At 41.2% G+C, this 119,356-nt stretch overlaps 4 protein-coding genes across 5 annotated transcripts; 2 read left to right on the top strand and 2 right to left on the bottom strand.

Moving 5' to 3' along the window:
- The first annotated feature begins 47,038 nt into the window (after positions 1 to 47,038).
- On the top strand, positions 47,039 to 59,271 carry rgma (repulsive guidance molecule BMP co-receptor a). Its single transcript, XM_034588290.1, has 4 exons — positions 47,039 to 47,679; positions 51,771 to 51,886; positions 53,921 to 54,438; positions 56,697 to 59,271. The coding sequence occupies exons 1-4, from the start codon at positions 47,666 to 47,668 to the stop codon at positions 57,393 to 57,395; spliced, it is 1,347 nt and encodes a 448-aa protein (XP_034444181.1). The 5' UTR covers positions 47,039 to 47,665; the 3' UTR covers positions 57,396 to 59,271.
- A 1,366-nt stretch (positions 59,272 to 60,637) lies between these two features.
- chd2 (chromodomain helicase DNA binding protein 2) lies at positions 60,638 to 87,178 on the bottom strand. 2 transcript variants are annotated; one of them, XM_034587314.1, is made up of 42 exons: positions 86,975 to 87,178; positions 85,521 to 85,587; positions 85,312 to 85,381; positions 83,539 to 83,597; positions 80,168 to 82,122; positions 76,255 to 76,489; positions 75,481 to 75,567; positions 75,241 to 75,302; positions 74,626 to 74,754; positions 74,105 to 74,287; positions 73,436 to 73,575; positions 73,112 to 73,337; positions 72,921 to 73,021; positions 72,784 to 72,825; positions 72,502 to 72,683; positions 72,263 to 72,387; positions 71,963 to 72,179; positions 71,785 to 71,874; positions 71,505 to 71,695; positions 71,221 to 71,409; positions 70,970 to 71,132; positions 70,661 to 70,813; positions 69,257 to 69,328; positions 68,805 to 68,954; positions 68,564 to 68,712; positions 68,382 to 68,478; positions 68,199 to 68,291; positions 67,923 to 68,096; positions 67,596 to 67,765; positions 67,446 to 67,487; positions 67,194 to 67,333; positions 66,970 to 67,108; positions 66,713 to 66,863; positions 65,985 to 66,107; positions 65,737 to 65,859; positions 65,212 to 65,352; positions 64,460 to 64,576; positions 64,152 to 64,330; positions 63,959 to 64,058; positions 63,695 to 63,866; positions 63,261 to 63,513; positions 60,638 to 62,582 (listed from the first exon to the last, which is right to left on the bottom strand). In XM_034587314.1, exons 5-42 carry the CDS (start codon positions 80,227 to 80,229, stop codon positions 62,294 to 62,296), a joined length of 5,451 nt encoding a protein of 1,816 aa, XP_034443205.1. In that variant the 5' UTR covers positions 80,230 to 82,122; positions 83,539 to 83,597; positions 85,312 to 85,381; positions 85,521 to 85,587; positions 86,975 to 87,178; the 3' UTR covers positions 60,638 to 62,293. The 2 variants fall into 2 exon arrangements, with proteins under 2 accessions (XP_034443205.1, XP_034443206.1); XM_034587315.1 differs by lacking the exon at positions 74,626 to 74,754.
- A 4,843-nt stretch (positions 87,179 to 92,021) lies between these two features.
- On the top strand, positions 92,022 to 97,679 carry fam174b (family with sequence similarity 174 member B). The gene is made up of 3 exons (XM_034588292.1): positions 92,022 to 92,734; positions 93,635 to 93,766; positions 94,499 to 97,679. Exons 1-3 carry the CDS (start codon positions 92,448 to 92,450, stop codon positions 94,500 to 94,502), a joined length of 423 nt encoding a protein of 140 aa, XP_034444183.1. The 5' UTR covers positions 92,022 to 92,447; the 3' UTR covers positions 94,503 to 97,679.
- On the bottom strand, positions 94,579 to 111,750 carry st8sia2 (ST8 alpha-N-acetyl-neuraminide alpha-2,8-sialyltransferase 2). The gene is made up of 7 exons (XM_034588291.1): positions 111,469 to 111,750; positions 111,281 to 111,380; positions 109,812 to 109,871; positions 108,073 to 108,216; positions 107,720 to 107,977; positions 104,581 to 104,874; positions 94,579 to 100,143 (listed from the first exon to the last, which is right to left on the bottom strand). Exons 1-7 carry the CDS (start codon positions 111,482 to 111,484, stop codon positions 99,831 to 99,833), a joined length of 1,185 nt encoding a protein of 394 aa, XP_034444182.1. The 5' UTR covers positions 111,485 to 111,750; the 3' UTR covers positions 94,579 to 99,830.
- Positions 111,751 to 119,356: the final 7,606 nt, after the last annotated feature.

The raw sequence follows: 119,356 nt of genomic DNA on the forward strand, positions 1-119,356 counted from the left end.
AAAATAGGACTCAATGGTGAATATCCTTTGTTCATGTGTGTGTGCATCTGGTAGCTTTGGAGCTAAATAGTATAAACACAGTATTTGTATACATGTAGAGATGTAGTGGGTGTTGAAGACTTCACAGAGTTCTGTTCAGTACCCTCAGAAACATGACAGTGACAAAACCCGCAGGATTAATTTCTCCTCACGACAAAGCTTTGTTATTTAAGGAAATGCCTTTGTACAATAACTCAGGGAATTCAGCTTTTGTTCTGCACCATGTCACAACAAACACTTTGTCAAGCTGTCTCATCAACCCCCGAACTGACTCAAGGGCATAATGACTATGAATGAATAAGTTAACTCCATTAAAAAGCACTTTGTAACGGCTTTAAACATCATGTTCTCAGGCAAAACAAATGTTAATTCTGCTGTTTTGCTTCATGGTGTACAACACACAGCAGAATAACATGATACCAACTGATATTCTGTCTTTCTTACGCAGTCCGACGACGTCAGCTCTGTCCAGATTTGTATTTTGCACGTTGTCGTGACTCAGGTCTGCATAAAGAGGTGGAAAGCAATTTCCAGACATCAGTCAGCGTGGTAATGTGTTCCGCTGCTGTATGGAAATAAGGCAGTTTTGTTTCACGCCATTAAACTCCCCCAGTGGGTCGAAGTGTGTTAAAGAGTCATTTACATTTAAAAAAGCCTTATAAGGAGTAAAGCGAGAATTGCCCGTCAGGAGGAGTGTCAGCAGAATAACAAATCTTCTGTTTCATTAAGGGTTCCTGGGAAAAGTCACAAGCCGAGAGGAAGGCTCTGAAAATGTAAGCTACGTACAGTATAACTCATAAGTTATATTTTTCTTTTATCCATTATCGTAACTGGTTTTTGGGGTTTAGTCCAGGCAATCTTTTTTTTCCATGGTATAATAAGTGCAATTTAAATTTTTTGTTATTTTTTCTCTCTATATGAGATGAAAACAAATGCTCTTTCTCTGCAAGTCTGGGTTTTGTGAATCTGAACACAACACAAAAAAGTTACAGAGAAGAAAGCAATTACCTGAGCAATTTTGTACAACTGATCACAACTGCCCGTGTCAGAAGCCACGGAACAATTGTGACCCTATCTGCTATTATTCCTAATTGCCGGCAATGATGGAGATGACGAGACGGTTTTAAATTATAGTTAATTTGAGATAAGTGCCGTTAATATTTTGAATGAGCAGATAAATTATTTTGCCCCACACAAACGACTTACAGTACATGCATACTAGCTGTTGGAAGTGATATTATGAGTCACTTGTGAGAACAATTCAGGAGACTCTCCCTCACATGGTTGAAACACACTTTAAAGAATCTCTCTCCGTCCTCCAGCGCGACTCATTCATTATATAATGTCTCTGTGATTCGTCTGTCATTGGAAAGGCTCCAACAATCACCAGTAAACACTTTGGATCGCTTAATCTATTTCTGTCACCGATGTTAGCAGCTTGTCCTCCCACTTTTCCCTGCCTGCCTGTCACAGCGCAAAATAAAACTGCAGCGCTGTAGGGTGGATTAAAAATTATTTAACAAAAGCATACGCCCCGCCGGCAGATGAAAGCTGGAGCCTGTCCGTCCTCTTCCTCTGCTTCAAAGTGGCAGGGAAACAAGTCATTTTCTGTCATTTTGTATTGCACTGGGTCTCCTATGTGCTTCAAATTTCAAACAGCAGCAGCCAGATATATATTCAGACATACATCCGATTGTTTTTCTCCCTGTGAGTGGCTGCATCTCTCTGCCTGCTGGAGCGGAGCGGCACATAATAGTTGGGCCCTGTGATTCCTGACTGCTGAACGGGGCTCTTAAAAGTCAAGCGCAGTTTGGAGGGCACTTCAGATAGATTAAAAGAGCTGCGGTGTTGTTTGTGCCTCCGCAGAAAATCACGCTGATGAAAAACACGGCTGATTTGTTGAAGCTAATCTACATCCACACCCACCGAGGGATCATTTCGTCGCACATCGCATTGGATCCATTTGATGCTTCTCTGGGTGTAATGGGAGAGAAAGGTCTTCCAGGGCAGATGCAACATGCTGCTCATCTACACATCATCACGCTGTTCATGTTTCCCGAGAAACGATAACTGAGGCTATTTTCAAATTTTCATTATCCCCAATGACAATTATTTTCAGTTCACTTCAGTTTTGTTGGTAGCAAATGGAATCATGCAGTCTACCATCCTGTGGTCACTGACTCGCCTTTTTATAGAGCTTTCAACTGTTTTATAGATCTTTGTATGGTAGTCATTATATTTGTAATGCTTTTACTGCATCCTCACTCAGCTCAGCACCATGTCCAACAGCCACCTCACATTTCACATCACTCGGAAAAGAACATTTTATTTCCTCTGCCGAAGACGACGTTTCTCCTCTGTCTGTTTTTTCGTTTGTTTGTTGATTTATTTGTCAGAAGATTACGCAAAAATCTACACAACTGGTTTCCAACAAACCTGGTGGAGGCGTCTGGATCAGGGCTGGATCTGGGAATTTTTCTTCACTTCTTTGACATTAAGAGATAAAAATGTTTTCACAACATTTTGCTTGATTTCTCAGAGAATAATTTATGGATCTTGATGAAAAAAACATGTTGAGTGGACTGATATCAATGAGTGTGTGCAATTTGGTGCAGATCCAAATATGAATTTAAATGTGGTTTCATAAGGGGTAATCAGCACATTCAGGTTTACTGCAGGATTTACAGTGAGATTCTCCACGCAGTCTATAAACGTGATTCAATCTATTATTGGCCTGTAAAGAGTAAAATCAACTTGTTCCACCTGCCGTCAGCTGCAGCTCGACTTCCTGTCAGGACTCAGACTCACGTCTCAGCGTACGAAACACAGACTGAATTACACGTCATGTGATTATCTACCTTAGACTGCTAGCTTCAGCTTCAGCCGCAGTTTCACATTGTCCTTATCGTCAAATTGTCAGAAGTGATGACTGCTGATGCAGATGTTAACTCTTTAAACCGTAATAATTTCATAACTGAAATCAAAATGTGAAGCTCCAGTCGGTTCAGAGGAAGAGGCGGAACGTGATTACCATGATCATCGGGCGTTTCTCTTCAAGGCGCTGCTCCGTGCTATTAATTAGGTCACAGCTGAACTGACAAGCTCCACTGCAACCGAGTTAGTTTATATTCTCACCGCAATAATATGAGGGCTGATGAGTGACGCTTCAGTCTTTGTGTATAATCCTCTGCTCTGCGACTCGGCTTCCGTTTGAATGTGAGCGTAATGAATTCAAATCCCATCTCCTTGTTTGTTTATTTCCACAATTCACTTATTGATGCTCAGCCAGTCCTCGCCACAACTGTCTGCAACCAGGTCTCCATAGGCAGCCACTGGTTGCCGTGGAGATGGCCGGAGATTCGTCAATGCCGCTGCAGGTGGGAGCAGCATGAGTGTGGGTTCGTCTCAACATGTGACAGGTGAAATTTATTGTTATTTTAACACAATAACACGCTCGAAACAACGTGAGTCAAACTCGTTCCTTTTGAACATTTTCAATATCACCTTTCTTTGTCACTGCTGTGACACAGAACGCACGATTTCCAGCAGGACAAACAGGTTGTGGATGTGTGGTAATATGCACCCAGAGCCCATGAAGTATTCATGTAGCCCGTTTCCCTCTGTCAAATGTCTCACCAGAGACACAGTATCAGCCTCATTGCCTTCTCTGGCCATCAATAGAGTGAAATTAATACCACTTTAAGTATCTTCGGGGCAATCTTTCTTTTTCAGAGCCAATGAGATTACATGTATCTCTATTGACTTGGTGTTGCACAGTATGTAAGCGATCTATTTTAATAGGATTAAGGCACGCTGTATGAGCACCATGACTCTTAATGTGTGAGTAACAGTGTGTCCGCTGAGTGTCTTCGGCTCACACGCTCGTGATGCCCACAACGCGATTACCAGAGTTTGAAAAGTGCACAGCAGCACTGCCAGACAGCAATCAAATCATACGCCGCTAATTAACTTTCAAGACTATGCAGAGTCATTTCATTACAAATGCTGTTTCCTTTCATCATATCTCTCCGGCCGTGTCTCAGCAATCAGTCTCTGCAAGATTGAAAACTAAATCGAGTTTGTGTGTAATGGACCTCAGCCGTCGGCGGATGCAAATTTCCCACAAAAAAAAACAACCTGCACGAGGCTGTGCAGCAGCACTGACACTAATGTCTTAGGGTGTGTGTGTGTGTGTGGTTTCAACCTGTGACATATTCTTTAGGGCAAATAAACCTTCAAAAATGCATTCAGAAATGTATCACGTCACTATTGATGGTATTCATTTCAGTATCTCAGACTCACATCTGCATTGAGCAAACCCACACCTCAAGATTTATGTTCATGAACGCCAACATTCAGTGTGAATGGGAAGGTTTGGTGTTTGGGTGAGTACATGGACGTGTAGTAAGGTCAGATTTTTACTCTTTAAAAAACCTGGACGTGACATTTACCTTTTCATTTACAATAACCATGATCTACTCTTAACCATGACACGTGTAAGAATGGCTATAATAAACATTTGCCTCATGCCAACATAATGGCTTCAAATCGTTTTATTGATAAACCAACAACGACAACAACACAAGCTGTGAGCACAATATTGACATTTCATCACCTTTTAAGTTGATAAAATTGCTTATTTACACATCCACACAGGTAGGAACATTCACATTTACTTGACGTTCACCGGATAAATGCAAGTAAATGTGAATGCTATATCCACTCTCCTTTTAGCTCTGTGTTGCTCTCCACCAGCTCATGAGAGGAATATCGGTGCAAACACCAAACAATGAGCTGGGAGACAATAGAGCCGTGTGGAGCAGAGGGTGGTTTATCACTAGGATCCACTTTCAGCCACTTTCACCACTTTGACACACAATTGGTTATATGTCATATATAAATCAAAGCTACTTTACTGTGCTAATGAGTGAATATTGTCAAAAGCTAGAATCTTAAAAACATTGTCATTGGACATAAAAAAAAATGTAGGTGAACACATATGCAAAATCAGTCAGGTTCTGATGTTCTTGTCTAACAATGGGGTTAATAGTAATCTCATGCTTTCATTCAATTGTTAAGTGTAAATTAACAGCAATTTTCACATCTTATACTGTGAATTGACAGAGCCCTGTGATCGTCTCCAGTAAAAGCTGTTTTTCGTGTCCTGTCGGAGCTGCAGGTCTGTGTGACTGAGCGTCCTGACCGCCGGTCAAGTAGCTCTGTGTGATGACTTAATTAAGGTCACCGGCTGGGAGCACAGTTTGCCCATCCTCTGCCTCATTAACATATCTCTTTGTTCAATATGTTGATTTGGAGCGAAGGTTTACAGTTAATCAGCCTCGCACGTTACACCTCCGAGTCGAGTATCGAGAAAAAGGCTCTCGTGAGATTTGATTTAACTGAATCTGTTTGTGTTTCGATGCCAAACATGTTCCCAACGTGACTCGTTTCCCCCAAAACACCATCAATAACATTTTAGCCAGACACTCCCAAACACCTCGTGCTCTCCATCACTGTGCCGAGCTCATTTACACAGCACTGAGAGAAAGGTGATAGCTGACAGTGTGAAGTAATCGGCTCTATTGATCATGCTGTCAGAGAGTGACTTCAGCAACTGCAAAAGCAAACACGGCGAACGTTAACCCTTCGCTGGGAGGGACAAAGAGAACCGAGGATGAGAGCGGAACATGAAAAGGAGGAACATTTTGAACGTATTTAACTGTTTGCTTTCATATAGCATCGCACCCCCCCCCCCCTCTCTCCTGTGAACCCGGGCTGGTCCTGCAGCGTGCTTTTACCTGTAAGAGGAGAGGAGTGTGCTGCGGGGATCATTTGCTGACACTGGCGTCTACGGTTTTGGAGATCAGAGGGTGAATCCCGGGGGGGTGTTGATGCAGACTTGCGCTTTGGTTTTGAGGATCTGTATTACGTTGCTCCGTCAAGCCGCCTCCCCCCCCCCCTCCTTTCCATCAAGTTCAGGGAAACAGAGCCCGTTGTTACCCACAAGCCCATGTGTCATTGAATATTTATCATGTATCTGATTTGAGCGGCAGAGATTCCTGAGATGAGGCAGCCTCCCATCCCCCCCGAGGCCTGAAACTCAACACCCTGTAATAGAAGCCCTAAAATGTGGCTGTCATTTTCTGCCCTTGGGACATGGTTAATTAATTACACGTTGGCCTCTACACTTTAACTACGCGAGCAAGCCTCGTGTTATTCCACGAGTTTATCCTGACTCTGCACTGGCACTCGGCTGCGATATAGTACTGTACGTATTCATCTGAGAGAATGTGAAATGCAGCCTGAATCCGGAGCAGCCGGAACATTTCCACTGACAAGCACAGTAGCTGTCTCTGCAGCATTATTAATGTAAATAAACCAGTCAAACGGAGGAGAATTCACAGTGCAAACACTGGGATTTGGAGTGAAGTGAGTCTTGTGATTGTGGCAAGTCAATAACAGCAGATTGCACTAATCAACTGCAGTTTCCTCATTTAATGCAATCCTAATCTTATAGAACAGATGAGACAGCAACGCATGTAATGTATTTTGTCCTTAATTAGGCTTTAAAATTCAGGATAAAACAACAAAACAAACGTGGGTAAATCAGATCTGGCATAAGAGAACAGAGGTGGCTACAGCCAAGCTAGCAGTCAGAGGATAACCAGAGTGATTACCACTCATCCTGAGGGGCTTGTAAATGTCGACACAAATTTCATTACAACCTACGCAGTAATTGGGATGTTTGGAAATTCAACGTTAAACTAAAATTATCAACACTGCAGCGTCTCGAGAGCTGGGAGAGCATCAAGTTCATTAGGAGACAGGATCTGGGAACCATGATGTCTGTGGATTATTTCACTGGGTCAGTGAAGCCTTTGACCTGCTGATGAAACAAAGTCAGCCTGATCCATCCTCTGGAAACCATGAACGTGTAAATTATTATACTGGTTAATTGAAGCCTTTGCTAATGACACAGATGAAAAGTCAGAGGGTTAAGAAAGTCAGTAGGACCCATCCATGAACCATGAATGTCTGTACAATTGTTCCAGACTTTAGTTGGTTAAAGAATTTTTTTTCAAATGTCTAAGACAAAAAGAAAACCAATCTACTCTTTTCGGTGTAGACGACTATTTACTGTGTGTGTGTGTGTGTGTGTGTGTGTGTGTGTGTGTGTGTGTGTGTGTGTGTGTGTGTGTGTGTGTGTGTGTGTGTGTGTGTGTGTGTGTGTGTGTGTGTGTGTGTGTGTGTGTGTGTGTGTGTGTGTGTGTGTGTGCGCGTGTGCAGCACCCTATGTGTTTGATGTACATCCCTCGTCGCTCTGTGCGTTTCAGTTTGAGCCACTCGGGTGTGGAGCGGATCGATTTTTCCCAACAGGAACATTAGTGATTCTTGAGCCAAGGGTATTAAACTCAAATCATTGTGTTCTATTGTTTGGCATGTCCTATTGATTATCTCCTGGGTTTCACTGCAGCGAGTGAAATATTGTAGCCTCAACGGTCGTGCACACAAAGAACTGGATCCATTTGAAAAGAAATAACTTTGAAAAGTGATACAAAATATCTGTTTATGTTTAATCCATTACTTTGTGCTGTGCTGGTGAATAGACAGCACATGAAAGTGGCAGAACATGAATCAGAGTATAGTACAAGGTTTACAGGTGACTGGCGTTGCAGTGCTCCCATGTGTTGCTGTCCCCGGTGACACAAACTGACTGTAGCATCACTGCAACACGCTAGACGATGACAGCACAGAAGAAAAAAATAGTTCAACTATTGATCCTTATGGCTCAAATCCCTCATTATTTTTATAGTACCTGTTAGAGGGGGAGTCCCAGAGGACGCGGCGGCGGTCTTCACAGTAGACTGGCTTTACATCCTCGAAAACGCGCCGTGCATGATAATGATGATGAAACCCTGTTCGGCTAAAATCAATATTCTGATCCATGAGTCACTTTTGCTGCTGTTCCCTCTCTCTTGAAATAGACACAGCAGGTACGGAGAGAAAATGTCCTTTTCCGAGGTCCAATCAGTTTCACTGAGAACAAAGGTTTTTCCAAATGTCGTGCTATTGCATCATGTCAGAGAATGTGATGAACCTGACCTTTCTCATGAATGCAGATCTGAAGACAAAACACGAGAGCTGGAACTCTATCGATTTTGGGGGCCTTGGAGAATTTGGAGGTATTAGGAAGTGAAAAAGTGGAGGAAAAAAAGTTTAAAAACTTCATTATACTTGTATATTGGCCTATATATACACAAACGTATCAAAAATGTTATTTAGCAATGATTCCTAGGATGTGGTTATCAAACCCTTATATAAAAAATATATAGTTGAGGCTCGATATTTTACAGTTTAATATAAATTTTCCATTAAATAAAAGGAAAACACAAGTACAACCAAATAGGTCGAACTTGAATTTCGAAAATAATCATATTTTTACTGAAAATATAAACATGAATGTGCATATTCTTCTGCAAAGTCTTCATATCGGTGCATATCTGCAACACAAACGATGATATGTCTTTGAAAGGCTCATATCTGTCAATTTTAATAAACGATATTGGTTGGATCGTATAACTCTCACCTCCCATTTAAAAATATGAAAGGCGACAGTAGGGCTGGGCAATAAAACAATATCAATAATTATTGCAATATAGTTTAGATGAATAGCAATATAACAAAGGTTCAACATATATATCAATATAATGGTTATGGATTGTGTAAGCAAAGTGAGGATACTGGGACAAGTATTGTGATAATTAATAGTTAATAATCAGTATAGGCTTATATGAAAATTTTTATCTTGATATCATTTTGGGCCATATGATGCAGTTGCCTCCCAGTCGTCAGGTTGTATTGAGCCATCTAATTGTGCAGCTTTCATTGCTGAAGACAGCAGTTTCGCTCATTGTTGCTACAGTTGATTGTCTTTAATTAATTGTAAACGTGAACCTCTCAATTCTCTGTGACTCCTCTGGGAGGGACTGATAAACACAAAAGCTCCGTCCCCATTGTATCGCAAAGAAAAGGGAAAAAAATCAATCAATTCACACAAAAGTTAGAACTAAAAAACATCACATACAACGTGCAGGAGGCGGCACGGTGGCTTTTTTTCTTCGCTGTATTCATCTGACAGGCTTTTCACCATCAACGTGACATTTACTGTTACGGGTCCATTAATTATGTCACTCAGAATTATATCATTGTTTGCGTGACTGATGAATTTAGAGTCAAAACAAAGAATTAATATATTATCCCGGGTGCATACGTTACAGCACAAACAACATGTATATTTGACAGTGTGCGCTGGGTTCTCTCCGGGAGATCTGTGCCAGGGGAATGCGGCGTGAAAAATATGGTTATTTGCCCTCAATTCAACTGCATCGCTAAGCCTTGTTGTGTTTATGCCTGTTGAATTCTGCATTGAAGTCTAAAAACCTGCCATTATCCTCCGTGCCCCGGCTGGGTTATTCATCTGGGTCTCCTGTCGTGTCTCCTAAATAAGAAGCCTGCAGCGCCTCGCCACCCTCCCACTCTTCAAGCACCGCGGGGTCTCTCACAAAGCTAATGGTCACACCGGGGCCCGTAAGCCTTCTCCAAAGCCCATCCTTTGTACACGATCTGCTGCAGTCTTAACCCTGCTGCCTTGCACCTTACTACAAATGTCAGGGAATATTGATTTGGCTCACAGTGACAAAGTCTTCACTGAGATGGCTGCCTTTGTACTGCTGCAATAAAGAAAAGGACCTGACCTTCATCCGCGCTGTGGCCAGACACCATCAATATTTCATCTCGGAGTGAAAACTTCCTGCTGAATTTCGGTTTCAGGGGGACGATTTCTAGAAGTATATATATCCACTGCCAGCTGAAATGCCCCGGTGATACAGTAATTACAAACACACCGCCAGGTTGTGAACAATAATAAACGCTAAAACCTTCTGATGAGCACGCCGTGCCTTTTAGAAACAAGCTTCTGAAGCAGCACAAACACTGTATGAGCCTTTTAGCTTCTTAGCACGACCGATAGAAACAGCAAGGGAAGCGGAAGACAGCTGCTCCGTTTTCTGACTGATGCCAACTTCAAAAGGAGCAAGAGAGGAACGCCACAGACAAGCAAAGCAGGAGGAGCGACGAAAACAACAGGACAACAAGTGGCATTTTAAGAAACACACGCAGTTCAAGCTCTCTTTGGCGCCAAACTGCTGGATGTAAATTAGCGAGTTCAGAAATGGCGACCTTTGTTTTGAATGACACACTAGAATATGAAGATGGACGACTGCTCCCCAAAAGTGAAGCCAAAATGGGTTGATTGCCTCCTGGTGGCTGCTTGCAGTATAAGTCATAAACCCAGCCACCTCCTTGTTAGTGGATGAGACAGAGACTAAATGTAAAAGTACAAATACACATTAATTCATTTTTTTGCCTCCACTAAGGAGTTGGGGATGGTTTCTTTTTAAGCAAGATTTCCACAAAACCTCTTGGAAAGCTGCAGTTAGGGTCAGGGATAAACCCATTACAGTTTGGTGGAGAATCCGGATCAGTGGGCAGATCAAGAAATTGTTTTATCACTGTTTTTTACATTATGCGAAAAGGATTTTTTTCTTTTTGTTTACATTTTCACTGATTTACAGGACGGGATTCATGGCTTTTAATGTAAAAAATCTGGTATGTTTATGGGACCGATTTCTGTCTGTGTGTGCAATTTGGTGCAGCTTAATTGAATTTAAGGTCACTGTTTGGCCTTGGCGGTGGTCTGCGCTGCCAAATGCCATTCTACTTAGTTATTTGATGATAGAGAAATGGAATAAAACATCATGATTGACAGCTGAGTCTGACGTTTGGACAAGCAAATGCATCAACAGGATCTCGGTGCAGCGGCTACATCCTCAAATCGCTACTCGTCAGAGTCTGGCTCAAAATGATGTAATTGTTGCAAGAAGGCAGCTTTCGTGTGCAGCATATTTTGGCTTCATTTCTGGATAGCGGGAGGAAGTGGAGACGCGTCGTCCATCTTTAAATTCAGTCTAAAGTTTGAACACCTTAACGAGCTTGGTGTCACGGAGACAAAAATTGAATGTGATGTCCGATAAACCGTCCCATTATTTGTCCGACCGACACAACGGAATGAGTCTTATCAGAAATGTAATGACAAATGACGAATTGTTGCACGGACTCATTGTGGCGTGACGCCCGGTTTTCTTCTGTCTTGCTTGGCTGATATCTAATTGTTTCTGCAGAAAAACTCATTAGGAGTCAGTTGAATGGAAACTCTCGCAGGAGAATCGCTGCAGTCATCTGATAACCCCCGCGTTCCCCTTTCAGAGGAGTTTATTTGAAATCCTCTTACAAAGACAACAAGAACAAAAAGCCTCTGATTTCCCTGAGGTGTAATGATATTAGTATAACTGATTATATTGTAAGTCCCACATAAAATACACTTTCTGCTTTATGGCAGTGTTGTGTGTTTTGTGACATTCAGGTGACTTTCCTCAACACACTGAGAAATCTAAAGGGCAAGAGATGACTGATACGTTTTACTTCAGATAAATCACGCAGGTATTTAATTAACTGTAAACAGTGTCAGATAGTTCAGTAGATTTTTGACTCTGATGTCTTTGTAAGTGTCTGATGAATGTGAAGCTGCATCTTGATGCCTCATCAGGTTTTTCCTGTTGTCATCAGTCTGAGTTCAGAGGCAGTTTGCCCTCTGCCTGTACTTGTGCTTCTCCTGGTCCCCCTCCTCTCGCCCTGCTCGCTCATGGGAGCACTTCTCTGTAACACTAGATGCATCCACTGCATCTTCATCCCTCATTATTTTACCCCTCAAAGACCTTTTTGCTGGGAAACAAGAGCTGCTGCAATCTGAAGGAAATGTTTAACTCTTTGTTGTGTCACCCTGTGAGTTGTGGTGTCCGACTATGGGAAGACGCGCTTTGATGAACTCAGCTGACAGAAACTTTTGAAATAGGGCAAATGTTTACTTAATTTAAAATGTTGTATATCAAAGGGGTAATTTTCCTTTATGTGAACATTTAATTTATGATTAGTCGAGCTACAATATAGCTGTTTTCAAACAGGAATTCCAGAGTTTGCCTTTCACATATGAAGAAAGCAGCAGGAGATCATTTTCAGATGCATTTACAAAAATGAAAATATCCAGAGTATTCAAGCGAGGGGTGACACTCGAGTAAAGCAGGAGGCAGGACATGACGTATGAGGTCCGCTGTGAAAATCACACTTTGACACCAGCATCAGCCCTTATCACCTAAAGCTCTCAAATCAGGTCCTATTTCCAAGTTGACATCTTTGATTGGCACCTTCTTCATGTATGGCTCCACTTTATCATCCTGAGATACTTGTAATCTTTCAGTTTCGCATCCATCGCATGTTAGAAACTTCATCAACTCGCCCACTCGCTCGCTGGGAATTTCCTGGACGTTTTACCAGGGGGAAAAGTTCCAGAAAACATCTGAGGGAACTGGCACGGACATTTGTGTTCTCACATAAAGCCCCTCCAGAAAATTACAGGGAAATGTCCAAACTTCAGTACGTGACTGAAAAGAGCTTGTGTGACCACAGTAAACTCTTAAAAGCTTAAAAGAAATCGATAGCAGACGCAGTAGAATTTGCTTTTCTTACATCTGCTGAGATAAATCTGTCTTATTGCTCTGCTAACAGCCCAAACTCAATAGCCCTGCTGATGGTTTCTCCTCTGACTTTACAGCCTGATTTGTTCCTCTATTCAAAGACTCGGCCTGCCTGTCCCCAGAGGCTTCCAACCCTGCTATATAATGATTGATTGCCATTTCTATTTCATTCAGGAGTCAGGTTGAAGAACAGGTAAATGAATTGTGGGTGGGTGCCTCTATTCTTTGCGAGGGGTGTATTAAAATGATCGTTTGACTGACATTTAATACCCTGATATTATTTTAACTGACAGACTAGAATTATCGGGGTGTCACTCCCCGGTAGCTCAGCTCAGTTTGACTCTGCCGAATATGACAACTAAACACGCTTGATAAACAAGAAAATAGAAATTGATGTCTATATTCTTGCAAGATAAATATTACTGTGGCATCTTTTTTCAGTGTTTTTATATTTCAGTTATGTATTTGTATTTGTCTCTTCAGTGTCACAGAAGGAAAATATCCTCTGACAACCTGTAAAAAAAAAGCCTGAGAGTTGTTTTGCATATTATATAAGAATATCCGATGATTTACCACTGTAGGCAGTTCATTTCAGGTTATTCCAGGTGGAATGCTAAAGAAATCCATCAAACGATTATGATGTGAGGTAAAATCAATGATGTGTTAAAATAAATGACGTTGTTAAGCCGAAGGTGCATTAAATAAATGTTGTGAAGTGTGATGTTGAAATTTGTTCTAATCTAATCTGACAAGGTGCCTCTGCGGTTGCTCTAAACTTTTAATTGCACTTGAGAAAAAAAATATAAGACCTATTTTTATCTACAAACCATGACATCAGTCATGAAGGTTCTTTGTGGAATTTAAGACAAGATGAAGTGCTGGAACATGCCGGTGAAACTGATTATCAGCGAACAGAAAAATGTAAACGTAATAAACTTCAGTGTAAAAAATCGGCTGTTTGGTTTCACTCCTGTGTGCGGTTGAAAATGTGGGAGGAAGTTAGTGAGGAAATAAAGACTGCGGCCATTATTTCTTGGCAAAGTTCTCCTTGGTAATCAGTCTGTTGTTGGAGCTGCGCTGGTGGGAGGTGGGTAATGGAGTTGGCCATCTCTCACTGATACTGACTCTAAAGCCTGACACACATATTGATGGGATACTGCTGCACAGTTACCTCACTCTAGCTCTAAGGATCATTATAGTGTTTGAAACCTTTTTTAGCACATTTTTACAATTCCCAGTATATTCTATATGTTAAGATTAGCTTTAGTTGTTTAGCTTGTTATCTTTAGTTGCTGCATTTCAGATTTTGTATCTTGTAGTAATTCTTCCTCCTAATATATAGTGTTAGTTGTGCTAATAGTGTACAAATTATTACAATGTGTACCGATACAAAATGTTCAGTTAGGTAATAAGGAGGAAACACTCCCGAAACTTATGAATGATTTGTACTGTAGGTATGGCTGTTAAGGTATGATAAGGACTAACAGGCTCATATTAACCAACCACAATAGCCCGTCAAGCTAAAGTAATGCTGTACTGTTACAGTAAAGTTGCAGCTGTCAAAGATAAATCTGCAGATGTTTTTGTGACTAACACAGTTACACTTCTGAGTCCCGAGTGCATTTGTTCCTATGATGAAAACCTTTAATGTTTGAGAGCTCTGTTCAACCCTGGCTTTTATGTGGTAGCAGCATGGGAATTGCACAGGTTATGACTCATAATATAGATTTTGTTGGACCAATAAAACATGATTAAATCACTAAACCATATATGTAACTGCTTTGTTCATGTAATGTATTACCATCAACTCCTGTTTTATAACGGACTGCAAATTATGTCTTGTGTTGGGCAGTTTATTCTGCAACATATACTCCGACTCTCTGTTCTCTGAAAGGTCAGCGCTGTCAGGACGCTTTGCAGTCGGTTAACGTCACAGATTCACTCTGCACACAAGAACTAATTCCCCTGTGCCCAAATCCACTGTATTTCATTACAATTTAGTAGTTTTAATCTGAAATATCACCATGTGGTTGTGACCACGTCCTGAGGAGACAATACTGAGGTAGCAGGAAAAAACAATCAATATTCAGTAGAGCGCATACTTCCACCAGGGCCCAACAGTCCCTGTTAAAGTCAATCAAATTACACACACTCATAGACATGAGTATCCTAAATATCCCAGATTTTAGAATTAAGGTCCATGAATTATGGGGAAATTGATGTATATTCCTGGATCTGCCCCTCTGTCCGAATCCCTGACAAAATGCAATGGCTTCTTTCTTGGCCCATGTCTCTACTTCCACCAAGTTATGTGGAAATCCATTCAGCAGTTTTTGTGTAATCCTACTGACAAACAAACAGACAGGGCAGGGGCAAAAACAGAACCTCCTTTACAGCATTTCCTGATCTAGATGTGGATCATCAAAAAGCATCATCAAAAACCCCAGAGTAAATGTCCTCACATTACACATTAACACTGATAGCTTGATGTCAGGGGAAGGAAGATGTGGCTCAAGACGTTTTAAGCTGTAGCTGCAGGAAACAGGTGGTTCTCGCTCTGTTTGTTACCCAATGGGAACATGTTGGTCGTCTGCCCCGGACTGATCTAAAGTTTGGAGCGCTGTGGTTGGTTGGCTTCTGGGCTTAGTTCCGCCAGGCGCAGTGTCAGCATAGCAGAGTGCCATAATTACATTTGGCTTCCATTCCCACAACAGGATTAGATGATTCGTGGCCAAGAGGCCTTTATAATTGCCCCTGATTACAAGTTGCCAGTTCAGAGTAGAGAAAGGTCAGCTGGTCTGCCGTTCAGACACCCTTCTGGCCCGTAAGCCCTCAACACCCCATGTCTGTGTCGCCCCCTCTCCCCCGCTCCTCACCTCAGAGCACACACAGGGATCTGGATTATTACCGGTGTCTCTTATTATCTGTATCTTCATTATTACTTCTTTTCCCTTTCGCTGGTCAGTGGATAGACAACAGCAAACAAAGAAATGCTGCAGTTCGTGTTGAAGCGCTGCCTCCGTGTATGTGGTCCGTGTTTCTCTTTTCACAGAGTAAAGCTGAGGGTCGCTCATTATCTTTGGCTGGAAATACGTGACCTTGTTTGGAACCGCAAGAAAATAGAGGTGGCAGCCGTGCATTGTCTGAAAGCAATTGCTCCTTTCCTCTTTCTCGCTCTCGCCTCTTGTTAAGCTTCGTAAGGGCTTAAAAAAATATTCCCTCAAGCCGGCTCAGTGTTTTTTCCCCTAAGAGAGGGATTCCTCACATTTTTTAATTCCAGCTTTTGTCTGCCTCTGAAAAGGAGCCGCTTGTACAGAAATAATTGGCTGTATTATGTGTAGTGATATAGGCATCTCCCCTCTGAGGTGAAAATCCTCCTATTCAACTTACTCGCTGAAAGTCCAACACATCTTTAGACTTGAGCTTGTCAGCACAGATGGTTTTACTCCCCAGAGGGTAAATCCAGTAAAAAATACGACGAAAACTGAGAGAATTTATATTCATTGGCTTTGCTTGAGATATTTAGAATATGCAGTGTCTGGATCTGTGTTGACATGCAGCGAGTTTACTAAACTTGAAATATAAACATTTCCTGTCTATCTTTCCATCAGTCTGTTTTATATTAGCTTGATACATCTTGTTTATTCACACTCATTAAAAACCTGAACTGTGGCAGAGGATTTCACTCTCAACTCATCTGATGAATCTCAAACCAGGGGCTCTGCTAGACGTGGATGAGCTTAAAAAATACAAATTGTGATTTGAAGAAAGATAAATACACACATTTGATTATACAATGGTGTGATGCTCTTTAGTACATTGTAAATTATTTAGAGCAGGAATTTTTAACATATATATATATATATTTGATTAGCAATCACTAATTTATTTAAGAGAATAACTACCTGATCCGCTTCTCAGTTGTGAGCATTTAAATTGTGAAATTTCTTTCAGATTTCATTTTTCTAGTCATATTGAGTCGTACATGTTTCTCTGTGATGTTACCCTGACTCTCTCTCTATCTTCACAGATCACTAGACAGTAGTATTCCTGAACCTGTTATGGAATACAAGCTTTAAGTACAATTTCTATATAATGTTTCCTGATGTACTTTGTATATATTGCCTAAATTGATTTATGTATTTTTGTCCTGAAAGCTGCGGTCCTTTGGTCTCTTGAAAGGTGATATATAAATTCAAGTTATTATTATTATTATTATTATTATTATTATTATTATTATTATTATTATTATTATTATTTGCTTTCTGTCATTTTTATAAACCAAACAATTACCAATTAATCAAGAAAATAATCAGCCGGTTTAATTTATAATGAAAATGCTGACTGCACAGGAACACACCTCTGTTTTCAATTGCAACATCCTTTTTTTGCATCACAGCTAATTAGTAAAGTGTCCTCTCTTCTCTCAGGGTTGATTTAATATCTGTACTCTCATAACAAATTCTCTTAAGTCATCTTTAATGTTAGTTTCCTTTTTTGAAACCAATGTCGGCTGCCTCGCCTCTGGATGAGAAACTCCAAATAAGGGGAGGGGCTTATAAAAGATTTATGTGAGAAATGCCACTTTAAAAAAATTGTCAGTGAAGAGATTCCAACGTGTGTGTTATCGTTCATTGTTCGGGGTGGCGAGTCCACGTCTTGAGGTCCTCGACCCTTCAGACGATGTGAATGACCCAGTGTGACTGTTTGTTCTCCAATTTGTTCTGCAGTTTCTTTGTATCCTGAAAGGTGCCTTTGGCGTGAAGCAGCTCTGCCTCTGAACGGCTCAACTGGGTGAGAAATGAAGATTTATCTGCACATCTGTGAGGCGGCCCCGGCTCCTCAATCACACAGTCCATCTTGACCTCTAAGTATAAGCGGTGGAGGGCAGGCTACTCCAACACAAGGAAAAATTACATAGCACAATCAACTTGATAAATCCATTAGCTATCAACGGGGCTTCTGCAGGTTTCAACAAGTTAAACCTAAGACTTTATAAGACCACAATGAATGAAATTTAAAACCTATGTCAAGTATGGCAGATGTGAAGAAATGTAAGTCTCAGATTTACTTACACTTTAATAGAGCTCAGCACTGTAGTAAAATCTGTTTCACTTTCTGGATAGAGATTTTGATTATCAGCCATAGAATTGTAACCATCTAAGGTAGATGTATCACAAGCTGTGATATTTTGAAACCATGTTAAATGCTCATGCAGAAGCCACAAGTCCATATGATATCAACTGCGTTTTCAGAAAAACTACAAAAAAATTACTCGCGATGTCAAGAAGAAGAACTACATTAGCCACATTCCTCATGAATAATAGTGACATCTCTGATTGGAGGAGCTCGCTGTTACCATGGAAATGTGAACCACAACTGCAAATATCATGCCGGCTACTATCAGATGCGTTACATTACGTTTACCACAGAGAAACCTTGATTTTTTAACTGGTCAGTCTAGTTCCAGGCTTAAAACTCTTTTTATAAGGAAGTGAACAGTCACTGTGACGCTCTAATGAAGATAAAGTGAAGTAGCCTAGTAGAGAATAACCCTCAAATGCTACATTATCTCGCAAACTACAGGCAGAGACAGCAGGAATCCATAGTCCTTCCCACAGCCAAGGCGAGTGCACTGAGATAAATTCTGACCCTGTGTCTAACGATGCAGTTATCAGTTCCATGTTGGTCTTGTTTGTGGTTTGTATCTATTGCTTCTATTTTCATACACACTTGCACTATAAAAATAGTAACTGAACTTTTTCTGTCCTTATTTGGACTATTTTTATTTATTCAGGCTCGAACTCTCCTCTATCACCCAAAACTGCCGCTCCACCTTCATTTCCTGCCAGGCCCCAGTGCGGGCTCTCTCTCATCTGACCTCTCACACAGTGAACCCCATGAATGGACAATAGTGCCCTTCAGTGGGGCCCCACGACCATAGTGAAGCCTGCAGCTGGAGCACAAAGCAAGGCTGGCCTGGCCCGAGGGCACGCAAACAGCTGAGAAAGATCACTGAACTGCCAAGGGGATTTTTGGAAACCGTTCGGGGGAATCACAGATGTGGGGGATGAAAAGTGGCCTCGACACCACGCGAGAGGATCAAGCGTCGGAGCAGAATATTAGATGACGAGGAGAAGCAGCCTTTAACAGGTGCTCAGGGGCTGGATGGTGGATGCCGAGCCGGACTGCATGAGGATGAACCCCTGGAAAGCCCCGGGCTGTTTTTCATTAAACAAAGGAAGCAGGGGATTAGGATGGTTCCTATAAAAAATCCACTGGATTTCTTCGTGGATGTCAGAAATAATAACAAGTATACTGTTTTTGGATGAAGGAGTGAAAGGCTAATTCTGTTTTTGCCAGTCACATGATAAAACAAAGAGATTGGAAGTAAAGAACATGTTCTATGTACTTAAATTGAGGATTTAGATTTAATGCTGTATTATTTCAATAGTCGCAGTTTCTGCTGCTAGGACAGAAGCGCAACCCTGGAGTTTTCAAACTAATGCGGACAAGGACTGTTTCCAACAGTACTCCTGAGTAGTGGACACCAGGTGTAAATGTAGAAACAGTGATGGAATTTACACTAAAATGTATTAGTGTGGATCTTGGCTGAATGACAGTTACTATGTTTACATGGACACCAATATTCAGACTATTGACCTAATTCTGTATTATTTCATTATGATGTTAACATGAGTTGCTAATAGACAAATCCATTCATATTCTTGTTTACATGTGACATGTGATTATGACTCCTTTCAACAATACGTCCACAATGTTATACGTCCAGCATGACACATGTCGTTTGTCGATGTTGCAAAATGCTGTGAAAATTCCAAAAGGACGTTATATTGGGACTATAGGTGGGAATGCTCCATGTCTTCATTTTATTATTGCTTACTAATTTTTATCAGAAGAGGCTGTTTAAATGGCAGCATCTTGTTCAGACTATTGTCTTTATCAGGTTAATTATTGGTGTCCATGTGAACGTGTCTATTGCTTGCAACGTAAGCAATCAACCTTCAACTAAAGAAAAGACACACAGACAAAAACACAGAAATTTGCCTTGTGAAATAATCAGAACACTGCAACTAGAACCTAATTGAGAGAAACATCACTGAACAATGAGCCATTGTGAATTTTTTTGATCCATTAATTTTGATTATCAGGCTAAAGTAAGTATTTTAGTTGGTTTGACCAAATGTTCTGCTCCGCGTGGCTCCCACAGAGCTGATGGTGGATTTGCTGGTGTTATGGAGCTCACTGATGGAGTATTGACCTTTGCATTGCCTGTGTAATGAACGATCAATGTCTCTAAGCGTGTAACGTGTTGTCGTTGCAGCACGTCCGACGTCTTTCTATCGAAACTTTGGCACCTAAAGTGGTGATTAGCAGCTGGTTGCGGTGCCTTGTTGTTTGCCTTGGGGCGGGGGGGGGGGGGGGGTTCTAATTAGATAACAAAATCAATTATGACGACAACACACCAAACACGTCATATCTCGACTTTACCAGAGAGATATTTGTTAGTTTGTGCCACGGGGCAAGTGCAGGCAAAAAATATATATGTTAATGAGGAGCGAGAGAAAAAAAAAAGGAGCCAGTGTGCGAGTAAATCCATCAGTGAAGACTTTAAACATGATTCAAATTCTGCCATCATCATCATCATCATTATCATCATCATCATCACAGGGCTTCCTTCTCCTCCAGGCCTGTACTGATATGCTGTCCAAGAAGCCATTTACTCCAGCCAGCCCGGCTGCACGCTGAAGTCGGCCAAATACTTTGCCGGCGCCCCGACTCTGCCTCTCCAAATGAGTTTCATTAGCATAATGGTGTGTGCTGCTGCTTGGTGATTTCTTTTAATCAACCCCAGAGTCACTTGTAATTAGTTACGGACGACTAATGGATTCTGATGGACACTCTTGGCATCTTCTGACTTCTCGTCGGCTGATTTTGAACTAGAACGAGTATCGGTGGCAGCTGCGACTGGCAAATGTATTCATACAATGGGATTGTAGCCGCGTTAAAATGGGCTGATATAGATTTGAAAACAGCTGTCTGCTCGTGAATTTAGCAGATTCTCACACTCGCTCCTGCCTCTGCCATTGTCACTCAGCACCGCTTGTCTTCAGCACATTTTTAGCTCAACCTAATCTTCCCCCGCAGGACAAAAAAAAACACATGTCCTCTGAGCTGATTGGAGGAAATTGACATTCCCTCAAGCAGTTTCCATCTTTGACCGTGTCTCGCAGCTTTGTTTCTCCACAGGACATGTGGTGATTGTAGTTCTGAAAGGTAATAGGAAGAATAATATCCAGTCGTGCAGAGACACGGAGAGAAAGACTTGGTGATTCCGCAGAGATGGGGGGAAAAGTTGTTAAAATTCATAGGACTAAAAAAAGGAATCAACTGCAGAATACATTACGCAGCATCGCCTGCTCCAAGGACAGGAAAGGTCAGACGGCTCGTCTGGCGCACTGTGGAGCAGCAGTCAATGGGACGGGGGGGACCACATCGCACAAGAAAAAAATTGGGGATTAACGCTGCAGAATGGAAAACTCCAAATCCATCTGTGGTGGCTTCACTGCCTCACTGTCCACATAGTGTATACACATATATCTGTCCCCTGACAGCCTGTGTGGGCTTTTATATCTGTGGCACAAGCAGCAGCCACTGACCCATTACTCTTTTCAAAATCACCAGCCATTCAACGCCCCGGTGCTCCTCTGCACTCGGCTGCTCTGACAGAGTCTTAGAGAACATATACCCGGCAGACACAGAGCTTGTCTCCGACATAATCTGAGACTGATGCCGTCCGTGCGGGGCTGAGAGGAGTTCAATGCAGACATGTTCCAGGATATGTTACGGCAAGATTGCAAATTACCGAAGTTGTTTAATCACGGATTGATAAGAACAATAGTTTCCCAGGAGACCAGACTACCGAGCATTTGGTTCCCAGACATGCAACGTCACTCTTTGTCATTCTGTTTGCTTATGGCCCTACAGTCTTCTTAAATATACACACATCAATCACACCTACACACACAGAAACACACACACACACACACCCATAAAGTGCCCGAACTTGAGCGAAAAAGTCAAAAACCTTTCAAGTTCACCCTTTTTTAATTCTTTTATAATTTTTGCACTCTGCCGCCCTCCAACCCTCAGCTCTACATGTACACTCCCTTTTCCTCCCCAGCCTTCCGTGTTTCAAAGTTATGGCAAAGCGAGATTAAGTTCACGCTGAAACCCCACCCAGCCCGCCTCTCCCTCCTTTCCAGGGACTCAGTATTTCAACACAGGCCGGGAGGCTGGGTGTATGTGTGTGTGTGTGTGTGAGTGAGAGCCACACCCCGCAGCTGTGCACCTGGAACTGCTCCCATTCCAGCATGGCAGTGAACCCACACACCTGTTCACACCTGAGGCCTCTGCCTCTGGTCCGCCACCTCCTCACCCGCCTTTGTTTCATCCATCAGCTCGTGAAACTGACACAAACCGAGCAAATGGGGGGGGGCTACACAAAAAAAAACACACAGGAAAGGGAAAAGGTGTCATGGCTATCATCAGAAGGATGTCAGGTATGTAGTGTCAGTAGGAGCTGAGCCCAACATCATATGTGGCTGTCAGTGCCTGGTTTGATTAGATATTTGTGCTATTTTTCCATACATCTCTGTGTAATCTCACCCAGCCAGTTCAGCCAACACCTGACACAGTCGGTCGGCAGGAGGGACTCCAGTTGAGTGGTTGACTCGCTCTCCTGCTTGGAGAGGAGTTCAGGACAGAAAACGCCGTATCATTACTGTCAATACGTTTCACGCGGAGAGCAGCAGGTGTTGTGTGACATTGTGCAGCTGTATGTTCTTTATCACACGACTGATCTGAATATATGTGCTGTTGGTTATTTTATTGAGGGCGGTAAAGATATGAGAGCAGGTTCTCTGAGGAGGAAGAGCTGGAGCCGAAGCCCTGGGTTCTGTCGAGTGAGAAAGCTTAAGTTCATTTTTTATTGAATTGTGCCAACTTTCACTGTGGCCACTGGAATAATGTCTCTCTTTCCAATCCCATGTTTTTACTGGCTCCTAATGACACTAAACAGTATTTTAGTGTATATTTGAGCCTACCAACCGGGATTGGACAAAATCTCAATTGTCTTTGACGCCAAGATATTGCTAACACCAAAAATACATGAATTTTTACATAAGCCCTTTAAAAACGAAAGTTTAGTTTCGTCTCAATTTGGGGGAAATATTGTACAGTCAACTTTCATCAACATATCGGTAATAATCTCCAAGTTCGAAACAAACTTACAACATAAACCCGACTTATCAGCTTCATCAAGACTGCGTAAGAGAGGTTTGATTAACTTTGATTGACAGCAGCATCTCCCTGCCAACTTAAACAAATAATATAACTGTCATCAGTCATTGATTTACACTTTTACATTGTTTATGTTAGGTTGCGGAAAACTACCTGGCATCACCGGGGAATTTTCCAACGCAGCCCCACCCTCCTCCAACTAGAGAGAAACAGACGTGCCTCATGATAAACAAGTCAGTGTGTTAATGTGCATCATTGTCTCAGCCTCAGATACAATGTGAGGTCAATGTGCAAAATTGAGGACCTACTTGAAGACTGTGGTATTTTCACTCTGACGTTTGTTCTGTCCCAGGGTCTGTGCTTTCTGCCAACACAATATTTTAATAAGGACGAAATCCCCAAAAAAGCTCTCTCTGTTTTCTGTTGTCAGACAGCAGCTTGGGAGTGGGTTTGATTTTGGCCAAAATAAGATGCACACTTGTAGAAACACTCTATATATCTTTGCTCATTCATTTCATATGCACACGTGTACACACTCATATGCACTCAAAGAACCTGAGAATGTCTACTTGAATTGAATTCTTATTTTCTATAATGCAATAAATCTTTAAATAGACTGCTACATGTTTTTTTTAATCAATAGATATCTTGATGTGATGGATTCAAGACAATGTTGAAAGAAAATTTTTTAAAAATTCTGCAGCTAGTGTGAACCAACTATCTCTGTGCATTCATTCTGTTGAACTGAAGTGACTCAGCTCAATAGCTTCCCACAAACAGGTGACATCAGAGCTCACATGAGAGCAGGAGACACTTCACCTGTTTGTGTGTCTGTGTTGCTCAAGCAGCTTCTCACAGGTTTCTCAGGATAAAACAATGGCTGAAACGAATCAGTAGAACACACTGTGCTTAATTCACTTTACAAATAACAAACAGCACAAAGCCTCTTTCCTGATGATGTGACCACTCGATACAAATCTGGGAGGTCTCAGTTGCTGAGGATCCTTCCCTCTCCCTCGTGCCTGCTGACAGATATGGAGTCGGACCATCTGTTGTGTTCTCCCGCTGCTGATTTACCTCAACAAACTGGATTCAACAGGGGAATTGTCTGCATCTGTAAGGGGATGACCACCAGCATGCACAAACACCACAGAGAAAACAGAGGACAGGCGCAGAACACAACTGTGGACACTCCCGATGGTTTCAACCTGTAATGTTCAACATTTCTTTACATAAAATCTGCCTCATCATGGTGAAATATGACATAGTTTGCCTGAATTTGGATTTTCTATATTTCTTTGAACACTTTCTCAAAGACTCATGCATCTCATGGTTGAAAGTCTTCATTAGTGTGGTTTTACATTTGATCTAAGTTGCTGATGGTGGAAGAATAAATATCACTTTGCTCCATTTTCTAGTTCTGGTTTTTGGCTTTGAACTAAAATGACCGACACGGATGAATTAAGAGTTTCCTAAAGATAGCAGTTTTCTCTCACTTTGCTTTATACAGAATGATGCAAAACACAAGAAGTAATAAATCCCTGCTTTATAAAATGTGCTCATAATGTACTGTACACAAAATGCAGCTAGATTACATGCATTGTTTTATAGTTGTACAAAGAGATGAAATTGTGCACAGATCTGATATCATGTAAAAAATATAAACAATTATCAAATAGTATTGTTTAATCTCAACAATACAGTAACTAAACTATAATGGCACTCAGTAGAGCTTATACCTCTGCTAGGGACAAACAGTCCAGCAATAAATACAATCAAGCTCTTGTACACACTTCGGTATCAGTTCCCTAAATATGTCAGATTTTTTTTCATCAAGATCCATAATTCATCACCTGGAAAATGTATGAAAATGTGAAAATAAATTCTATTTCATAATCTTGATTAGCCCCTATGTCCAGATCAGTGCTACATTTTAATGGGTTCTTTCTTGGCCCACGTCCCTTCCTTCCACCAAGTTCCTTAGAAATCTATTCAGTAGTTTTGGCGTAATCATGCTGGCAAACATATGATCAAACAAATGTAGGAGAGAGTGGAGAAACCACCCCCTTCTTGGTGGAGGATATGAGGATTTCATGGTTTCCCTGCATGAGGAAACTGTTCAGTTGAGGCTGTAAACACATCTCATCTTCTTATCTTGTGATAAATTCAGTTCGTAGATAACGTTTTAAACAATACCTGCACTAAATAATAACGTTTTATGTGTGGAATAGCTTTAAAGTCTCGAACAGGGCATTTTTCATGATGTGAGCAGAGATGAGCAGATGTTTTTGTTTAATATAGGAGCTGGACAACCAATGGTTTATATTTTATGTTTATTTTAGGAAACATTTTTTACATAATTGAAGGGATAATAGCAGCACATAATCATTTTCTGTTTTGTGGATAATTAGTTCACACATTATTCTGGACCTGTAATCTAAAGTGTCTCTAGTTAAATTCTATTAATGCTCCTAAGAAGCATTGACATGATTTAACATCAACTTTGTTTGTTGCTCATCGTGTGAAAAGAAAAGAAAAGCTCTTTAAATAACTAAATGAATCCAAGAGCTGAAGGCACAAGGCCAATATCTGATTTTATTGTTTATTCTTTCATTTTTTTAAGATCAACATATTGGTTCGATCATCATCTGGATCTAAATTTATTAGAGAACAAAGCAGTGAGCCTGAGAAAACAATGGGGCCAATAGCACAGGAATGTCCCAACAATGAGCGCCGTTGTCAGTTTGAGCGTCAGCCGTGCGTCTCAGCTGGGAACGGATGCATCGCTCCAGTTTGGCACGAATCCCACCGAGGTACCTCCCCAGAGGAGGCCGCTGAGAAGAATAAACTTGATTCCCCCTCTTTTTTTCTTTATTTGTATCTGACCAGTGCTCTGTATTAGCCAAGGCCGTCACTGGTGAGAGCCCAATTAGAGGTCTGAGACCACCCGGAGGGCTGGTTTTCTGCCGTGTTTTGGGAAGCCAGTTGCCAAGCACTGCCATGTGCACTGAAATAATTAGCAACGCTCTGGCACGTCACTCGGGCACCCGAAATACTTTAATTCTCTATGGTTGTCGCTGAATTGACGAGTTGGTCGTCACAATTAACAGAGGCTTTTCTGTGTGCATAAACATCCAGAGTGATATCGAGCTCTGTTTTACTGTTTATGTTGCTGCCACATGAAATCTTAACTTTTCCAGGTTTAATTGGCAGAACCATTAAATTTATTCATCTTTTTCATTTTTATTATACCTTTTAAAAAGCTGCCTTGGAAGGACTTGATGTTTAATACCTTCTTTTGTTTGAACTGGGAACAGAAACCGCACTAGATGCGATTACAGCTTGAAATGTTGCCGTGCTATGTGGAAATAAATGTTAAATCAATATCAAATCAATACCAGGTTCTACTCTACTGTAATCATTGTCAAACCTGCTGGTAACTGAAAAGTTACAGAGACGTTTTTCAGAATGTATTTTCATTCATTTGGCACAAACACCAGGACCAAATCTAACTCAGATGGTATAATAAATAACTCAAGCACATACTAAAATAAAGTCATAATAACAGCAATGGAAAGAACCAAAAATAAAAGGCCATTGACTGAAGTGAAGGATTGTTACGTCAGCGATGAGCAGAAGACAGCTGGAGAGTTCAAAACAGTCTCAAAACACTTGTGGTCTCCAGCAACAAGTGCTCATCGTGCAAGACCACCCACATACTCAACTCTGACAAAATCACAAAGTTTTTATTGCTTCAAACTAAAAATACTGAAAACTTCCACCTGTGCAGCTTCAGCTGCTACAAGTTACTGTGCATGAAGCTTTGCAACACACTTTTAACATTTTACCCTTTCAGACCAAAGCTGAGTTGCTTATTGATCTGAAGATTTTGTCTCTTGAGGACAGTTTTTATGGGGCCCAGGCAAAGAAAAACTAAAGGTCTGCGATTGTTTAACTGGAGCAGAAAAATAGCATTTATAGCAATGGTGAAGGAAGTATTCAAACATTTTACTCAAGTAAGAGCAAAAGCAACACATTAACCTTTCTACTTGAGTAAAAGTAAGAAAGTACTAGCTTTAACATATACTCAAAGTATTGAAAGTAAAAGTACTTGCAGATTGTAGCCTTTTCCCTAATGCAACATTTTACTACATCATTAGCTGTGTCTACTTTATATTCTATTTATTATACCAGAATAGTTTAATCATATTAATAAAGAAATGCTGCAAATAATGCTGTTGACAACCCATTGCATTGTCATATTAACTAATGGCTGAGTCTCGGCGATGGCCTCTTCTGAATCCATTTTAGGTGCAACTCAGTGAATTATAGTGAAGTAGAAAGTATAAATATTTTCTGATATATGTAGTGGAGTTAAAGTGAAAAGTACCCAAACTATAAATCAGCTTAAGTAAAGTAAAGACACATGAAAAATGTACTTAAGTCCAATAACTAGGTAAATTTACTTTGTTACATGTCCACCACTGCAAAAAGTACAAGATGTTAACGGAACCAGTGACAATCGTTCCATTATTAAACACAGAATCTGAATGAATCAATATGTGCAGAAGACAGTGTATTTTTGTTATGAACTATTGTTATGTCAGCAACATTTCCCAGCAGCTGCCGAGGGGAATTTCAAACTGAGCATTGAAGCACTCATTCTCAAAGGCTTCTTCTTGATCTATTGTCGCACCATTTGTTGAAGGAGACTCACATCAATTCGATCAATGTGCATAAGGGTCTCCCAAATGAATACATGTAAAATAATTATTCATTAATTAAAGTAAGTTATTAGACGTGTGGTACCGTTGCAGTGAAAATTGTCTTACTCACTCATTGCCCATTTGTTGGATTAATCAGCTCCGAGTCCCAGAAAGATTCAACAGCCACAACCTGAAACATGCAGAGGACATGATGTATTTTGAGAGATTGTGATAAACCAACAACAGTAAAGTAATTATATAGCAAATACTCCACCCAATCACCACATGAATCATGAACTTTCTGACACTCAACTGGAGGAAGATTAATTCCACTTTGGGCTAAAAACCAAAGTCTTTGGTCATTGCTCATAGTTTTGTTACCTCAGCCAAGGACGTTCTGTTTTCATTGTCGTTCGCCTTTTAGCAAAATGCAAAAACTACTGAACTGGTTTGATGAAACTTGGTAGGAGGAGGAATGTGCCAAGAAGAACTCATTCGATTCTGGCGTGGATCTGGACAAAGGGGTGGATCCAGGGACATGTTTCACTTTCTTTAACATTGCGAGGCAATTTTTGACTTTTTCTTTAATTTCTCAGATAATAATTGATGGATCATGAGAGGAATTAAATACAGGCATATTTAAGAGACTGGATATTTATAAGTGATCAGAAAGATCATAAAAAATGCAGTTTCTTGGCAGTTTCTTATTACCTCTGCCAAGGAGGCTATGTTTTCATCTGGCATCTAGCAGAATTAATTGTGCTTTCTTCAGGGGACTGTTGGGCCTTGGCGGAGGTATGCGCTCTATTGGATGTCTTCCTAATTGACTCATGCAACCGGGAAAAAAATTCATGCAGATAGTCACGCATGATGTTGGTGATGAAGACAGTGGTGTTATTATGAAGATCCTGATGATGATGATCTGTATTTGAAATCAAATTTGCTCAGTCTATGCATTAACTGTACAGAGAAACATTGCTTGAAATGTCTGTATTGATTTAACCTCTGTCATATTGATTAAAATATAATGATATGCAAATGAATGTAGAATTACCTCGTAGAAATGCATGTAAGTGTGTATTAATAGCATTTCTCACATTGACACTGCGGAGGTCCTCTAAGTGCAAATGTACCATATGGCCCCAGCAAGAAAACCACACGGTCTGAGGGGAGGGGGGTGGAAGAGAGGCCCTGACCTTTGGCTGTCTACAAAGCATTCCCCAGACTGTGGACCCATTGAACTGAGCATCTTCAGAGGCTTTATATAAAGAGCATCTCTAATGTGACCGCCACACACAACTCACCGCAAATACTAATATCACCCAGGAAACCAATTCTCTGTGCAACTGCCAATGAGATGTCATTACTCTCCAGCGAGGCTGCAGGATGAGTCTGCTGCATTCACGGCCATGTTGTTTAGGTGCTTTGTTCATATGTAAAACATGTACTCTGTGTTTTCTCTCTTTGTGTCACACACACACACACACACAGACACACACACACACATACATACGTACGCACGCAAATCCCAAATGTCACGTGTCCATCAGTGCAGTTTGTAAATCCAGTCGGTATTCTTGGCTCCGCTCCGCTGGGGCTGAGTCTCACATCTCTCAGTTCAACATCTGTTTAACAGTCCCGTCAGCTGGAACAGTGTATAATCTCTCATTCTTCCAAATGTGGCACGAGTTGTGCATAACGCTGGCTTCAAGTCAGCGAATATAAGAAAATAAATGCAGATCCAAGCAGGTCTGTGGGGATACAGATTAACTGCGACTGGTTCTTAGTTATGCATTTCTATCTGGATTTCACAATATCAGCGCGCCTCCAGTCGTCCAAAATATAGTGACGTTCATATTGAATTTATTGGCTGAGAGGTAATTTTTAAGGTTGGACCGTATTTTGTTTTTTTTAAAGCCACAGAGCTGCCAGTTACTTTAGATGTTGTGGAAATGGCTGTTGGAATCGCTCAACACATCTAAAAACTCTTATCTGCTCATTGTGTTTGCTCAGCCTGTATACTCCATCTGACTTCATGGATTTAGTTGGTGTTTCCATGATGCTTATCAGGTGTGACAGCTCTTTGTCGTGATGATCTTCATGCTTCATAATGTCCTCAATATAATCTACCGCAGGCCCCCCCAAAAAACAGATGAAAGGGAAATATCTGCAAAAAATAAGTGGGAACGCAGAATATGTCATCCCTGCCTCTTGTGCAGGGCTTGATTAGGATCTAGCAACAGCGTGTTTCTGCATTTTCAGCCGGGACTTATGTTGTTATTCCTTCGCTCCACTGGAAAGCCAGAGGAGGGCTCGGTGTAAACACCTACCGGGGGCTTTCACTCCTCTCTCTATGCAGGTGAGAGGCAGCTCCAGCTCCACAATGCACCTCCGAGGCAAGAGAGCCCCCTACGCCTCCCTGCACAGCAGCTATCTTTTCACCGGGTTCGGGGGTCACTATTTTCCCACCAGGGGAACTCGTCCCTCAGTTCATATGCGATGGATGCATTATGGCCTCTGAATGAGCATCGTTGATTTCAATGTGCATTCCACTGGGTTTCTGTTCTTACAGCGGACCAGTGAATAAGAAATCAGCATCTCTATAAAATGCTCTTTTTGGCACTCACTCAACCACCACCCCCTCCCATCTATCCCCCGCCTCACCCCGACTTCCCCTCCTCCCACTGCCATTCTGTGAAGTTAGGGAATCCATAGGAGGTTTGTTTGAGATGCAGGCACAAGTGTGAGAACACTGGGCTTGGGAAAAAAAATCCTTTCCCCTGGCCTGAATAGGAGCATTTCAAAAACCGGACGTTTTTTTTTTTTTTCAGGAACTCCTTCAGCAACAGGCCTCGGCCTCTGTCAGCTGAACAAAACCCTGCTGCCACTCAGGGAGGGGAAAAAAGCTTCATTACTGGCTAATTTGACTGAGAGTCATTGTGATAAAAGATTTGCCTCATTTTAAGTCTTTCCTCCCTCTGTTGTTTCTGCTCAGTCATATCAGGATGATAATTGTAGCGGCCATATCTCGCACTGATATGTTAGAGGACTGACAAACGTTTGAGGGCCACAGAACAGGATGCTTTATCCCATCCGGGGCTCTGCTTAGCTACTGGTGCTGAGAAGTGAAAAGAAAAGTCAGTCACACAGTGATGCCCAGCCGCTTTATTCAACTCTGCTCCCATTTACACTTTCCACAAAGCATCAAAGTCGCTGCCTGTCAGAGTCCAATCACAGAAAAAGTCACACAGAGAAGAAATAAATGCTTCTAAACTCAACATAAAATTGGTTTTCATAGGAACCAGCCTCTGTGTCGTGGGCATAAATGATGCATAACATGTGAGGGGTATTGAGTCAATTTGTTATTTTAATTTAAAGACTTAATCATTTATGGGATCTTTTTTGGTCCAGAACACTTTCTGCCATGTAAAAAAATCTACTGATTGCTGGAACTCAGGCTGGCTTTGAATACAAACTTTGTCTTGGCTGTTGCCAGATTCTTTGGCTTTTGTTCAATTTTTCCTCTGCACCCAATTGTCCAGACTTCTAATGGCACCATTCAGCCTTATTCAGTGATTGTAAGGGGGCTTTCCGTAAGCCTGTTGCATAAACACCCACAGACTTTACATATGTGTTGCAGCTAGTTCTGTTCACCGCAAGAAAGTAATTCTCCTTCATTTAAAAACATATTTTGAGAATTTAACTCCATAATCCTTTATTTTGCTGCTTGCCCAGATTTCTTTTTAAGTTGCTTTCAGACATGCACTGAAGTCCAGACATTTTCCAGAAATCTTCCAGAGGGGCTGTATGTGAGAACATAAATGTCCGAGTCAGATTCCCTGTATATTTTCCAAGTGAGCCCCTGTGTGAGAATACAGCAGGAAAATGTCTGGGAAATTTACAGTGAGCGAGTGGGTGTGTTCATGATGCTTCTAACATGTGACAGACGTGAAACTGAAAGATAATAAAAATCTCAAGATGAAAAAGAGATACATGGAGAAGATGCCAAATAATTTTTTACCTTAGAAAGACTTGAAGATTTGAGAGCTTTTGGTAATACCATTTATTTTATAGATTATTCAGATAAATGTTATATTTTATAGATTATAAGAATCTGAGGTGACATATATCTTCACATTTGAGAAAATAATTGATCATTAATTGATCAAAATAGCTGCTGGTTAATTTTCTTGTTGATTGACTAATTACTTAATGGACTAATAATCAAAGTTGTACGGTTACATATGACAAAGAATAGCGTTAAACTTGCACATTTGAGAGGCTAGAATCAGTGAATGTTTAGCTTTTCAGCTCAATAAATGGTTCAGACAATTGATGTACTATCAAAATAGTTGCTCATTCCTTTTCACTGATGCCGTTGTTTCAGCTCGAAACTCGCCAAGTACATGTTATCTTCACAACTTGGTTCATTTCAGTGCACTGCTGTTTAATGGGTGATCTGTAAGAGTCGTTAACTGGAGCACCATCCAGTTCATCTAAACACCAAATATTTGGTTTTCTCCACACTTCACATTCTCGCTGTAGTGTGTGTGGCTAAATAACACCAAGCTGTTGGAATAAAGAGCTTTTTGGGAGGTCTATCCCTTTAATTAACAGTGAGGGTGAGGCTGACAGCTGTGGTGGCAATGGGCGAGCCAATCACAGGTGCTGCGTGGGGCACGGGGAGGAATGTGAGGGAGTGTTTGACAGAAGAGGCCATGTGCAGAAATAAGATGACAGGTGGTTGGACTGATCCAACGCCAGACTGCCAAAATGGGTTTAGCCTCAGGGAGTGTTGGAGAAACATGACAGTGTTAATGAAAATGGCAGCGTTTAAATGTGTCGCCCCCCCCCCCCCCCCCCCAACAGCCGATCCCAAGGTTAGGAAAATGGGATTAAATGAACTGAAATAGAAATCAATGAAAGGAAGGTATTTCTCCAGTTGAACTGTGGTCTCATTTTTAACTTGAGTTTTTCTTAACACACTTTTCAGTCAAGTCAGAATGGTTCCTGCACCAGTGCTCACATTTTCTACAAAAACCTGATTCTCCATGGGCCCCTCGTAGCTTCCAGGAAGTAAGAGCAGACAGCCAAAGGTGCATCAATACAAGACTGACACATGCAAGCACAGAAACACAATAAGAATCTTTGTAAAGGCCTCAGGTGTCTGCAAGCGTAGAACCATTGTCTTGAATGGAACTCTTTCACACATTCAAAGAAGCATCCACCTACAAAAACAAAATCCAAACAATGCTCCCTGGCCCTCAGGTATTTAAATCATTTTGTCCGTAAAACTCTGTGAAAAATACTGCATTAAAAGTAAGTCTTTCATTCGAAACAGAAGAATTTACAGAAAAAACACAAATTGAGAAATTAACTAATTGAGTACTGCTTAAAAAAAGTACTGGCGACATCGTGATATGTTGTTCTGTTTTATTAGATTGTTAATATTGATGCTTCAATGTGTAAGCAGAATGTTTACTATCATAGTTGGTTTTAACTACTTAATATACAATTACTTGATATACAGTTGATATTCCCTGTGATTTTCAACCTGGGGTCTGACTGGATGCAGCATAGTCACAAGATAAATCTGAAACGTCCTGACATGGTTCATGACTGAAAACTATTTTTGTGAAGTAATGCAAAGCTTTGTACTAAAACACAGTTTTATTGAAATAATTTGTTGAAAGAGTGACTAGTCGCTGCTTTTTGTAGAAACACTGTGAGCTTGTGGTTTCATCTTTTATTATTTTACGTTTTTTTATGTAAAATCTTAACTACAGCTGTCCGGTAACGTTTGTTTGACATGAACTCCAGGAAATGTACGGACCCAATTTTTCTGACATTTGCCTTTCATATAATTGTCTGGATCAGGCGCGTTTATAATGAATTATATATGTGGAAAGCAGCAGATGGTGGGAGAAGAAACTATTAACCCAGCCATAATGTTTATTTTTGCGTTCACAACAATATCACAAGCTTTCGATGTATCCGCAAAATCAACAAAATAAAACAGTTTTCCAGTTTTGTGGCTGTTGTGTGTTAGAAATATCATCGACATGCTCACTCACTCGAGAGTTTCTAGAAAATGTCTGGACTTTTATGCATATCTGAAAGCAGCTTGATAGATGTAGTGAAGTAAAAACAACAGTATAACAATTCTATATAAAATTTGGTTGAGCAGACGTAGCACTTGGTAATAGTCATGAACAAGCAACCCCAAAACTGTATTGTATCTGATGACTTTCCACCTCCACCCTCATATATCCCTGTTTCAAACTAAATTCACCCGTGTCTCTGAACTTAATGGAATTTCTGTCACCTTTCAGTCACTATTTAATGCATGAATGAAAAACATTTTTCTTTTTTTCTGTTGTCTTCTCCAAACCCAATCATTCCAAAAGTCGTGTCAGTGCTGATGTCAACGGTCAAATTAAGTCACCAGACATCTATGAGACACTAAGAAACATTCCCTGTTGTAAACAGACAGAACAAAAGTGTCTTGTGGGCATGCCTTTATGTGTACGTATGGATGTGCTCTCCTCCCTGCCCGTGCAATTCCTCCATATCACTGCAGATGTTCTCAGTGTCAGCTAAGTTTCCACAGTGTTGCTGCTGTGCGAGGAGCCGTGCGTGCCGGGGCCTGTTCCTTGAGCCTGCAATTCTGACACACACAAAGGTGCTGCTCATCCAGGCTTTGTGTCGAGGATTAACGGAGCAGATAGGCTCCGCAGCCACAGAGAGACACATTCAAAATTGCTGCTTCCGTTCCCTCACATACCCTCACATTTGACAAAACGTCTGGTAAATTCCTGGGAGGATGACGCAGGATTGTCCCACGTGGAGCAGTGAAAGTATCGGAGGGGAAAGACAATGATGTCAGGGAGACTAAAGAGTGAAATCTAGCAACAGTACGGTAGATGTAATTAGCAAGTCAACATGAGGGCAAACGGTTCGTGTTATATGCAAATAGTAGACTGTTTGAAAATAATTTAAGGGTTTTATCCCTGAGCTCACAGCGCAGCACAAAGGGTGTCCAGTGGTTTCTAACTGGTTCTGCACCAAAGAACAGCATGAGCCATCAGGTCCAATCAGCGGTGCACACTTGTGCAACAACCTAAAAGGTTCAGAGTGTCTGACTGAGAGCAGCAGGAGGTGACTGATGGTTGAAGTAGTCAGGAATATTCAGCAGAAATGAGTTACACTGTTCAACTAAACCCTCTTTGTCCGGGATCCAATCCTCCTTTTGAACCATCTGATATTTGAATCTCTCTTTGCTTTCTCTGAGCTTGTACTTGTTTGCTAAATAAACGGTTTGCAATTGTTCTCACAGTTTTTATGAAACATGCATTATTCTCTGTTTGATCGTATATCAATCTCTGATGTGTGTTCGCAAGAGAAGCTTGACAAAAAAGGACTTTCAAAGAAGAGCCACACCATGGCACCAGTGATTAAGCAAGATTAAAGACCGATGTTGTCACTACATGCACGGCTGTCAGTGTAATGGATGATATTTAATGTCTTGCCCAAATAAACCTTTCTCTCCACAGATTGGCTTTGCTTTCTGTTGCGTTGATAAAAGCAACAATCCAGCTGCATGGATGTCAGCAGCTGTAGATCGCTGGGAGGCCCGTCTGTGCTCATCTATGGACGTTCCAGCTCCCTTTTCATACGTCCTCCATGCTTTCTGTATCTGTCTAAGTCTTCCCTGTCTGGTTTTTATTTAAACCGTTTGCCGGTGTGGTTCCAAATGGATGCCTTAGAAGATTTATTTTTTCTACCCTGCCATTGTGCAAAAACCATATTGGCTGACAGTTGCCTCTGTGAGACCAGGGCTTCAGCTCTTTGTCAGACTGCTGCACTGTGACAGAAGAGTTCGCAGGTGCAAAATGAAGGAAAGAAATTTAAAATGAATCAGACAAATATTGTTGGGAAAAGATATGTGTCTGACTGAACATACAAAAGAAAGAAAGCAGCAGGACCCAAAACCCTGAGACGCTCGTGATGTTTTAAAATAATACAAATGAGCCCAGTGGGTGTTTTATTCGATGTGTGTGGGTCATAGGCGAAGATTTAAAGAATGCATTAGGGTATTTTGCTGAACAGGTTCTCTTTGCTTTGGAAAATTCAATATTGTCAATCAATACTGTTAAAATGCATCAGACGACAAGCAGGGGCAGATTCTCCAGGTTTTGCACAGGTGAGTTCTTGGCTTAGGGATCCACCAGAAATTGAGTTTCTTATCTAAAATGGCAGTGATTTCAGATTTCCTCTCCCTGAGCTGCACTGACTGACTGAGAGTTCACGCTTCAATTCCAGTTACCTACAAATATGGTCGTGCCAGTTTGGCAGAAACACACCGAGTACACGGTTCTCAAAATCTACAATAGGTCAAATCAAAGGAACCCCTCAATCTATCTTTGCATTTTGGGTCATGGTGTTTATTTTTGACACATCCACTTTCTTTGTACTCAGCACTCGGTTTTATTCTCTCGTGTCGGGTGTGGTAGTGTTTTCCAAAAGGGGTAAAGATAGGTCTCAGGCGAGAGACGCTGAGCATTGGACTGCTGATACCCTGGAATTTGCTGCAAAGATACAGCTGGGATCACAAGCGCAGATCACCTTACTGTGAAAAAAGAGACTGATAGCAGCTGGAAAGCAAGTGAACATGTGTCAGCCATCTGGAAAAGTCGGCTAAAACACTATGCATCCTCTGTGCTGAGACAAAGGAGTCATTTTACTTTATGAAAATACTTGTTCCCCCTTCTTTTCCACCGCAGATGCAGCAGAAAACTGTAGTTCCTTTTAGTCAGTTATAAAAAAAACTGTAATCATTGCAACAAATTTGGGCAGAAGTTATTCCTGCAGTCTTCCTCAAATCTCCCATCAAGGCTCCATGTATTGGCTCTTGTGGCTCCAACTTGTCTACACACTCTTCTACACTTTTGATTAGTCCAAACTTTCTCCAAGTGAGCTGCACCTGCTGCTGTCGAAAGCCGTTAGCTAAAAGCAGAATTTGGCAGCTTCATAAGAACTTTATAAGAACAGCTAGGCCGGTTGCTCAGCTCTGAGCAAAACCATGAAAGACAAATCTTCATGGCCAGAGGAGAAAATTTGGGTTGAATACAGATTTCAAGCTTGGATTGAAACAGCCTAGCTCGTAGCCGTACACACAATAATGGGTGGTGTCATGAAGTGCATTTGCATTCACCCATTGTTTGCAGTCTGTGCATTTTTTTAAAAGCTGTGAAGTGAAAAAAATCTGAATATTTTTTTTAATAAGGTGCAAAAAGCATTTATGGTTTGCTTAGATGGAAAAGATGCAGGTGTAAACAAACTGCAAAATAACATTGTGTGTGCCAAAAATGCTCATGTGTGTTTGTCCAAACATAGACTGTATTTAAAGAGATGGATGACAGCAGCTAACAGTCCCCAGTGGGGGAAGGCTTTTCAGGGCTTTAGCCGCTTACGTTTAGTCTTTGAATTTGCCTCGAGCAGGTAAGCTTGGTAAAATTTGTTTTAGGTAACATCTGGGTAGTTTTAGTTTTCTGGTAAGGCTGACCTTTTCTAACTGTTGGTCACTTGGCATCAGTTTCAGTATATTACGCGGCTATTGGGTTAGCCTTGCCTAGTGCCTAGCACCTGGCTAAATTACTTTGTAGTGGGTCTGACTATAGCTTACTTTGAGCAGTGTCGTTAGTGAACCCAATTTGCCATTGCTGAACATTATGACATCTCTGTCTTCTCTTCCCTGGTTAAGAAAGAGCTGAAAGCCGTATTTTTGACTGTCTGGTCAAGGAAGGAGTTGTCAGCCGCTTGTGTCTGAGTGGAGATGTGTCATCCATCTTTATATCGAGTACAGTTTATGGTCCAAGCCATAGTGTGTTAATCCCAGACCTCAGACAGGGTGTGTGGACTGTTGATGTTTCTGTTAGTCAGGAGACAATTGACGTGAAGGTGCTGCACTGGAGTTGATGAGTCGCTGCCTGTTTGTAAGAAGTCACGCACCATTGGGTTTATCGAATGCTGCGACATTGCGCATCAGTTCACACTCTTTTGAGGCCAAATTGTGGAACTCATAAAAGTTAATCAGAGCCGTAATCACTTGCATCACCACCTAAAAGCTACAAGGAACACACTACCAGATTTTCTACCTCGTATTTTATCTTGCAGAGGTTTGATTGCAGTTCCTTGTGTTGCACAGTGACAACACAATGCTCCACAAAATAAACCCAAGAGCCAGAACCACTTTAGCTGTGCCATCTTGTGTTTGTAGCCTGGGGCCTCTTCGACGTGAACCCCAGTTAAGCCAACGCAGTAGTCTCATTAAAACGAATGAGGAAGACGTTTTTTTTAACTGCAGAGTGAAAAGCGCCCTGAGGCTGTGGAAACCAGTTATACTTGGACTGACTGGCCCTTCGGCTCATCCAGGTGTGCTTTGATATTCAAAGGATGGCAGTGAATTTTCCTCCTTCGCAGCATTGTGGCATAATCTGTCTCTAGATAAGAGCCTTTAGGTCTCCTCATCTCTCTGCTGGTATCGATCAGCTATTGCAAATTGGAAACCATGTCGTCTCCCCTGCCCGGCCTTGGTACTGACGAGTGCACAGAAAACAACTTGCTTGAATACATGCTAATGTAATTTTAGAACGAAAACAATCTCCGTCCACACGAGTGTTTTAACTCCATATGTGAGAATTCCCATCCATACTCACACACCTGAAAACACATATTCACGTACACTGGTGGAGACACGTCGCCCATCTTTATATGGCCAGGAACCAATCACTGAGCGTATGCGGGTGACTGTGACATCAATTACAATTGTCTCCACTGTTGCCCACCCATACTACAATGCAGTCCTGGAGTTTTCAAAGGCAAACGGGGACAGTAGCATTTCAAAAGTTCTCGGTTTTATGTGCTCGAAAACTCCATAGTAGTCTGGAGATCAGGCGTAGACGCAGCAATGGTGATGCGTTTCAAAACTAAAACATAGTAATGTGGATATGGCCTGAATGTGCACCTCAGAAGTACAAGCAGCTTCTTTTGAGACTCTCTCCGGCTCCTTGCACCCTCAGTAAAGTGGAAGTGGCAGCTTCAGGTCTTGTCAGGTTGCTGGACATAATAGCCCTGTGCTAAATGGGCTGCAGTGCTGCTTCCCATCAACTAACAAGCGGCAGCAGACAGCCTTGAGCTCTCCCACTGGCAAAGGCTTTAGGGGATATTACATTTTTTCTTGATTGTGCAGGACTTTGAAATCTGTGTACTTGATATTTAAAAAAGATCTATTCAACCAGTAATGTATTAATGTATTTTCCTGCTTGATAAAAAGTCTGTTTAATGTGCTTGTGCTGCTTTATTTCTTTAATCTAACGATGCACGCTCTGTGATATCACATTTTCCTGTCATTGATATTCTCTGTTGCTGTGCCTGTACATGCCTTTTTGGACTCTTTTTCTACCCCAGAGCTAATTTGGCAACTCAATGTGTCACTGGTTGCACAGGTCAAGCATAGTGCATGCTGTTCAATAGCAGAACAGGATATTAGTATCTATACTGGTGTTGGTGTTGCAGTATATGACACCATTGTGAGCAGTTGAATTAAGCGGATATTAAGTGCTCTTTTGTTGAGATACACCTACTTCTTTTTACTTTCTTTCTGAGCCAAAGGTGGAGATGATTTACGTGCCTTGACAGTTACAGTAAGTGTATGTCAGGACATGTGATAGCGCTTCATAAAAGGAAACCCATTCTCCCTAATATGCCATTTGTCATATCTTTGAATTCATGCTTCTTCCTCAGTTTGCTTTGATTGGCACAAATGAGGGGAAATGTAGACAATACATGGGCAAGTAGAGGCACAGACCATGAACCAGAGTTTTCCTTCATTACAACATGAAAGACTTTACCATTCACTTTCCCTCTTTCCCCCACAAAACACAAGCTAAAGGCCATTCGACAAGAAGAGGTTGAAAATCATTTGCCTATACAATTTGAGTTGTATCGCATAATGGCGACACCTTGACTGAATTTAGCAGTCACAAATGTAAATCTTGACACGCACTCTTGACACACGACAAAGGAAGTCAAAGACAGAAGGTTTATTTTCAAATTAAAACTTCACAGTGGTACATTATTACAATGAGGTTAAATATGTGGTGACTCCTACTCTCACTTTAATTAAAGTGAGAGGACCGGCCTGCGTGTTGAGACACAGGAGATAAAGTCAACGTGGCCTGGAGGCAAATATGACTCACTGATGTTATTCTGGCTCTGGCATTGGGATTTTTTTTTTTCCTGACTGGGGGTGGGCTCGAGTCTCCTCCTGTTTCACGACTTTTCACGAGCGCCATGCTGTGTGAGGTGTTTGCCACAAAGAGCCTGTCAGTAAAACATCAACAGCCTCCGTCATCGTTCCACTGTTCAGCAAACACCTGACCAAACACCAAAGACCGACTCCTCCGTCATGGCTGTGAGGGGGGGCGGGGGCCAGCATGTGTGGCGCCCCCCACCCCCGCTCAACTTTACTGGTAATTAACCTCATTGCATATTGAGCACAATCCTCGAGCTACGACATCTACATTACAAATCAAACATTTAGAGCTTGTTCAGCACCAATGTTTTCTCCTCTTTTCCTTTTTAGGGTCTGATCCAATTAACCTGCTTCTGTTGCAACAGCCGAGACGGAGAAATTACAGTATCATTTTACGTATTAACGATCAATACCGGCATCATTTAGCCTGTGGGGGGAAATGTCCGTCTCAGAGGGTTGGGGATATCTGCAAGTCTTTTTCCTGTAATTAGACATCCGTGGGCTCCTCAATTAATCTGAACCCAAAGCGCTGACATTTCCACAGCTCATTAACGAACCAATTTACAAAGATGGAGCGGAGTACACGGCTGTGCAAGGCATATGAACATGGATGACACTCAGCGCTGTGGCCCTGCTGTCTTCAGTAACAATACAAGAAACATTTCCAAATATTTGGAAGCATCTTATGGGAAACAGCTCCTTCTCTGGCCTGACAAAGAGATAGCATACATCTTAATGAGTCTCAGAGTAATGAGCTCTTTCAGCAACCACTAAATTCCACTCTTCAACAGTTTTAAAGAGACCATAAATATTTCAGCAGGGAAATTATCCCTTTTTCTAGGCCCTGGAATTGCAAATCCGTTCTCCTCCGCTGGGTGAGGATGAAATTATGCTCTTGGATGGACTGTCCTAAAATTTTATCCAGCAACTAATTAATGGTAATGGTTTATAACCTAGATTTGACTGCTAGCTCACACTGCAAATAGAATATATCTTCACTGCACAGATATTGGAAGACTTGTTTGAAAGAATGAAAATGAAGAAAAGGAATTTGTGTATGAAAACGTTAAATGGGGCGAGTGGTGGAATTTGAAGGAACAGCTAGCTTGGCTGAGGAACTTCAAATGTAACATGTGTGGTCGAAGAGAAAGAGCTACAAGCAACTGGGGCTAAAGGTGACCAGTGAAAAACTTGTGAGCCAATATTCCCATTTGAAGAGCTAGTGGTAACGCTCCTGATTAGAAACCAATTGTTGGGTTTTAGCCTTAAATGTGAGTTTACTCATGTCCTCCTGCGAACCAAGGAGAAAAGGGTTGTCCATATTCAACTTTTGTGATTTCCTATTTATATGGGGTTAAAAAGCATCTTAACATCTTACAACCATATTTATTTTTAATTCTACTGCATGTCCACTGTAGTGGACCGCAGGACCATTTTAGTGTAAAAAGACTGCGGAGATAAAAAAAATGACCAGATTATGGATTGATATTAAACCAACAATACATTTAACTCAACACAATTATTTATCACTCTTTTTTTTCACTATAGAATAGTAATAGGTAGAATGGTAGAATATTTTCTGGATATATATATGTAATTATGTCCATTCCATTAAATGGGTCTCCTTGAGTCCTTTGATAGGATTTATTCTAAAACTGACAAGTGGACTTAAAGTATGAAAGTTACATTAATTTTCATTATGTTAAGGTTGTCAGGTTATCTTAACATTAAGGAAGTCCAGGTAGTATAGGTGTGAATCTATTATAACCAAAAAAGTTGTAAATAAAAAGGCAATAACAGAAGTTACTAGAATGGCACTCAGTAGGTCATATAGCTCCACCCTTGGCGGAGGTAATAAAGCTGAAAATATTTGCTTGTTGGAGGCCACAGCCAAAACCGCATGCATCAGATTCCCTGTGCAGCTTGAGGATAAATTACTTATTCCTGTTTCCCACTGCTGCATGAATGCTGCAGGGAGATTTTCGGCTGCCAATAAATCGTCCACACCTGCAAAAACTGCAGCAGCTATTGTGACAAGATGGGACAAAGGGAGCTGGGCAGGATGTAGCCCCATGCAGCTGTGCATACAGGACAACACTGCAGGACACTAGTAAAGTTCAACAACCAAGGCAGAGAGAAGCCGGAGCATAAAAGGGCCTGTGAGAAATCCAGGCTGTCTTGCTTATTTTGCAGCAGCCAGACACTGGGAGCATTCACCTTTGAATGTGCATAATGCAAATAATCGGGACAAAGACTGTGAATCACCTTGTTCTGATAAAGTCAGCATTCTTGCTGTGCCTGTGTTATCATCACTCTGCATTTACACAGGCCAAGGATGGATAGCCAGAGTTTGGATGGAGGGGAAAACACTGGTGGAGATAGGAGGCTGTTCCAAGACACAGAGTTGTGTTGTGTTGTATCTCTGCAGCACAGAGATTCAGTATTTCAGCCAAAAGCAAACGAAACAGTAAAGCTCTGACAGTGAACAATGTAATGGGTCTCCTAATATATGAGTCTTTAATCCACATTGTCCTATAGAAGAAATGGGATTATATCATTTTAATTCCAGTTTAATTGGAGTACCTATTATTATTGTTTGTATAGGCTGCAAAACAAAAAAATGCAAAAGCTGACAGTGATGACAAATATAGGCATAAAGCCAATGTTTTCATTATTTCAGGCACTGATTAGTTGTGAATTACTATAAATGAGTAGCCAAAAAATACATTTCACACATTGCAGAGTTGAACACTGTCTAATTTTATATTCATAAACCGAGCATTTAGATCGTCCTCGACTTTTTCGCAGAGAATTTCCGAGGCAGGAAATTAAAAAAGGCAGCTGTTTTATTGAGATAAGCCTCGGTTTGTTTTTTTTATGCATTTATATAGCATTTCGAATGCTAATGGAGTCATGGCTGCTCACCAACATGTTTTCTTAAACCCTGTCAGGTGCAAATTGTGAAGATCATTCATGGTCTGAAACACTTATTCATCCGCTAATGTTCCTCCCTGAAATTTGGCTTGATGCGTCGTGTCCTTCATTGAGATCGCTTCTGTTTAGCAGCCGAGCTAATTATTTGTCTCGCAGTCTGTACACACTCTGTCTAGTTTGGTCCATGTCTGGAATTAAACAGTGCGCATAATTCTCACTGGACTGCAGTCTGGCGTTTGAAAAAAAAAAAAAAAGAAAGAAAAAGAGGGGGAGAGCAGAAACTCACCTTCTCTGTTTAAATCGTGAAAGGAGAATCTGTAATGAGGCTTTACACATTCAAGCCCAGTCCTCTGTGAGCACATACAGGCCAATTTGCAAGCTTCCTGCATTCATATTGTTACTGACTGTGGCAGTAATTCCACGCAGTGTCTCAGCCCCACATATCACCTCTTAATAGAATTTTTTGAATTCATGCTCACACCTCACAAAGACGCTGCTGCTGCTGCTGGATGGCACCTCCCCCTTCTTTTTAAATGCCCGTCATGTACATGAAACACACAAATCTGAGTCTATTTGTACTTCACTGAACATCAAGGGACTCTCACTGGTTAACTGGGCCACATTTGTCTCATTTAACAGCCTTGTAGAAACCTGCGGTGGTAACAGACGGTCAGTTTTAATACTATGATCTTCAGTCATGTTTGATGCAGCTGAAGTGTGATGGATGTCTTTAAGGTCAAATAACTCATCAGTGATACAATAGTCCACACAGAGGGATATGCTTGTGTAGAGTATGAATACTTGAATTGATATCACTCCTTATTCAACACAGGTATTTACTTGTTATTTAGCAGGATAACGCAAAAATTACTTTACGGATTACCACGAAACATGGTGGAAAGATGCATTATGGGTCAGGAAAGAACCCATTATATTTTGGTTCCGATCCAGATCAGGGGGTAGATCCAGGATTTTTTTTTGCTTTCTTAAACATCGCGAGATAGGACGTGTTTACGCGTCAAGTTTAGGGGACTGACATCTATGAGTGTCTGTAATCTGCCATCCTGTCTCAAGTTAACAAAGAAGAATTCATTTTCCAACAGTTATGAAAGTGGATACAAAGCTGAGAATATACTGCCATTATCCTCATTAATCTATGTTAAATCTTTCAATTTATAAAATCAAACCAGACACAACAAGCAAATATGAAATATTGCTTGATGACTCATTTGGTTATTTTGTCTTGTGTTGCTGAGAAAAACCAATTAACAACATTGCTCCTTTTATTATGTGTTATTATTGTAGATTAGAACCAAATTAACAACTGTTTTATCGATTAATCCATTCAGTGTTTGATCAATAACTGTAAGGAAATACTGCAAAAAAGCCCACGGTGATGTCATGAGGTTTCTGGTTTTGTCCGACCAAAAGTCCAAACCTTTAAGATGCTCTGGTTATTATCATATTAAAAACTGAAAAGTCCAACAGGGAGTATTAGGTATTTTTGCGTGAAAAATTATTCCATAGGAGTCAACTCAACAAGACAAAGGGACACAACAACTTGCTAATAGGAGTAAATTGCAATGAAAAATTTTAGACAAATTTAGACATCAGAATTAACATTTCAATTTCAGGTGACACGAGATCACTGGATCACGAGAGTAACTGCGCTGTCAGATCTATCTGAGGCGTCCAAACACAATGCAGTGCGACACCAAGAGGCACGACCCCGTGACAAGCTAATTGTGATGCTTCCAAAGTTCAACGGTCAACTCAAAGGTCAACGAGAGCTTAGGATGTTTACGGCTCCGTTTCTGACTCAGAAATATTGCATCACTGACTAGTTCCCCACATCTCTTTAATAATATCATCCACTCCCTACATGTGCACATGTATCATTTATTGATTAAGGAAAAAATGCCAAGTCATAATTTCCTATTGACACTCTATTGAGTCTGAACAGCTACAATCATGATTGCCCTGATGAACTGTTGATCCTACAGAGGTGAAGTACAGCTTGTGATGTAGGTGGCTTATGATTCACCATGATGCAAAAATCTTGCAATTTACTGTAACTCTGTGAAGAGAAAAGTTTGAGAAACTATTTTTTTCTGTATGGTTTTTTTTTCTGTCTCGATACGTGTTTCATTTGCTGAGTTTAACAGATTTGTATAATGGAGTAAATCACAGGCCACTAGAGGAAATCACAGAGCGCCTGAGGGGCTAGCATTGCTGAATGCTTCTTTCTTTTGTTGCTGTAATAGTTAAATGGCCGACTGTCACTGATTTGTTCAGTAAAATGAAGCAGATATACAACTGCAACACTGTGGCACACCAAAAAATTGAACGCGTTGTATTAATCCAGTGTTATGTAAAGTGGATCTGTTGTGTTAACTCGCCATAATACCTCAGCAAGGCAGCGTCCACACCAGCTGTGTTTGAGATGGGGCCTGCATCCGGCACCTCGGAAAAACCATTCTTTTCACACTGGGGTGTCACTCTTTCATGTTCCTCCGTTACATGGATGTAAAATATGCTTCCTCTCAGTGGCCATCTGGAGAGGGCAGGTCCGAGCTGTGATAGTAAACGAGTGGATTACAGGGGTCAGCCTCTTGCTGGATGCACGGGAGGGGTGGGGGGGTGTAACGTGACATCTCTGACCAGTAGCTGCCTGAAGATAAATATCTACACAGCAGCACTGGCGTAAATAGAAGGCGAAATGACTGACTGACAACTCTGCATTTCTGTTGCAGTCCTGCCAAACAGTGTCCGAACACCAAAACCGTGCTGCTTCTCTCTCACACTGTAACTCTCCCTCCCCTGGCATGATGGATTTTCCTGATCAGCGAGAAACTGGAGCAGAGAGAACCAGTTACACGTTGCAAAGGAGTGGAAGCTTGAAAAAGCTGGAGAGGAAGAGGAAGAGGGGGTGGGGGTGGCGGCGGTGGTGTTTTCCTGCATATATACAGTCTGATCCTAAAACACAGGTGCAGCCTTGCATGCAGCTTTTCAACATTACCCCACCCCCATCCCTCCACCTCCTCTCTGCTCCAAAGTGTTTGTCCATCTGATCCTCCATTAAATCCTGATTATTTTGGATTTGTCTTTTTTTTCCCTCCCCAAACCTGTGATTTGCAAAGATGAGGGACTGCTGGGGATCATGTCAACCTGACCATGGAGGTATTAGTTGCCGATCATGGTCAGAAATGAATAAAGCAACGTGCACATGACATTATTATCTCATTTCTCTGGTTAAATATGAAGATGGAAATCGTACTATCCTTAAATAATGCAGAAAAAAAGATAGATAATAATAAAAACAAGAATAGATTTCATTTCATGGCGCCTTGGGAATGGTAGGCGCTACAGAGTGTTAAAGGCCAGCTATTAAATCCACAATACTTTACCTCTTTTACTGTGCAGTACTTAATCACCATGCACCATTTTACCAGCTTTTACTATGTATATATGTAATCGTATTACTTGTATGCGTAGTTTATTACTTTGTCGTTATCACTTTTAAACGTTTTGGAGATGCTCAGCAGATTTCCTCGTACAATGTGCAATTACAATAAAGGCATTCTATTCTATGTCACTTCTATTCTTACCAGACACCCAAAGACACCTACGTATGAATAACTGAAGTAAAACCAAGCATTTAAAATCGGATTAGGAGACGCAAACACCTGGAAATGACCTTGTTGCAGCAGCAGATAGTCTGAATGAGGTGGACCAGAGAAATAAAATAAGAGATAATACAATTTTTTAAAATCCAATCAAATAAAAATGCATAGAATCTGTCCTACATAATAGGATGAAACTGCAGATGAAATATAATTTGTATAGAAATCTACTTGAGTAAATTGCAGTGGCACTAGGCTGTTAAGAAAGTAATATGTGATTCAAGTACAAGTATTGATTAGCATGCATACTTTATAGTTCCCCTTGCTTTTAGATGAAAAAAATAAGAGTGTTAAAGTCAATTTAGTCTGGCTGCAGCTGCAGAATCTGCAGGATTCCGTTTTCTCGAGGCGTGAGAGAAAGCCCAGTGGAGTTGAAGGGGGTCTCCGCTGAGATGTGGGGGGCTCCCAGTGGCGTCACGCAGAGCCGATCATTGTCTGTCTCACACTTTCTAACAAGCCATTTCACAACATCCAGACAGCGGATCGCAGCAGCAGCAGCGGCGGCGGCGGCAGCAGCTTCACCCTCGGGGCTCTTCTTTTTCCTCCTCCTCCTCCTCCTCCTCCTCTCTCTCTCCCCGACGTCGACCATAACTAACAATTTGGATTCGCCGCGCGGATGAGAGCAATTAGCGGACTTAATCTATCATAATGTCTCCTTTCTACCCGATCGACTGATCAGTCACGTGAGTTGAGCTACGGCTGGGGAGACCTCGGAGTCCGCCGGGTGCACGCAGCCGGAGAAGAAGTGGCTGTTCTGATGAACTAAAAAGAAGAAGGAGAGAGAAGGGACACTTTCATTTCACAGACTTGGGAGAGAAGCTGCTCGCCCCGGACACCATGTACACATCGACGGATTTGACGCCCAGAAAGACGCTGGGTGCGTTTGATTTCGGATTACTGAGACACACAGGACGCGTTTTTTAAAAGAGGGGGGGGGGGGATCGTTTTCCTTTTTTTTTTTTTTTTTTTTGCTTGCCCCTGGTTCCTGCAGGACTCCAGAGTCGCGCAGAGCCCATGCAGTCAACAAGGTGGGTTCATTTCACACTTATTTGATTCCACCAACTCTGTGTGAGTTCATGTCAGCTCCTTAAATATGCCAACGTGATCCTCCATCTGCTTTGTTAACAACTTGATCTATTTGCAGAGACAGCTAAAAAAAAATTTTTTTTAAATCACTTGACATAAATATTAAAATAAAAAGAGTTAGACCCAAGCAGCGTTATTGTATTGATCACATTGCCAGTGCGTCTATTCCCCACTGTGAAACCCTGCTGATCTTATCTATCATGGACTAAAAAAAAAGGATCCTCTTCTCCACAGCAGATCCGGAGCAGCACGCCTCCTAATGCCCGCTCCGTTCCACAGTTTAATGAGCCCACTAATTGCTCTGGCGGCTGTAAGCGGGCCTTGTAGGTGTCCATATAAAGTTCCCATCTAATGACAGGTTTGGTTGTCCTCGTATAGTGCCATGTGCGCCTGTGACAGTGATTGGAGGTTTTCATATCGGAGCTCACATCAAGCGCCATCTGTTGGAGGCGAGGAAACGAGTGTGCGGTGACTGTCAGAGGCAGATGCACAGGGAGAGGTGGTGCTCTCAGTTTAACACTGCGCAGGAGACACGGAGCAGGCATATGATGTTGTACTGTAGATTGTAGTACACGTCAAAATGTTCTAACAAGAGGTTTTGGCAAGTGATGGTATAGAGATTTAAAGAAACACTCCATAAAACGTGATTGGACTGTTCCATGTTTTATTGTCAGATTATGTCACCTTCCCCAGTTAAAACACGTGAGACACATGCTCTGACAGACGTCTATATATAAATATAAGTAGTTCATGTTGTCAGGTACAAATGGTTTGTCTTTTAAAATCTCATTGGTTAAACTCAATCAGTTCAAAGCAATCAGACGATGTATTGACACATCTGATTCTAATACTGTTATACAAAGCCAAGACATATAGGCCACAGCGAAGGCCTGATGAGAAAAGGGCCTAACAACCTCCTTTGGATTGGAAATTTAATCAAACTGGTGATATTAATATTAACGGCAATATACAGATCTTCTGATTAGACTAACATGGCTGCAGCTTATAATATCCAAAATCTATAAAATGTCTGAAAGTAGTAATAATGCAATTTATCATAGCTCCGAGGTGACGTGTTAAATTTGCTCCTTTTTTTCCAACAAACAGCCTGAATCCAAACTCATTTATTTTTGCAGTGAGAGAAAAAAAAATAATCCTGGAAGTCAAGAAGCTGGAACCAGACCAGTATTTGGCATTTGTTTTGCTTGATATAAATGACTGAGCTGATTAAATTCATTATCAAAATAGCTGCTGAATAATTTAATCTTGATAGTAAACACTGATTAGAATAATTTGATATCTGTGGGGCGAGTAAGGAATGAATAGGGCTGTCAGTCTATAGACTAAATAAATGGATGGTGGACTTGAAAATATTATATTAGCCACGAAATATATGTCAAATAATTAGTTTCACCAGTCTTACTCTTATTTTGTAGATGAATCAAGTCATATATCTCTAAATATCTTGTGCTTACCAAAGCTTTGGAAAAACTATCATAGTAGAAATGACAAATATGTATTAGCTTATTCCTCATAAACATAAAAATGACTTAAAGACTAAAAACCTTCCTTAGCCGACCGAATGCTTAGCAACCAATTAGTCGACTAATTGTCTTAATGAGTACAAATTACACCATTGTGTGCGAAGTCCCTGCAACAGGTGAACACAGTTGGTCTAAAGCTATCTACGCCATCTATTCTTCACCACGACGAACAGATACATCCACTCTGAGGTTTTCCTGCCAACGCTTGGATCAGCCACACCTTTATGGCATTTTAATTCCTCACTTTGCTTCTATGTCCACACTGCCTGCTGCTAAAAGCCAAAACACGTCCCGCAGTCCATCAGGACACATCACAGCAGCTTCACACCTTTCAGCTGCAGTCATTCGTTTCATTATGCGAGTGGCTGGTACATATTGGAGCTGGAAACCAGTCTGTGCAGGGGCCACCCCAGTTGAAAACATGCGTAGACTCAGACCTCATTGTGCACGACCATATCCATCATCCAGGAGAGGGACAGCGTTCACAAAGACGTTCACCGCTCCGTGGAAAACTACTGTACAGAACCAGCCGCAACCTGACCTAGACGCATCTGTCTGCTAGTGTTTGGCTTCAAATGGCAGGAAAAGACACCAGTAATGTGCCATTTGAACAAGTGAAAGGTGATCAAAAAGAGGGGCTGCCAGTGCTTTTGTAGGAGGGGATGACCGCCCGCGTTTGCTGAGAGAGAGGAGGGAATGAATTCAAATCATTTAAAGCAATATGCAAAAAAACTGCAAGAAAAAACGTATCTTCAGGAAAACGTAGTCATGACTCAAACGCCTGAGCACTCCCTCCCTGCGGCTCCTTTCTCATTGTAAACATGTCCAGTGCCTTGCTTCTGATGTACTTACATTTACAGTTGGGTGGTTTAAAGTAGAGCAGGTCATCGTGGTTTATGATTTGTCAGGGGATGTTACTTATTCAACAACCTGAGGATAACTTCACATTAAAGGCACAATATACATAAATGCTTATTCAGATTGTCTCTACACTCTAAATAGACAACTTTTAGAGAAAATATAACTGAACACTTAAATGAATATACACTGTTTAATGCAGTTTTCTTTTCTCTGGGGGAATATAACTGTCAGTATTTTTAATAAATGTATTGCCACAGCCCTGTGTCTGCCTAATACACAGTAGGCAAAAGTACTTGACTCCAAAAATGGGAACGTTAGATTGGATTAGCCTACTTTTAAAATCACAATCACAAAGTCTGTATATAATTAAACGGTCGTTCCCAGAAGCGAAGCTCAGTTTGATGTGACAGGTCCTGTTTAAGAGGTTAAATTCCATATAATACTGTGAAATCAAGTTTCTATCTGACAGTGTCATATATTGAACAGATATTTGGGTGAATACTCAATTTCAGTCACTTGAAACAGCATTAATGGAAACTGCTTGTGTTAAATGTGAGGATTTGATGCTTCTCTTTGCCATGTTTGGTACTAAACTTCATATTTTGGGGTTTGTAACAGTTTACCCAGATGCTACAACTAATTCGAAGACACTGACGCAGGCACGGTTTCCCGACATGTCACAGACAAAACGGTTAAATCAGACAATCCAGGCAAATTGATGGATAGTGACAGTAATAGTCGGTTGTGGCCCTTTTTATTCGATTGTGCCACTGAAGCATTCAAACCCGAGCCTGTCACGTTTGATCTGACATCCAGTCTGACATGTTTGGTATCGTTGGAAACTTTAGGTCCTAGATTTTATTATTAAATGAAACTCTGTAGATTTGAACAATGTTTGGCCTCTTAACTCTGGGGCCAAGGCTGGCTCTGTGTGGTTGGAGGTTAACTTGGCTTGTATCCACCATTTTAGGTCCTTGTAAATGTGTTAAATCTGGTTTAAACTTGCAAAGTGAGCCGCTAATATAAAGAAGTAAAGTTTGCATTTGACAAGTCTCTGAGAGCAAAGGGGTATTTTATTCTTTAGCACTTTGGTTTCCCCCCTTGTTTCCCTCACACATGTGGAGGGAGGACACTTGCTTCTCCTCCCCGGGCTGGGGCCCTCCACACTGCGGTTGTTGTTGTGATCTTTAGCGGCTGAGGAAACCTTTCTTTCGCGGCGCTGTGGTCCGCCACTTGTGGGTCGCGGAGACTCGGCCGGTCGTCGAACAAGTCTCCACATTGAGGTGTAATTTGAAACTGGTGGAGGGGGGTTTGAGGGCAGGAGGAGCCGCCGTGATTGGCTCAGTGTGTCCGCTGGCCCCACGGAGGCTGCACCTTCTCGTCACTCCGTAAAAGGAAGCTCGGTTCCCCGGGTGCCTCCACACCGAGCCTCGGCTAGCTTACTCGGGCTGTAGCCGCTAACTTTAGAAACTCTCACACACCGAAATAAAACAACTTCTTACCCGGGTAGTGATGAGAGCACGGGGCGGACATCTTTTATGGACTTGTTCCCTGTGTGAGTTTCCTCGACCTGGACCTTGGCGGCTCTAACTCTTCTCCTCTGTCCGTCCTTCATGCGGTTTGACCAGGGAGAGGAGTGAAGTGCGACCCCGAGCTGGATGGATGGTTATGGGGAAAAGAGGAAGACCCTCGGCGCTTGAAGTGTGCAGAGTCCTCGCCGTGTTCCTCTCGCTCTTCCCCTCCGGTAAGAAACAACCTTTTTGAAAGATAAAATCCTTAAATCTTAAATACATATATATATTTTAAACATCGGTACTGTTTGTGTGTTACAGTTTAAACTTTGTAAATCTTTAAGGAAGGCAACATACGTTTAAACCAACAACTTGTAAACTACACAGATTGTTTCCACTTTTTGCATTTTCCCCATCACCTTTTATAAGCCGAATTATTCTAGTGGTGTTCACATTTAACTGGAGTTACTTGCTTACACTTCAAATTGCAAAGTTTTTGCTAAAGTCATGAAAGTTTTATAAATTCAGCTAAATCTGTCTAATTCCCCGCAGTGATCTGTGGGAATCCCACCAGACTCAATGCAAAAATGAGTGAAATGTATTAGATTGCTGAGATTTAGTGCTTGTAGGTGCAGGGCATGTGGAAAAGGTTGTAGGTCTTGGGGAAAATATGACAAATGGGTTTAAAAGTGAACGTGTTGCTCATTGTAGAGCAAAAGTGTGACTGATTTAAAGTAGTTCGAATCATTTACTGATGTTGTTTTATTTTTTTTTATTTTGGAGGAAGACTGGAGGGACTGAGGGGCCTTTCTTAAAGCTGCTGCAGCTCTCCTGCTCTTGTTTTGTTTGGGGGGGAGGGGACATGCCTCAGTATTTCACATCAGCTCCTTGAAAGTAACTTTTGTTCCATGCTGCAGTTTGGTGAAGCGTGGAATTGCATGTTTAGGTGTCTGAGTTGTGGCCAGGGAAAACCTAAAGAAACGTGTGTTTGTGGAGAGTGGTGTTTTTTAAAATGCCTCAACTGCAGCTTTTTTTTGAAGATCTTTTAAATCTCGCATGGAAAGACGCAAAGTGTTCCCATTAAAATGTATCACTGCTGTGTCATTGGGATATCACATTAGAAAACCCAGTGTTGTGTTTGAATTGGCTCAATTTCCTCCCTATTTGTCCCCACACTGAGTCACTTTCTGCAGCGGAGACACCTCATTCACTCACCTTGCACGTTTGGCAAAGCCTTATCAGTTTCCCTCTTAAGTCACTTACCGTCAAACAACAACGAGATAATGCACTGATAGGCGGGATGGAGATTGGTTTATTGCCTTCTATCAGATGGGGGTTAAAAGAAAAGGCGGTGTGAGGTTTTGGAGAGAGAGAGAGAGAGCTGCGGTGAAGCTTTGAGGAGGGATATTGTTTAAAGTGTGACTTCAAAGTGTTGATTTGGCTTTCCGCCCCCCCCCCCCCCTCCAGACTCAGTGGGAGAAACTTCTCACTGCCCCGTTCAAATAAAAGCCTTATTAGTCGAAGGTAATGCTAGTCAAACACGGTGGCGCAACAAGGCATCCTGGGAAATATTTGAAGAGCGTCTGTGTGCAAAGAATTGGTCGGATGTGGCGTTTAAAAGTGGAAACAACAGTCAAGCCGCGTTTTATTATCACAAAAGGTGTAGATTAGGATCCCAGGTGGTGTTATTACTGGTGCATAAACCAAGAGTGACTGGGGGTGAAAGGGAAGTAACATTCCCTGCAATAAGTTACGTTGTATGCAGGTCGACCCGAGGGAGGTTCAGACCTGTTTACTTACGACTAAAAGACAACGTGACGTTAGATACAATATATGGATTTGCCTGAAAAATAGACTTTTTTTGAAATGTTCATAGTGCTTAAACAACAGAAGTGGGAATTGCAGGCTAGCTCACAATACGATACACAATACACAACCCACGAACACGATAATATCATCATACAGCTATTCTGCAGTAATCGATATATCGCCAGACAATCACATAACAGTACATAATGTTATCTGAAGAAGAATACAAAATGCCCCTAAAGAGAAAAAGTTATTATTATACCATCATGTCTATAGTTTGTTTCATGGCATGCAAGGAAGATGACATTTGGCACTGCAGCCTGTATGAGAAACAACAATGGCAACATTCGTACTTGGTTGGAGAAGTTAGTGGTTATTCTATTCGAGTCACTATCCTGTAAATGTGTTGTTTCAAACCTTCGTCATTAACTGTGAGTGTCTTGTCCCCCCCCCGACAGTGAGCCTGCAGTGCAAGATCCTCAAGTGTAACTCAGAATTTTGGGCCTCCACCTCGAGCTCTGGGCCGGAGGAGGAGTTCTGCACGGCGCTGCGTGCGTACAACAGCTGCGTACGCCGCACCGCACGCACCTGCAGAGGTGACTTGGCGTACCACTCCGCCCAGCATGGCATAGAGGATCTAATGAGCCAGCATAACTGCTCCAAGGAAGGGCCCACATCCCAACCACGTGCCCGGACCCCGCTTCCTCCCCTGGCGCCTCCGCTCCTGCCCGACAGCCAGGAACGCTCCGACGGCCCGGAAGTGTGCCACTATGAGCGCAGTCTTCCTCGCAACACGTCGCCGCCCAACTACACCCACTGCGGCTTCTTCGGAGACCCGCACCTCCGGACCTTTGGGGACGACTTCCAGACGTGTAAGGTGGAAGGAGCCTGGCCGCTCATTCACAACAAATACCTGTCTGTCCAGGTGACCAACACTCCTGTGGTGCCCGGGTCTTTGGCCACAGCCACGAGCAAGGTGAGGATCTTTTTCTGTTCATCCTCTATGCACTGTGTGTCGCTTTCTGGTCAGAAACTATAGATCTATTAATTGTCCTTTCAACCGTTTAATAGTATTTTCAATCAACAAGAGCTATCTGCTGATCAGTTGTTTTTCCATAAACAGTGAAGAACATCAGATGCAGTTTTTTTTTACTGAGCAAAAATATTTAGTTAATCATCATGTGAATAATTGAAAAGCAGCAGATTTTGACATTTGAGAAGCAACACAGCATTTCTGCCATGTATCGATCAGCTACTTGATTAATCTTTTCATTTCTGCAATCAGAGGAAAAGGATTCTGTGACCATCACGATGATTGATTAACCACTGTGGTTGTTTATTAAAGAAAAAAAGGCCCGTTTGTTGGTTCCAGCTTGTGAAATGTGAAGTTTATCCCTGGTTTCCATCACTGTCTGTTGAATATGTTGAATATTCACGGTTGACGAGACACAGAAAAGCTTTTGGAAGGCTTGTGGTCGGTGAAATTGAGAAAATGTTTCTGAATTTCGGACATTTTCTAGGCTAAACTTGATCTGTCATGAAAATCATCTCCAAGCTGCTCAGATTTCTAGATTATCTGTCAGTGATTTAGATGACCTCACAGTTCTCTGTTAATGTTAGGTTCTGTCGGTGCTGCAGCAGAAATATAAGTGTGTGTGTCATGTGTGTTCTTTTCATGTGGTCGGACTGTGAGAGCTGCTGTGGGGCTGGTTTTCTGTCAGCCCCTAGACTCTGGTTAGTGTTTGGATGAGTTCCATCGTGACAGATGAAGAAGCCCAGCCCCGGCACAATTGCGAAGATCTTGAAGGCTTTATAAACGAAACGCTGGTGTAATAACCGCGGTGCTGCGTCAAACTGCTGCGGCTCCTTTTCTCTCACTGTGGACAGCTCAGGCTGATGTTTGGCCTACTTAACAGTGTATCCACATCGAACACTGGGAAATGTCTGTAGACTTCTTTTTTTCATAGGGTTTTCAGCAGTGCATGCCTCATACTTTGAGTTTTTTTTAATGGTACGCTGGCTCGTTTGGATGGCTGTTCCTTTAAAAAAATGCTTTAATTAGAACCATAGGTCAAAAACAAAGAAATGGGAGTATTTGTTTTAGGAAAATTAACTTAGACTTGGTCCAATTTTGGCAACGTTGACAGCAGTGATTGTGGCTCTCAGTCACTTTGCAGAGTATCTTAACTGAAGTATTTAGTCTGAGATATAAGAGGACTTTGTCCCTAATCGCATTCGTAGAACGTATAATTATCTGTAATCAAGGATTCCTAATGACACTCTATTAAGCATTCATGTTTTGTTTTTTTGCCTTTAAAGCGATGAGATTTTTATGCTGCTGTTCTTGGAAGCAAATGAGACTCTTTTTTTATTTTTTTTTTAAGATCTTGATTCTGGACAAAGGGAAAACAAAGCAGCAGCCAGTGCCACCTGTGCAAACACGGCCCTTCTGGTAAAAGATCTGCCTTCGCAGAGCAGCTCTGTGTTGGTAAATTGCTCTCGCTGCAGCAAATAAAACTGTCTGGTTATTTCTATCTACGGAGGGATAATGGTGGAATTCCTCTTTTGTTTGTTTTCATTAAAAGCTTTTAAAAAAATGAACCTGGAACAAAAACAGAAGTTGATGTAGGCGGGGAATGTTAGTCGAGGGTAAAGGGAACCCAGTCGGAGCGGGTGCAGCGGAGGAGTAGTCGAGCCAGTCAAGTGTTCTGCAGACTGACCCCGTCCTCTGTCCCCGAGCGAGCAGACATCAGAGTCTCCACGCCATCCTGGTGTTGCTGCTCTGACAGTGGCCCATTGGTGTCCTGATGAAACCAAGCTTGCAGAGTCCTGACCAGTCCGACTTAATTAGCTGCAGAGTATATCGCTCTGTCCTGGCCCGACGCCACTCCCTGGAGCATAGTTCTGGGGTTCACAGGCAGGTTTTTCAGCGCTATGAATAGATCGTCTTTGTGTCTGCAAACTGAGGCCTGATTTTACATGGCCGAGACTCGTGTTTTTTGAGGGCATTTACCTTGGCTTCCCCCCGTGTTGAGCCAACGCTGAAATGTGACACTTAAGTGGGGTAGATGGCACATACTGCACAGGCTTGTTAATACAAAAACTTTAAGAACACTTTTTAATCTGTTTGCTAGGATTCTTTGTGTGAGAAAACGCAGCAGCTAATGGCTGCGTATGCTCCTCTGGTGTTTGTAACATTTTAATGACATTTCTCTGGTATCTTTCTTCCTGCAGCTGACAATCATCTTTAAGAATTTCCAGGAATGTGTGGACCAGAAGATGTACCACGCGGAGACCGATGAGCTGCCGGCTGCGTTCGCAGACGGCTCCAAGAACGGCGGTGATCGGCACGGAGCGAACACCCTGCGCGTGGTGGAGAAGGTTCCTGGGCAGCACGTGGAGATTCAGGCCAGGTACATTGGAACGACGATAGTGGTGCGTCAAGTAGGCCGCTACCTGACCTTTGCTGTGCGGATGCCGGAGGAAGTTGTGAACTCAGTGGAGGAAGGCGATAACCAGGACTTGTACCTGTGTCTTCACGGCTGTCCCGCCAACCAGCGCATTGACTTCAGGAACTTCAGGGGAGCGGAGGCCCACAGCGCGGGCAGGACCAGGGGCGGCGCCGGGGCCAGTGGCTTCACCTACCAATCTGCAAAGGCCAAGTGCAAAGAGCGTCTCCCGGTGGAGGATCTGTATTTTCAGTCGTGCGTGTTTGACCTCCTCTCCTCCGGGGACATTAACTTCACCATGGCAGCCTACTACGCCTTCGAGGATGTAAAAATGCTCCATTCAAACAGCAACAGATACCACATCTTTGAAAACGATGCTTTTATGAATAATGCAGCTGAGAGGGGCAAAGATTTACTTCCTCTCCTCCTCATCAACCTCCTCGCTGTCTGCTTGTGGATTGAGTGTTGCACAGTTCAGCTATAGTTCCGTTACAACAATATCCTCAAGGTGTATTTGTCAGTGAGTGTTTGTACCATCGCTGTGTTGTACATCGGCTGCTCTCTCCTGCTCTGGTTTCCGTGACGTGACCTGGGACTCGCCGGTCGGATCGTCGCTCCCCTCAGTCTCGTTGTAGTTGTATCGTCATGTCTCGGCTTCAGTCTTATGACAAGAGGGAGTCCACCTATCATCACATGTATTTAACTGCTTCGTGGGACTGGGTCTTTGAAGAGAGCAGCGGTGAGAGAGAGCCCAGCTACCCCCAGAGCTCAGGATATCCACCTGGGATTAAATCCCCACATTCTCACCGGGGCTGCATGCCTATGGGAAGCCAGACAAGATGATCTTTTGCAGAAAGAGGAGTTTGCTGATCCTCCCTCCCCCAGATCCCCCTCATTGGTGCCAAGCCAGTGGAGCTCTCTGTGGCTCATGTGGCGAAGCAAGAGGACCTGACAGGGGCTTTTGTTAACCTAAGGCCAGAAGCAGCTCTATGTTTGATTAGTTTCCAGCTTTGGAAAAGCCTGAGCCTTGTGGAGGAAGCACTCAAGCCAAAAGGATGTCAGAGCAGCGTCTCCAGTTGTCTGCTGCAGAGATTAATGGGTCATATTGTTAGATTTGTGCGTGCGTGTTTGTGTGTTTGTGCAGAATTCAGCGTCTGTGGTTAATTTAGTGTGTTTGCGGGTGCAGGATTTCCAAGAAATGAGATAACAAACCTCCAGTAGGAGAAATGAGTCCCACGTCTGTTTGTGTTGCACCCACAGGAGCCACAGTCTGCTCAGATGGACTCTGACAGCCGAGAAGCAAATCCCAAAGGGGAACTGTTAAAAATAATCTCTCTTCATGTGTACATCACTCCCAGTGTCATACAGCTTCTCCCTCCTGATGTGTTGATCAGACAGTGTTTGTGTTTTGAGTCTGTAATGTGAATGTAGCAACAAAAAAAAATAAGCAAAAGAACAAACTTAGTTAATGGCACTAAGAGCGTTTACACAGCGCAGATCAACAAATCGAACCATGACACCTTTTCGTGAGCGTTCTGTGAAGTCAACTCTCCATTTCAAGTACCAGTGATGTAGATACTGATCGTACTAGCTGTAAAGACGTCACCTCCAGTCAGTTTAGCATTTTACTGACTTCCAGCGAACTGACCTGACTGCGGTTTACGGAGTAAATGATAAGCATATGTCTGTAGACGTGATTTCGTGGCTTAAACCATTGCCAAAGAACAAGCCCTTGTGCCAACACCTCCTCAGAAACGGTCTTTTCAGTCTCAAGCAGTTCACATTAAGGGAAGATATTCTCCGTGCTAAACAACTTGTTTGTGGGTGAATTTGTGGTGCACACAAAAATGACTAATGCGCTGTAAAAGCAGAACCTCTGTTTTTTCAGTCTCACCTTTTTTTTGCTTTTCTTGCGATTTGCGATAACGCTCGTCGCCGCGAGAGGTTTTCATTCGAACTTTGGCTCCCGATGCCGGCGTCTGCTAACGTGTAAAGTCGTCCCTGTAGATGCTGTGACTGCTCGGGCACAGTTAGACGGTCATTTAACATTTTACACTGAAGTATTTGGCAGTCCTTACTACTGCTATTTGGAATATGTACTGGTGCAGTTTGACAGAAACTAAAAAAAAAACATACATACAAATGATTGTAAAGTTGAATCTTGTGTTAATAGGTGTAATTTGTATTGTGAGTTCTACAGTATATGGTTCTACATGTGTAATGTGAGATTGTACATATGTTTTGTGAGTTTTAAATTTGTATATTACCAGTTGTGTTTTGAATTTATCACAGTTTTTGTACATCAGATGCTTTGTTGAATGTGAACCTTTTTTTTATTTGAAAAGGGATTTTTATTTTTGCAAAAACATGAACTCCACAGATCAGGATATTCAAAAAGAGCAACACACACACACACACACACACACACACACACACACACACACACACACACACACACACACACACACACACACACACACACACACACACACACACACACACACACACACACACACACACACACACACACACACACGCTCGGCTGCCATCACTTTTTGCTCACTTGGTTATCAATGAAGTAAAACACCCTGAATGCAGGCCAGCTCATCTAGAAAAAGGAAGATCGGACATGCTCTGGGGTGTTCATGTTTTTGAGTTTGAAGCACTTTATGTTTTCTCTTTCATTTAGCTCTTATTTTGTTCGTCAGATTTGTAATAGTTAAAAAAAAAAATATGGGGAAAAGAACATAGCTAAATGGGAAATGCCAGAAAGATCAAACTGTGTTTGTATGTAAAGCGATTTGGTGCCACACGCCAGCTGTTTATAATGTAAATTATTTATTGAATAAAAGAAAATGTCTTGTTAATGTGCTACATGGTCTCATTTACTGTCAGTGGGAGCATTTTTTGAAAAATCACCATGTGCTGTTTTGCGATAATGAGCAGTGTGTGACTGCCCCCTGCTGTAGAGATGCTGAGACGCAGATAGGAAGATGTTTTACAAAGGGGCTTGATATAGGAGGCAAAACATTTTAAATAGGATTTAAGAGCTTAGTCGGAATAATTTGAAAATAACTTGTAAGTTTAAAATTAAACGACTTTGACTGTGGAAGAAAGCCGGAGTAACGGTAGAAACTCCACACAGAAAGGACCTGGTCGATCCGGGGAACCTTCCTGCTGTGAGGAAACGGAGCTGGAACACTTGTAACTTCTCATAATCAAGAATGAGCAGGTTGAGACCAAGTCCAAACTACATCACTTATAATTTTACAAATCAAAGACTAAAATTGTGTCTCAGTATAACACATTTGCCAATAGATTTTAATCAAATCAGCAGCTCAGTACAGTGCAAACCTCCACCAAGGCCCAACGGCCCCCTTGTGAAACCACATTTAAATCTGCTCGATGCAGATTATTGGATCCCCACCACAGTGCACAGAGTCCCCTAAAACATTTTTGATCCATGAATTATTCTCTGTTAAATCAGTGAAAATGTGAAGACCTTGTGAAATCTCACAATGTTTAAGAAGGTTCCTGGACCCACCCCTTTGTCTGGAGCCACGCCAAAATACAATGGGTTCTTCTTGGCTTGTGTCCTGTCGTTCCACCAAGTTTCATGGAAATCAGTTCAGTAGTTTTTCTATAATCCTGCTGACAAACAAACAGACAGACGTGAAAACATAACCTCCTCAGCAGAGGTAACAAGGAAAAGAGAGTAGACCTTGATTGTGTAAGAAGGTTTATTACATATGTCCAAACATGTCTCAGAACATTTCTCATGAGTGGTTTTTGTCACAAATATAAATTATTTAGACTTTCTCAAAGAACATATGATACAGGAACCGTAGCTTACTTTAACATGAAGAGAAGATGTGCTGGCTGATCGCCGTAACAGGTCGGCTAGGGGCCCCAAGATGAAACACATGGTTATTTTTATTAATAGTTTTAGATTTTCCCTTCATATCGCCAGTTCTTTAAGAAATCACAGACCGACCAGAAGACGTGGTCCCTTCACCACCGAATCGTGATTTAAACCTTTCAGAACAATTTCCTTAAAAGCGGAGTGTTTTAATACTACATCCTGCCTGTTCTGGAGCCCAGTGCTGTCCATGAACCAAAACACATAAATAAGGCACAAATGGAAAAGCAACAAAAAGAATATGAGGGCCAGAGCAGGTGCAGGTTTGGCACAAGAAAACATAGTGAAATGTCATCAGCGACTTCCTGATAACCCTTAAACAACCTTCCAGCAACAGCACAACTGTCTGTTAATCAAAGATATTATTTTAGCTTAGATCAGGAAAGAAACGTTTTCATCATGTTGCATTTTCAGACACTATAGAGTACTTACACGGGTGGAAAGATCGGTGATAGAATGAAACTATGCTGAAACACTAATCTTAACCATCATAATACTGAGAGAACAATTTTGCTTTGCCTGATTCATAGTGTTATGAACCTTTCCACACGCTGTTGGAATAAATACTGCAGACAGATCTTCCATTTGATCAGAGGAAAGTCATTAAAGTGAACGAAGCAAGGGAGACTGCAGTGATTGATATCGGCACACGCTTAAAGAAATAATGATCATTTGTACACATAGGACATGTGAATGAGCTTAAAACCATGTTTTGTTTTCAGACCACCCGCTGAGTGTTTCGAGGAAACATACTGGCTCCATTGATCATTCAAAAAGAACTCGGGCCGACCCATCGCGACACACATTTTAACCCACATGGTGAGAATGCCATGATTCGGTTCAGCTACATGTTCGAGATAAACATTTCAAAAGGTGCAGATGATTTTAACATGTTACACATTCGTTTTTTTTGTACAGAAATCTTCTAATGAGATAATTTGCAAGACATAAAGCTAAACACAAAATAATGATAATAATAATAATAATGTCCACGTCATGGTTCTTTTGGGAGTAATCCCATACATCAACCATTCAAAAAGGCCAAAACCTTCAGGCACTTTTAGGATTAAGGTCAGTTTGTTTATCCTAAATTCTCCTTAGATAATAGTCCATGGGACTAAGCATCCTTACGTGTTCCACTCAGTCTGACCATGACTGACTGATCGAGTCATTTCATTTAAATAAAGATGCTTGTTTTAGTTTTTTCCCATCGTTAAGACGACAGGAGGAAACAAACTTCTTCCTCCAGGGCACAAATCCTTCACAGCCACAGTCATGAGAAGTGTGAAGGTGGAGAGCTGAATAGTTTGGTTTTGCTGGTAAAGAGGGTTCATGTTGATTCCCTTTCCAACAGTGAGCTTATGATTGGCGAGTCCAGACTTGTCCATCAGCAGCAGTATTGTGTCTTTGACCCTGGACAACAAGAACACCCACATCAGTTTCTCAGCCAGCACCGGCAGACTTTATGTTTTGTTCCTGTTGTTCCAGTTGGGGTCTGCCGCTGCGTTCAGCTCCACAGGTCGCTCCAGTGGCGAGCGGGAATCCTGGGGAGACTTCTGAGCCTGCGGGGAGCGAGGGTCCAAGAGCGGAGGAGGTTTGTCAGGGTGGAAGGGTCGGCTGTAGTGATCCTGCCCCGGAGGACCCGCTGGCCTGTGCTCCGGCATCCTCCTGAGGTCCTGAGGGGGAACCTCTCGTCCCTGGTGGTAGTTGGGACGGAATTCTTCAGTGCGTCTTCTTTTGGGGTCCGGATTTCTGAAATATTAATCACAGAATTACATTTTTTATAAAACTAGAATTACCGCCCTGTGGTTGTATGCCTTCGCCAACCAGTGCAGTTTTTTTCCCAGACTCATGAGGTCACTGTGACCTTTCAACACTGAAATCTAATCAGTTCATCTTTGAGTCCAAGTGACAACTGGTCAAAATTCCAAAAAGAACTTCCCTAGAGGCAGACTTGAGATTTATTCTTCAAGTCGCCAAAACATGTTTTGGGAGACCACCGTGACTTTTGACCAACCCCCAAATCTAATCAGTTCATTTGTGAGTATATATGGACAGTTATGCCAAATTTGAAAGGATTCTCTCGGGGCGTTCTTAAGATAATGTGTCACCTTGACCTTTGACCACCAAAATCTAATCAGTTCATCCTCGATTCCAACTACATGTTTGTACCAAATTTGAAGAAACTCCCTTAAGGTTTTCTTGAGATATCATGTTCACAAGTATGGGGCGGGAGGACAAATGCACGACCCGAATACATAAAGCCTCCAGACGTATATAAAAACACACACACACACACACACACACACACACACACACACACACACACACACACACACACACACACACACACACACACACACACACACACACACACACACACACACACACACACACACACACACACCACCAGGTTTAAATGACCCTCACCTGTCGTAATAGGGCCTGCTACCCCTGTGGTCCCGGTCGTTGCTGTACTGCTCATACGGCCGTTTTCGAGGGGAGCTGTTGCTGCGGTAACCGCTTGAGCTGCGATACATGTCTCCATGTGGACGCCGGTCACCGTAGTGATCTTTGTAGCGGTTGTGGTCATATTGATGATGTCGCTCCCCCTGCCATGACTGGTTGCTGTTACCGGGGTAATTGTATTTGCGGTCCCGGTCCCGCTGCCAGTCTCCTCGATCTATGATAAAATGTAAAAAAAAAAATCATATTAAATGTCAAATGTTTTTTTTTTTTATTTATGAAAAGGTTTCAGAGCGCTGCTTATACCATTCTATGTATAATACTGTTCATGATCTAGACTTTAAATGTTCAGTAAATGACACCTGCATCTTAAGCAACACAAACATATTTACACATACCATCATTTCCAAAGTGCCGCTTATTGCCCGCATTGTACGGTTCTCTGTGATGCCCGTGGGAACCCGGCTGAGATGCAGATTTGGTTCCCATGGACTCTCGACTAGAACCAGAAGGTTCTGGTCTGAAAGATTTCAGCCTCCCTGAAGAATCGTCCTTCTTCTTCTGCTCCTTCTGGAAAAGTCACAGGATAATTTCAGCATCAATTACATACAACAGATAATTTTTCAATTCAGGAATCTTTATAATCAACTGTGTTAACTTGCCTCTTCCTCGTGTGATCGCTTCTTCTGGGCCATTTTGTAAAGCTTGTGAAGCTTCCTTGCTCCAAACTCTGTAAACTTAGACACAAAAATCCAGAGATTTCTGCCCCAAAAAAACGGCATAAAAAAGATCATTAGTTTGAACAGATTAGGCATCGTGACTCATTTCCCAAATGATCGTATCTGATGATCTTACCGTCGCCATATTTTGACATGTTCTGGGTCGTTGTAGAATTTAAGGCACTCTGTGATGCGGTCTCCAATCTTCAGCAGGCATGTGCGTGTGTGCTGGAGCTGCTCCTGGTCAGAGAGACCCTCGTCTGGTTTATCCAGCTGCTTCAGGGCCTTTTTCACCGGCCTCATGCGCTCCTTACACTAGAAGACGCGCACAAATTGACTGGATTATTGAAATGCAATGCTTGTGTGAGTCTTCTTTACACATTACTGATTGATCCCAACTTGTTTTAGATTTGAATTTGAGAAGAAGAGAATAGAGAAACTCACAATACTGAAAGTTTCCTGGTCGAGTTCATCATCCTCCTTTCCTTCGATGGGAACAGGGTCAGAACCAGCTGTGATGTGAACTGGACCTTGGGTCTTCTTCCCTTTGGCTCCTTTAGCCTGAAAGACAAATATAGCATCATTGTAGGTCCGTCTATTATGCACATATTTATTTCGTCCCTGTCGTTGATTTGTTTCTCTGTCAGCAGCGTTACGCAAAAACTACTGAACAGATTTCCACAAAACATGGTGGACAGATGGAACATGGGCCAAGAGAGAACCTATTCCATTTTGGGTCGGATCTGGACAAAAGGGCGGATGCAGGAATATAAATTTCCACTTTAGTTACCATTACCATTTTTTGACATTTTTCTTGACTTCTGAATAATTCATGGTTCTTGATGAAACAATCAGACACATTTAGGGGAGGGATCTGTACGAGTGTGTGCACTTTGGTGCGGCTCCAAATAAAAACCTGCACTAGCGGATTTAAATGTGGTTTGATGAGGGGCTTGTTGGTCCTTGGTGGCGGTACGAGCTCTCTGAGTGCTATTCTACTTCACATACCTAATACATGATTCACATGGTGAAGATACAAAAGGCAGAAGACCTTGACTTTCGAGCTTTTAGCTGCATGTTGAATTTTAATGCTATAATAATGTGTAGCATACCAATCTATTAAAATATACATGAATAACCTCAGTGTGAATCTGAAACTCTTTGAGGTTAAGGTCGTGAAAACTTTTCTCAAATACCTTTTCTTTCTTGGGCTTGGTGCCCTTCTTTTCTTTGTCCCCGTCCTTCTCCTTCTTAGAAGTTCCCTGTTTTTCTTTGTTCTCTTTGTTATCCTTTTTCTTCTGTCTCTTCTTGTTCGGGGACTTCTCTGTTCCATCATCCTGCTCAAACACGAGAGAAGACAATGCATATTAAATAATATAATAAATGTATTACTCTGCTAATATAGAAATAAAGCTGAATTATACTTCTCGGTTAAGGTGTTGCAGTGGTTACTTTCCTATGTGGCGGGGTTTGATTCATAGTTTTGTGTCTAATTCATTCACTGATTCACTTTTGTAGCATCACTGTGACACTACATGGAAAAGGGGATGCCCTTTAAAGCAATGTAGTGGATTTAATATACCTGAAGAAATACGCTTTTTTTATTTCCCAAACCTAAAGTAAGCATGGGAAATAAAAAGCAGTTTCCACACAGCCCCTGTACACAGAGGTATAACACAGTAATTAGGAAGTGACACTGCAGTACTCGTCACATGTCTGACCTTGACTTCACCCTCCTCTGACGGGTTGTCAGACAGGCGGGGGGAGGAGATGTCGTTGCCCTGCTCATCCTTGAGAATCTTGTTCTCCTTTTTCACCCGGGGCTTCCTCTTCTTCACTTTGACCTTCAGAGGAAGAAGAGATAGTGTGAGCGACGAGGGAGGTGGGTGACTGCGTGTGTAGATCAAAGATAAACACCATGTGGTGAAAACAGCACGGATGAGTGACTCTGTCATTAACAGCCACGTACCTCCTCCCCTGTTTTAGACACGTCTGCATTGTCTTGTTCTTTTTTCAGCAGCTTGAGCAGATACTCAGCTCTCGCCTGCAACTGTTTGCCCTGAGGCTTCTTGCTCGGGTCGTCAGGGAGAATCTGTGCAGAGGGAAGTGAATGTTAGTCTCATTCATATATCTTTGATGCACCAGATTGAAAGTACTGTTCATAATTAGAGCGAGACAGATATGGATTTTGAGGGGCTGATACTGAGTAAAAAACTAAATATATATGTATGTATATATTTTTTTAATTTGCAATAATTTCTAAGATGTTGACATCATATCGTCATGACAAAGAAATGTCATTGAGGCTTTAACTTTATTATAAACAACTATAAATAAAAACAAAAATAAACATGATTCGTTTATATAAAATGTAAACATTAAGGCACATCTCTTCTACATTGTTTGTTCAATAGTAGTTTTCAAATCAGAACCCTAACCCTAAGCGATATGTCTGTGAAAAGCTTGTATTGATAATTTTATTTAATCGGAAACTGATAAATCGGTCAAACTCTGATTAATAAAATGGTAATAAAGACAAATAAATAAATAAAAATACCTGCATTCACAGATTTGGTCAGTTCAGTTTTTATGATACCTCAACTAGCTAGGTCTTGTTCAAATAATTAAAATAAATACATTTGAATCAATCTGCAATTGAAACTATGCCCGTGTTTAAGGCAGACTTTTGATATTTACTTTATCAGCCAGTTTCAGGTCGGGATCTGTCTTTATGAGATCCCAGTTGCCGAAGCCGTGCTCATAGGTGCCAAGCAGGAGCTGAGTGTCGTCCTGCAGATCCCAGTCCACATCAAAGTGAGCCACCTTCACCCGGCATGTCAGCTGGAACCTGTGGGAGACAGCGTCGTGAGATCTTATCTGCAGCACACGTTTCCTCGGAACATGTTATCTATACAAAGCTTACGCTCTCCTTCATATCTGAAGTGTTATCTTACTTATTTCTCTCTGCAGGGTTGGAGGGCACCACTTTGTGCAGCGGCTCAAACTCTTCCTCGTGCTGGATGATGGTCTTGGCGTTGACCTGCACTCCTGAGATCTTGATATTAATCCCTCGCCGTTTCCCAGGACCTTTGGCTGGAATAATGACATGCATCAGTTTGGGCATGGAGAGTAATATGGTCTGAAATAAATTATAAACCGAGTAGTTAAGTCAACACACCTTCTACAGGGTTCTCTTTGAGGTGCTCCTCGTGCTCCTGCACTGCAGTCACACAGCTGCTATGGATCAGTTCACCGAGTCTCTTCAGGTCCGCGATGGATTTGTCCACCAGCTCAGAGTCTCGGGCGATCGCCTCTAACCTGAAAACAGGAAAAGACTTGACTCTAACATTCTTCTGACAACTATATTGGTCGTATCTATTAAATGATCCAGAGATCCATATTACCAAATATCATTTAACAATATGCTTACCTTTCAAGGGGAGACCCAAATTTCTTGTATGCCTTGATGAACCTGTAAATTATATCATTATTAATACATTATTAATTGTGATCATGAAAAGACACTGACAAATGCATCAAGCTTCAATGAAACACAAAAAGATTAGTTACAGATATTAACCTGCGAATTTCTGCATCAGTAAAACCCTCCACGTTGTTTTTGCGGGCTCGAGGTCTTCCTCTCTTCTTTGGCTTCTTGTCATCGTCACTGTCTTCCGTCTCGCTCTCAGAGCCCGAAGAGTGGTTCTTCAGCTTGGAGCCCACATCACTGTCGCTGTCATTGGCTCGAGCCTGGAAGAGTCGAGAAACAAAGTCAAATCCCGGTGACCTGATTCAAAAGCTGAGAGACTAGTGGTAAATCACTTTAATTGTGTTAATTTATCAGTGCTGGAAAGTAATCGAACAACATTTTGCCTTTTCCAAATCAAACTGTGAATTCTCCTCTCACCCTCTTGTTCGAGCTCCTGCTTCTGGGCAGCATGAAGATGTCGTCCATCTCCCGCTGCTTCTCCTCCTCCTCGATTTTGCGCCGCTGCTCCGCGGGGATGATGTTGTCCCACTCGCTTATCGTTTTGTCGTCAAGCTCGGGAGTGGTCTCCTCCATGCTGGAGAAATTAGCCACCTGCAACAACAAACAGAGAGGAGACGCTGGATTTTAGATCAGGCTCTGAAATCAGGTCTGTAGATACCGAGATGTAATTTAACAGAGCAAACTTTTTCATACCTTGAACTGAGAGAGAAGTTCGTCTGTAGCACTTGAGCCCAGGTCACTTTCTCTTGTTTCAGCCAACCTCAGGATCTCTTCGATATCCATCTCCTACAGAAACATTAAGACATTAAGATGGTTTACTTTTCAAAATATGTAAAAAGGTATTTTTTATACTAGACTATTGGCTGATTGTAATACCTGTGGTTCAGACTCCTCTCCCTCGGCCTCTTTGAAAAGTTCCTCTGCACCAAACTTGAGAATAGCGGTCAGTTCTTCTTTGTTGAATGGGTTTGAACTGTGGATTAGAAAAGAGTTTGAGTATCTCAACATTTAACGCCATCAGCGAGTAAAATACCGTTAAGTCATTTCGGACATCTTACTTAGTGTTTCCTGAGTTGCTGTCCAGTACAGTCCGACCAGTGGTGTCCATTCTCTGAATGACGAGATGGTCCAAAACCATCTTCTTTTTCGCCCTCTCAATGATGTCCTCCTCCACTGTTCCTTTGGTGACCAGCCGGTAAATGTTCACCTATACAGAGAGCACAGAGATTGATTATGAGAATCTTAATAATTACACAGCAAATCTGCGATGGCAGTGATGGATTTGAGTTTTGGATTTACCTGTTTCTTCTGTCCGATCCTGTGAGCCCGGGCTTGTGCCTGCAGGTCGTTTTGAGGGTTCCAGTCAGAGTCGAAGATGACAACAGTGTCTGCGGAGGCCAAGTTAATCCCTAAACCTCCGGCTCTGGTGGACAACAGGAAGCAGAAGTCCTGCAAAATGGATGAAACTGTTACCACAGATCAAGTTATTTGACACTTAATACATCATTAAATACACAGAGCACCTGCTTTCATTGAAAAGTTTGTTTAAAAAAGTATTATCGCCTCCTTTATAATTAGTATCCTCTCTTTACTTTAGATGCTTTTTGTAACAGTGCAAGAACCAAATAATTGTAGGAAATTCTATAATGTGTTTTATGAAAATATTTTGTTTTGTTTAGAACAAATGTTTGCAACTGACTCAAATTTCCAGTCGTGCATTTTCATTAACATTAAGTCATCAGATTACTCACCTCTGATCCTTCAGCATTAAAGTGGTCAAGTGCTTGCTTTCGAATTTCTCCCTTGATGGAACCGTCCAGTCGCTGCAGAGAAGAAAGAACAAAGAGATTTAAGCCTCTAAGATTTCCTGAGCTGCTTTATCCTGTAACCTTGACATTACTCTGCTTTAAATGTCATTGTACGCCTTCTATACGCTCAGACCACGATACTGCAGGGACTAGGACTTGCAGGAGTCAAGCTGGTCTTCAGTAGAAAATAAATAGTGGATATAAATAACAACATGAACTCTCAGCCTGGCCGAATATGTGTGCGACAACACCGACATCCGATCCTCACCAGAGTCCAACCCTCCCAACACGACCACCCTTAAAGCCCCTTCTCTGTAAACACCAGTGAAGGTGCAGCTGATTAGAGAATGTTAGTGGAAGCTGATGGAAGCGTGATTATCCTTAATAACGTGACAGAAACATTCTGTATGTATATGGGAAGGCTGTTGTGTCGGAGTCCAAATACATTGCACTGTTTTTTGCTCCATCACATGCTTCCTGAAAACCTCTGAACTTTGGCTCTGTGATAACTTAATAAGCAGGAAATGGTGGGAATCTCATGGAGGTACATCGCTGCTCTGCTTTACCCTGGAGCAAACACAAGCTCACATCAGGTGGTCCTGAACTCTGCTCAGACCTAGTGTTATCATCCATCCTGAGTGATCCCATCACAAGTGGTCAGCGCTAAGTTCAGCTCTGAATACACCAAAATGAGATCCGATCAGTCAGACGACATTCGGAGGTGGTCTGGGACGCATGTGTCCATATTCTTTTAGCTGTGTGAACTCAGAGGCACCACAGGCCACATACGAAGGACCACCTACTCGTCTGATATCATCTGACCCGCTGCCGTTTCACAATGAAGGCTTCTCGGTGTCCACCACCAAGATATCAACACCGATCACCACATAATGATTTATACTTTTCTTAAACTGGTCAAACTTTTCTTCATATCAGAGCTGCACACATGTCATTATTCAATCAGCCCCTGCCGACTCCTCCCTCTACCGCACGGCAACACAGACCCACAAACACATGGACAACGGACACAACTGTAAACTGACTGGTTACAACAACATTGTTTGGAATAGCCAAACACAAATAACGTACATGTTGATTTGCATATAGAGCGGGGAAGTGAGATCCGATCACAAGTGTTCACAGGAGACACATTCAGGACTGATTTTAAAGCCTTTAATAAAGATGTGAACACATGTACTTAACCGCTGTCCACTTGTGATTAGATCTCTCAGGACGGATATTAATACCAGGTTTGTCTCTCGGGTGTTGACGCACATCACAGCATTCGTTATATAATAATTGCTACGTGAAATCTAATCTTCAACCCACCACCTGTACAAATCCTACCTGGAATGGGTATCGGTTCTTGGCGAGGTATTCAGCCAGAATGTCCAACATCCTGACCATCTGCGAGAAGATCAAGACCCGGTTTCCTCGCTGTCGGAGTCTGGTCAGGAGCTTGTCCAGCAGCACCAGCTTCCCGCTGCCTTTCACTAAACTCTGTGACACACAAAGTTACAGTGTTAAGACAGTAAATAATGACTGTATTTCCTTCAGAGTTGAGTCACAGCTTGTTTCTTGTACAGAAGCAGAGTTATCCTGAGGTACAGCTCGGAGCTACAGGATTAGTACCTGAGCAGCAGGAAGGGAACTTACCTGCAGGTGTTCCTGTTGTGTCTCAGTGTCTCCGTCCTCGGGCTGTCTAATGAGGAAACTATGGTTGCAGCATTTTTTCAACTCCATGACGATGTTCAGGAAGCCGGAGGAGCTGCCTCGGGGGCCCTTGGTAAGAGCTCTGTAATTCCTTGTTAAAATCCACCTGGAAATATATTAAAATGTAGTTAATGGAGAGAAGAAATTCAGCTTCGATACGAGAGATGCAATTAAAAACAGGAATGAAATCCTACTTGTAAAATTGTTTCTGCTGTGCTGACATGTCGACACGAAGGATCTGCTCCACCTTGGCAGGCAGAGATTTCTCCACGTCTTTCTTGACGCGTCGGAGGAGGAAGGGCTCGAGGACTTTGTGAAGACTATGATAACCATTGTCTCTTCCTTTCCCATGTTCGTCCTCAAAATTCTCCCAGGAGTGGAACCTGCAGTGCACAACAGAGGTGTCACTCAACTCTGGCAGGAAATCAAACCGATGCTTTTGTTCAGTATCATGTACAGACTCTAAACTGGGGCGTACTTGTCAGGCATGAGGAAGTGCAGCAGGGACCAGAGCTCTTTGAGGGAGTTCTGCAGCGGAGTGCCGGTAATGAGGAGCCTGTGGTTGGACCGGAACTCCATTAATGATTTGTACAGCAGGGAGTCATCGTTCTTCAGCCTGTGAGCTTCATCCACACCCATGAAAGCCCAGTTTATGTTCCCGAGCACACCCTGGAGACAAATGTTGAGGCAGTGCAAGTTATTTATTCTGTTCATCCTGTAAATAACAATCATAAAGAAACAATTATCATTACTCTCACCTTGTCTTTAAGTACAATCTCATAGGTGGTTAATAGTGCATTGAACCGGATTCTTTTCGTTTGATGGTTCACCCACTCATAGTCACGGATCTGCACGAAACAGACACAAGTTGCTGTAACAGACTCTGGAGATAACGCGGTGATACAATTAAAATAAAAACTGACTAATCCAACAGACCGTTTTCCTGCTCATGACGTCACCGAGGTAGACCACCACGTTCATATCCGGGGCCCAGGTCTCAAACTCCCTCTGCCAGGAGCTGAGTGTGGACAGAGGCACCACCAATATGAAGGGTCCGTAGAGCTGGTGGTGGTGGAACATGTAGGACAGGAAAGAGATGGTCTGGATGGTCTTTCCCAGTCCCATCTCATCAGCAAGGATAACACTATTGCACCTAAGGTGGAAGAAGAAGATAAAATGATTGTTTTCCTTCTCATTGTTTTTTCCAAACATGTTAACCATTTATTTGCACAGTACCTGCACCAGGAGTGAGCGAGCCAGTTCAAGCCATCCAGCTGATAATCTCTCAGCTCGAGGGTCTCACTTCCAATGTACGAGGGTTGTTTCTTCAGAGCAACAAACCTCGGCCTTTGTTTTAACACCTGGAATAAAAGTTAGAAAGACTTTTCTTAACTTTTGAGCGTGACGGCCTCACCATGTCAGGTTCAGCTTTTAATTACTCCGATTTGAAAGTGAAGAGAGGTTTTGCCTCCTACCTTGCATTCTTTGGACGGGACGGTTTTGGTCGAGTTGCGGTTGATGAAGCTGTCTATGCAGCTCCCAAACTTCAAACTTCTGACCAATGCTCCGTCTTCCCAGCTGCAATCTGAATAAGGTAACCCCATCCACTTACAGAGATACTCCGGCTCATTGGAGGATGGCATCTTGTGGCTATGAGCTGTTTAAAGAGCAGACCAATTATTAGACACGGGATTATGACAAAGAGTGAACGCACAGGAGACTATTTTAATAAATGGAAAATAATAAAGGAAACTTACAGGGAAATTCTATGGTTCCAGGTGTCTTTCCTGTTTTCGTTGCTATTAAAAACAAAAATAAATTTAGTTCACAGTTGTACATTTAAGAAATACTGGACGTGTGTCTACAGCAAATACATTTCTGTATAACTTCTTACCGATGACACGCTCCACAATCTGAAATTGCTTCTTCAAGTCACAAGTGAGCTCCTGTTGGCAGTTATGAAATTCGACGTCCTCGGGTGAAGCCCTCCTCAACCTGCCCACAAAGTCAGGATAAACCGTGAAACTTCCAGAAAAGATGTCAAATGTGATAATAAAAAGGTTTAAGCCAAACAAAGATTTTCACCATGAATTGAGCTCCTCGCTTTTCTTTATGTAGTTGTCCAGTTTCTTGAGTCCCTTGACTTTTTGCTGGATCAGTGAGTCCATGCTCTCCCATGTGTTGTGGATGTAGGACCAGCCCTTCCACTTGATCAGATGCTGAGTCTCCCCCTCATCGTTCTCTGGGTCAAAGCCCTCACTCGGGTCCCCATTTTCCGAGACGGCGTACAAGGTCGTGGAAGCTCCGGAGGCTATAGGAGCAGGAAGAATATTCAGACTGTGCCAGAATGCTTTTTGATAAGACACAACATGGTTTCGAAATAAAGAGAGGCAAGTGAAAATGTGTCACCTCCTTTTTTGCTGATCCTGGTGTCCATAACCTTCTCAATTGTCTCACTGTCATCGTCCTGCAGCTCCTCGCCTGCGTCCCCCGTCATTTCTATCAGGTCATCAGAGTCTGTTTCAATGTCGTGTTGGTCCTCTTTGTAACTGTAACCAAACAGAAATAAAAGGGGAACTGTTGATGTACAGGTGATGGAGATGTATCAAGAACTTTTTGACTTTGCGCTACCGGTTGAGAAAAATCATTTGTCTGGAGTCCTGAAAAGCTAAACTAATTGTCCCTGTGGTTGTATGCCTCCGCCAAATAGTGCAGTTTTAGTCCACATTTATTTTTTCAAAACTCCTATGAGGTCACAGTGAGTGTGATGCAATCTAAACCAGTTAATCTACGAGTCCAAGTGACAACTGATCAAATATTGAAGAAATGTCCTAAAGACAGACTTGAGATTTCCAGTGCAAAAGGCCAAACACATGTGAGGCCATTGTGACCTTGACCTTTGACCACCAAATTCTAATCAGTGAGTCCAAGTGAATGTCAAAGAAATTCCCTCAAGTCGTTTTCAACATATCTTGTTCACAGGATGAGAAAACAAACTGCATCCGGCCACTCGCTGCAGTCAGGACGGAGGCGTAAATATCTGTAGGGGGAAATATTATTTTGAGTTTAGAAATCCACCTTTTGACTTTCGTTGCGCCCCTTCCTCGGGTCTGCCTCTTTGGAGTGTCTTCCTCATCGTCATCATCATCGTCGTCTTCATCGTCGTCGTTGTCATCGTCTTCACCCGATGATTCCGCTTTTCTGGACTTTTTTCCCTTCTGAGAGATCTGCTTTTTGACGGATGATGATTTGGTCTGAGGTCTGTAAAACAAACAAACATTCAATTCACCTAAAGATGAGGAACCAATTCCCCAGATCACTGGCAAAATTGATTCTGCTCTCTGGCTCTCCACTGGCCAATTGAAAAACTGCACTCACATATTTTACAATTTGAAAAATATTTCCAACGCGTTTTATGATCAGATACATTTTCATATCTTAGATATTATAATTCAAATGTTTACAATATCAGGCTGAAAGATTCAGGTGTCTCAGTAGAGTCATTTAAAAAAATGTAAACAACTGCTCAAACAATATGAAATGATTTGGAGATGACCAGTGGGTAGCTGTCTGATGGCCAGGCTTAGCTATACTCTTACCTTCTAGCAGGAAGTCGTCTGGATCTAATTTTTTTCTCTTCCTGCTCACTGTCTGTACTGTCGGAAGCCTCCTCCTCCTCCTCCTCCTCTTCATCATCATCATTTGAGTCATCATCTTTCCAGATATTTCTTACAACAAAGAAATACCACAAGTTCACCCCCAAGGCCCATCACTTTTTACAACCAATTATAATTTCATCAAATCCTGGCCGTAGGGTGCTCAGCACAACCCGATTTAATCAGGGATAAGCCGCCGATCGGACCAATCAAATTTGATGCTGTTGTGTATATATATATATCACCTGGGAGGATGAAGCTAACTGAGCCCACTCTCAGCCAAACAGATACCCATTTAAAAATAATAAGCTTTAAAGGATGAGAGTCACAACATGGAAAACAACAGAATGACACAGAAGTGAACTGTCAATAGCTACTGCATGGATCGAGTGTCAAATAATAAAAATCTCATCAACAAAAGAGTTGCTTAAAGGGTCACAACACGGAAGAATTCAAAAAGATTTCCAAATCAATTTGAAATAAATTAAATGATAATCATGATAATCAATATAGTGATAATACAAATAACAGAAACATGCTTCCACGCTTCATACTTACTCTTTCTTCTTAGCCCGTGACGTCTTTCTCTTGGGACTCTCGCTCTCAGAGTCACTGCTCCCCTGTTAATACAGCAAACACAGCAGGTATGTTTTATTAGTACTTCCTAACTTCCACATGACGTCCACTAGATGGCACAAGTGGCTGTGTTAAACCAGCTGGTGCTCAAAGAGAGAACTGTGCGAATCGTTTGTCTTTGTTTCATCATTCGTCTTCAAGCGTTCGCTCTCATCTGCTTACCCCAGCTCCGACGTTTAAACGAGCCGGCTCCTGTCTACTGCGGTTTGACCTCCTGACCCCGTACACATCAGGATGCTCCTCCCACATCTGGAATCAAAGAGAAGCCGTTATCAGAGACACAGACTTATTTTACACGTGTATCTCAATACTACCCTAATTTGTACATATGGTATAGGGCTACAGATATTGGCTATTACTTAAATTATTTCTGTTTTATATACTAGCAGTATATGGTTTTGCAGTTGGTGCATTTACATATTTTCAGACTGTATGAAAACTTATAACATTCGTGCAATGGACTTGAAAACAAAGCTGTAACTTTCAAATTTATTTTTAAAGATTTAATACTTATTTGTTTGGTTTCCTGGATGTTTCTGTGACAACAACCTCAAAAAATTAACTCAAATTGTTTGCAGCAACAGCCCGATTAAAAGTCAACAGACTTTTATTATGCTGCCTCACTATTAATAGCTAACTCTCACAACACATTCCTAAAGTGAACACAATCGTACATTCATAGAATTTTGATGTGGTTTGGAAGTGGGACACAGCTACAGTCCAACACAGATTAAAAGACATGGCAGCTGTAAAACTTGCATAATTGAGGATGAAACTGCAACCGTCCCACACGTCAACCGGTCATAATCCTATCAAGAGCCTGATTACACAAACAAAGTTAACCGCTATTAGAGGACAAGAACCATAATCCGCTTTGGGAACAGTTTAGTCACCACAGAGGACCGGGGTGCGTCTCTAAAGTTCAGTGACCTTTACCTTCTTCACATCAGCCAGACGCTCCTTCTTCCTGACTGGCTTGTCTTTGACTTCCGCTGTGTTTTGCTGGGATTTGGACTCAGCTGATTCGCTCCCTGACTCCGAGCGACTCTCGGACTCCGAGGAGCTGTTGGACTCTGAGTTGTGGGATCTCCTCCTCACGCTGCCATGCTCGCTCTCTGAGCGACTTCCGGACTCTGACGCAGAGTGGTTGGACTCCTCTGAAGCTGAATTGCTAAAGGAGCAAGAAAATGTTCATTCTTTTGATTCATATAATACAGTGAACACGTCTACAACATGGCAAGAATGTGAGCGGATAGTTTCAGCAGCAAAAGCTGTCTTAAAATTCAAAGAGCACACACTTTCACTGGGGAATGCAGCAACTAGGGAGTTTGAAGTATGAGAAACCTAATTAAATCATTCCTCCTCCCTCAGCCAACAGTCTTGTAATGACCTCCTTCTTTCTAAGGCACACAAATCCACTTAAACTCAGCGTTTACAGACCTGCTTACAATACTAAAATAACAAGTTAAAACTGAGACAGCTATAATTTGAAAAGGCATCAGTTCTCTGAGTGGCTACACCCACTGAACATCTCTGCTGACCAACAACTCGTGATAAAAAAATAAAATTAATCTGCAAAAATGATCAGAGATGAACAAGGAATGATAATTAAACACTACAGAAATATTTTTATATTATTTGACTTAGAAGCCGATTCCATATTCTTACGAAGATTTGATAACTTTTTTTTGGAAGGGGTTAAGATCATTAAGTTAAATTATGATAACTCAAGATTTATATTGTGCCTTTCAAGGCCCAAGGCTGCTGCACAGAACTGGGAAAACTAAAATAAGAATAAAAAGCAAAGGACAGAAGTTTTAAAGTTTTCTAAGTGTCCAGAGGGCGGGAGCTGCCACACTGAATGACCTTTAAGTCAACATATACAAACATGGATCAATGAGTCCAGTACTTCAGACACTGTTTCCTAAGTTTTTAAGCAAAATGAAAACAATGTCTATTGTGACCCCTCATCGCAGTTTATGATCATAGTTGAACATGAGCTGTGCGTAGTTTCACAAAGTTGATCGTCTCTCCTCAGATTTTCATCTGAAAGGTTGTTAAAGACCTGAAAAGGTGAACATATGCAATACTTCAGAACAGAACGTAAAACAAAAGAGAAATGTCGGAAAAGTAACTGTGATTATATTTATTAAATAAATAAAAAACGACCCTTTTGTGACCCCCTGATATTTATCCCTAGGACCAGATCCCCTGGTTTTTAACCACCAGCACAACTCATTCATTTGAAAATGATGGTACTTAAACATGTGCATGAAGAGCATCACTTTTTCAGGACAACTTTAAAAAAAAGATCTGAGTCTGTCTCCTGATAGGATGAAATCTAAATATGATTTATCAATTTTGCATAAAACAAACACTATAAACCTTAACAAGCAATTTAAAACGGTAAATCAATGCGTGTTTTCTTTTTTGAGGTGGGTTAAAGGTTAATAAAATATCTTGAATACTGACCCTCTCCTGTCTGAGTTGTCATGTCTGACACATGGGGGCGCTACACTCACTAGGAATAAACCTCCAGATCTCACTTTTCAACCTGGATTCTATTAGACACATACAGGCTTGTGTCTTTACAAAAAAGAATTATTGATGAAGTTTTATTCATTATTACATCTATTGAGGTTTTTTTTATTAACAATAAGTATCTTACATTTAAAATTTGAAAGGATTATTATTTTCCTCCCTAATGTAAAAACAATAATATCTTCATGCTGCCATTTATACAAGTATATGAATAAAAAAAGGGGAAGTTTTACTTATAGTAACAATGTCACTGGTGCTAAATGTTACAGCTTCAATGACCAAACTCGGAAGTGCATGGTTCATTCCGCTTTAAAAGAGGTCAAACGTGGGCGGGACCGAGACACGACCTCGAATTACTATTGGTTGACATGTTGCTAGGTGGAAATGCAGCCAATAGGGGCGCAGTGTGCAGGCTTCCCATGGTCTGAACTCTTCCTGTTCCTCCTCCATGTAGTTCTGAGCTTGAGTTTTAATACAGATAAGTGAGCAAGCTGGGCACACAAAGCAAGGGCCATTTTGTGACTCAGAAGAGCAACTGTGAAGTCCTGTGTTAGGGACATGATGTTCCATAGAGTCACCAGATTTTCTGTTGCTTGTGCTGATCTGCACGTCCACACTGTTCAGCCAACCGGATGAAAAAAAGTTAGGCTGTCATGAGTGGCAGAGGACATGTTGAACCCAAAGCTAAAAATACTAAAATGGCTGCCATAGGATCTGACACACACAAAAACTACAAGTGTGATGTAACCTGCTGCAGTGAACAGTCAGTAAAATGCAGAATGAGGGTGATTATGTGCATGTTCTATCCGAAATGTCTGCGTCTTTATTGCAAATCACAACAGCCTTTTGAGATTGAGCTGCATTATTTGTTGTGAAAACATGACAGCAATTCTACAAATTTAAAGAGGGGTGGAGCATTGGTTAAATAAACACAAGCATTTTCTTTAAATGGCTACTCACTTGTTTCTGCATTGTCCTGACATAATGCACATGATCTGATAATAGCTTTTAAATCATCTTTATTGATGAAAATGTAATTCTTTATACATCAAAGTCAGTTTCCACTGACTTTATACATCAAAGTCAGTGGAAACTAACTTTGATGTATAAAGAATGGGAGGATGACTAAAAACAAAAATGTTCACATTTTATAATGAAGGAAAACAGACAATATTGTAAAAGATGTCACCACATTAAGTGTGCAGACTGTTGGCCACAGGGGCTTTGGAATCCACTGAAACTGACACAAATATTATAGCCAGGATAAAATAAAAATAACAGTTTGATTGTAAAATTCACTTCTTCAGACATGATCAAAAACAATTAACTCAATTAACAAACATGATAATAAAGCTGATAACATAAGACTGATTTAAAGTGTTTTTTTAAACATCTGATACCTAAAAATGACAATAACATTATTACACAGGTGTCAATTGTAGATCAAATGTTTTAAAAGCAACAACCATTCTATTTCCAGGAAATATGTAAATTGAAACAGTCCATTGAGAAAAGCCCCTGAAACCAAAAGTAAAAATAACCTTCCACTAAAAATAGAAGTTATATTACATAAGTGTGTGAGCACTGACATAGCTTCATAATTCACAAAAGTTTTTGAATGGTATTTATTAACCTTATTAAACCAAACAAATTCATTCACAAGCATCTCAATTAAAATGTTTCAATAAGCAGAAATATCCAGGGATAAGAAAACTTGCATTTCCTATAAAAAAGTTTGTACAGTTTGAAATATAAAAAGTGTAGATCGGTATAAAAATAAATACAATTGTAGCCACATGCAAACTGGTTTGAGGGGTTAAGTGCGTTATATCAAAATATTTGATATAGCCCTATAGCTGAGCAGGAGGAAAACATGGGTAAAGCAAATAATTGTTTCAGATAAATGAGAAAAACGAAAGAACAATGTTGATAAAATGGTGCAATGCAGTAGCAACTGGTAAGACAAGGTCATTTTACACTGTAGCGACAGGATTGCAAACATTGACGACAAATCCTTTGCAGCATAATACAGAAAACATGGGTTTTGCTGGGGGTCCAACACAAACATCTGATGTAGTAACAGGGGCCTGACACCTCAGCATCGAGTTGAGAAATTGTCGGAAAGGAAAAAAATCAGGGTGTGGCTATTAAACAATAGCAAGGTCATTCATGACACCGGTGCACAGCCATCAAAACCCAACTCACTAATGTACACACAGGTGATCGAGCATGCTCCACAGGGTAAACAAATCCAAAGACATGTGAGGGGGGGGGGGGGAGAGGTTAAAAAAAAAGTTAAGGATCGTACCTTGACGCATTGCTCCGAGTGGATCCTTCATCCTCGTGCTTCTCACTCTTATTCTTCATCATGGTATTATCCTGAAAGTGGTTGACAGCAGGGTTGATCTCGGTAGTCCTGGTGTTTTACTGTCAGGAAAAGTTGCAGGAAGTATGAGCTGTGTACCGCACAGCTCCGGCAGGACCGTGCTCGGCCGGCTGTTAGAACCCCGGCGGTGCGACACGAGTCGAGAGGAAGGAGGCATTAAAATGAAAATGTCCGATTATCGCTGATAGCATCGCTAATTCCAATTTCGAATGAAAGAATAAATGATAATAAAGACAGGTGCTGTTAGAATAAGTTAAATATCCGAGGCTCGTCTCTCGTGAGAGTCCATTGATCATTTAATTCTAACTGCGTCATCAAATGGAGGAAGAAGAAAAAATGCGATTTGAAATTGAGAAAATGATCAAAAATGATCAACGACAAAATGTAAACAAGCCGGATTGAAGAAAGGTGGCAGCCTATAAATGAAACATTACTTTCGCTGTCAAAAGGTTTTAAATAATTAACTCGACTGAGAGTGACTAAATTTGAAAAATAACAATAACAACGTTAAGGATAAATGATAATAAAAAGGTGGTTTGTTTGAAAAACCTCTCAGGCCTGTACAGTCTTCATCTGCTGTCAGAGGCACAGAGGCGAAGCAGCACTAAAAATGGAGGCGCGCCATGGCTGCCAGTGCCCTGTATGGAAAACAACGACAAGCACCAGCCCAGCACAGACGGCTGCGATCTCCTCGACAAAACAGCCCGAAAAAACACAGCAAACGCACCAAAATCACGCTAAAACAACGACTGAGCGACCGTATCCGACGATTAAGCGTCAAAATCAAGCGCAGATCGACCGAAAACACGCAAGACAGACGATCCGACACGAGCCCGTAGCAACCTTCCCGAGGCTCAGCCGCCATCTAGAGCTCCTTCCCAGCTCTGAAAGCTTTGCCTTTGATGGACGTTATTTCCATTTACCCTACACTCAGGTGATGATAAGTCCCACCCCTTTTTTATTAGGTTTAGATTATGATTTTATACAAACGTACACACTATTAAGCACCAGGACACAAGTCTGACACTGAAAACCTAATTCCCCCACTTCATAAGAGTGTTAAAACACAGGAGAGTTAAGGGACTATATTTTTTGTAGCAACTGCATCACTTCCTGCTTGGACAGGAAGAAGGACAACCAGAAGCCATTTTAGAAACCCTTTGGAAACCATTTCAGTCAAGCCCAAAAGCTTTTATATATCGCAGGTAGGGGTGCATTCGGCATCCGATTTTGAATGATTAAATTAGGATTTTCCCATAGGGACTGATTAAAACGAACAAAGGTGCATTTTCAAAAACTAATTTCCCTTAAAATCCCGACAATCGAGGTGATAATTCCCTTTTAGAGCAATTCCAGAAAAATTAAGATCACTTCGGGAAATTCACCAAACCAATGCAAAGCGTAAGCACTTATGCTAGCACCTAATTACACGGGCAAACATGGATGATTAGTGACACAGTCATAAACCTTTGTTGTATTAATTGCGTGAAATATTACAAACAACTGCCGAGCTAAAGAACACACGCTCAAACATTACGCCAAATACTCTCTCCGGATAAATAGCTAATGAAACAAAGCCAGGGGAAAAAAATATGAGGATATACACTTTATTTAAAAACAACATTTGAATATCAAATGTACAAAGGCTGTTTTTTTTGTTTCCCAAAAACAACAGTGTCATTTTTCAACAAGTCCACTATACAGCCAGCGACGGTGTTCCAGTGTCCATGTTGTTGTAAAAAATAAAAATCCAAACTTCAAAGTCCAGTCACAAAAAATTGGTTTAATCTTGTCAATTTGGCTAACTGCCAAATCGCTTGCCATCTTCACGTTAAACAACGCTGTCTCCACTTGAGCAAAATCCAGTTGAATGGGGTCTTGATAGGATAAAAAGAAGGAAAAGTTGTAAGGCCACAGTGAAACTGAAATGAGTAATGATTGACTTTCCAGCAGTTTAAGAAGGCATGCGTAACTAGACTAATATTAAGACAGTTAAGTAGCATACTTGGCTAGCTTTAGATGCGTTAGCTAGCATTGTGTAAGAGCACGTGATATTCTGAGATATGAACATTTGTAAGAGTAGAGCTCTTCAAATAAGTAAAATTTTAAAAAAGTTGCTATTCATGAATCATTCATTAGTCATAATGTATAAAATGCAGACTTCAGATTGTAATCCATCTTCATAAGTTATTCACTTCTTTATCATAACTGTTTAAATATTGTCTTATAGCCAAAGTTTGATTTACTAAATTCCAATAAGACAAACACAATGCAACCTTTTATGCATAACAGGGACGTAAATAACTCAATTCCAATGAATATCCCAAAATTAGGAATTCCTTGGACAAAAAATACTAAGTGAGAAGCGCAACAGGCTATACTGATGATGTAATTTCAAATTTTTTGAAGGACTCTGAATTGGTACATTGTTGAATTTTTATTTGAAGCTTGAGTTGAACAACGTTCCAACAAATTGCAAAATATTTCCTAGCTGACCACTAGGGGTGTGACGAGTCTAGAGTTAGCCAAATTCACGTCATGCGCTATGCATGAAAAGTCATTTACGCAACAGTTGTAAAGCTGTGACACTCAAAATTTGAGATCACAGGAACAAAACACTAGCATGTGGGCAAACAATGCTATACACAAAAAATGTACATTGCCTGTATTGACAGTGATTACCAGTCCACCAAAGCAAAGACACGACCCCACGGATGGACAACATAATAGCATCTCCTATTAAAGCAACCATTCAAAACAATCGTTATTTACTTGCATCCAAAAATGTCCCCATAGCCTCAAAGTATTGAAATATAATGTTGCATAGTATTGCTCATGTTTGATAGGGATGTTTGTACAGTCACAAAAACTATAAATGAAAAATATTATAAAATCTTGGAGATGTGGCTTCTTCTTGAAAGCAGGTGGCATCAAAGCAAAACGTCCTCATAAACCCATAGAATTGTTATATTTTATGTAATAATGAAAGTAGCCACATTATGAAAATTGTTGTGTATGCACAACCTTAATGTTACTTTTACAAACTTACCTTAAATCTATGCACTTTGCCTATATCTACATAGTTTACTGCTTTCTACAATTAACAGTGAATAGCAGCAATGTATATGTGAGCATGTGTCATCAAAAGTCATCTTAAAATAGGAGGGAGGAACCCCACAGCTCTATAGAAATCCGAAATGGGATACAGAGAACATATAATCTCTGGGATATAAATTTTTCATGAAGATCAGAAAGGAGGGGAAGAAATACTGATCAAAGATAAACAAGCTTACATTGCTGTCTTCTTTTTCTCCAAAGAATCGGAGAGTCTTTACACAGGTACAAGCCCCAACTGTAGAAAGATAAGGAACACAACATGTATTACATACATCAAACCAACACCAAAAAAAGCAAACAAGTGGACCATACATTTTTGCTAGTTTTAACTGGTTTAAAGCATTTTGATTTTCTGATTTTGAATGCTGAATCCAGCTGAAGGTGAAGGTGATGACTATTCCTGCGACCAATCCTTTTATGGTGAAGAATAATTATCTCAAAAAGACAAAGCTCTATGATGCATATAACTGCTGTTGGCAGACTCATGCATCTTAAGAGTTGACAAGTGTCTTTTTTTTTTTACATTATTGTACAAATCTACCAAATGTATATTGTCAAATCAATGAATTAATACCGCTATGCAGTTTAATGCTATTTAACAGACTTCTACCTTCCACTGTAGAGAAACAAAGTTAAGGGGTAAAAGTTCATTTGAAGAGGGCAAACGAAACCCCCATACACAAACATAAAAAACTTTTGTGTTCTTGCGCCATCTAAAAATATTTTAGCCAGGTGTCATGAACCAAGAGCTAGCGCAGTAGCACGAAGAGGACAGTACCCAACGTTAAACTTGGGTTACATAAATTGATATTAATAAAATTGATTTGAAATGACTCTCCTAGATGCCCTCTAATGGACATGATTGGAATTTAATTTCAGGAATGCTACTGCATGGCTAAATTAGCTTGTGTATAGTTTGTGTATATCTACCTTTATAAAAAAGGAAGAAAACACTAATATGCAACATTTAAGTAAAAATGTTATGTTTTGAAATGTGTAGTTGAGTCAGTTTGTGAAACTACTGACAAATGTGAAAAAACAAGCAAAACAGCATTCAATGTGACTTGCGGATTATATATTTAAAATTATCCACATCATCTGCATTTGCTAAAAACAGAAATGAATGAAGCTGTACATAAGTTTAACGGGTATTTTCTAATCACCCCCCAGAAATGTAGGCATAATTTGTTTGTTTTGAGACGTCATTGCATTAAGTATGATTGCTATGACTGAAATTGTGTGATTGTCAGGTGACAATTATCTTTATACACGGTTTTAGTGCTCCACAGGTTAGCTAGCTAGTTAGAAGTGCACTTACTACAAATTTGAATGTTAGTTTAAAACTGAGTTTTGAAATAATTGTATTACAAAAAAGAAATCTGTTTTTTAATGTTTAAGTAGGTTAACTACAACCTTATCAGTAATGCCAATGAAAAATACCGATCAAAGAGAGGTCAACATAAACATATGGGCACATACTATAATTTTTGTCATTTTTCAGCAGTATGCTAACTTGTCAAGATAGTTTTAAATGGCATACGAGTTACACTAATCTATTAATCTATTTCGGTCAAGGTGATATTTGTTTGAAATTGAGCGCAAAGCATCTCTGCCGTAGTCGGCTATTCAAGTTATTTTTCTAATTTTAGTATATAATTGCCACCCTCATACTCTAGGGGCAGACTACCTTACCTTCAGAAATCACACAATGGCCTATAGTCATAACAAACTGCTAAAACTAATGGAAACTACATAACACATTTTGTTTCGCATTACTTACGGCTAACAACATCAACATGAGTAAAAAGAAGTTGACTTAGCTACTTGTTCGGTTACGTTTGTGTGGTCAGTAAAAACAGTACATTTGACCCGAGACATTAGAAGAATTCAATGCAATGATTACATGCAAAGCATCTTTTAAATAACTATATCTCAAGAATGATACTTACAAATCGTCATTGCAGTGCGAGTCCCCCGAATCCTTAAATTCATGACTCCACGATGACTATATGGTCGGCCCTTTAATAAAGAAAAAATAAAGGTTCAGAAATGTGACAACAGCACACCCTACTGGCTATGTGTATGTGGCAGTACAGACAAAGAAGCTCATGAGACTGCAGAAAAGTATGAAACCCTGGAATGGTTAATAAAAACGTACCATTTAGCTTGGGTAAGATGATCTCCCGTCTTCTTGGAAGCAACTTGCGAAACATCAAAGGTAATTCCTGCAAGATACAAAACATCATTATGTAATTATTTTGTAGTCATACTTAACAAAATCGCAACTTTCTCTAAAATACGGAAACTGCTATGTATAAGATTTGAAAGTCATTTTGAGATTATTCTTCGAGTATATTCAGAACTCATTAACGTATTGCGAAAATCTGAAATAAGTCAACGCGCTTTAGTCGGTAAAAGGTTTTATGTTTGAATGTTTTGGAGGTTCAAAATGCAACATAGCTTGTTTTCAATGGTAACATCCTATCGAGGATAGCTTAAAGAGGACAATTTGTTACGTGCAGGGTGGTACTAATCCTTGAGATTTAACAATGTGGTTTAAGATACAAATATCTATGATAAAAGGTTGTACATCATCTATTTCATTGTGTGTAGTATTTGTCTTCAAATCAAGATAAATTAACAACCTTGTCAGCAAGGCTGAGGTATTAAGATGTCTTTATTTCATTTAGAATTAGTATTTAGAGTTTCCTCAAATAAATACTTGCAATGAAGGTCTCTTACATTAAATCTTTCTTAATATGTCTTCCAGATGTAAAGTAACATGGAAAGACAACATAAATGTTCATATTTAAATGTCTTCCCTATTCAGTACCTTAAAGGGTTAAGAGCCAACACCCTAATGTGTTTTTCGAGGTATAGACAAGCTTTTAAAACATATATAACATTTAATTGACAAACTAACCAAGTTTCGTTTAAGTGTAGTGTTTACTATATAAGAATAATTCATAATGGTAATATTTGGTGAATTTTGACAACTTGTGACATTTCATTAAGGTGTTTTTTTTAAATAGTAAGTTTTAAGCATCCATCACCAACCGAAATCTTGTCATAAACTACATTTGGTCACCCCGTGGTAAGATAAAGTGAAAAATTGTGGTTATTTTAATATAATTTTAACTTGACATTTCGATGAAAAAGCACAAAAACGATATACTGAAAATAACCAAAATATGCTCAGACAGGATGTATGGACGTCAAACTGTCTCTATACGACATTTAGAAGACGAAACATTGGCTTATTTTTGTTGTTTTGTCGAGTAAAGCCACACAAGGACATTTGCCCTTTCAAGGACAAAGCACATTTTAAATGCGTAGGTAGAAATAACTCCAAACAGGTCGAGAACAAATGTGCTAATCCAAATATGAAGTAAATTAACTTGAAGAACTGCTGTCAAACATGACAATCCCATCAAATTAAAACACAAATGCATGCTTTTCAAAGGCTGGAGAGGGTTTTCAGATTTTCGCTGACTACACACCATGGCCATTTTTTACAACACTGCGTCTATCTGTCGTTCCTTCCACCATATTGCCTTCCACCCCAGACTCGCATTTAGCAGCTATTAAAGTCTGATTACTCAGAGTTCTTACCCATTATCGAGGCCGTGTCTATCCCCCGTCGTCTGCCGTGGCCGGTGTCGCATTTTGGGGCGTTTTTCGTCGTTTCGCTGGGTCTTTCGGCGACATCGTGGCGCAGCTCTTCCTCTGTCCGCTCTCCGCGCCTCGCTCCTCTGTTGTGTGAGTCCCGCTCTCCGCCTCTGAGCTGATATCCTCCAGCGGCTCTGCCCACTTTCCTCTCAACGTAACACAGACTTCCTCTTACACCAGCTAATGTTAGCAGCCATCTTTATATGACTATCATGCGACCTGTCTTTTTCTAATGTTAGCATCAATCTGTACATCAGGATAACACAAACTGTCTTTTTCTAATGTTAGCAACCATATTTATATAACTATTATACAAACTGTCTTTTTCTAATGTTAGCATCCATCTGTACATCACAATAACACAAACTGTCTTTTTGTAATGTTAGCATCAACCTGTACATCAGAATAACACAAACTGTCTTTTTCTAATGTTAGCAACCATATTTATATAACTATCATACAAACTGTCTTTTTGTAATGTTAGCAGACATCTGTACATCACAATCATACAAACTCACGGCAGCACGTTTAAAATATTCAACATAATAAGTTGTGTTAACAAAACATGTTTAGTGTTGTCTATTCTAACTATTATCAAGTTATTCTAAGCCAATGTCAGGTCACAACAAAGTAAGCTAAAATCATACTTTAGTGAAGTTTTGCACTATTATAAACATGTAACACATGTAACCTTTAAACTTGATGAAATGTTTACTATATTTTATGGAGACTAAGTATAATTCTGTAAAAAAAGAACAGTTTTTATGGTTGGGTCGTATTGCAAAAATGATATCAAGATATCAGTCAACATCGATAATTATCACAATACATTTCAAATTGTCATTTCTTTTAAGTCAAAGTTTCTTATGTTTCACTCCTGAGTGAAGATTGTGATGGTAAATGTTTTATTATGGGCAATGAATAACAAACACAACACATTTGAGGTAGATCAATTACATTTGATCAATTATACCTCCTAACTGTTCCTGCACAATGCATAAGCATTATATCGATTTATATATTGGACTTTAGTTTTATTGCTATTGCTAAAAATTATATTACCCGTATTATTGATATTGTTCATTGTGCAGCCCTAAGTGATACTGTATGTGTACAGCTACATGTTTGCTTGCAGCCTTCCCTCTCAGGAACACTTTGTGTAAAGCACAATTAATGTTGGACTGAAAAAGAGCAATACAACATGAAGATGTGTATGTGTATGTGGCAAAAATGATCAAATCAATAAAATGTATAATTTAATCTTTGTATATATATTTTTTGAACAAAGAAATGGATTAAAAAAAGTCTGATCAAAGTTGCCAAAATGTGGGCTATTCAACACCCCCAGCTGTTGTCAGTCAGTCTATGGAGTCTCTGTGGAATGTGCTCCACCCCCCATCACTGACCAATGAGGTGTTGGCCTCAGCAGCGCATGCTCTCTGAAGGGGAAGGTTTCTTTAAAAAGATCCTGAGCCTAGCAACAGGAATGTCCTTCAACTGCATTATGAATTCAGGCTTTACAAGGGAAGTGAGCATAGCCTTATGTTGACTAACTGTGACATCCCAAAAAGTCTAAGTTTAGCTTCACTCTCCATTTGTCTACAAGTCACCTAAATATTGCAACATGAAATTGTGAGATGTACAATGAGAAATGTACTTGTCACACATGAAACAGCAAAAATCCTAGTAAAGATCTGTTTAAGAGCATTTCTATTGGTTCAGCTAAGGCAGATTGTTAATGGTGTTGAGCAAATTATTGCTAATGAAAGAAAAAACAGGAAAAGTTAAAGGGTATTTCAGAGGGTTTATTTTACTGTGCTCAACACACTGTTGATATTCAAGAACTTGCAGTCAATGTAAACAAATGTGACATTCAAATGAATTACAGTTTGCCATTTAATATATAATTACAGATTTTGTTTAGTAGGCAGTGGGGCCAGGACAACTTTTACCGTGTGTGTGTTTCATGTTTACAATTTTATGTTATCACTTACTATAACTGATAAGTTTACTATGAACTCACACTAACCTGCAACAAGGATCCATTACTTATAATAGCCCTGTCTTTGTCAGAATAGGAAGGCAGAAATGCAGCAGTCTGCTCTGTAAAGAGAAAAGCACATAGAGCATAGTTGCATAAGGGTGTGCCTGAACATACAGCAAACTCAGCAACAACGACAGGAAGGATTACATTCCTGGGTGTTGAATTCTAAATAAAAGCATACACAAAAGTCATGTTTGACAGCAAATACCCATGACTGTGGACATAAGAACAGGTAGGCTATGTTCTTATGTTTACCTAAACTTAGCAAGACAAATTAATCTGTATGCTGATGTGGTTATCTTCAGCAAACACATTTTGAGTGTGGAGTTTAAGGGTGTGGAGTCTATGGGTGAAACGTATCTCCAGTGCCGGTGTAAAACAATGTAACCTGATCACTGCAGTCACCGTCAGCGCTGCTTCTCTGTGCAAAGTTCATGCCGTCCTCTCAGGAAGTGACGGCCCCTTTCAGCTAAAGATTTGTTGTGGCAAGAAAATCATGCTCCACAGATGCAAATCTCCTTCAATGAGCAACCAAATCAAGATACAGCTAATGCTCAGGTACTTCACGGTGGACTCTGTGGGTTTGAGTGCATGTTAGCCCACAGTACGCTCCTCACTTAGAAGACGATCCGAAATCCTAACAAATCATTTCAGCTTTTGTTTTATTAAGTGAGAAATGTCACAGAGTCCGACTCAAACCAGTCTGAGCTGAATTTCTTTCTTTGCCTGGAGGAAGACCCAGGCTCCGTTGTTATTTGGTGCTGCCATCTTGTGGGCTTTGATCAAATTGAATAGCTCCTCATGAGCATGGTAGAAGGCCAACACTCCCAGTGGTGGGTGTGCGCAAATGAAACGAGACATCAAAAAACAGACAAAATTTAACAGGCTTTCTTCTGTCTTTGTTTTCAGATAAATGTCAGCCCCCACAGGTCTGCACAGTGCAATAAACGATGGCTGATGTTGTTTTAAAGTAGTTTTATTGCAGGTTTCCCTACCCACAAGCCATTAGATGGTTATTTGTAGGTGTGAATTGAGATGCTGGTCGACTTATTCATCATCTCCCCTGCAGATTGTAAACCCAGAGACTACAGAAAATAGAAGAGGGGATGGATCATTAATTGTGTTCCTGACGGAGGTTGATTTTGTGTTTTCTGTATTCCTGTGGATTTGCTGGATGTTCATCACCGTCACTGATCAGTTGACTTATCACTGTCTTGTCTCGTCAAGATTTTTCCATCGTGACCCGTGAGTCTGCTGCCCTTCAAAAAGTCTTGTGTACTGAGAGAAATGCTGCCTTCATATGCCGTTGGAAATTTCTTAACTATCAGTTGTCCCACAAATGTGCAGTAAAGAGATGACAGACATTAACAAATGTGACACCAAGATGTTACCCCTTCCTGTTCAGCATACACAGCGCCACTAACCTACAGCAGATTTTAGTAGTAGACTACAGAGTTAGTGCTATTATCATTATTGTTATCATTAGATGTCTTTGTTTTTAATGTAGAACATAAACGTACCTGTAGCATGTTTTCTCCTTTAGATTTCCTGTGTTATAAAACAGAATAGACCAGAGGGTCTAATAGCTAAGAATACGACACATGTCGTAGGGAACAATGATTGAAATCCAATAACGAGAGTCCCTCTAAACAGGCCCTCGATCACAATGCTCTAATCAGTTGCTCTAAGGTGTCCCTTGGTCGACACCCAGGGGTAAAGGTGATCGAGCGTTCCCTTTTCATAGACGTATTTAAGGGTTAACTGACATGTTTTTCTCAGGTTTTAAGTCCCTAAATTGTTTTTGTTGCCTATTATTTGATTTTGCTTTATTGTATTTCTGTATTTCTCTTATGGTTTTTATTGCACAGCACTTTGATCATCTCTTAAATAAACTTGACTTGACTTACCAGTGAGGACACCAGGGTTTTGTCCTTTTTCTATTTTGTGAGAAACATGATGTGTTTTCCCAGCTAAATGGGATACATTTGACTTTTTCCCCGGCAACTTTTATATAATTTATCATTAAAACACTTTTACCATTTGTCTGCAATTACCAAACTTCCATTTCAATGCTGCACCATGTGGGTCAGGATCACAAATATTTTATTGAACCACAGGGGGAAATTGAATTTTGTTACAGTCGCTCCAACCAATAATAGAAACACATTCAGACCATACAGACAATATAAACAGCAATACAAAATATAGGTACGAGTATAAGATAAAAAAAGGGTGGGGGGGGGGGGGGGGGGGGGGGCGTCCACACTGTCATCTGGCCCACATACCGTGTGGAATGATGCACTTGGGCTGTCCGCTCCTGTTTTGCCAGGTCTGGGCCACAAGTGTAAGCCATAGCAATTACCGCAAGTCAACCAAGCATTACCAGACTCACATCCATTTGGTCTGGGCCACAAGAAGACCAGAAGTGCCGCAACATTGCCTGAAGTGACCAAATCCATAGTCATCTGGGAAGTAAAAAACAAAGTCGGATAAGGATATGTAAAAATTCAGTATATAGATTATTACAATATATATACAACAGAAGAAGTACTTTGTCTGGCACATTAGGTTAAAATGCCATTTTGCCAAATGTTTTTCATCTTTAGTGTTTTATCTTTTTAAGTGCTTTTAGGACAGGTGCAATATTCAACTCACTTTTATTCTGTATTATTATCCTGGGTCTTACACGACTTGTCCTTGTGTACTGTTTTTTGTTCTTTGCGGCACAATGTTCTGTTCTGCAGCTGCACTGGCAATAGTGCAGAGTGTAGAGTATATTTGATTTGAAGATAACCATAGAATCAGATCTGTATCTAAATGAATAGTTTTTCCTTCTACTGTTGAGCTGATAAATGCATTTTCATCATTCTCTATCTCTTACAAACACAGAGCTCGAGCTGCCAACATCCTTCTCTCTGATGACAGTCAGTGGGAGCTGGGAAATACGACTGTGGCCTGAATGCAACACCAGCCCACACAATGCCACTGGTCTCCAGCAGCAGGAGCAGAGGGCCAGGCTGCAGACAGAGCTCCTCCTCTAGAGGATAATCCTCATCTCCTCACCAAGTCCTAATACAATCAGGAAGGAATCACACTCACCTCAAGGAAAACTGCGTCTGGACGCGACTCAACGTAGAAAACCGGGAACAGGACAAACCCATCGGACCAGAAGAGACATGGATATTTGCTTTGCACGTTTTTCTCTGCTGTGTATAATCTGACTGTGAGAAGCGGATCCTCTATAATGTGACAGCTGTTGTTGAATTTCATCTATTGAGGAGAAACTCATCCAACGTCCAGCTTGTGTGTTATCATTGTTATTCATTATCATCATCATCATCAACGTCATCATCATCATCATCCAGCATCACGATGAAATACAACCTGGTTCTAACTCTGCTCATCGCGGCTCTGTTGCGGGTCAGTGGCGAACCTCAAACTCTCTCCTCTCCCGCGATGCTGTTAAACTCGACATCCTCCTCCTCCTCATCTTCATCGTCCGTCGTCAGCGAACATGAAGTGACTAACGTGACGGATGATGCGGTGGGATCCCGCATCTCCTCTCTGATGACGCATCTGCCAACTCTGAAAAACATTGTTATATTCATCTGCGTGTTAACAGCTGCTCTCATCACGTGTCTGGTCATCAAAGTGGTCAGGTAGGAAGGACTTGATCGAATGCAGCCATGTGATGCTGAATGATAAATGTTGTATATGTGATCGATCAATCGATTAGGAACATGTGGTCGTGTCAGGCTCCATGTGACAGTGGAAGGTCTATAGGGCCTATTAATAATAATGTCCCTGAACCTGGCAGTGCTTCGTGTGCCCTATAACATGGGACCTATGTGAGTCTTATCAGTGTCTATGTTAGGGAACGTATATTTTTACATTGATGATCATAACCATAATAAACCTGGAATAGTGAGGAAATAAAGTAAGAAACTATCTAAAATGTAAAGAAAAGATACGAACACATATACCAGTATAGTACACATCCATACAAAGAGAACAAAAAAAAAAAAAAATCTCTTTCAAAGGTTATTTTAATGAGCCTATTGTTTTAGGGTTTAAAGAGGCCATATTTGTATATCGGGGCTGCAACTAATGACTTTATTCATTGGTGATTAATTAATTTATACTATAAAATATAATTTCAGAGTGAAAAGGTCCATTTCAAAATTTCCAATGCCCAAATGTGCTCATCAGAAAGCTGTAGAAGAAGAGTAAAACACAAATCTTTACATTTAAGAAGCTAGAACCAGAGAACATGTGGCTATTGTTGCAGCCAGTTATCCAAATACACTGGATAATTGCTAAATCAATTATTTCTTAGCAATTATCGCTGGATACTGCTGAGAAATAAATGCTTCCCACGTCATACTTGCCAGATAATACAAACTGGCTCGTACCAAAGTAGCTACAATAAAATTGGGATGAAAAAAAGTAAATTTTTGTTAAAGCTGTAAATGAAATTGATTGGAGAATGTTTTTCACTCAGTGTTACAGTATGTGTTCCATCCCCGTCTCATCTTTGGCACTGTTTTAATTGGCCACAGATCAGGAAGACGGATCAGAAAAACGAGAAAATATGATATCATAACGACGCCTGCAGAACGTGTTGAGATGGCCCCGCTTAATGAGGAGAACGATGACGAGGACGACTCGACGCTCTTTGATATCAAATACAGGTTTGTGGTTTTATTTGAACTCTCTTCATTTCTATTGATCCTACAGCCCAAATAAGACCGATCAATAAACCGGTCGAGAACGTTCTAAAATATTTAAGAAGTTAGGCCTTTGACAGAGGAGACGGACGTCATCTGAAATTCACACTGTACGGTAGATTTATTTCCACAGGAATGCTATCTATTTTACCCTTTGAAGAAATACAATAAAGTAGGGTTTTGACTCAATCCACTAAAACATCAGTGCAGATTATATAAAACGTAACCTTTTGCAACACTTTGAAATCGCCTCGCATTACTTGTGTCACAGTTTTGCCCTTTTTCTCAATGCCTCTGCTTATCTCACTTCTTACAATTGTAGTCATAACACCCCTTTAATCATGATTTGCCTAAAAGCAAATCAACTTGGAACTCTGCTTTGATTATGAAACCTTCCAGGTTGGCACCAAATACAAATACCACACAGACCGAAATGAAACAATTGCATTTGAACATGTATTTTTAAGTTATGCATTTGAACGTGATGAAATCCAGTGTTGACTTTAGGTTTAACCCTTCCGTCTTTTCAATTGTTCTTTGACACACAAGCGCTTCCTCAAGGGAAGGTATGACGCCCTGTTTTGCCGGACTTTCCTGACTTGCAAGTCATTAGTCCGCATTTTTCCTGGTCGCTATGTAGCCCGGAGTAGCAGAATAATCTATGTTGAGTAACTCTGAGTTTCACTTTCTTTTCAGGTGAATCCCAGCGTGGACGTGCATATCTGATAACTCCCGTTTTGCGCAGGACAACTCAAGTGGTTCCCTTTTATTACATTTTTTTCTGTGGTCAAGTCTAACCAAAATCATTCTTAATATGCTACTTGTGCATGGCTTTAATCTGTGTTGAAAAGACTGGAGCCCCGTGGATATCATTGTTTGCTGCTTGACTGAGGCCTCAGTCACGTTGCCCAGTTCTTTCCAATATTAGAGATGAGGATGTTTCCTCTAGTTACTTCAATCAGGCTGTTGGGAGCCTGGAGGTCAGTCGTCTCCATAACAAATCGGCACATGCGAATTAAGCATTTTATTTTTACATTGCCCCAAAGTTAATGTCATCTACATCATTTTTTTTTGTGCTTAAACTAAAGTATGAAGTCTGTTAGGCTGCAGAGTTTGTGTAGGAATCAATGCCTGCTTTGATCCATCTTTATCAGAATGCAGGGTTAATCGAGGCTGTTTGTGATCTAGTTTGTAATCTTTAAATAAATACCAGGTGGCCTCTAAAGTCCGTTGATGCACAAAAATCTTTAACATGCAACAAATCTCGTGCAGAAAATACTTAATTCTAATGTAAAATTTGCACATAAAGACAAATCTAGTTCTATACACAGTAATTGATTTTTTAAACTAAACTTTAATACCAAATATATCTACTAACCACTTTATTGTGCATATATACTGTCGAAGACGCTCTGTCTTCATGGAGTAAGCATATATTTTTTTTACGGTGTGTTGTTTGAAGACATTCCTAGTTTGCTGCTATCTCAGCTGAAGTTTTACGTTTTCAAAATTTTATGAAAATCTTCAATACTGTCGGTATATATTTGTATTTATGGAAGACATCCATATGCTGTGAATGTGAATGCTGCAATCTGTTGTGATCAGGTGTGTTCGATCCATAGTCTGTATAGAAAGATGGACGACGCCTCTCCACTTCATCCCACTGTACAAAAGTGAAGCCAAAATATCTGAAATCAAACATACGAGAGGAATGAACACCTAGACAAACATCGGTGTGATAAGAACTAATTAAAAAGACACAAACCGTCTTTGATTACATTTTTTATAAATGTTTATTTGGACTTTTTAGTTTGGTCCATGTCCCATCCACTAATATGAAGTAGGCGGGGTTTACTACCTTTACTACAGCCAGCCACCAGGGGGCAAATCAAAACCATTTGGCTTCACTTTTTGAGCGCGTCCATGTCGTCCATCTTTATATACAGTCTATAGTTCAATCATGTGATTTAAAAAAACACTAAACAATATCATCAACAGGTTTAAAGACTGTAGTGAAGTATGTAACATGCACAATGTGCACACAGTGTCTTACGTAAAGTCAGAAAATATCATGTCAAGTTGCTCCATTAGAAACTATCCTCTAATCTGGCTTGTCGTGAGACCAGAGTTTGTGTGTGAGCAGCCAGTGCTGTGTTGCGTATAATCCCCCACAATCATTTCCATTAATGGCTCACTGACCTTTGTAATGTTTAACTTGAAAAGGGCCTTTTTTTCCTGAAGAGTTGCTTCTCTGTGCCACATGGAGTTTGGTGAAGATTTTGAGTATTTCTAAATTTGGGTGAAGTATTTTGAAAGTTTTTCATAAACCAGTCACAGCATGGGAGACGATTTTTCATGGGTTTGTGTTGTATCCGTTTAGATTCAGAGGAAGCTGGGTGAGACAAATCATCAAAACACATGGTTCAGTACAATAAGTAAAAGCAACATTTATGGGATTTTTCGCAGCTTACAGATACTGGCTTTAATGGTAATAGTTTGATATTTGGTTTTAAAAATGGAGGTTTTACCAAATCTAGACCAATAAGTCAAACATTCTCCCCATTAAAGGTTCAGTGTGTAGAATTTAGTGGTGAAGTTCCATGTTGCAGCTGAGTGTCCCTCACCTCACCCTCCCCTTCCAAGGTGTGGCAGCTTTTAGTTGTGATTAAAAACTCAAATGTTTTTTAGTTTTGTCCAGTTTGGACGACTGTAAAAACCATGGCCTCCTCCATAGAGAGGACCTGCTCCCGATGTATATATAAAGTATTTAAATACAAAGGGCCCATTAGTTGATTACACTAGTGAAAACATCACTAGGGTTATTTTATATTCAATTTCTGCCAATAAATCCCTTTCACCTAAATCTTACACACTGAACCTTTAAATATGTACGAAGCCACTCTTGCAAATGATGAAATAACAGAAGCTGGTTTGTCATATGTCCTACATTTCTTATTCGGATACCAAATGCAATAGAGTGATTCAAAATAAATGAAAGTCCCCAAACCTTCCTCGCCTCTGTGCACCCTGACTGTAATCTCAGTGGCCTAACACTGCAGAGGGCACCTAGATTAGGTTTGCGCAGCACATGGTGTGGGTGTTCTAGGTGACCTTCTGTTTAAATCCAAACTGTTATTCGATAGTGCACAGTGGCCTACAGGTGCAGCTGTTTTCAAATGACCTCCATCCCTGGTTGAATAAGAAAAAAGGAACTGCATCGCCCTTGTGCAGCCTTTTCCGTCTCTTTCTTGACTTGAGAAAGAACATTGTGTATTTCTCCTGTGTTGACATTCACAGATAATCAGATACATGTATTATCATTGTTTAAAATATAAGTGCTAATGATGTTAAACAAACCTTCAACCATATTTTTGATATAAATGTTCTTCGCTGTACCTTTTACTGTTGGTTGTTATATGCTTTTTCAATCGGAATATGTTTATTTCAGTTTAACTTAAGATCCATTTTTGTTCCTCTGCTAAATTATTCCTTGTATGTCATCCTACACTGTTTCCCTCGTCCATCTCAGTAAAATCTTTTAAATGTTATTTCAAGTCGTGTGTGAAATCGTGGAAAAACCCGTCTTCTGTTAAAATGCTAAATCTGGACTTTTACTGTAACCGAATCATTCGCTGACGAAAATTCCTCTCGTAAAATGAATCAGCGTCAGTGTGGTAGCTATTTGAAGACTGTAGCTAATTTCTTCAATCCCGCATCGAGGCCAAAAACATTAAAAGGCGACGAAAAGACTGTCTTGGAAGTTTATTGAAAACAAAGGCCCTGACTGGTCGCGTACGCCACAGTCATTTCCTCAGTTTCCATCTCTTTGAAACACTGCTGAAATAAAACCCACTTCTTTTCAAGTGTTTTAAAAGAAGAGGCTTGAAGTTTTGTGTTTTTTCCAGTCTCTTGTTTTGTGTATTTTCTGCCACAGAAAAGTACATTCACGTTGTCATAAATATACACTTCACATGTCCTCGAGACATTCAGAATATTTAAAAGAACCCCCAAAATTGAAATATACTTAAGTTGTATGCATTAAGACAGGACAAACATGCAAAAGGTAATATTGGTTTTGTCGGACAGTAAACAGATGAGACACAACGTACAATATACATGAGAAAAAGCAGCCTATAGTGAACAATACAACACAATCCCCACAGTTTCACAGCAGAATGTCAGCTGAAGGTTTTCCAAAACCAGACTCTGGGTTAATTAACTTAATAGTGCTGGTCACAGAGCGCGTCTGTTTTTTGCCTAGCGCAGACGAGCCTTCACAAATAAACCCTTCATTGTTTCACGCTGCTGACGTCTCTAGTGCCACTTTGATGTCTATTCTTAACTAAACTGGCAAAGAAATAAGGCCAACATCAATGTCAACAGGCACATCCTGTCAAAACAACACTTTTATGGACTAATCACATGAGGCGGGAGCGCATGAGAGGCTACTTGTTTATCTGCAGGAGCTTTCGGAATATTTCAAATACTTCGGTTAATTATTTGTATTAACTGTTCCAGAAAAATACCCCGAAAAGAGTTTACGGCAAAAGGCCCAGTGTCCTGACGACTCCTGAAAAACTCCCTAAAAACCCGACAGACTTTTACTGAGGTGGAGCTTAGAAGTACAAAAATACAAACCAAGAATTAAATAGTTTGGAAAAATCAGTCTGGTGTTGAAATGGAGTTTCATCCCTGGCAAGAACTACAAGTCGGCAGACCTGCATTAAAATACACTTTTTTTGCACATTCTGTTAGTTTTTTAAAGTTTCAATGAATATATCTTGGCTTTAGAAGCGAGTAACACGTTCAAAACAACTACGAAACTCTGTCTTTCCTGTAGTGCATGTGATTGGTCCAATTTGAAATGGGCAAGTTTAATTATATCATAGGCACAAATACTGGCAGTGTCATCAAATCCACACATATCTTCATCAACCTATATTGGTTGAATACTAAACGAAAAACACATTATAGAACATTTCAATGGAATTAAGACAAACAGCTCCTCAGCTCTTCCTCTTCTCAGTGTTGTTGCACTGAGAGCGTCGCCACCTCTGTTCAGGAATTCATTTAAAGCACATTACAGGGCTCATTTCTTACAGTGTAAGAATATCACCACTACATTCATGTACTGTTACTACCACCACACAGCTACAGTCTGACAAGTCAGTGTGGAAACGGCTGGTGTTCTTAAAGAGAAGTTTACAAAGGAGGTTTACTAAGCCTGTGTAAATATACTTATGTGAACAGCCGGTACAATCTCACAGGAGCCGAGCACAATCCAACATGCCTCTATCTGTTCACTGGCTCCCAAGGTAACCCTACAATTCACTATTTCAATTTAGGCTTATGAATTAACTGTTTTAATATGAACATTCTAAAAGGTACTTCAAGCTACAAAAGCATACATGTCAAATGTCCTCGATCAGAGGGGAATATAAATATTGAATACTTGATCAACTGGTTTATCAAAGAGCCTAATAAAAAGGGGTTTGTCATATTTAAAAACAAGTGTTTGAAGAGTTGACCCACTTTCCTTTCATCTTCATCATTCGCTCTCAACTCTCAAGTGCTTCCATCTTGTGGCCCAACCGGAGACTCACAACATTCATTTTGTCACCTCCACAAGCTGTTCACATTCTGAGTAAAAACATACACAACATCTTCTTAATGAAGCCCTATCATATTCTAAACTTGGACTTTTCATTTATGGCATCTTATAACTAATTTAAATGCACAAATGGGTTTTGAATTATTAAATCCTAGAAAAGAATCACACTGGGAACCTAGTTTAAAGTGAGCTAGACAAAAATGGTTTCATTATTCAAATTTTGTCATAGAAATCTCATTAAAAGATCAAATGCACCAGAGAAATTAGTCACTAAAAGAGCTTGTAATAGAAAAACAAGTTTGTTTGAATTACTGAAAATAAGTTATTCAAGTTTCATAAAAGTACAGTAAGAAGAAAACTGTTTGTACAAAGTCTACTCAGTCAAGATGATGGTTTCCATGACAATCTTCCATCAAGCTACTGGCTCTGAAGCTCCTTCTGTGGTTTCGTCTCAGCGTCGCAGGTCCCAGTGTGGAGCCGGAGCGCCCCCTGTCTGTGCAATGCGTTCAGGGTCCTGAACTCCAGAGGCATGGTGTGTGGACTGGACCTGGATGTGTACTCGTACTTCAGAGTGTCGTAGTAGTGGTATTTGACCGGTTTGCCCTGCGGGTCGAGCGCGAACGGCCAGAAGCCGTAGAGATGGATCTCCTCACAGAAGCGAGTGGCCATCGTGTACATGAGGAGGCCGGTGGTCGGACGCTTGATGTGGACGTTGTTGGTTAGCCAATACCTGTTGACAAAGACAGACAGAACATTAACTAGAAAAATCTGAAAAGCTGCTTCTACACATGCACTGAACTGCAGACCTGAAATCTTCCAGAGGGGCTGCATGCGAGAACGCAAATACCAGAGTCACTTGCTCCAGACATTTTGCACGACTTTTCCTGCATGTTCCCTGGTGAAATGTCCACGTGAGCTCATGTCAGAATGCAGCGGGAAAAATTCACAGCGAGTGGGTGGGTGTGATGAAGAAGATTCTAGCACGCGACGGATGTGAGACACAAATATCTCAGGATTAAAGAGAAGAGCCATATACCTAGAAGACGCTGGCAAAGATGTCAACTTAGAAAGACAACGACATTCGAGAGAGAAAATGTGATTTCTGCAGAATTTACAAGTCGTGTCCTGTCTCCTGCTTGTGCTCCCCAGACGCCAATCCAATATTTTTTAACACGTCTGATCCAGACAACCACCTGCTGCGTTCTACATATGAGAAAAGATAAGCTGCGGAAAATCTCCGCACCCAATTTTCCAGACATTATCTGGACTACAAGTCTGAGGTACAATCTGTTCGAGGTGTCCACAGCTCTTTTTTTAGTAAGCAAAAGGAAGTCAGTATTCATGAGGAAGCAATACTCTTCTTCTTCAGTTTCTCCCTCTGGGTTTGGAAATAAATTATAATACAGTCTGCTGGAGCTGAATTCTAACAAGCCACACATGTAGAAATTGAGAGCTGGCTGTGTATGTTTTTCTGTTGTCGACCGAGTAACTGCCCCTTCAAGAACTTTTCACACGTCCATTCACAGATAATCAATAAGTGACCTTTCATTTTCATCCTCTTTTCTGAGCGGATTCATTCCCCAAAAATATCAACAAGTCTAATCTTCCAAAAACCATTAAACCGTATCTTCTCACTCAAGCAGCTGGGAGATTAATTGATTTTGAAATTAATTTCTGATAAAAAAAACCAAATAGACAACAACATCACACACTCAAACAGCTTCTCGAATATGAAGATTTGCTGTTTAGCATTTTTGACTATTTTCCTTTTTATTTTCATTACTTGCAGCCTCATTCTCAACACGGCAAAACATGGTCATTCCACACATTTCAAAATTCAAAACCTACTGGCTCAGGAGTATTTAATCCATTGCCACTTCCTGGATACCAGCGCAGTCATCTGCACAGGAAACAAAAAAATTCTGTAGCTCTAGTTTCAAGCCAAACACAGCACAACAGAAATAAAGGGAGCGGTGCAGTGAAAGACTGATTCTTCTCACCACATCGGCAGAGCTTTAAACTGTAAGCAAAAAAACTCCTGAAGGCTGAATTTGAGATTAGTTTTCTGAGTGTTTGCTGAGCACATTGGTTCTTTTTACTGCAGCAGACGTTTAACAATAACACTATTTCACAATTAAAATAAAGCCACAGAGCAGGAAACCTTGGTGTGGACTTTGACTCAGATTTAAACTGAAGGCTCACGTGGGTCTCAATATGGGGCCTTTAAAAACATTAGTGTGAGTGACAGAGAGAAACTGGTGTATGCTTTTGTCATGACCAGCCACAGCTACTGTCTGGTCTCACCAAAACTGTCATACATCAGCTGCAGGTGATTCAGGTGCTAACATTACTTTTGTACTAAAGTCCATAGAACGGTTGTCAGTAAGATTCTGTACAGATTATTTTACTGTTCAAACACTTTATGGAGGTGCACCAGAATAAATGTCACATATGCTCACAGAGTATAAACCAGTACGGCTCCACAGGTCCTCTAGTAAGAATCATTTAGCTAAGGACAGGACGTTTTGAAATCTTGTAACCCAAGCTTTAAAAAATCTCTTTAGCCTGGCTTTTGATTAAGTACGGTTTATTATTTCATTTTTACTATTAATTTAATGTTATTTAATAAAAAAAATTCTGTTAAGATTATAGGTATATATTCTTATCCAGTTTGATTAACTAGTTTTTATTGTTAATTTAGCTTTTAAAATCATTATTTTAATCTGTATAAAAGGTGCTATATAAATACAGTTTGATTGATTGCTAGAGAATGAAGTAAAGAGAGCTCAACAGGATGAACCTGCAGCAGGTTCACGGTTCTGTCATCCTGTATCCCGATACGAGAATGTGGACGTTTGCATTGCTATTTCAGACTTGTATTCTGAATCATCTCAACCCTCCTGACCTCTGAACTCTTGTTACAGTGCGATCACATCCTGCCCTCAGCAGCAGCCTCAGGATCAGGGGGTCAAATGTCGACCGCCTCAACGCAATTTTCCTTTCCACTCACAAGCTCATTTTTCCAGCCTCTATGCTCTTACAGCCTCTCCCAGCTCTACTCACACTCTCCGTGGTTAGTGTGGAAGGTCGTGTGGAGATGCAGAGGTTGTGCTATTTAAAGCGGTTCACGCGGCGTGAAGGGCGAACAGTGGGCAGGTTTCCAATGCAGCCAAACACTACAGCAGGTGATGAGCATCCCAAACAACCAGAGAGAGAGACGATCATGTGATGTGGCAAATGAGCAGAGCCTTTTGTCTCCTAGTGAACACGATGAGGTTCAGCCTTATTGAGAAAAGGACAAGGTCAGAGGAAGCGTTTATCAGAGACCACGAACAAAAAGGACAGAGGAATGAATTTCACCTGAAACAAGAAATCAGGGAAATTATTCTCTCTGGTAAAACAATGATCTCTCAGACGTTTGACTCGTGGCCCAATTCTTCCCCTTTTGCAATACCGAGTGTTAGTTGGGGCATACAGAATGACATAATGTGGTCACTGACCAGCAGTGGTTTTTAACGAGGCAGGAAAGCAGAGTGTGAGAGAGAGAGAGAGAGAGAGAGAGAGAGAGAGAGAGAGAGAGAGAGAGAGAGGGAGGGAGAGAGAGAGAGAGAGAGAGAGAGAGAGAGAGAGCAAAGGAAAGCAAAAAAAAAAAGCAGAGAAGCATTTTATAAAGGCCTGAAGGCAGAAAAAAACACATGCACACAAACGCTCAAAAAAGATCCTTGACCAGCTCTAAAACAAATCATCACAAATAATAAGGATCAACAGAATGTACAAACTAAACGAGTCCTGATTAGTTCATGTTCATGTGTGCTTCTCCTGAGCTTCATGCAGAGGCCTGGGAGCAACAGAGTCTAAATTTGGAGTCAACAAATGAGCATTTACATTAACACAAACTGATCTCTTCACAAATTCATGTTGTCATTAGAATTGCTTTTCATAAATGCAGACTGTGAATCAGTGTCAACATCAGTGTGAAAGGTCGACGATGAACATCTGGTCAAACTGTGGGAAAATAAGCCTCAATTAAATGAATAGTTTGGGGGAAATGCTCATTTGCTTTCTCAATTAGAGTTACATTAGGAATCAATAGGTTGCCTGGCAACCTCACAGTGAATTAACTGTGCCCGCCTGAGAAATAAAGCAGTGAACGCCCGGAGAGAGCACAAATGGCTCTGGTAAATAAAATGTTAGCCTACATGTCAGTCTCCACTGAGATAACCACTGGATGAATAGAATTTTATTATTGACTGGAAATATAGATGAATGAAGCATCTACACTTCATCAGACTATCCAAGATACGAATGCTGCCATCTTTTTTCAATGACATCATTTGACTTGTACTTTGGCGTTTTTGTTTGCTCTGTGTCCCACCAAATAACATGGAGGAGGTGGAATTTAGGAATGATACTGTAGCTAGCCACAAGGGGGCTATCGAGACACGTTGGCTTCACTTTTGTGGAGCAGTCATGTCGTCCATCTTTATATTCTGTTATTTATAAATACATGGTCCCTAAATGATTATTTCAACAAACAATATCCTGAACTCTCCTCCTGCTAAACAGCAGCATGTTAGCTTTGTCACTAGTAACAGGATTTACACAGAGCTGCTGGATTAAACAACATGAGTTGTTGGTACGTGTAATTACATCCACCAAGGAGGTTATGTTTCAATTGTTTGTTAGTTGGCAGATTTACTCAAAAAAATACAGAACCGATTTTCACGACATTTTGTAGCGGATTCGAATAAACGGTCGGATCAGGACATATAGCATAGCATATAGCTAAGGAGCTTTTAAACTTTGAACAGAGCCGAGCAAACTCCCCCTGTTTCAAGTCTTCATAAGAGAGGTACTTCCTGTTCTTCTTATTCCCTGTGAGTGTATATTTTAAAATGTCAGACTGTTCCTTTGGGAGAGACAAATGATCCTTGTCCGCAAATAAAACTTCGTTTCATTTCGTTTCAGGATCAAACACATTTCACACTTAATTAAGACAGATGTGGTGAGACAATTCGAGTGAGAAGACGAGAGGCTTCCTCACTCTGGCTGCCTCAGGTGATTAGCTTTAATTCCCCTTTATAAAAATAGCCACCTGGGCTGTAGATTAGAGTTTGCCAACCCCTTCATTACTGCTCTCTCAGGTGGGCCTGAGCTGTGATCTTACCCTCTGACAGCGTGGAGGAGGCGCAGTGAGGGGAAGGCGGTGCGTACGTCCACAGTGTGCAGCAGGATGAGACGGAGCGCCCACTCCACGCGCTCCTCTCCCCCCTTGGCCATGAACGCCGGGATCCACAGCACGCTGCCGCTGAGGCTTTGAAGCCGCTGCAAGAAGCGATCCCTCCACTCGTCACTGACCAGGTCCTGGAAGGCCCGCTGCACGACCGACGGGTTCATGGTCACCAGGTTGGTCCGCGTCCCCACGTCCCAAGAGTATTCCTCCACTGGGGCCAGGTTACACCTTGGGACAAGTAAGCATTGGTCACTCAAGATCAGTGACATCAAATGTGTTGATTCTTATCATACATGAACCATAGGCTGTATATAAAGATGGATGCCCTCCTTAAGTGAAGCCCAAAGTGTCTTGATCACCCCCTGGTGGCTAGATGCAGTATAGTTCCTAAACTGCGCCTCATTTACAGTATGTTAGTGGATGGGACATGGACCAAACTAAAAAGGCAGAACAGTTAGAAGTTATTCAAGAGCAAATTTAAGTTTGGTTTTAATTACTTATTTGATGCTGTGAAAACAGGTTGAAATGAAATGATTGACAGCTGAGACTGACTCGGGATTGGTCGGTCATGTGTATCGGCCAATCTCTACAGCGCAGACTCTGTCTCCAAATGACGTCATATATATATATATATATATATACACACATTTAGACTATAAAAACAGCTTAAAACCAGCTTGCTATAAGTATTTCATTGGAGGAGACAGGTTCATCCTATTGATGACAATTCTTATCACTGCATTTAGTAACTGATAAAAGCTATGATGCATTTATAATGAGCACTCACACACTTTTCTTTTTATTAACTCACACACTTGTGAAGGCAAAGCCTGAGACGTCTCAGTGTGTCGCTGACTCTAATTAATGAGTTCATTTAAAACAATTAAGAGGAAAATGAGTGTGTGATTTCAGTGGACTATTGCTCCTGACTGCTCCTGTAGCACCCTAATGAATTTTAAGAGATTTTGTACAAAGACGGGTAGGGGAGCCTGTTCCTTCCTTTGTTTTGTTTAAACTGGGACAAGTAAACAGGCCAAGAATCACCAATATTGATAAAGAAACATTTTATCATTTAAAGTTAATTTAATAACTGTAATGTGGGTCTCATGCATCATTTATACGCTACTTCATTTATTTTAATTAACTCCAAATAATTAGCAAACATGAGGTGTTTCATTTAACAATCAACTCTTAAATCTTTAATCACATGCCTGTTTAAACACAAAAAGTGTTTCTAACAGTAAATAAATTTGTCCTGTGTGAATTCTCTGAATTAAACAGACGATCCCTGTGCGTATGTGTCTCCACTTCCTCCCACTGGATACGAACACCTGTGCAGTTGTGATCAGGGGATGTAGCCGCGGTAGCGAGGTACCATCGATACACGCGCTCGGCCAATCATGAGTCCCGTCTCCGCTGTCAATCATGACATTTCACCCAATTATTATAGCTTCAAATAACTAAATGAAACCAAACTCACCACAAAAACGAGCACTTGAACATTCATCAGTGTTATAAGAACTACTTAACAAAACATAGACCATCTTTGCGAAAATGTATAAAGTAAATGTTTTTCATTTTTGCATCTGTTGCAGGTTAGAAGCGTCATCAACACCCCCCCCCCCCCCCCCCACTCGCTCACGGTGAAAGCAGTGGGGGATCCCCTGCTGTGTTCTCACACCGACTTCTGGATTTCTATGGACTTCATATGAGGAGGCCAGGCAGCAGCAGAGAAGCAGATAACTTGAGATGGATCCATTGTTTTGGAATCAATAATATTGACGTTAGTATCAATGCTCAAGAAAAGACTTTGACGATCAATCCGCCTCCGCTCACTGGAGAGAGACAAGAGACACTGTGTTCTTTCAATGGGAGCTGTCAGTTTTCCATGGCTGCTCATGTTCCTGCTTGAAATCTGACGAATGTGCACCACCAGCCGACATAAATTGTTAAAACTTCTAATAATTTGCTGAGTAGCGAGTCATTCCTTGATGTTATTGTCACACTGAGCTACAATCATCTATATCTCGCACCCCAAAACACTGTCAACCTACTTAGTGGAAACCAAGCGCGGGGCAGAGGACTATATTTAGCCGAGACATTATCTCTCCATCTCGTACGCGAATGCCAGAGCAAATTCCTCAGCTCCTCAAAATGCCACATCTGCTGTCGTCTGCCTTCAGCCAACCATTAGTGCCGTGCCCCGGCATTATCATCATACTGCCTCAGTCCATAAATCATGACCTCCCCTCATCAGCATGAGCACTTAGAAAAGACAAGACACAAAGACAACACGCTCGGTTTCCGAATATAAAAAAAGGGACATTTAGACACTTTGAGGCTCAATCGATCAATCAGCTCGATGAGGTGCTACCACTGACGGCTACTTCCTGCTCCCTTTACACAGCGCTGATTAATGAGAGGAGGCTTTTACACTAGAGATACACTACCTCTGCAAATAGTGCATGTTTTGTTAGGCTGTGCACACAATACTTTCCCATTATAATAGACAAAATTTACTTTTGGAGTACGAATAGTGACAAATAACCCGCTCAGTGACTCTTTTGCGTGCAACTCAAACACGGGCTGCTGGCTCCACAAACACAGTTCTCCAGTAGAATGAGAGCAGGACCCCTGAGAGTACCGGTGTGTGAAAAAACGCTCAGCGCGTTGCTGCTGGATCCCAAAGCTTTTCAAAATGTCAATTTCATGTATAATCATGCATTTAATTGCTGTCGTTCTGCCAGTTTTGTTTCCGACTTTAAATCGTTCAAAAGCTGCGACAGTGTGTTCTAACAGTGTGTTCTGCAGGAAAGTGCAATTAATATAATTCCAGCTGTGCGACCACCGACTTCAAACCTGAATTAAACTAAGAACTCCAGAGAGTGATTATCACTTCAATGTGAATTATAGTCTTGGTAAAAGTGAGATAAAGCCAAAACTGAAACTAATTTGCTAATCCATTTCAATTACATTTCACTTTAACCTGCGGGTTTTATTAAGTCAAGAGGAACATTTCCAACCCTGAAATCACAAATTCCGTTTCGGTGAGAGAGGACAAAAAAAGGCCAACCTGATAACGAAGTCGTGAGAGTCGATCTCCTGTCCGCAGCTGCTGTTCAGCAGGACCCCAGAATTCCCCACGATGGCGCAGCGCCTGTGATGCTGGTTCTTCATGGGGGAAACAGTCGGCAGAAGTCGGTAGAGGTTCTCTGAAATGTTGGTCGTGCTGTGGCGGTCGAAGACATAGTGGATGATGTCTCCAGGTTTCAGAGTGCCCTTCAGAATGGAGATGTCTCTCTCTGGATCGAGGAATCTCAGGATGTTCTTCCTGTGAGAAAAGAAGATGAAAACGAGTTAGGAAAGACTCGTGTTTGGTCGAGCGTAAAACAGGTAATTAAAAGAGATAATTGTGGAGGAATCTGCCTGATGAGGTTGGAGAGCGTCTTGTTGAAGGTCCAGTTGTTTGACGAGAGCTTGGCGGTCGTATTGGAGCTCGGCTGATGACGATGATTTGTTTCTGTGCTCAATCTTGTCAGAGCGGTTGGATCTACGTGTACTGGAGTCTTTCTAAGAGACGACAAAAAGTCATGTTATAGATACACAGTGATGATCTTTACAATTCTCATCATTATTTGTGTACATTTTCATTCTTTTCCCCTAATTAAAGGCTTTTATGTGGCATGGTATCATATTTTAGAGCATTCTGAGATAAATCTACTATTTTGGGAATGTAACATTTAGTACTGCTAATACATTAGTCAGTTTCTGCAGGTTTCAACAAGTTCAGATTAAGAACATAATCAATGAAATGTAAGACCAATGTCAAGTACCACAGACATAAAGGAATCTGGGAGCCCCAGAATTGTATCATTGAGAAAGAACTACAAAACACAGAGACCTTACAAACGGTGCATGCTGCCGAAACACTTCTCTTAAAAGGAAAGAAGAATCTCATTCTAAAGTGCAAAAGAAGTAGCAATAAATTTAACATAAAACGACCATCCTAAATGTATTGAAGACCTAGAACATAATATTTTTATGTATTGAAGACTTTCAGACCTAAATTCAGATGATTGAATTTAGACCTTTAAAGCGCCTGCTGAAATCATTGTAAGTACAACTTAATTTAGCATTAACATTTTATATATATTTACTTTGATAAGTATCAGATGGAAATATCGTACTTTTCATTGCACTAAACCTATTTCGCTTCTTTAGATACCAGGTACAGATCAACATAATACCCCCTCAAATAATATATATTGCATTGTAATGAACACAACTACCAGTATTATAAAGTAGTTTAAATTAGATCCAGCAATAGTAAAATGCTATTTATCTATTGCAACAGCAATAATAATGGTTTAATCATAAACTACCCCTAAACACAAAGGTGCAATTTTCTGCATGAGTACTTTTGATATACTTTTGTACTGTTAATTAAAGGGCCAGAAATTGAATATAAAATAATCCTAGAGATGTTTTCACTAGTGTGTTTCATCTAAATTGGATGAATTGTTGTTTCCTTTACCCTCGAATGGGCCCTTTATATTGAAATACTTTATAAGTACATCGTGAGCGGGTCCTTGCTACGGAGGCTGCCACGTTTTTGACAGTAGCCCAAACTGGACAAACTAAACATCTTTTGAGTTTTTGGACCACTGAAGACTACCACAGGTTCTCTTCAATGTTTGGAAGGGGAGGGTAAGGTGAGCGGTATTCCGCTGCAACTTCACCACTAATTGTCACTATATTCTACACACTGAACCTTTAAGTACAATATTAGATGCAGAACTTTTCCTCGTATTGGAGCATTTTTGCACAGAGGTGCTGATCTGAATCCGTTCTCCACTGTGCATAAACAAAACTTCCCTGCACATGGAAGTTAAGAACAAGCAATAAAGGTTTATTATTTGAAACACAGCATTTTTTACTTCCGTGGATCCCACCACCACATTGATGGGTATTTATAGCAGCTGCCCTCTATACCCTGACTGTGAATGACTCACTGTGTTAACAAGGCTGCATAGGAACCAAAGTAGTGCAGATAATCATATGGAGTTAGCCCCCCACCAGTGGTCTGTACTTACTGTATGTATTTGTGTGTGTGTGTGTGTGTGTGTGTGTGTGTGTGTGTGTGTGGAGATAATTGGATTTCCTACCTTGTGTGTGGTTTAGGCACAAGCCTCTGCAAGTTCGTCTTCTTTGAACGTCCAGTGTTCCTAGTGGAGAAAGAAGGCTTTAGATTGAATTATGATCCTTCCTGTAATCACAATGTGTAACAGTAAATGAAACCCACTGTAGGCTGCTCACTAACAGGCGCACTCCACATCCTTCTCTTAAGATACAGTGAAGGTGAGAGGCACGTATCAAGGTATATTTAGAGCAACCCACCGTGGGCCCATCCGCTGATGTAATGAGGATAAATGTGGCCTTAATGGAGCCACATTATACTGTCAGGAGGTTTTTCTTTTCACAGGGAGGTGAGCAATCTTTTCAGGATGCTGCTTGAATGCGCCGGCCAAGACGCGGTTACAGTAAGCACTGCGTATTCTCCCAGCATTCAGATTAGTCAAGTTTTGCACATCATGACCTTGGCCACATGTGGTGAAACATGACAGCAGTGCGGCGCTGAAACAGAGAGACACGCCGCTCGGACAGATCTATTTATTAGTGATGTATTAAGCTGCGTTTATGCAGACACACACTTGGTTCTGCTTCTTCTTCCCACGGGCAAAATCACAAAACCAATATGACCTCATTATAAAGTGAAACCACAGTCGGGGTGATTGCATTCCAAACTAAATGTTGTTGCTGAAAGAGAAATGTGATAAAGACACACACACACACATGCACACACACGCACACACACACACCCGCAAAGACAAATGAATGAAAACAAGGGGAGGATGTTGCAGTGTTGATGTCAGGACATGTGGCCTTAAAAGCAAAAATTAAGAATGCACAGTATTTTTCTTGCAGGTCAAATGCAGGCGGGACATGAGTGTGTGACTGGGAAGGTTTTTGCTGCACTGCTCCAGATTTCAAAGTGTGAAAAAAGAGAAATAAAAGAAGAGGAGAGCCTCTTTTGTTCTCTTTTGTTGTCTCACACACACACACACACACACACACTCTCTCTCTCTCTCTCTCTCTCTCTCTCTCTCTCTCTCTCTCTCTCTCTCTCTCTCTCTCTCTCTCAGTGTAAATGTATCCTATCCCGCATGCCGGCTGCTGCAAGACAAATAGCCTAATCCTTGGAGACCCAGGCAGGCTGCTGTCTGAACAGCTGCTACTGCTGCACCCAAGTGTTACAAATGAAGAAACAAACCACACACAAATTCTTATATATATATATAAATACACTCCACATTCAATGCAAAACTTCAACATAAAAATGCACTCATTTATTACACTCATCCCCCCCCCTTCTACTTCATAGATTAAATCTGGGGAAAACCTGCAGGAAACAAAATAACCTGCAGGACAAGAACACAATAGACTTGACTCTACTCTCTCTCTCTCTCTCACACACACACACACACACACACACACGCACACACACACACACTCTCTCTCTCTCTTTCTCTGTTGCGCTGTGCATGCATGCGTAAAATGAAGGTGGGAGACTTACGCAGTTTCTTCTTCCACTTCTGCAATATCGTCAATGATCAGGACCACCACCAGCAGCGTGAGCAAGCCGAACATCAGCGTGCGGAGCAGAAGCGGCATGGCTGAGGGAGGAGGAAGAGGAGGCTGCAGCCGGGGGACCCTTCCTCCAGCAACACACACTCACACACACACACACCGTGTTACATTCACCTTTGTTGTGTTTCATAAACCGAGGATCCGCTCGGTCATCTCTTTGTTCTTATCGCCCGATGAGGAGTGGGACCCTCCCGTACAGACGAGCTGCGGTCCTTCCCTCCTCCTCCTCCTCCTCAGATGATGAAGAAGATGATGATCGCCGTGTGTTTTCGCTGCAGCCGCCTCTCTCCGCTGTTCCCTCGTATTCCCCAGTCAAACTTTGGAAGCGTGCTCCCACACGGAGCTGCCAGGGGGGACAGTGGGATGTGGAGCTGACCACATGGAGTCTTAAAGGCGCAGGGGCCGACGCTGCTCTCGAACCTTATACAGACAGAACTCCCTCTCCGGGTGATGCTGGAGTCAGGTGTGGGAGTGAGGGAGCACCACACGGCAGCTTCAGCACCTGGGGAGGTTAGGCGTGGTGTGATGATCGCCTACCTTTTACAATACAGGTCAAAACTTGAATGGATCAGACACTGATGATGACTTTTTATACTTTCCATCCCCTGTGGTGGGAAGTCACATGTATGTACTTTACAAGGGGGCGGTGCAGTGGAGGTGCGTGGAGGGTTCCTGGTTTGAATCCTGGCTCTTTGAGTGGGATTTGCATGTTTTCCATCTGTCTGCGTTGGTTTTCTTTGGGCTCTCCTTCCTCCTCTCACAGTCCAAAGACATACACATTGGGGTAACGATAACTGAGGCGGATGTGGCTCAGGAGGTAGAGCGGAGCGGTTGAGCCAGGAGGTCGGCGATTCGATCCCCGTCTCCCCCATTCCGCATCCCTTAGTGTCCTTGGACAAGATACTTCACCCAAAATTGCCCAGGCAGTGTATGAATGATGTGTGAAAGTGCTGCACATTAAGGCAAGTGTTAAATAAGTATAGACCATTTACCGTAAGTGGAGACAGGTATATGTTTGTCTCAGTAGGTTGACCTGTCCAGGGTGAACTCAGCCTCTTCAACTGGGACAGGCATAGGCTCTCCCCAGTGCCCTCAAAAGGATAAGTGTTATAGGAGTAGGATGGATGGATATATTTCAGAGGGCAACAGTGCAATGTATGTATTGGTATGTTTCTTTGGAGGTTTAGATTTTACACAACAAAACATATGACAACATTGTTTAGGATGCAGCTCAACACATATATTTATATATATTTATATTCAGTCGTAGGTATTTTACATTGATAGTTATTTAAACACTTGAATAAGGGATCTGAATACTAATGAAGATACAAACCGGTTGAACTGCAGCAGCAGGTCTGAGGAGACGTTTGATTTCTTGCTCACATTTTGTATAGCTGTTAAATTATGGTCTGTTAAACCTCATTTATTGGGAGGAAGTCAGAGATGAAAGTAATTTTACTTCACCCCCCATTTTGTGCTGAGACATTCCCACATAGTGACAAATGTTGGATGTAGCTATTGTTTCAAAAAGTGGTTTTGAAGCGTACATTTCTCAGTTCTGTTCCACTGCTCAGGGAATTTAATCTTTTTTCAAGTATAAAATGGCAGGGCTGCTGATCTTGAGAAAAAGAAAGGCACCAGGCCATTTATTTCTGTGTTACTTCAACTACCGCCGGCTCTGCTCTGTCTGGACCTTTCTGATATCTTTTAAATCTTTTATTTATCCTGGAAAAAAGCTGGTGATGTTTGCATTTAGTTGAATCTTGCCTCTGAGGTGTTTGCTACAGCTTAAGCATTTTCACTTTCACATTTTACATCTGCAAATGCAGCAACAATTGACATTACAGTGCACTAACAGCTGTTTAATTACCTACTGGTGACGCCCTGAGTAAACACGTGTTCAATCTTTAATTATGTATAAATGTTTGTCCAGTGGCCATTTTCACTATATCAGATGAACTGGAAGCTACAGGTTTCAGTAATCACAGTATGTGGGGGCAGCCACATTTGAATGGTTCTTTCATCTTTCATAAATAACTAAAACATAAATTCACATGTTAGCTAAAGCAACTACAGTTTACATTATTATATTATATATCATATATTACATCGTTGGCACCATCATCTTTCAGGACTTTCCCTCAGTCCTTCTTGTAGTCGTATCATTATCTATCTGCTGCCTGTAGCCGAAGCATACGGGATGTTAACTGCACACATAACACACGTTTAGTTGTCGTTTAATTGCAAATGAGGTATAAATGGGTCCATTACAAATGGGTCTTTTAATCTCATGCATACATTAGCTGCACAACAGTGTCGCACAGACATGGAGAAAGAGCTAATTTACATGAAGTGAACAGTGCAGCTGGAGCCTTGAGAGTGCACGTAATGATGACAAATAATGTAACTGTAATAATATCTAACATCTAATGATTATTCATTATCTGAACTGTATGTTGTACATTTGACTTTAGATACAGATATTGTATGCGCTGTCAGTTCATTCTCTTCCGTCTGTGTTTAACATTTGGCCTTACCTCATCTCTGTTTACAGCTTATTGTTGGTGCAGCCAAAGGAAAAAATGTTATGTCAAGGCCGACATATACACTGATGCTGCAGGTATCGTTCCAGTCAACTGTGTGAGGCACAGTCTGATGTACAGCTTCATGTGCTGCTTGGATGAGTCAGAGAACAGCATCACAGACGCTTTAACCAGCCGGATGAAGTGCTGCACCCGTTAGTCATCCAGCCTGTGGAAACACTGGAGAGATATACGACACACGAGCTGCTTTTACTTTACTGCTGTCTTGCTTTTCTTTTAATTGAATGATGAATTGAAGTGGTGTGTCCTCTTTCTTAACTGCTATGGAGCCTCTTGAGAGTCTGAAATATTTGAAACTGAAAAATGAATTATGCAAGAATGTGATTTAACCCTTGATGTAGTTTCTTAAATCTCGAAATTGTGAGGATACAAACGCTGCCATCTTGTGCTGGTGGCATCATTTGGAGACTCTCAGCCGTAGTGATCGGGGGATGGAGTCCCGGTAATGAAGTCCCACCGATACACTGTCAACCATGACCTGTTTTTATACGTATAAGTGTATTTTGACTTTTCCCTTTATGTCCAGGAGCTGGGGTTTATGACCTATACTGCAGCCAGCCACTAGGGAGCGATCAAGACATTTTGGTTTTATTTTTAGCGAGCCCTTACGTCGTCCATCTTAATTTATAGTCTGTGGCTCAAACAATATAATATTCGGCCAGCTTCCAGTACTGCATGCTCCACTGTGGATCTTTGAAACAAATCCTCAGTCTTAGATTCCTGCTCCTGATCAATTCACATTGAAACCTTTAAAACCTACATGTGTCTCTGTATGTCTCTGAACATAAGTACTCCACTGAGGATGTAATACTTTAAAATTTCTACAACAATTGGTGTTCAACAGTTCATTTTACCGAGGCAGCCATTAGGCTAAATGACGACTCTTGATTAAAAGAAAAGATTCTCGCCTGCAGCAGCTTCTATTTTTAGGTTGTTGGCTTTTTCACTGTGTGTGTGTGTGTGTTTCTGTCTGAGGCGACACGGATGAACATCTTTACTTGAATTTATAATGCCACAGATCTGTCAACAGATCTTGATTCAAACCAAAAACCTTGAAGTACAATGGAAGCGTTTCAGTATTCTTTATCCTCTATCATGTCAGGGATGTTTATTATCTTCTCGAGAGTGGAGACTCTCCTGAAATCCACCTTATCTCAATGCCGGGGACAGGATGGCAACTCCCAACAAAACATGAAGCATCCACATCTAAAACATTCCTGTGGAGGTGGTAAGATCTCGCAGATCAACCACTTCAGAGACAACACTTGGTCAGGCATAATATAAAAGTCATACCCAACACTAAAGATGTTAAAAGAGGCCTGATAGGTAGGGTTAAGGTAAATCTCCAGGAAAGGAAGCTATGGAAAAGAGCTCATTCTCTCTTTTCATCCAATGACAACCTGACACGCTCACCTTGAGCCAATCACCTGGGAGCTGTCATTCAGTTGTCAGTTCAGTAACATGACTTCGTTGTCTCCATTTCCGTATGTGCCAGACATGTTTGTGCACAATACAATTCACTTGTTCCAATCATGTGCACAATACAATTCACTTGTTCCAATCATGTGCACATAAGACAAACACTATCACCTTACAGGACTTAAGGGACTAAACGTACGATGCTGAGGGCTGAGGGGAACATTTTACATTCTGCGTGACTAGGAATCAAAATGTTCCCATAAGGTTCGCAAAAGGAACCAGCTCTGAACCAGTACTTGCACCAGCCCAGCACATTTCACTTTGGTGCAAAGGGGGTATGAGTGACCGCCCTCAACTCTGGATACCGGGTCATCTTCCTTTAACCATCCAATCAGAACACGTCTCAGCTCCATGCTCCGTTGCCCACCAGTGTCTGGGGGGAAGTAAAGGGTAAATGGTTTGTATTTATGTCGCAGCTTTCTAATCTTAAAGCGCTTAAAAGTACAGTTTTATATTCACACACACACATTCATGATGCATCTGTGTGCAGCACTTTCTCTATCACACATCACTCACACACTGACGGCACAGCCACCAGGGCAACTCACGGCTCAGTATCTTGCCTGAGGACACTTCAGCACGGTGCCACACTGTGGACGTTCTACTTCCCGCTGGGGTCTGAGCGTCAGAGTCTATTCCTCTGTTCCCAATAAATTAGATTTCATTCTAATTTACTAATTCACATGTTTCTCTAGAAGGGTTTCCTGATTTACAAAAATCAATGTGAAATCCCCAAAAAGTAACATGTGTGCGTGTGTGACTTCTTTGTCAATCAGAGTGTTTTATTAACTGAGGCAGATGCTGTTGATACTGTGGCTGCCTTCATGCACAAGCTTCTCTTGCTTCGTTGAAGAATGTCATTGGGCTATTAATAGACCTTACAACCACCTGACACACACACACACACACACACACTGACATACTCACACGCACACTCGTACAAGCTCTCATTTTTCAAAGCATGATATACCCATCAACGTGAGCTTAGACACGAGAGTAATCATGTTGTTTTCCTGTTTCAGTGGCCGCTTCAGTTGTTGAGCCAAACGTTTTCAATAAAGTCTTAATTTATTATTTATTGTCAACATGATCAATTATTTATTTTAGCCCAGTGAGATATGTGGTTTAATGAAAATGGGAGATTCCTCCGTGTCCAGCAGAATGTATTTTGTTGAATTAGATAATATTTGAAGACGGGTAAGTGGAATCTTGTTGTTCGTGCTGCGTTCGTGTGTGTTCTCAACTTATTTGAGCCTCAGCTGTTTTGAACTGCAGGAGCGACATCAGCTTCAGTGCAGGTTGGTCCCTGTTCTGGTTCATTCAGAGGCTTCTCAGCTCGGTCTTCAAGGTGCCCTGTCTAAAAAGTAACATGTTTGCACGCAGGAAGCCAAACCACCTGAACTTTGACCTTTAGCTGCCGCCACGGCCTCAGGTGAGTCACTAACTGGCTGTGAGCAGGTGCGACCCTTTCTTTGTGGAGACCTGAGGAATGACCCCTTTGAAATGTCTCAGGGACGGGATGGCTGGCCACAAAGAAATGTCAGTTATTATTTCTGTCTGTTCATTCAAACTTAAAACAACACTATGTAACTTTTACTGAGCAGCAGCGGCCTCATGTAACCACATGTGGTCATTAATTCTGTTGGGCTCTGTTTCCAAGCAATTAAGTGGTTTTCATGTAGTGGAAAAACTGTCAATCTCTGACACAGTCCCACTCACTGGACTACAACACAACTAATCTGTGGATATTAGCCATGACTCACAGCTCGTTGCTTCTTGCTGCTGTAACAAATACACCAAACTCTGTTTTCCTCACATTTAGAAGGTTTTGTCACTAAATATTGGAGATAAACGATGGTTTTAAATAACTTTTTAACTGATCCTGGGCCTGATTCTGGGTGACTATCAATAAGTTCTTGCAGGAGATCGTACCCACTCACCAAAGTTAGATAGTGAAAGAACAGGTGCTCAGGGTGAAGCAGCATCTTTCAACTTATTCCAAGTCAGTGTAACAGCAAACTCATTTTGACGCTGCTATTTTAAGGTAAAAAAAGTTGCAGTGTTTTTTTTATTAACACAAACTCACGTTTGATGCTGAAGTTCGGTTTTCTCCTCATGACAGAGCCAGGTCTTCTGTGCTTTTGGAGAGAGCTTTGGAAGAAAAATAACCTTGATGACATGATAAAAGATGGAGTTGCATTATGGGAAATATAGGATCCAGCATTTCTTGATCGTGGCTCATATAGTACAGAATAAAAGCAGGGCTATCAGCCTTTGTTGCTTTGATTTCGAATATTTTCCAAACCTGTCTCTTGTGAGTTCACTCAAATTATGGAGGTGCACCATTCAATCAGTGGAATGGCAGTCCAGTTCCTCCAGGATGGCAAATCCTTACGTGCGGTCGCATGAAGGTCTGCTGTGTCTCCCAGCACAGTCTCACGAGCATGGAGGAGATACCAGGAGAATGGCCGTTACACGAGGAGAGCTGGACAGGGACGTAGAAGAGCATCAACCCAGCAGCAGGACCGGTATCTGCTCCCTTGTGAGAGGAGGAACAGGAGGAGCACTTCCAGAGTCTTAAAAAATGACCTCCAGCAGGCTACAGGTGTGCATGTTCCTGACCAAACTGTCATAAACAGACTCCACGACGGCCCAACATCCTCTAGTGGGACCTGTGCTCACAGCCCAGCACCGTGCAGCTCGATTGGCATTCGCCAGAGGAAACCAGAATTGGCAGGTCTGCCACTGGCACCTTTTCCTCTTCACAGATGAGAGCAGGTTCACACTGAGCACATGTAACAGGTGTGAAAGAGTCACATTATGCTGCCTGCAACATCATCCAGCATGACCGGTTTGGCGGTGGGTCAGTGATGGTCTGGGGAGGCATATCCTTGGAGGTTCACACAGACCTCGATGACTGCTGTTAGGTACCGGGATGAAATCCTCAGAGCGATTGTCAGACCTTACGCTGGTGCAGTGGGCCCCGGGTTCCTCCTGGTGCAGGACAGTGCCCGGCCTCATGTGGCCAGAGTGTGTAGGAGGTTCCTTGATGAGGAAGGCACTGATGCCAATGACTCACAATCACGTTCCCCCGTCCTAAATCCAATTGAGCACCTATGGGACGTTATGCATCGGTGCATCCAACAGGAGTGCATACAGGCACACGGAGGCCATACACATTACTGAGTCACATTAGGAGTTGCCGTGATGAAATTCGCGCAAGTTGGATCAGCCTGTGATTTAAATTCTTTAATTAGATTTTCGGTGTGGTTGTGAATCCAGCCCTCAGTGGGTTGATGATTTTGGTTTCCACTGAGCGTTGTTACGTCATTTTGTTCTCAACAAATTACAAAATGTACATCAGTAAAGATTTTCAGCTTTCCTCAAGATCTGATGTAGATTTTATATATATATATGTGTGTACATAGAAATCAACACTGTGAATTTAGGATTCATTTAAAAGTTTTGTCTCCCCCCCACAGTCTGATCTGTGAAAACTCTGCAAGCATAATAAAACGTGGACAAAAGGATGAAAAACGAGTCCGTGCTGCACATCTTTCTTGCCCAATTTCTTGATTTAGTTGAGAACGGGTTCATTGAATTATTTAATGTCTAGAATCCCATTAACAGCTTCTTAAAGACTCAATGTCTCCTTCTACTTGTGAATAGACTAAAAGCTAAAATGAGGAAGTCTTTCTCAGGTCAATACCTCACATCTTACTGAGTGAGCACTTAGCACTATATCGATCACCTTTGTATTATGAGCTGTGAACAGAGAGAGACAGTTTCACACTCGTCCCTTAATGGTGCTTTTATACTTAGAGTGAGGGTTAAAAAGGTAAGAGAGTATTGGATGGAAAATAATATAATAAGATTATATTCAGTACATCTAATCCTTACTCAGATCAATAATACTC

Source organism: Hippoglossus hippoglossus, chromosome 6 (assembly GCF_009819705.1).
Source record: "Hippoglossus hippoglossus isolate fHipHip1 chromosome 6, fHipHip1.pri, whole genome shotgun sequence".
In the NCBI taxonomy this organism is placed as follows: domain Eukaryota; kingdom Metazoa; phylum Chordata; class Actinopteri; order Pleuronectiformes; family Pleuronectidae; genus Hippoglossus; species Hippoglossus hippoglossus.

Bases quoted from the DNA above. Each gene is read 5' to 3' on its own strand.
- fam174b (XM_034588292.1), top strand. From the start codon at position 92,448: ATGAAATACAACCTGGTTCTAACTCTGCTCATCGCGGCTCTGTTGCGG. The intron at 92,735-93,634 runs GTAGGAAGGACT...AATTGGCCACAG, and splicing joins CTGGTCATCAAAGTGGTCAG to ATCAGGAAGACGGATCAGAA.
- chd2 (XM_034587314.1), bottom strand. From the start codon at position 80,229: ATGATGAAGAATAAGAGTGAGAAGCACGAGGATGAAGGATCCACTCGG. The intron at 67,334-67,445 runs GTAAGCATATTG...TCCTGTTTTCAG, and splicing joins TTTGGGTCTCCCCTTGAAAG to GTTAGAGGCGATCGCCCGAG. The intron at 63,514-63,694 runs GTATGTGTAAAT...ATTTTATCATAG, and splicing joins GCGGCACTTTGGAAATGATG to ATCGAGGAGACTGGCAGCGG.
- st8sia2 (XM_034588291.1), bottom strand. The intron at 108,217-109,811 runs GTAGGAAATCCA...GTCGTCTCTTAG, and splicing joins GTGCCTAAACCACACACAAG to AAAGACTCCAGTACACGTAG. The intron at 104,875-107,719 runs GTTGGCCTTTTT...ACTTGTCCCAAG, and splicing joins TCTCACGACTTCGTTATCAG to GTGTAACCTGGCCCCAGTGG.
- rgma (XM_034588290.1), top strand. The intron at 51,887-53,920 runs GTAAGAAACAAC...CCCCCCCGACAG, and splicing joins CCTCTCGCTCTTCCCCTCCG to TGAGCCTGCAGTGCAAGATC. The intron at 54,439-56,696 runs GTGAGGATCTTT...TTCTTCCTGCAG, and splicing joins TGGCCACAGCCACGAGCAAG to CTGACAATCATCTTTAAGAA.